The 144,179-nt window shown below is 29.4% G+C and overlaps 9 protein-coding genes and 4 non-coding genes across 19 annotated transcripts; 5 read left to right on the top strand and 8 right to left on the bottom strand.

Annotated features, from left to right (window-relative positions):
* Positions 1–11,739: 11,739 nt before the first annotated feature.
* LOC131173519 (U1 spliceosomal RNA) lies at positions 11,740–11,899 on the bottom strand. Its single transcript, XR_009143835.1, has one exon. It is a non-coding gene; the product is annotated as a U1 spliceosomal RNA (small nuclear RNA).
* Positions 11,900–16,504: 4,605 nt separating this feature from the next.
* On the bottom strand, positions 16,505–16,664 carry LOC131173530 (U1 spliceosomal RNA). Its single transcript, XR_009143846.1, has one exon. It is a non-coding gene; the product is annotated as a U1 spliceosomal RNA (small nuclear RNA).
* Positions 16,665–27,727: 11,063 nt separating this feature from the next.
* LOC131173508 (U1 spliceosomal RNA) lies at positions 27,728–27,888 on the bottom strand. The gene has a single exon (XR_009143824.1). It is a non-coding gene; the product is annotated as a U1 spliceosomal RNA (small nuclear RNA).
* A 14,643-nt stretch (positions 27,889–42,531) lies between these two features.
* On the bottom strand, positions 42,532–42,693 carry LOC131173541 (U1 spliceosomal RNA). Its single transcript, XR_009143857.1, has one exon. It is a non-coding gene; the product is annotated as a U1 spliceosomal RNA (small nuclear RNA).
* A 1,103-nt stretch (positions 42,694–43,796) lies between these two features.
* LOC110651816 (uncharacterized) lies at positions 43,797–49,090 on the bottom strand. Its single transcript, XM_058133551.1, has 5 exons — positions 48,779–49,090; positions 48,151–48,545; positions 47,371–47,617; positions 47,016–47,102; positions 43,797–46,425 (listed from the first exon to the last, which is right to left on the bottom strand). Exons 3-5 carry the CDS (start codon positions 47,482–47,484, stop codon positions 44,050–44,052), a joined length of 2,577 nt encoding a protein of 858 aa, XP_057989534.1. The 5' UTR covers positions 47,485–47,617; positions 48,151–48,545; positions 48,779–49,090; the 3' UTR covers positions 43,797–44,049.
* Positions 49,091–51,623: 2,533 nt separating this feature from the next.
* On the bottom strand, positions 51,624–54,328 carry LOC110653097 (uncharacterized). The gene is made up of 6 exons (XM_058135105.1): positions 53,480–54,328; positions 53,293–53,319; positions 53,011–53,133; positions 52,697–52,940; positions 52,525–52,605; positions 51,624–52,450 (listed from the first exon to the last, which is right to left on the bottom strand). The coding sequence occupies exons 1-6, from the start codon at positions 53,680–53,682 to the stop codon at positions 51,644–51,646; spliced, it is 1,485 nt and encodes a 494-aa protein (XP_057991088.1). The 5' UTR covers positions 53,683–54,328; the 3' UTR covers positions 51,624–51,643.
* A 13,946-nt stretch (positions 54,329–68,274) lies between these two features.
* Positions 68,275–71,824, top strand: LOC110647629 (gamma-glutamyl peptidase 5). Its single transcript, XM_021801557.2, has 4 exons — positions 68,275–68,825; positions 70,831–70,983; positions 71,086–71,253; positions 71,368–71,824. Exons 1-4 carry the CDS (start codon positions 68,517–68,519, stop codon positions 71,470–71,472), a joined length of 735 nt encoding a protein of 244 aa, XP_021657249.2. The 5' UTR covers positions 68,275–68,516; the 3' UTR covers positions 71,473–71,824.
* Positions 71,825–74,094: 2,270 nt separating this feature from the next.
* On the bottom strand, positions 74,095–76,542 carry LOC110647626 (uncharacterized). Of its 2 annotated transcripts, none has more exons than XM_058135383.1 (5): positions 76,349–76,542; positions 75,121–75,183; positions 74,892–74,966; positions 74,653–74,766; positions 74,095–74,564 (listed from the first exon to the last, which is right to left on the bottom strand). In XM_058135383.1, exons 1-5 carry the CDS (start codon positions 76,368–76,370, stop codon positions 74,335–74,337), a joined length of 504 nt encoding a protein of 167 aa, XP_057991366.1. In that variant the 5' UTR covers positions 76,371–76,542; the 3' UTR covers positions 74,095–74,334. The 2 variants fall into 2 exon arrangements, with proteins under 2 accessions (XP_057991366.1, XP_057991365.1); XM_058135382.1 differs by having other exon boundaries at positions 74,095–74,570; positions 76,349–76,537.
* Positions 76,543–79,927: 3,385 nt separating this feature from the next.
* LOC110647628 (uncharacterized protein C6C3.02c) lies at positions 79,928–82,442 on the bottom strand. The gene is made up of 5 exons (XM_021801556.2): positions 82,295–82,442; positions 81,167–81,229; positions 80,902–80,979; positions 80,604–80,779; positions 79,928–80,220 (listed from the first exon to the last, which is right to left on the bottom strand). Exons 1-5 carry the CDS (start codon positions 82,314–82,316, stop codon positions 80,122–80,124), a joined length of 438 nt encoding a protein of 145 aa, XP_021657248.1. The 5' UTR covers positions 82,317–82,442; the 3' UTR covers positions 79,928–80,121.
* A 7,146-nt stretch (positions 82,443–89,588) lies between these two features.
* Positions 89,589–119,287, top strand: LOC131172809 (serine/threonine-protein kinase RIPK-like). The gene is made up of 5 exons (XM_058134340.1): positions 89,589–89,658; positions 89,778–90,080; positions 117,347–117,543; positions 117,889–118,021; positions 119,154–119,287. Exons 1-5 carry the CDS (start codon positions 89,589–89,591, stop codon positions 119,285–119,287), a joined length of 837 nt encoding a protein of 278 aa, XP_057990323.1.
* Positions 119,288–120,416: 1,129 nt separating this feature from the next.
* Positions 120,417–126,095, top strand: LOC110649706 (uncharacterized). Of its 6 annotated transcripts, none has more exons than XM_021804390.2 (4): positions 120,417–120,619; positions 121,476–121,527; positions 123,350–123,532; positions 125,731–126,095. In XM_021804390.2, the coding sequence occupies exons 3-4, from the start codon at positions 123,371–123,373 to the stop codon at positions 125,881–125,883; spliced, it is 315 nt and encodes a 104-aa protein (XP_021660082.2). In that variant the 5' UTR covers positions 120,417–120,619; positions 121,476–121,527; positions 123,350–123,370; the 3' UTR covers positions 125,884–126,095. The 6 variants fall into 6 exon arrangements, with proteins under 6 accessions (XP_021660082.2, XP_021660079.2, XP_021660080.2 ...); XM_021804387.2 differs by having other exon boundaries at positions 123,347–123,532; XM_021804388.2 differs by having other exon boundaries at positions 121,467–121,527.
* Positions 126,096–133,811: 7,716 nt separating this feature from the next.
* Positions 133,812–135,783, top strand: LOC110641479 (serine/threonine-protein kinase RIPK-like). The gene is made up of 6 exons (XM_021793204.2): positions 133,812–133,883; positions 134,077–134,282; positions 134,394–134,526; positions 134,896–135,020; positions 135,116–135,182; positions 135,265–135,783. The coding sequence occupies exons 1-6, from the start codon at positions 133,826–133,828 to the stop codon at positions 135,552–135,554; spliced, it is 879 nt and encodes a 292-aa protein (XP_021648896.2). The 5' UTR covers positions 133,812–133,825; the 3' UTR covers positions 135,555–135,783.
* A 6,561-nt stretch (positions 135,784–142,344) lies between these two features.
* Positions 142,345–144,099, top strand: LOC131172808 (probable serine/threonine-protein kinase PBL28). The gene is made up of 6 exons (XM_058134338.1): positions 142,345–142,402; positions 142,599–142,798; positions 142,910–143,042; positions 143,412–143,536; positions 143,661–143,727; positions 143,810–144,099. Exons 1-6 carry the CDS (start codon positions 142,345–142,347, stop codon positions 144,097–144,099), a joined length of 873 nt encoding a protein of 290 aa, XP_057990321.1.
* The last annotated feature ends 80 nt before the right edge of the window (positions 144,100–144,179 follow it).

The raw sequence follows: 144,179 nt of genomic DNA, 5'->3' as shown, positions 1-144,179 counted from the left end.
GATTATCTATGAATGTATATAAGAGTTACACTTTAAGATTTATGAATGAAAAGAAAAGGTTCAAATTTTGAACCATTTTAAAGGAAATGATTTATGCTCCAATGCAAATACTAAAGTGTGACTGATTATGAGTTGCTTAGGTTTTGGTTCATATGGAATGAGCTTATGTTTAATAGGTTTTAAGCTTGTTATGAATTCCAGTAGCCTTAAACTGACCCGTTCCTAGCATTGGTAACAATCTCTAGTTGAGTTGTTACATAAGAATTCTATAAGGACCATCAATGCAACAACCATGAAGCTTGATAAGATAATAATACTGGAAAGACAAGCTATCTCTAACAAGTACTCCCTGTCCCCTACCTCGATACTACTAAAAGAACTTTGACAGCTACAATTTTTCAACTTCTAGACTTTCCAAATAAACTGAACCAAAATTGTAGGAAGTAACAAAGTCTTGGCTAAAATAGAGCCTCGCAAAATTCCCTATGATGCCTTGACAATTCTACCTAAACATTGTGTGAATTCCAGGAAATTGAGTTCCCATATTCACCTAGAAAAAACTAAACTGGCATGACTCAGTTCAAGGAGTGAAACATGCTTCGATCTTCTAGTATCTATTGAGCAAGATGATTACGAATGCGTGTTTCATCGCCTTCAAAGGTGAGGCCTAAATTTTTACCTACCTCTAGGGTGATGTTTGCTTCTTCTAGAGGAGGGAGGATTAATGGATGTGACTGTTGGGAAAAACTTCTTTGTTTTTAATATTAGTTAAAGCTCAATTTCACCCATTATTCATCAGAGAAGTTGAATTTAACATATTTTTAACATTTTGTCAAAATTAATATTGTAATTTTTAATTTAAGCTCAATTTAATCTGAAAATAAAAAAAATTAAAAATTGAGTTTCTTGATTTTTTGAGCTTAGATCAATAAGTTATAAAATTTAGCCTAAAAATTAAGAAATTGAATGTTTTTTTATTCAAATAAAGAAATTAAGAAATTTAACACATAAATTTTAATTTTTGGACTAAATTAAACTAAACTTGAACTTCTGAGTTAATTTAGATAAAATATTAAAAATGAGTTAAATTAAACTTTGCAAGTAAATACAGGGGCAAAACCGAACATTTTATCTTTTAATATTATATATGGTGTAATATCAAAATATTATAGATTTTTACTCACTTTTAAAATTTATTTAATTTTAGTTAAAACTCTAATTTAAATCTCACAACTTTAAAAATCACTAAAACACATTAGATTAGATTGACTCATTGTTTTTATTATATAAAAATTATTTCATCCCATAAAGTTTTTTTTTTTTTTAATTTATTGTTGGTAGAAAATTTTCTTAAAAAGTTTCGAATGTTGGTTATTAATTTCAATATTTTTTTAATCTTTTTATATAACTTTAATTTGATGAATTATTAAATTTTTTTATAAATTAAAATAAATAATTCAAAAAATGCATTTTTAAGGTTTGGGTTGGCTGGCTGAAGATGCTTTGTCAAAGCCACAACGTGTTTGTAATTTGAAAATGTTCTATTTTGTACTGATTCATTAAATATAATTTGATTTTTTTTTTTATCTTTTGAAAGTATGTAGAAATAAATCTCAAATTTAAATCCTCATATTGTAAAAATTTTCAATTATAATTAGAAATATAAATTTATGATAAAACAATATTTAATGTATAGTTTTACTTCTATGTTATTTTAGTCGTCTTTAAATCTCTGAAGTCTTAAATTTAAATTCTAATTAGAATCAATTATTATTACTATATAATGGATCTAAGACGGCAGTAGAAAATCATTGTCATATATACTTAAATCGTAGCTATAAGTGAATGGCAACAGTTTGAGAACCATTACATCTGTCTTTGCTGCCATCACATAAAGTAGTAATTTTATTACGTTTTTGTTGCAGATAAAAATTATTGTCTTGAATAGGTGTAAATCATTGTTATTGTAACAATTTTAATAGCAATTATATTAATTTTATTTTACATAATTATCAATTTATTTGTATTAGTTTTAAATTATTGCAAAACTGTTTTCATATATATATAAAGGCAACATTTTTATATAACTGTTGCTAAAAAATCGTTGCCTTAAAATGGTATATTTTCCTATCCATGTCAAATTGTCCATCCATTTGAGGTGGACTCCGAAGGTCAATGCTTGTGTGGTCTTGCCACTAGAATAAAGGTTTCAATCTGATTCATTTCTATTTTGAGAATCTCTTCGATTCATTGGTTTCAAATTTATTGATTTTGATTGAGACTCAAATTTAAAACTTCACAATTCTAAAATAATTTAATATTACTGAGTTAAAGTTCATAACATAATTAATGTCGGGGGAATTTCTTTATTGGTTTATATAATGATTTCTCTTGTCCATTATTATCTTCTTTAGGAATTAAGATACAATTAATACTTAATTAAGCACATTTTTACCCTTCATAGCATATAGCCATTGTGTGAGGCCACCATTTGGTGCTTTAAATTATGAATGTTTAGTAATAAGAAAAATTAAAAAATTAATTGCTGTATTTTTTTTTAATTTCTAGTTTTTGATGTTTATAACTGAACACTAGATATAATTTTAAATGTTATATACAAATCCTAACTTTCATATCCATTCAGTAGTTTGCATAAAGATATATATTAGCTGTTGGTAATGGCTGATAATTATTGTGAATAGCTGGCAATTGATAATTATCATCGTTCGATAAAATAATATTTATTGTTAAAATAAGTCTCTTGATTACTATATCAACTTCTCCTTATTCAATTTAAAAGTTGAATAAAATGTTCAAAATTTTGAAAAATTAATCTATTTTATCAAAATTGGAACATTTGGATTAAAAGTAGATACGTGGAAAGGTTTGTATTTTTTTTATAATTAAGCCAATTAAAAAAACACTCCTAGCTTAATAAAATATAAATTTAGGTCCATATTTCAAGATGATCAAATAATCCTTATATAGTTCTTCCATTTCATACATATCAGTTAATCCGTCATCTTTCGAGGAAAATAAGTTTTTTTATTTCTTCATCTTTTAATTTAGAGTTGCTTGATGTGGAAATATATGGTTCCAACTAACATTTTGAACATATATGTCCTGGCAAATGGAAACATACCCTGCAGTCTGCATTTATACATGTGAAACTGAGTGAGGCAAGACAAGAGAATCGTCATATAGAAGAAGAGAGAGCCTAGCATGAGAGAGAAGAATTTGTCAGCATAGCCAAGGAGACTGCCCGGAACAAAGGGAATCATGCATATTTAAATATACTATTGAAGCCTCTTGGAACATGGAACGGGCAAGTCATCCTTGGCTACCAAATAAGATTCTTATCTTCATGTAAGGCTTCTTTTCCTCTCTAATTTCCACCTCCAATATATGCATACATAGAAGCAATACCTTGTTGATTGGGGAAGAAGAGAAGGTCTAGCATGAAGAAGAAAAGCCTGTCAAATTAGCCAAGGTGGCTGCCTGAAAACCTACTCAAGGGTTGTGTTTACATAAAAATAAATGCAAACCACAACCCAATTATGGCTAGAAGCAGGCAAGTCATCCTTGGCTATCAAACAAGACTCTTATCTTCATGTTAGACCTCTCTTCCTCTTGATGGTTTCATGCTTAATATTTTTAACTGGGGATGCCATTTACTATGTTTTGAATTCTCTATTTATAGCCTTTGAAAGAATATATTTCTGATTGGGACGATTTTGACAAACTTTTGCTTTGAATTCTCTATTTATAGCCTTTGAAAGAATAAATTTTTGATTGGGACGATTTTGACAAACTTTTGCCTCCTCCATAACCAATTTGCCTCATCCATATCCATCACTTTATATTTCTCATATATGAAATCCATACTGGAATATATTCTCTTTTATAGTGAAGAAAAATCACGAAAGTTTAAAAGACCATGCATAGTAATTTAGTGCATCGTAGGCTTGAAAGGAATAGCATTATAAACCTTAGGCGGGGTGTTCTGGATTGGTATATTGGCCATGATTTAGTATGGCTTATTTTACTAAATTTTTCTTGATTTTATTAATTTTAATAAAATTATGAAAAAAAAAAAGAAAGTCTGATTTCTGAAAGTAGGCTTCGCAAGATACGAATAATACCAATGAGAAATTCATACTTTTATTAAAATCTGACAGGGAAATTTCCATCCCTCTAAAGATAGTGAGTTAAGTAGGAGTTTAGGCCATGCCCATCATCCCACCCTACCCCCAATCATTTTTGCCTAATTTTAAAATGTACTTTTGCATTATAATTTATAATTTCAACAATGCATGTAAAAACTTCTGTTTTTAATATTACTTAAAGCTTAGTTTCACCTATTACTTATAGGAGAAGTTTAATTTAACATATTTTCAATTTTTTATTTAAATTAATTTTAGAATTTTATTTAAATTTAATTTAATTTAACATAAAAATAAGGAAAATTAAAAAAATTGAGTTTCTTAATTTTTTAATTTAGATATAAAAATTATGAAATTTAACCTAAAAATTAAGAAATTAAATATTTTGATTTTTATTCAAATCAAAAATTAAAAAAAAAGCTTATAAATTTTAATTTTTGGACTAAATTAAACTTATATTACTTAAAACTTTTAGATTAATTTGGACAAAAAATTAAAAATATGTTAAATTAAACTTTTCAAATAAGTACAGAGATAAAATTGAATATTTTACCTTTAATATTGTATAGGGTGTAATATTAAAAAATTATAAATTTTTATTTTTTTAATTTATTTAATTTTAATTAAAACTCTAATGTGATATCTTACAATTTTAAAACGAATAAAACTCATTAGATTAGATCGACTCATAGCTTTGTTATATAAAAACTATTGCTTTGTTGACTCATTGCTTCATCACTAATAATAACCCTCAGAGTATGGCAGAAGACAGAATAATTCTCTAAACAAGCTCCGACCAAAAAGCGTTAAAAGTTTTTTTTTTTTAATTTATTGTTGGAAGAAAATTTTCTTAAAATGTTTTGAATGTTGGTTATGAATTTCAATATTTTTTTTATCTTTTTATACAACTTTAATTTGATGAATTATTAAATTTTTTCTTAATTAAAAAAAATTCAAAAAATGCATTTATAAGGTTGTGATTTGCTGGTTGAAGGTGCTTTGTCAAAGCCACAACTTGTTTGTAATTTGAAAATGTTCTATTTCGTGCTGATTAAATATAATTGATTGAATTTTTTATCTTTCAAATTTTTTGTATCTTTTAAAAGTATGAGAAATAAATCTCAAATTTAAATTCTCACATTAATACAGTAAAAATTTTCTCTTATAATTAGAATTATAAATTTACGATAAAAAAAAATGTTTAATGTATCAACGAGTCTATAATATTTGAATTGTGAAAGTGAACAAAGTCAATTAGAATAAAACATTTCCTTCAATGGAATATCTTGGCATTGACTTTTACCTATTTTCTTGATAGTATATGTCATCAAATGGATTGATGATTTGATGCTGCCATTGAGATTTGAGAATCATATTCATAAGAATGAGAAGGGTAACTTTATAGAAGAATTAGTGAGAGGTCTTGTCTCTTTTTTAGTGAGAAAATTCTCTCACTAGTAAAGGAAGCCTCGAGTAGAGTGGTGTTAGTCTCTACCCCTCTTGATAGGGGTAGGTATGGTTTTTTCCCAGCTAGAGTATGGGTTCTTCCCTCTCCACATCTAATATGGGTTGTGAATAGTTTGATTTTGTGTTTTGTTAATAAATATGTGCTTATTTTTTTTTTCTATAAGCAAGAAATTTTATTAAATAAAATAATGATAAAAAAAAAAATTAATCTGCATCGCTTAATTAAGTTTCGGTTAGATGATCTCCCCAATACACCACGCACGCCAAGTGAAACAACTTGGGAAACACGGTACACCTGGAGCAAGACAACTAACATTCCAAGAAACGAGAAGGATAACATGTAGAATATGTAGTTTTTTATTGTCTCTGTATCTTGTTTGGGAGTTTTCCCAGCTGGTTGGTATTCTTAAGGGAAGCAAACGTGTCGTTCATCTATGGGTCACCGGTCCCCAGGATAGATGAGAGTGAGATACCTTATGAGCTCTGCCACGCCATTCCCAGTCTTTGACCACGGTTCCTTGCTCCCCTTCAACAGTAATTGCCACTCCCAGCTAACCCTCATCCAACGGTTGTTGGGAGTTCTTGGCCAGGGAGTTTCAATATGGCATGGGTTTGTATGTTTAGTCTTCTTTGGTCCTCTAAGTTCCCTGGGCTTTGTGCTTCCTGTGTGCCTATGATACTCCCGCATGGCGGGCTTATCCTTGTTTCTACTCTATTTTTGTCACCGGTCATGAGCATGGCTATGTCCCTATGTTGTTGCCGGGTTTGGTTGCGGGTCATCCACACCCGATAAATTCTAAGGTCTTTTGTTATTTGTGTAGCTTTGGGTCCTCTTTGTTGGTTTTGGGCATACAAATTTAGTTGGCTTGATCCATCTACAATCTTCATTTTCAACATAAAAGAAAGATAATTGTATCTTTCAACATTTTAGTCAAAATATATTCAAATATAAATTCCATCCTTTCCATCTTTTAAGATTTCCATCATGATTAATCATTGAATCAGTACTGTAGATATGGATATTAACGGATCATTATTAAATGACCATATTAACCTACGTAATTATCTATAGTTTTTTCATGGATAGATTTTTACGTATATTTTGTTTACCACTCATCAACTAAACCAATCAAATTACTTCATATACTTTATAAGTTAATGATAACTATAAATTAAATCACATATTTATTTATAATATTATAAATATGAAATGATAATTAAAATTAAATCACGTGTTTTTTCATAATTATATTATGATAAATTGACTTTCAGCATATATTGGGGAATTTCTATATCGGTTTAGATCATGATTTCTATTATCATTATCTCCTCTGCGCATTAAATTATAATTAATACTTTAAGAACATTTTTATCCTTCATATATTACTAAACAGATTGACTTAGTTATTCTCTAAATAGATGTCATTACATTTCAAATTATAAAATTAATTTTAACTAATGAAAATTGAATAATTCATTTAGTTATTGGGCTAATAGCTCAAAAGTTGTCTTCTAACAAGGAGATTAAGGATTTAAATTTTAGTAGTCTCAATCTTTTATATATTTTCAAATATATTTTAAAGAAAAAATTCATTTTCATCTTACATATTAAAATATAAGATCTGAAGCTTGGAACCATAATCGGAAGGCCAATAATTTTTGTTTTGGGGTAAATAATTGATATTTCACACTAGTCTATCATGATTAATCCTTTCTCTAGCCCACATATATAAATATAAGGATATATTTTTATATATATGTATACATGCAAGGAAGTTATACGTCACACCCTATAATCATGACTAATTATACAATTGAGCCTTTAAATATGCATGGCTAATCAAATGTTAATCAACTTTACAAGTTTGGAAACTCTTGAAATCAGAGATATGGTCATTGCAAAGATTATGCCATGATAATTACGTTTTAATAGTTCATCTTATTATAATTTTTAAAAATTCTTAGAAATCTAAGTACCATATAGAGAGTGAAATGATAAATATAACTGATTGGATTGTAACATTAAATTGACTAGTCGTTTTAATATGTAAAATAATTCAATCATTTATATAAACTCATTAAAATAAATTAGATATATAATTTGATCGGCACTCTCTCCAAAATTTAACAATTATCAAAAAATTATTATAAAACCTAAGGTTTAATACATTGTTTAAAATGACTAAAGTACATAATATATTGTTCCCATCAAATCTCATGATTGAAGGGTCCAATTAACATTTTTAACATATATGTCCTGGGAGAAGCAAACATTCTCTGCAGTCTGCATTTATACTAGTGACACCGTTAGGCAAGACAAGAGAATCGAAGAAAAGAGAGCCTAGCATGAGAGAAGAATTTGTCAGCATAGCCAAGGAAGACTGCCCGAAGCATCAAAGGAAATCATGCTTTTATAAAGATATCCTTGAAACCTCTTAGAACATGGATCGGGCAAGTCATCCTTGGCTACCAAACAAGATTCCTTTCTTCATGTAAAGCTTCTCTTCCTCTCTAATTTCCACCTCCAATATATATGCATTTATAGAAGCAGTACCTTGTTGGTTGGGTAAGAAGAGAAGAGAAGAGAAGAGAAGAGAAGGTCTAGCATGAAGAAGAAGAGCCTGTCAAATTAGCCAATGTGACTGCCTGAAAACCTACTCACGGGTTGTGACCACAACCCAATTATGGCTAGGATCAGGCAAGTCATCCTTGGCTATCAAACAGACTCTTATCTTCATGTTATGCCTCTCTTCCTCTTAATGATTTCATTCGCAATTTGCTCAACTGGGAATGCCATTTACTATGTTTTGGATTCTTTATTTATAGCCTTTGAAAGAATAAATTCCTGATTAGGACGATTTTGATAAACTTGCCTCCTCCATAACCAATTTGCCCCATCCATATCCATCACTTTATATTTGTCATAGTTGATCCACAGTGGAATATATTCTCTTTTGCTTTGAAGAAAGATCACGATGGCCTAAAAGACCATGCATTGTAATTTAGTGCATCATGGGCTTCAAAGAAAGTCTATAAGAAATTCATGCCTCTGTAGAAATCTGATAGGCATTTTTCATCATGAACCAAGTAGGATTAAGTCTAGGCCATGGCCACAGAAACCATACAAAGATGGGCATATATATCTAAAACCTTTATACCATTTTCATGGATCTTAATTTCATGATTCCAATGGAACCTAATAAAAAATAAAAAGCACCAAAGTCAAAAGCCATTTGCCACTATAAGGGAAAAGTTTTCTTCTGAATTCTGATGGACGTTTTGCTTTTGGAAAAAAATTACAAGTGCTTTTTAGGCCGCTTATAAATTTCTGCGGCGGAGCAACTTGGGAGCCCTCTAATCCCCAAGAACTGTTCATAAAAATATATGATTTTTTTAATTTATAAGTATTTTAAATTATTTCATTTGAAAATTTAATTATATGTATATGTGTGTGTGTTTCATCAAATTATTTTTCATTATTCATAAAAAAATTTCTATTATTAATTATGTATTTTTATGCAATTATTCTGAAAATTTTTATTCTTTTTCCTAAATTTTTCTTTTAAAAGAACATTCAACTTTTTATATTTTTCAGATTTAAGTGAATTAAATTATTAAATTTAAAAAGTTTATTCAGTTTGAAAGTGGTTTGTTGACCCCTAGAATATGGCAGAAGACAGAATAATTCTCTTCTTTGATTAATTTTGTTGTTGGAAGGAAAAAGTTTTCGTAAAAAAGTTTTGATTGTTGGTCATTAATTTCATTTTTTTTTTAATCTTGTTATGTACTTTGAAATTTATTAATTTTTTTTATAATTAAAAAATTCATTAAAAAATTTTATTTACAAGGTCAGATTTTGGATTAAAAAATAATTCAAAAAATTTATTTTAATAGTATTGTTGTCATCTCAAAAATTATGAACTCTCAAGTTCAAATCCTAATATATCAAAAAAAAAAAAATTACTCAAATGGAGCTCTTAGACCCACATATCTATATCATTGCAACTCTATTAGACTCACAAGGTCCTTTTTTACTCTTTCTCTGAAAAAAAAAATGTAGACTAAAACATCCTAGGATTTTTTCACTTAACATATTGAGTCTAGGACTGAGTATAATGAAAAAAGCTTGTTGGCTTGTATTAGATTGGTGCACCATGTTAAATTTTTCCTGGGCTTCTCTTTTAATCTAATAAAATTTGCTTAAAAGAAAAATTCACCTTGATAAGAAACATTCTACCCAATATATATATATATATATATGAAGAAATAGATCTTAAATTGAAACTTCCCTTTGTTTTAAGGAAAATAAGTTATATATGGAAAATATTTTTTATATTTTTTTAAAAAAATCTATGAAAATATTTTGTATTGTTTGGTTGTAATATTAAATTAATTATATTTATTTATTTCATATATGTATAAGTGTGTTTATATTTTAATAAGATTTTCAAAATTTAGAAATAGAAAATTACTTTCTCTTTTAAAAAATAGAAGTTATTTTCCTTAAAAATAACTTAATTTTTCTTTGACTAGAAAAATATTTTTCATTGATTAATTTTTCGGAGTGTTCCCAAATACCAGAAAATACAGAAAATATTTTTCAGCAAAATATTTTTTATAAGACAAATGGAGCTAAGATGGTAAAAATTTTCACAATAATAGATAATTAGAATTAAGAATTTATGCAAAAGGTATGTAATAATGCAGTTTCTTTTTGCTAGAGAGAGATGTAAAGTTAAATGCAAGATGATCCAAGAGCACAAAGTCAACTAGAATAAACATTTCCTTCCATAACATATCTTGGCATTGACTTAACATATTTTCTTGAGAGTATATGTCATTAAATGGATTGATGATTTGAAGGCCAGGAAGCTTACTCTTCATAACCAATCAAAGAGAATTTATTCCATATTATGGACAACTAGAACAATTTTCCATTTGTGGAACAATTTCAAAGGCAAATTGGGCTTGGGGTCAAAATCTAGATTGAATATTATTTCTTAGGCTATAAACAGAGAGATTTGAAAGCATAGTAAATGGGTCCTACTTGAGAATGAAATCAAGAAGAGATGTCTAATATAACATGAAGATAAGAGTCTTGTTAGATAGCCAAGGATGACTTGCCAGCTCCACAATGAAAAGGCTTTAATTTTTAGAACCTTGTTTTTGGCTATGGGCAGTCATCCTTGGTTATGCTTACATATTCTTCTCTTTCATGCTAGGCTGATCTCTTCAGCAACGGATTCTCTATTACACCAATTTTTCTGAGAAAATAATATGAATTTTTTTTTTTAAGAATGGGGCAATCATATTTAAATATTTATATCATTGGTAAATATAAATGATTGAAATATATGGATATTTCATAACTAATTAGGTCAAATAGATTTAAGGATGTAGAGAAAAGACAAAAAAAAAAAAATTGTCATCCAACTAAAACCTTTTTTTTATAAACGATAATTATGTGTTTATCTATTTTGTAATAAACAGATTATTTTAATAAAAATTATTAAAATGCTTAAAAAAAACATAACATAACGCAACAAACTAATCCAAGCCAGTAGGTTTTCTCTAATACACCGAACAGATGATATTAAATCGACTCTTAATTAAACTTTTAATTTTATAAGTACTTTAGATTGATGTCAGTTTAGATTTTCTATGAATTAAGACATATGTGTCTCTTATATTAACTAAATCCAAATTAAATCAAAATTCACTGCCTCTATTATCATTAAATTAATGGGTTGTTATTCTTATGATTTTTTTTTTCTATAACTTTAGCAAACCATGCATTTTCCTCCTCAAATGCATTGTTTTGCTCTCTCTTGCTGCACCATCAAGAAAATTTTTAATCAAGTAGTTCAATTTTTCATGCATTTTAAACTGCCATTAATAATAGTTGCTATTTTCTATTTAATATTTTTGAAATTCATAAATATTCGTTAATTAAATAGTACATAATTAAGAATAGGAGAAATCTCAAAAAATTAAATGCCAAAATATAAATAAATTTTAGTCCCATACTCCAACGCCAGCCCACATTCCTTTCTTCGCCAGTAACGAAACATGCAAATGACAAGCAAATCAATTTTAGAACTGATATAGATAGGGGCCGCGCGAACGCAGGCCCCCTCTACCACAAATTATGACGTAGGCTCTCCCACTTGGGGAGACCTTAGACCAGCACCCCTCCCATGTGCAATGGAGGTCACTCATCTAGACCATGAGCCCTCTTGATCGCCCATAGATCCCGTCCAGGTAAGTATGTTACCTCAGTGTTTGGTCATCTTATTTATATTCACATATCATTACCTCACAATGTCTGCACTATCGATGTGGGGCATTGTAGAAAGTAGACAGAAGAGAAAGCCTAGCATAAGAAGGGAAGAAATTGTCCAGTTAGTAAGTTGACTGCCTGAAGCATACCAAGAATTATTTGCATATATATATTTGGTTGATCAAGTTACTGCCTTACAATGGATAAAAGTTTTTTTTTTTTTTCCTGTTTGATAAATAAGCCAATTTTATTATAATGGATAGAAGTTATACACACAAAAACTCTTAGACAGATCCGATCCGGCAAGTCATTCTTGGCTTCCTATCCAAAAAAAGAAGAAAAATAAGGTCATTCTTGGCTACCAAACGACACTCTTCCATTCATTTGAGGCACTCTTCCTAGCTTATCTCAAATTTTCTAGAAAACGTGTTGTGGGGTTTGCCAGGGAAGGAAGAAGAGAAGGCCTAAAATGAGAGATAAGAGCCTGTCAAATTAGCCAAAGACAAGGAGACTGCCTGAAAACCTGTATAAGGGTTATGATCGCATATATATGTGTTCAATGGAAAATTATTTCTAAGTGTCCCTCAAAATGTATAATTAATTCAATTTCATGGTAAAAATTAGCTACAAGTGAATTAGCTATAGATTGTGAGTTCATCAGTTATCCATTGATAAGAACAATTAACTATAAATTTTAGGGCATTACTTGTGAATTTTTCATCGATAATTTTTTTTAGTGATAATTTTCTAAACAAGCTTCCCAATAAAAAAAAAAAATAAAGTGTTTGATTAATTTGTTGTTGGAAAAATATTTTTATAAAAAATTTTTAATTGCGGATTATTAATTTCAATATTTTTTCTTATCTTGCTATATATTATGAAATTTTTTATAATTAAAAAATTAATTCATAAAATATTTTTTATAAGAATCGCTGAAGATTTTTTTTTTTTTTTTAATCAAAAGATAGAGTTTAGATTCAATGAAAAGAGGCTTGAACATCCCAATATAGAGAGAGGCCTATGACCTAAAAAACAAAGAACCTTGCCAACCACCAGCCCACAAAAAGGGCCCAAGCCCACAACGGAGGAAACCCTAACAGAAGCTGGTACAATGCCTAGATCCAGGAACCCAGAAACAATGAAGAAGCAACGTCGCATCTTGTCGGACAATCATTCACCAGGAGAAGGCTAAACTTCTGAAGAGCACCACCTGGGGCCATACACGACTGAATCGCCTTCTGAAGTAAGCCCTAAGCATAACCACACCCTAAGAATTGAGCAAACTAGCTAGAAACCAAACATAACCACGGAGAAGCTCAAAGGCCCTGAAAGCCGAGAAAACAAAGGAGGGAGGCATAGCTCTTAGCATGTCACTCTCATAGAGCTATTAGGGACAAAACACCGTAATAGGGCTTTGAGAGTGCCTGAGATACCCGCTTCACAGCAAGATCAAAGGAAATAACCCCAACAACACCACGCAGGGGCACAAATAACCCCCACAAAGAAGCTTTAGACCTGCGCTGAAAAAAACAATACAAAATTGTGTACAAATCCAACTTAAAGATGGGAAGGGAGAAGCCTTGCTTCGAGCTGAGGCAAGGGACAACCATGAACTGGCAGGAAATGGGATAGTTGCTCTCAGAAAACAAAAGAAACCTAAGAGATATTTTCCCTCTTTACCGATTAGAGAGAGAAATTATTTGGCCGAAAGATGCTTTGTCAAAAGCACAACTTGTTTGCATTAAATTTTCAAATGGAGATTTTTATTTTTATTAGATAATTAAATTTAGGAAAAATTTAGCATACCTCATCCAACTAAACTAGGTCATCAGACCTTCTTAATACAACTCAACCTTAGACAATGCATGCTAAGTAACAAAATCTAAAAAATCTGGAAACAAATCCAACAACAAAAGCAAACAAAATTGTAGCAACCAACAAAAAGCAATAATGTCCAAAGAGACAGCAACCAATAAGAACCCATACTAAGCAAAGGCACCCATACTAAGCAAAGGCAGAGTAAATGGAGCTTTATTCTTTAAACAAAATTACTCAAATGGAACTTCCAGTGCCCAAAATTTGAGAGAGAATCCCACATATCAATATCATTGCAACTATTAGACCTATAAGATCCTTTTTCTTTTACTATTTCTCTAAAAAAAAAAAGCATATATTCTCTTTGATAAGAAATATTACAATTATGACTATTAGACTCATTTACATTTAAAAGTATAAAAAAAAAAAATTAAATAGATCTCAACCTTAAAAACTTCATATTAAAATGGTAAACATTTTCACCTTTATATATAATTAGAATTATGAATTTACGCAAAAAGGTATCTAATGCAGTTTGTTTTTGTGAGAAGGGAGAAGAAAAATACAACATGATCCAAGAGCACAAAGTCAATTAGAATAAGATAATTCCTTTAATGGCATATCTTGGCATTGACTTTACCTATTTTCTTGAGAGGATATGTCATCAAATGGATTGATGGTTTGATGTTACCATTGAGAATGAGGAATCATATTCATAAGGGTGGAAAAGGGTAGTTGTATCTATCAACTTTTTAGTCAAAATATATCCAAATATAGATTTGGAACTTTCTATCTTTTTATATGTAAGAATTTCTATACACATCATTGAATCAGTACTATAGTTTTGCAAAGTTTAATCACGATTAGTGTGAGGATAATTATTATTTAATCCCATAAGACGGCCAAGAAGCAGATTGCATTGGCCTTGGGTATTTGCAAGCTGACCCTTCATAGATGTGCTTTATAACCCACCAAAGAGAATTTATTCCATATTATGGGCAGCTATTACATTTTTCCATTTGTGAAACAATTTCAAAGGCCATGTGGATGAGGCAAATAGCCATTAGGAATGTCAAAATCCAGATAGAATATTATTTCTTGGGCTATAAATAGAGGGCTGGGCTATAAATAGAGAGCTTTGAAAGCATTAAATCAAGAAGAAGAGAGTTCTAACATGAAGATAAGAGTCTTGTTTGAAAGCCAAGGATGACTTGCCTGATCTGGGCTGTGGTTTGAAATATTCTTCATGCGTATATATATAACCATATATGCAGGTTTTCAGGCAGTCACCTATGCTAATCTGACAAGCTCTTCTTTGTCATGCTAGACCTTCTCTTCTATGTCTTTCCAAAACCCTTAATTGCTTCTATCTTGGTAGATATATAGTGTGTGAATGTTTTCCATTTCTTGTTGGAAATGGAATTAATGATATTATATATACAAGAAGAGAAGCCTTACATGAAAGTAAGAATCTTGTTTGGTAGCCAAGGATGACTTGCCCGCTCCACTAAAAATGGCTTCAATTATTTTTCTTTTTAGAACCTCTTTTTGGCCATAGGCAATCATCCTTGGTTATGCTGACATGTTCTTATCTTTCATGCTAGGCTGATCTCTTCCTCACCAACGAACTCTCTATATACACCATTTTTTTTTTTTTTGAGGAAATAATATCAATTTTTCACTTAAAGAATGGGGACAATCATATTTAAATATGTATATAATTGGTAAATATAAAGGACCGATATGGATATTTCATAATTAGTTTGTTCAAATAGATTTAAGAATGTAGAGAAAAGACAAAAAAAAAAACCTACAACGGGTTTTTTTTTTTTTTTTATAAACAGAGAATATTTTATTAAGAATTATAAAAATCTCTATGAAAAAATTTAGCATGGCACACCAAACTAACCCAAGCCAGCAATCTTCAATACACCCAACAGACGTGTTTATATTTAGAGGTGATAAACAAGTCAAATATGATAGGTATTTGAGTTGCAAGTTATCTCTAATTTTTTTTTTTTTTTTGGTTAGATTTAAGTGAAGTGAGTCAAATTACTGGTTAATTTGGATTACCATACAGTTTTCGAATCAATTTGCATATATATTGCGAATTATTTTTTTATCAAAATGTTAATATTTTTAATTTAATTTTTAGATTAAAATTTGAATTGATTTATTAATGTAAATGGATCAATTTTGAATATAATTGATATTAAATCGACTCTCAATTGAATTTTTAATATTACAAGTAATTTAAATTTATATTATTATTAGAACATGCATGTCTTTTATATGAATTAAATCCAAATCAAATCAAATCAAAATTCACTACCTCTTTTATCATTAAATTAATGAATTGTTATTCTAATGATTTTATCTTTTTTTTTTCTATACCTTTAGCAAACCATGCACTTCCTCGTCAAATACATTGTTTTGCTATCTTTTGCTGCACCAAGAAGAAAAATTTAAACAAGTAGTGCAAGTTTTCATGCATTTTTCTCTTTAACATTTTTAAAATTAATAAATTCATTAATTAAATAGTACATAATTAAGAATAGGAGCTCAATAAGAAATCTCAAAAACTTAAATGCCAAAAAATAAATAAATTTAGTCCCATACTCCAATGACAACCCACATTCCTTCCTTCGCCAGTAACAACACAGGCAAATGACAAGCAAATCAATTATAAAACTGATATAGATAGGAGCCGCGCGAACGCAGGCCCCCTCTACCACAAATTATGACGTAGGCTCTCCCAAAATTATAAAACTGATATAGATAGGGGCCGCGCGAACGCAGGCCCCCTCTACCACAAATTATGACGTAGGCTCTCCCACTTGGGGAGACCTTAGACCAGCACCCCTCCCATGTGCAATGGAGGTCACTCATCTAGACCATGAGCCTACTTGATCGCCCATAGATCCCGTCCAGGTAAGTATGTTGCTTCTGAGTTTGGTCATCGTATTTATACTCACATACCATTACTTCACAATGTATGCATTCTCGATGTGGGACAATGTAGAAAGTACACAGAAGAGAAAGCCTAGCATGAAAAGGGAAGAAATTGTTGAGTTAGCCTAGGTGAGGTGACTGCCTGAAACCTACCAAGAGTTCTTCGGATAGAAGTTATACACACAAGAACTCTTAGATAGATCTGGCAAGTCATTCTTGGCTACCCAAAAACACTCAATTCCTTTCATGTAAGATGCTCTTCCTAGCTTATCTCAAAATTTCAAGAAAATGTGTTGAGGGTTTTGCTAGGGAAGGAAGAAGAGAAAGCCTAAAATGAGAGATAAGAGCCTGTCAAATTAGCCAAGGAGACTGCCTGAAAACCTGCATAAGGGTTATGTGCATATATATATGTATCCAATGGAAAATTATTTCTAGGTGTCCCCCAAAATGTATAACTGTCTTTATGTAAAGGATTGTTGTGGTTGATATAACTTAGTATAATGTTTCTCCTATACAATCATTTATGCATAACCTGGTTATATACGTAAAAAATTTTAAAGAGGTTGATGAATTACCTTATGTCAGGTGGCATTTCTCAGGTTGAAGCGTATCATCTAGAGAGAATGATTAACCTGCTTAATAATATAGCTACTCAATCTCTGTATTGATTGCCTTGAGAATAAATGTGCATTGGCTCAATGGTAAAGCTGCCTTTTCTCCTCCTAGGTGGTTAAGAGTATTATTTTATTAAATTTCTTCTGAATATTTGGGAGTATTTAATACAAATTAGATGATAGAAATTGTCAAATGAAGCTGCACTTAATGAATTGTCAAACTAGGGAGAGAATGGTGCCAAGGTATGAGTCTTTGAATGCATACCATTTTTCTCTTTCGCCATCTCCTGTTGTTTTTCTGGAATTGCATTGTTCAGAAGATGATGTATTCCTACACGATTTGGTCCTGCAATTATTTTGTTGTGAATTTAAGAATTTGTTATTATTTTGTTGTAAATTTTGTGCTAAAAAAATTGTGTATAATTTATAAAAAAAATAATTATATATAGTAATAATTTTCCATTTGTGAAACAATTTCAAAGGCCATGTGAATGGATGTGGCAAAATTGGATATGGGGTCAAAATCTAGATTGAATATTATTTCTTGGGCTATAAATAGAGAGATTTGAAAACATAGTAATGGGCATCCATCTTCTGCATGAAATCAAGAAGAATAGAGGTCTAACATGAAGATAAGAGTCTTGTTTGATAGCCAAGGATGAATTGCCTGCTCTCTTGGCATTTTGGGTTGTGGCTTGTAATATACTATGTAGATATATAACCCTTCATGCAGGTTTTCAGGCAGTCACCTTGGCTAATTTGACAAGCTCTTCTTTGTCATGCTAGCCCTTCTCTTCTCTATCTTTCCATAACCCTTAACTGCTTATATCTTGGTAGATATATAGTGTGTGAATGTTTTCCATTTTTTTTCCCCTTATTGATGATGGAATGATACAAGAAGAGAAGTCTTACATGAAAGCAAGAGTCTTGTTTGGTAGACAAGGATGACTTGCTGTTATGAACCAGAGTTTTAGAAGTTGTAGAAGAAGAGAAATCAAGAAAGGGAGAGAAGCACAAAGAAGAAATCAGAGAGAAGAAGCTATCATTATCTCATTCAATGAACTACAATTATAGAAATACAATTATTTATATGCAATTGAATATAACAGAGTAACAGAAATACAACAAACTCAATAACGGTTCCAACTCAGCATAACGACTCCCTCTGTAACGCCCTCACCATAGGTAGTCCGTACATTTTACTGTTCCGACGACTAATATCTGTTCGGACAGTCAGAATATCTGGAACTACACTTAAACTATAGTGAGGAGACATAAATTGAAGAATAAATGTAAATAAAATATAGGAAAAATTAGAGAATTTATTCATTGGTACAAAAAAATAATAAAAATGACCCGATATGCATTATGAAGGGCATTTTGGTCATTTCACCCCCAAAGGTGAATTTTAACCTAAATGTCAAAATAAAAATTTAGAGAATAAAATAATTAACACAAATTAAAAATTATGAATTTGAATTAGGGAAATGAGAAGAAAAGAAAAGAAAAGAAAAGAAAAAGGTTTATGAAAATTTAAAACAAATTAAGTACACATAAATATATAAATATATAAAGCACAAGAGACAAAACCTACCTACTTTTCTCTCCATCTTCTTCTCCACTCTCCCTCTCTCTTGCCGTCCACCCTTGTGCCCCCTCTCCACCATTTTTGTCAAGCTTGATTTCCCAAGCTTCCACACACCAAAACTCATAACTCTCTTCACAAAAAATACTCCCCACACCTTAAGGAAGCTATAGATACCAAAAAGAAACAAAAAAATTAAAGTTTAGCAAGACACCCAAAAAGGTTACTGCTTTAAACTTTTATTCTCCTCTTTAAGCATGAATATCATGCTAAATCAAGTGAAAATTTGCATGAAATTGAAAAGAAAATTTGAAAGAAAGAACTCTTGATTTTTGGCAGCCATGGAACTTGAAGTTTGTTGCTTTTAAGTAATGAAAAAAATGATTCCATGAGAATGTGTGATGAGTTGAAATGTTGGGAGTTGATTGTGTAGGTTTTGTATAAATTTGAAACTTTGGAAACTAGGGTTTGTGTAAATGATTGAGAACCTTGTGTAAATGTATGAATTTGACCTAACTGAGTTGAGATTGATGCTTATAGAAATGCCATACATGCTTATTTGGAGTTTGGAAGAAGGAGGAGATTGAAATTGGGAGTGTGAATTTTCTGCAGATTGTGTTGTTGTTGAATCCAGTAGATTTTTATTGCCATATCTCCCTTTGGGTTGCCCCAATTGGTATGAAGCCAATTGGAGGTGTTTTGGGACATCCAAACCTTCATTTTTCAAGAAGGAACCCTACCCAAATTTTGTCAAAATCATGACCAATTCTCTGCCCAAACCTGGATGACCAAACACTGAAACCCAGAAAATAACAAAATGAACAGTACGTATTCATTTGGTCATAACTCTCTCTATACTAGTCCAAATGACCTAAAATTTACATCAATGGAAAGCTTAGACATAGGGCTATACTTTTCATGAAGACCACTTGACCCAGTTTGGCCTTTAACTGAGTCAAATTGTTAGCAAAAGTTTGGTCACTAAAACTGCCAACCCAAAAATTGACCAAAACACTATTCCTTTAGTATGCTTGACCAGTTTTGGCAAAAATGCCATAACTTAGTCTCCAAAGTTGCAAATTGAGTGAAATCAGTGCCAAAAGTTTTATAAGATATAGCTCAACAATTTTTATGTTTTGACCAAGCTCCAGAAACCATTGCATCCTAGGGAAAATATTAGCCAAATTTAGGAATTAAAATCTGGAAATGTTAAATTGAACCCAGAATGCCATTTGATATCCGTGTGTTCATTTGGCCATAACTTCCACTAGGAAATTTCATTTGAGATGTGCCAATATGATCTGGAAACATGATACTTAGGGCTACAACATTGATTTAGACACCTTTGCCAAATTCTAAGTGTACAGACCCTAAAAAGAGGGTCAAACATACTGCCCTGAAGTTTGACTATTGCCTTTATAGGATTAAGAGTCCAGGTAAATACATTGACCATAACTCACTATACCAAGCTTGAAAAATTATAAAATTGTACCTAGGAGTCCCTAAGACATATAGGAACATATCTTGTGAAGGAACCTAAGTCTAAAAATGACCATAAAATAATCAAATGACTGGTCAAAGTTTATTGACTAGGATTTGTCAATTTTGGACAGCTTAGAGGAAAAGGGACCAGTTATGGTATTTTGATCATAACTTGAATTCTATAACCCCAAATTGAGTGATTCAAAAACTGAAATTCAAGTTTAAACATAGAGGAGCAATTGTTATGAAGGAAGTGTGACCAAATAGACATCCTAACCTAGCCAAATTCCTAGATAAAGATAATACATCAAAATGAACCCAAAGAAAGGTTCATGGGAAAAATACTATACATGGTAATTAAAATCTCATAAGGCTAATTAAATATTAAAAATGATATGAATATGTAAATCGGGACTAATATCCTATTAATATGAAATTTATGGTACCACTGAACAGTACTAGAAAATAGTGATAGAGAATAGTACTAAAATAATTGAAAATGTTTAATTGCCCATAGTATACCTAAACTTATTTATTTAATTTGGATAAATTGGCATATCAATTAGGGACTACAGTTAGCAATACTGCCTACTAAGAAAATCATGAACTAATAATATATGCCTAGTATGATTGTTCTACAGGCTATATGCCTCCTTACTAGTCATTGTGCCTACTTTATTTCTGGCTTTACAAGCCTAACAGTGGGTCTCGTGCCTGACAGCTGGCCTCGTGCCTGACAGACGTATACTGGATAGACATATGGCTGTCTAACCAGTATACTCCCGTGCATCCAGCTTTTATAATTTGTTATAGGTTTCTTGGGCATTGATAATGATTAATTAATACTGAATATACAATAAGTAAACAGAAAAGATCCCAATAATTTTAATTGTTTCCAAAGTATAATAAAAAATATAAAAGACCTAGAAATTACGAATTGCAATTATTATTTCAATTGTTAAATTATTGTTATTATAAATTATGCACCACTAAGCTTTATGCTTAGCGCGTTGGTTTTCCATCGCGAAGGTACTGGAGATCAATCCCGGCCGCAATGACATCGATAGTGCAGCGAGCTCGACGGATACGCCAGCCCGTCGAGTCACCTCACTGGTCTTTTGTATTTTGTTAGGGCCCATGTATAGACTAGTATTTTGGTTTATTATATTTAGTCATGATGTAACTACTAGTTTATGATGTATTTCATTTTTGACTTGTAATTAAACTTGAGATTGAAATGAAAACTTATAGTTTATTATTTATGAATTTCCATATGAATGCAATAGATGATACTTCATTTTGAGATCTCATAAATAGTTGTGAATGATATAATAAAAGAGAATATGATATGGAAATGTGTGAAATGAATATGGACATATTAACAGGTGATTAGTGAAAACCTGCCAGATGCTAATAAAACAGGGGAGGCTCTGTCCGGGTCTTCACAGAAATAAGATATAAAAAAAAAAAAAAATTCTACACATGGATTACTACTTTTAAATGATATTAAATGGTTACAATAGATATGATAAAATATGATAGGGTGCTCTGGCACCGAATGTGGCACTTCTTACTTGGCTATACAGTAGACGGGTAAGGGGCATCACACCCTCTCTTTCCTCCAGCGTCTTAACCGCTTTAGACAATCAAAATTCTTCAAACATTGAGAATGTTACTTCTCTCCTTGCCACAATACGTCACACCACTTCAGTCTGCAACAATAATCCCCTCCCCAAGATTCCTTGTCCCCAAGGAAAGTTAGGAAAACGCAGTTGAAAATCATCTGCAAATTCCCATGTAGCGTCAGATGGAGAAGAACCTTGCCAATGAACTAGAATTTGTGTAGCTGTAGCATTTTGCCTTTTAACCATTCGACGGTCCAGTGTTGCCTGAGGAATTATGGGTGATTCTCGAGCCATAAGAGGAAGTTCAGAAGAAGCATTAATAGAAATGTGAGCTGGCTTTAACAAAGACACATAAAAAAACATCATGGATTAATGCATTAAACGGCAGCTGCAATCGATAAGCAGCCTTGCATATTTTGTCAATCACCCGATAGGGACCATAGTACTTGGCTTGTAATTTCAGAGCACCACGGGCCAAGGAATGTTGGACATAGGGATGAAGCTTCAAATAAACCATATCACCAATTTCAAACTCACGATTTGTTCGATTTCTGTTAACTTGCTGACGCATACGTGACATAGCATGCTGGAGATGATGTTTTAACAAAGCAATTGCAGATTCATGACTCCGAAGTTGTACGTCCACAGCCTCAATAGCAGAATCACCAGGAACATAGGGAACATGCAAATGTGGCTAGACACCGTAAAGAGCTTCAAATGGTGTCATATTAATAGTGGAATGATGACTTGTATTATACCAAAATTTAGCAAGAGAAAGCCATTCAACCCAATGATGAGGAAAATCACCAACAGCACATCGAAGGTAAGTTTCAAGACAGCGATTAACAACCTCACTTTGTCCATCCGTCTGGGGTTGATAAGCTGTGGAATATTGAAGTCCCACTCCTTGAATAGCAAACAGTTCCTTCCAAAATCGACTAAGAAAAACAGAATCACGATCAGATGTAATAGTATGCGGCATGCCATGTAGCTTGAACACACCCTCCATAAAAACAATGGCTACTGTATGAGCAGTATAAGGATGGGCTAAAGGGAAGAAATGGGCAAATTTAGTAAGACGGTCAACTACTACAAAAATAATAGTCTTCCCTTTAGAGCTAGGAAATCCATCAATAAAATCCATTGTAAGATCTGTAAAGATACCCGTAGGCAATGGTAATGGTTGCAACAATCCTGGGGAAGCAACTGCTTCATAGTTATAATGTTGGCAAACAGAAGATTCACACACAAAGTTGCGTACGAACCTCCATAGTCCTAGCCAATAAACAACGAAAGGGAGATGCCTCGCGGTAACATTAGCACCCGAATGTCCGCTTGTAGCTGAAGCATGGAACAACTACAACAACTTATCTTTAAGAACATTATCATTCCCAACAACCAATTTCCCATTGCGTCTCAATTGATTTAAATGATACGTATAGTGAGGATGAGATAAGGGATCATTTTGAATTTCTTGTATTAACTGCTGCATTGTAGGATCTATGGCCTAAGAATTCTGAATATCATGTAATAATTCAGTAGGAACAACCATTACTTGTAAAGATTATAAACACTCCATTAAAACTCTAGATAAGGCATCAGCCACAATATTTTCTTTACCTTTTTTATATCGTAACTCATAATCAAACTGAAGTAGCTTAGCAAGCCAAGCTTGTTGAGTTGGTGTTGTTAAACGTTGTTCAAGAAGATACTTCAAGGGCCGATGATCTGTCTAAATGATGAAGTGATTGGGAAGAAGATAAGCTTCCCATTTTTTAACAGCAAATAGGATAGCTAACATTTCTCTGTCATAAACTGAAAGTTGTTGATTTCGCAGTGACAAGCCCTTGCTAATGTATGCAATAGGATGACCACCTTGAATAAGAACAGCACCAATACCTCCCCTCGATGCATCTGTTTCCACCACAAACACCTTGTCATAACTTGGCAAAGCCAAAACAGGGGCTGTTATCATAGCTCATTTTAATTCATCAAAGGCACTGTGAGCTTAAGGTGTCCAAGAGAAAGAATCCTTCTTAAGGAGATCAGTCAAAGGACGAGCATTCTACCCATAATTTTTAATGAACCTACGATAGTAACCCGTAAGTCCTAAGAACCCCCGAAGTTGTTTGAGTGTTTGAGGAACAAGCCACCCTTCCACAGCTGCAACTTTTGCTGGATCAGTTTGCACTCCATGCTTAGATATGAAATGGCCTAAATACTCAACTTTTTTGCAATCAAAAGAGCATTTACTGTGTTTTGCTAGCAGCTGGTTTTCATGCAACAACTGTAACACTACCCGAAGGTGAGTAACATGCTATTCTCATGACCTACTATACAGTAGTATATCATCAAAAAAAAAATAAGGACAAACTTTCGTAAATAAGATCTGAACATATCATTCATCAATGCCTGAAAAGTAGAAGGCGCATTTGTTAACCCAAATGGCATAACAACAAATTCATAATGCCCTTCATGTGTCCAAAAGGCAGTCTTGTGAATATCATCATCATCCATTCGTATTTGCCAATATCCCGAACGTAAATGTAATTTAGAGAAGAACTCAACACCTCCCAATTCATCTAACAACTCTTCCACTACAGGAATAGGAAACTTATCTTTAATAGTGAAAGAATTAAGTTTACGATAATCTATACACATCCGCCAAGTTCTGTCCTTCTTTTTAACCAAAACAACTGGACTTGAATAAGGACTTATACTATGCCGAATGACCCTGCCTCTAACATTTCTCTTACCATCTGTTCAATAGCATCTTTTTGAAAAGCAGCATACTTATATGGTCTGTTATTAACTGGAGAAGCCCCTACTTGAAGAGGAATCTTATGATCATGATTTCGCCTTGGTGGTAACCCTTTTGGTTTTGCAAAAACATCTTCATACTATGATAAAAATTGATAAAGCTCAGGCCAAGAATCTAAAGAAACAACATCAATGGTAAATAAAGAGATAGGTTGAGCTATAACCAATTGCATTGATGCTAATTGATGTTGTTTATGCATGAGAACATGCAACTTTTTATCATTAATTAATTGCAATCTGCCAAAGCGCTCCCCCTGTAGGACACAAGTTCTATGCCCAAGTTGAAACTTCATTTCCAATGTCTTAAAATTCCATGTAATCTCACCAAGAGTTTCCAGCCACTGCGCTCCAAGAATCAAGTCATAATTGTCAAGAGGTAAGATAAAAACCTCAGCATTAAAATGATGATTTTGCATCTGCCATTTGAAAGATGTACACTTAGCATGGCATTGCATATTCTGCCCATTAGCTACTTCAACTGAGATACCACTTAGTGGTTCTACATCACATCACAATTTCTTAGCAACATGTGCCCCTAAAAAGTTATGGGTACTTCCAGTATCAACCAATACTTGTAACTGTAATTTCCCACTACACCCATGAATGCAAATAGTTTGTGCCCCTTGTGTGTCCCTTTTAAGGCACTAAGAGACAATTGCAGTTCCTCACTAACTTCTATTCCTTCTATTTCCTCACTATCTTCCCCTTCATCGACAATAATTTGCATTACAAAGGCTTGACGTTTCTTACATTTATGACCTGGCAAAAACTTCTCATCACACCAAAAGCAAAGACCCTTTTCTCTTTTCTCATTGAACTGTTTACTAGTCAAATTATTTGGTAACTTGGAAATTGCCACAGGCAACTTAGATGTATTACTTGGTAAAGGTAAAATTCCAGTTTGGTCTTTAGCATTGTTACTTCTAGTGATTAAACCCACAGATGATGTAAGGGAAAATGAACTCATGGATGCCGTAGTGTATGATGCCTTCCCAACAAACTTAGGCTTGTTTTGTAATGCAGCCACCGTGATTTCTTGAAGGCGTGCTAGAGAATAAGCCTCAGAAAGTGATTTTGGTTTAAACATACGTATTGGCATTTGTAATTCATCCAACAAACACGAAAGGAAGAAACTTAGGGCTTGATCTTCCCTAATCCCTGCCTTAGGATATAGAGCATCAAAGGCATCCAAATAATCTTGTAGAGTGCCTGTTTGCTTCAGATTTTTTAAATCAACTAACGGGTCATCAAAACCTGAAACCCAAATCTTGCCTTCATTCCCAGCACATATTCATCCCATCTACCATAAGCCTCTGTACCTTTAACCCTTACATACCCTTGATGCCACTGCACTGCCTTTCCATCTAAATGCATTTCCGCTATTTTAACCTTATTCTCCATTGGGGTATTTGTTACTTCAAAATAGTATTCAACTATGATTAGCCAAGATTCAAGATCATCACCACTAAAGTGAGGAAAGTCTAGTTTAGGAAACATGGACCAAGAATGATTATAGCTACTATTGTAAAATTCCCCCGCTTGCGAAGTACCAACATGACCCCTACTGGTAGCCAATTCATTATACTGAAGACTTATTCCAGCCATCAATGACTTCAATTCCTCAATGGCCTACTGAGTACTTGATTCATTTTCTTTCCGAAGCTCAGTTTGCTTTTTCTCAATTCGATCTTCCATTTCTCGCATCAAGGAAAGAAATTCCCGTCGCCATTCTTATCCACGCGTACCATCTACCATAGCTATGGCCAAGATCGAGCTCTGATACCAATGTTATGAACCAGAGTTTTAGAAGTTGTAGAAGAAGAGAAATCAAGAAAGGGAGAGAAGCACAAAGAAGAAATCAGAAAGAAGAAGCTATCATTATCTCATTCAATGAACTACAATTATAGAAATACAATTATTTATATGCAATTGAATATAACAGAGTAACAGAAATACAACAAACTCAATAACGGTTCCAACTCAGCATAATGACTCCCTCTCTTTCCTCCAGCGTCTTAACCGCTTTAGACAATCAAAATTCTTCAAACGTTGAGAATGTTACTTCTCTCCTTGCCGCAATACGTCACACCACTTCAGTCTGCAACACTTGCCCGCTCTACTTAAAAGGCTTTATAATAATTGTTTTTTTCCTCTTTTGGTAGAACCTTCTTTTTTGCTATGGGCAGACATCCTTGGTTATGCTGACATGTTCTTTCATGCTAGGCTGATCTCTTCCTCAGCAACAAATTCTTTATATACACGGTTAAAGTAAGCATACAAATCTAAAGCGTGCATACAAAATTGCACAATCACATAATGTAAAAAAATAAATAAATAAATAAATAAATATATATATATATATACACACACACAAAACTTATTGGTTTGATTGTAAGGTCGATATTCACAGGCAAAATAAGAAAAAAAATTATTAAAAAATAGCAAAATCTCTTAAACTTTCAAACGCAAATCCTAACATATTTCTCGAATTTCTCACAAAACTATCACAAGACACCCATGACCTTCACTAACATCACAAACCTCACAAAACAACAAATTAAGTCCATGAAATATAATCAAAATTTAATCATATAAAATAACATACCCCAATTTTTATAAGAAAATAATGATTTTTTTTTTATTTAAAGAATGGGGACAATCATATTTAAATATGTATATAATTGATAAATATAAAGGATTGATATTTCATATCTAACTGTTAAAGGATTGATATGGATATTTTGATATCTAACTATTCAAATAGATTTTAAGGATATATAGAGAACATCGAATTCTATTTGATTTTTTTTTTTTTTTTTTCAATATCTTTAGCAAACGTTACATTATTCCCCGCTGTGCGACAATCTCTTTGGCAAAAAACATTCTTACCTTTACCAGCAACAAATCAATTTTAGAATTGTTTTATAGGGGCCGCGCGAACGCAGGCCCCCACTAACACAAATTATGACGTAGGCTCTCCCACTTGGGGAGACCTTAGACCAGCACCCCTCCTATGTGCAGTGGAGGTCGCTCATCTAGACCATGAGCCTTCTTGATCGCCCATTGATCCCATCCAGGTAAGTATATTGCTTCAGAGTTTGGTCATCTTATTTATATTCACATGCCAGTAACTCATTATGAGTGCCTTCTCGATGTGGGACAATGTGGAAAGGAGATAGAAGAGAAAGCCAAGCATGAGAAGGGAAGAAATTGTCGAATTAGCCAAGGTGAGGTGACTGCCTGAAACCTACCAAGAGTTCTTTGCACATATATATATATACACACACACACAAGAACTCTTAGATAAATCTAGCAAGTCATTCTTGGTTACCAAACAGCATTCTTCCTTTCATGTAAGGCTCTCGTCCTAGCTCATCTCAAATTTTCGAGAAAATGTGTTGAGGTATTTCGTCCTAGCTCATCTCAAAATTTCAAGAAAATGTGTTGAGGGTTTACTGGGGAAGAAACGAAGGCCTAAAATGAGAGATAAGAGCCTGTCAAAATAGCCAAGGAGACTGCCTTAAAAACCTGAATATAGGTTATGTGCATGTAGTACCCAAATTGCTAAGAGCAGGCAAGTCGTCCTTGGCTATCAAACAAGGCTATATTATCTTCATGTTAAGGCCCTCTTCCTCTTAAAATTCATGCTCAAATTTGATGTTGACGAACAGATTTTGAAATCTCCATTTATAGCTTATAGAAGAATAAAATATCAAATTTAAATTTTTTACCTTTATTTTTCCATATGCATGGCTGCCCCATAATGGAATAGATTCTCTCACTACTACAATATTGTCCTTTTAGAGACAAATAACTTGACACAAATAAAATATTTATTACTAATAACTATTATTTAAGAAAAAATTTTATTAGTTTCTAAATATTATATTATTTGTCTCTAATGACTCATTTTTTGAGACAAAAATTTATTAGTTCCTAAATATTATATTATTTTTTTGAGGCAAAAACTTATTAGTCTCTAAATATTATATTATTTGTTTCGAATAATTAATTTTTTGAGGTAAAATTTATTAGTCTCTAAATGTTATATTATTTGTCTCTAATGACTCATTTTTTAAGACAAAATTTTATTAGTTCCTAAATATTATATTATTTTTTTGAGACAAAAACTTATTAGTCTCTAAATATTATATTATTTATTTCGAATAATTAATTTTTTGAGGTAAAATTTATTAGTCTCTAAATATTATATTATTTGTCCCTAATGACTCATTTTTTGAGACAAAAATTTATTAGTTCCTAAATATTATATTATTTTTTTGAGACAAAAACTTATTAGTCTCTAAATATTATATTATTTATTTCGAATAATTAATTTTTTGAGGTAAAATTTATTAGTCTCTAAATGTTATATTATTTATTTCTAATTCATTAAGATTAACTTTATTTACATAAAAAATTTTACCCTCCATTTGAGAGGAGGTAAAGTATAATAAGGTTTTATAAAGTAAAATTTTTCAAAGTAAAGTTTTTCATGATTTTCAGATATTCATAATTTTTTAGTGTTTGAAAGGAAAGAAAAATTTTTTAAAGTATTTAAATATTTTAAAGAGAATACCTCCTTAACCCACCAGTTTGATGAGTTGGAAAATAAAAGTTTTTTTAGGTTTTTAAGAACCTCCAAAAATCATACTTAAAAAAATATTCTATTTTCCTAAACAAAAGTTGAAGGTTTTTAAATCTTGAAAAACCATCAATTACTTTAAAAAACTCCTTCCCACACAAAGTAAGGTTTTTTTTTTTTAATTTGTCATTAAAAAAATTCCCTTTTTCATATTAAAAAATATTTTAATAGCTAATATATATATATATTGCATTATGTTTGTATCTATATATTAAAATAAAGAAATTATGTTTTTCTTTTAATTTATACAATTAACACTACAAGAAATATTAAAAATAACTACGAAAATTACCGACTACAGAATTTCGTGGATAATTTACCGACGAATTACTAACGCTTTATCGACGAAAAGAGAAATAAAATTTAAACTAATTTTTACCGATGAAATTACCGACTAATTACCGACTAAAACTTACCGACGATGTAATTTCGTAGGTAAAAGTGGTGCCTAACATTAGCGGCAAAATTAGCGACAAAAAAATATAAATAACGACTAAATATTTCGTCGGTAATTACCAACGAAATGCTTTTCGTAGGTAATAGTAAGAAAAAAATAGAAAATAAATTTAAAAAAAAAATACCTACGAAAAGTTTTTCGTAGGTAATATTAGAAAAAAATAGAGAAGAAAATTTCTAAAAAGCTAAAAAATTTTACCTACGAATTTTTTCGTCGGTAATTACCAATGAAATGTTTTTCATAGGTAATATTAAGGAGAAAATAGAGAAGAAAAAATCTAAAAAGCTTGAAAAATTTTATCTACGAATTTTTTTCGTCGGTAATTACCAATGAAACACTTTTTATAGGTAATATTAATGAGAAAATAGAAAATAAATTTTTTAAAAAAAATACCTACAAAGAATTTGTCGTCGGTAATTACCAACGAAAAGTTTTTCGTAGGTAATATTAAGACAAAATAGAGAAGAAAATTCCTTAAAAACTAAAAAAAATACCTACGAAAAATTTTTCGTCGGTAATTACCAACTAAAAGCTTTTCGTAGGTAATATTAAGGAGAAAATATGGAAAAAAAAATCTAAAAAACTAAAAAAATTTTACCTACGATAAAATTTTAGTCGGTAATTACCAACGAAAAGCTTTTCGTAGGTAATATTTAGGAGAAAATAAAGAAAAAAATTCTAAAAAACTAAAAAAATTTTACCTACGAAAAGTATTTCGTCGGTAATATTAAGGAGAAAATAGGAAAAAAAATTCTAAAAAACTAAAAAAAATTTACCTACGAAAAAATTTTAGTCGGTAATTACCAACGAAAAGCTTTTCGTAGGTAATATTTAGGAGCAAATAGAGAAAAAAATTCTAAAAAACTAAAAAACTTTTACCTACAAAAGTATTTCGTCGGTAATTACCAACGAAATACTTTTCGTAGGTAATATTAAGAAGAAAATAGGAAAAAAAATTTTAAAAAACTTTAAAAATTTTAGTTACGAATTGTTTTCGTCGGTAATTACCAACGAAACAATTTTCGTAGGTAATATTAAGGGGAAATTGAAAATAAAATTTTAAAAAAATACCTACGAAATATATTTAGTCGGTAATTCGTCGGTAAATCACAAAAAATGTGAAATTCCCACATCGTTTGAGAATAGATTTGAAAGTAGTGAGTTTGTCTATAAAAGGAGAACTACTTTCCAACATAGAGCAATTGTGGCATAGTCACATACATGGGGCCTATGTTGGGCTCTACTAGTAATTTTTTTAAAGTCAATTAAATCTTAAAAAATTATAAATTAAAATAATTAATATTTAATATTTAATTTAAAAATTAAAAATTAAAAATTAATATTTAATTTAAAAATTAAAAAATTAAAAATTAAAAAAATTAAAAAATTAATTTGAAAATTTTAAATTAAATTAAATTAAATTAAATTAAAATTTAAATTAAAAAAATTAAAAATTAAATTAAAAAGTAATGACTAAATTAAAAAATATTAAATAAAAATTAGTTACGAAAATTTGTTTTCGTCGATAAATTACCTATAAAAAAATTTAAATTTACCTACTAAATAATTCGTTGGTAAATTTAGCGACAACATTTTTTTCATCGGTAAAAATTACCTAAGCTAGTATTTGTGGACGAAAAAATTTCGTCGGTAATTCGTCGGTAATCACCGATTACCTACGAAATTTCAGTATATTTAGTCAGTAATTTTTATAGCTATTTTTTTAATTTCTTGTAGTGTAAAACTTTTAATCAACATATTGTTATTAATTATTGAGCTAACAAATGTTATTAATTTCTTAAGGAGAAAACTCAAAATTTTGATAAAAAAACTTTTACCATTAAACTACAAATATTTTGATGATTTGAATTTATTAATTATACATATATTACGATATTTATTTTTTAATTATTATTTTTAATTAAATTTGTACTTAAAAATATATTTAAATATAATAAAATTTGATTATATAATATAATATGTTATTAATTATTTATTATAGTAAAATATTTATATGATGAATTGAAAATTTAAGTTTTGAATTATAAATTAAGAAAATAATAATTTGTAAAAAAAAAAGAAAGAAAATGATGTCCCCCATTATTTTTTCAAAGATTTGAGAGGTGATGGTTTTCCCATAAAAGGCAATTCTCTTCCCTTTACATCTATCTATATTATAAAGAACATCAAGTTTTCCCTAGAGTTGCCATGTGAAACTTTCTATAGAGATCTTAGCTTGCTAATTATTATTATATTAATTTTTTAATTTTTTTAATCAACTATGTTAAATATATAATTTTAAAGAATAAAATAATGAATTTCGTTAAATGACCATTGATTTGTAATTTATGCCTATTATTTTATAAAAGTGATAAAAATGTAATTTTATTAAAAAAATTAAATTGGATATGTAAATATTAAAACTAAGGTATTAAATGAGAGTACTATAGTTATATAGTCATATGTTTTTAAATTTTAATGATCAAATTAAAAAATAGAAATAATTTTAATAAAAAGAAAAATATTGAAATTTAAATTAATATTATTATATTAATGTTTTAATTTTTCAATCAATTATGTTAAATTTATAATTTTAAAAAATAAAATAATAAATTGTACTAAATGACCATTGATTTGTAATTTATAGCTATTATTTTATAGAAGTGATAAAATGTAATTTTATTAAAAAAAATTAAATTGAATATGTAAATATTAAAATTAAAGTATTAAATGGGAGTATTATAATTATATGTTATAAATTTTAATGATCAAATTAAAAAATATATTGAAAATAAATTTAATAAAAAGTAAAATATTAAAATTTAAATTAAATATAAAAAGTTAATTTTTATTAAATTTGTACATAACACAAGTATTGGCTAGTTTAAAGTAAATAGTGGGGTCTAAATAGAGGGCCCGCTAGTTATAGTTTATATTTTTAAATTATATTTATATTTTTTAAATAATATTTATTATTTTTAGTAATATAAATCAATTTCATTTAAAGATAAATAAATGTATTTATATTAATAATCAATAAAATAAAGAAATTAATATATAATGATAATATAATTTATCTTTAAAAATAAATTTAGGGGCAAATAATATAGCTTAGTTTTTTTTTAATAAAAAAAATTTCATTAATTCATTTTTTAAATGTCAAATACTAAATATTGTGAAAATTATTTTTTTAAAAAAATATTTTTCACGGAATAGAAAATATTTACCTTATTTCCAATTAAGTTTTTTGTTTCAATCCTTTAAATATGGGAGATTTCAGTTTATGTTTTAGTTAATCTGTTTTTCAAATTTTAATAAGATATTTTGAGAATTTTCTAGAGTCTTCTCAACAACCAAACACTAAATTTGACTCTATTTCTTAAAAGATTGGAATATGATAATTGTTGAGCTCTGCAGCATGATTTTAATTTGTTTGGTCTGTCTTAGAAGTTAGGTTTCTTATTTTCTCAATTTACATTATTACCCTTTAGTTAAATAGTTAATTACGGTTTAAAGATTTTTTTTTATTACCTTTGTGTCAAGTAAAACCCATTGATTTATAATTAAAAAAAAAAATTCCAGCTTGAGTGCTGTCACGACCCAACCTATTGGCCGGACCGGCACTAGGACCTGGGCCAGCCTAAAGCCCCCCGAGGCCCGTAGTAAGCCTGAACTATTCATTTACCCAACACTAAGGCCCATTTGGGCCCAATTTCAAGAAACCAACCGGACAGAGTCCGGCCATAAAATGGACCTACCAACGGGGAGTTTTTGACTCACCCGACCTGTAAACACAATAAACAATCCCTTGGGGAGCTCAGCTCACCCTCCACATACTCATATCATCATAATGATAAATGGAAGCTCAGCTCCCTCATCCAGTCTATCAAACATGCATATAATAATTTTACAGGTCCACAATAATAATTTAGTTTACAAACCCAAATCAAATAAACATTTCTAACACATGCGGAAATTCTAGGAGTAAATAAAATTACACAAATATTGATAAACAACCTGCGAGGAAAGGAAGCAGGTTAACCTCAAAAATATCCTCCTGTGGCCTGGAAAAATATTGAACAGGAGTGAGCGCTCGACTCAGAGAGTAAAATATCAATTTTAACCATAATCTCTATAACTATCTAAAACTAATGCAACCTGTGGAATGAAATGCAACATCAGCAATAATTTCACATCATAGCATCAAAAAGGTAATTTAGAGCACTCATGCACCCTGTAGCATCAATCATAATATATGGGAGCTGATCCTATCTGACTCTCTTAAATCCAACTCGGTGCCGTGAAGAACTCATTTCGGACTTCCACTTAATAACCAAATCGAGGTCCAGTGAAGAACTCAAGCCGTGACTAACCCTCGAAGGATCGGGTCCCAATGAAGAACTCAAGCGTGACTACCCGTCCTATCCATAGTCCACACCACATCACACGCATGCCAACGCACGCTGCCGCTCCAAATTACCGCAACAACATTCATGGCACTTTAACAGTTATCAATGCAACATAAATCGTGCCTAGAGTTTAACTACATAATTATATGCATATAAGTGATGCATGGGCATGCTGAACATATAATAATATCGAAATTACAATTAAAATTAATATTTTACTCACAGACTTGACGACAATCACTGTGGCGGCTGGGCAGAGGAAGAAGGCTGTCCCGGCTCACCTGACAATTTTATTACAATCATTTAATAAATTTGACTCAATACAAACAAAGAAAAAGATCAATACGTCCTAAGTCGTGCCGAAAATCCGGCAGAGTCTCCCCTATACCTAGGACCTACCTAACCTGCAAAAAGAGCTCAAAACACACTTCTATATTCAAAATCCATATGTCCACAACTCAATCACATCACACAGCCTCTCCTGGGTTCACCAATTCAATCATCCATCACAACATGTAAAATTTCAATTTAGTCCCTATAATTGATCATTTTTGCAAAAACTGTCCAAATAAGCTCTAAAAATTCTAAAACTTTGCCCCGCGGTCCTTAGCAATATTATTAAGCTATTGCAAAAAGAATCATAATTTTCTATGCTACCACGAATATTTTATGGATTTTTAATCCTATTTAAGCACTAGAAAATTACGAAAAAGCAAGGTTCGGGTTTACCTTTGCCAATTCTGACTTCGGGAACGCGCTCAGGACGTCTGACAATGAAGGGCTAGCCAAAACCTCGGTCCAATTCGGAGACTTTTCCGGTAACGGGTCTGTCTGGCCGGAATTTCGCAGATCCGGTCAACTGTCGAATTTCCGCGAATCGAGGATATCTACACGAAGCTCATAACACGGGGGTTAGTACATAAATTTTTCAGAATTTTCTAAGCTCATTTAATGCTCGAAAAAATACTGCGAAGTTCCATGGGACCCACCGAAAAACGGTGTTGGAAAAATTTGAAATTTATGTCGCCGCGAAGCTCTCGACGAGTGCAGCGTACTGGTACCCTCGGTTTTCTCGTGGAATTCACGATTTTCGAGAAATCTATTCCAAAAGTCGAAATGGGCTAAAATCTTCCCGAGCAAAAATCGGACAAACCGCTCAATGGATTTCGGCGTTCTTGGTGTCTATGGAAAGCTCTCGCCGAGTAGATGATTTTAGACACAAGACCCGGTCCAATTGGTGGCCGGATCGACCGGATTTTGGCCGGAGAATCAGAAACGCCGCGCGCACGAGGGAGGGGATTCGCGGTTCCGGCCGTTCAGGCGGTGGCTGGGTGGCAGGGTGGCGACGTGGCCTACCGGGTGGCGAGGAAGGTGGTGGCCGGCGGCGGGGAGGAGAGAGAAAAGAGAGAGAGAAGGAAGAGGGAACGTCGCGCGCGGGAGGAAGAAAAAGAGAAGAAGACCGGTCCGATTCGACCGGTCCGATCCGGTCCGGTTCGATTCGGCCGGTTCGATTCAGAATACAAAATTTTGAATTTTTTACTCTGCCTCGGGACCGAAAACGAGGTCCAAAAATTCTGAAAAAATTCTAGAAAACTCAAAAAAATACGTAGACTCCAAATATATTTTTAGTTTTGCCACGTGGTCTTTAAATTAATTTTTAAAAATCATCAAAGTTTATATTTTCGAAAAATTGAACCCGATTTTTAAAATCCGAAAAATCTCAAAAAAATTCCTAAAATTTAAATAAAATTAAAATACCAAAAATGCTCATAAAATTTAAAATTTTGGGGTCTTACAAGTGCCATAAGAAGGGCACACTCCTCCAATCCAATTTCAATTTTAGATAAAATTTTTTTATATATTAAAATTTTAATTGATTCTGTTAAAATTAAAAGCATTGACTTAAATTGTAAATACATAAAAAAAATTAGTCAATAAAAAAATATATAAATATTTTTTTCATATTGTTATATATAATTTTGAAAATTATTAAAATTTTTTATAAATTAAAAAAAAAATAAAAAATCTGCTTATATATATGAAATAGGCTAAATCTTTTTAAGAGTTTGTCACAATTTACCATGTAGTATTAGAAATATAAATTTACTAGCAGAGTATCCGTGCTATGCACGGTAAAATATATATATATATATATATATTAATTGAAAAGATTTTAATATTATTATTCAAAATATTAAAATTTTAAAATATTAGTAATAAATTTTAATCAAATAAGTTAATAATTGCTCTCAAATTAATAAATTTAATAGTCATAAGTTTTTTTTTAATGGCCACAAATTATTTTTCATATGCAATAATAATAAAATCATTTTAAAATGATAAAAATAAAATTAAAGTAAATTAAAATTTATTAAATACATAAAAGGATGAGAAATAACTTTTAAATGTTAATTTTTCTTTAAAGTAAATATGAGTTTTGATTTTACTTGACTTTTTAAATTAAAAATTAGGAATATAATAACATGTAATAATTATATTTAGTAATTATATTACATCCATTTAAAAAATACAGAAAATACTTAATATCAACTTTTCTCTTTTAAAAAATTAAAAATTAATGAATAAGCATTACCTTTAATAATTCTACATGCATGTTTAAAAAAATTTAATCATTAATTTCTTATAAAAATTTAAATAACATTAATTCTATTTTAGAGCAGATATTTTAAAGGAAATTAAACTTTTAGTTGTAGTAATAATTGGATAATCATTAATTGAATTTTAAAATTAAATGTATTGAGTTATCAAATTATTAGCAATTAAATACTAAATTTAATTACAGTAAATATGTTCAAAAGTATTTAACTTTCCTTTAAAGTAACTACCATTGACTTTTTAAATTAAAATGTAAGAAACTTGTAATGAATGACAATTATATTTAGTAATCAATACTTTTTCTATTATTTAAATTTAAAAGATTAAAATAATTAAGAATCGTATTTAAAAATAAAATTATATAATAATTATATATTACAACTGATTAAAAAATATAGAAAAATTGTTATCAATAAATTTAATTAAAAATTTCTACTTGCTATAAATGTGACAAATTTAAAATTCTATCTTTTCTTGAATTTGTTTTATAAAATCTGAACAACTTCTTCATCAGAAAGCGATCATAGAATATACATAAATTAGCATATGTGTGTTCATTGAGCATAATTAATAAATTAATATGATTTGTTTTTAATTTTTCCTATCTCTAATTAAATTAAACTTTTATAGACATTTGTAATAATAATAATAACAATAATAACAATAATAATAATAATAGCTACTTATTATAATATTAAAATATAATAATTATATAATTTATAACTTACATATACATAATTAGAGAATTAATAACTTAATCATAATTTATAGAAATTATATCATTAATTAATTTTTCTAAATAATAATAAAATAATATAACATAACATGATTAATATTAACTAAATTAATAATACTAATTATTTATTAATCTACTATAAAAAATATCAAAAAAATGAAAATTGAATATTAATATAAATTTATTGTTTATCATAACTATGAAAATAAGTTTTTATTTCATTTTATTTTTCCACAATTCATTTTATATAGTATTTAATATATAATTAAAAATATGTCTTTATTAAATGAACACTAAAATAAGACAAATAAAAATAAAATATTATTAAAATAAATTAAAAATTATTAAATATATAAAAGAGAGAGAAAAAAAAAGGCAACGTATTTAACTCCATGTGACTACTTTCATAGCATAATTTTAAATTATTTTATTAATTTTAAGATATATATAATTATTAAAATTTTATAATTAAATGAAATAATTAAAAATTTAATAATCATTAAATAAGAAATTTATAAAATTATTAAAATATGTCTAATATTTTTAATTAGTTAACTATAAAAATTATGATAATAATGGTAATAGTAAAAATAATTAATTATATTAATTAATATAATTATTAAATATAACCTCTCTCTCTCTCTCTCTCTCTCTCTACATATATATATATATATATATAGAGGATAAAGAGTTTTTCCTATATCTAATTAAATTGAGTTTTCTACATAATAATAATAATAATAATAATAATAATAATAATAATAATAATAATAGCTACTTATTACAATATTAAAATAATAACTAAGTAAATAGTTTATAAATTATATACACATAATTAGAAAATTAATAACTTAATCATAATTTTAAAAAATTGTATCATTAATTAATTTTGCTAAATGATAATAAAACAATATAACATAATTAATATTAACCAAAGTAATAATATTAATTATTTATTAATATACTATAAAAAAAATAAAAAAATGAAAATTGAATATTTTGTTTAATTATTACAATTAATAGTCAATGATGCTCTAGTTAAAGTGTCATCAAATAATTAAATTTAGATTTTAAAAGTATAGAGATATTTTAAAATTAATTATTTTTTAAAAATTAATTTATAATTATTATAATAAATATAAATTAAAGCTTCTGATCCTATACTGAAAATGTAAATAGAAATAAATTTTTATGCTAAAAAAATAAAATTTTCAGCTTCAATATTTAGTCAATTTTCATAATAAAATTGTACATTTACAAGGTTGGGATGAACGTGTCTGTATTAAATGCTCAAATGGAGCTTTTATTATTGTAATTAGGTAATGAAAAATATTTTTTATATATAAATTATTTTTTATAAATCAAATGAAAATTTAATTTTAAAATTTATTAATAAATAAATAAATGATGGCTCATGTAATGAAAATAAAGAATCTAATAAAAAATTGAAACAAATAACATTTCCTAGTCTTAAATCTTTCCTTTAACAGTCACGACTCCGATTGCATAGCAATCGCTACTTCCACAACTACAACTGCTAAGGTCATAATTAGTTTAATTAATAAAATTTTTATAGATTAATTTATCTTTCCCATTATCACTGTTTGTGTCTTAATTAATTTGCATTCCATGTTTATCACCTATAATTTTTCTTATAAATTATTTAATAAAAATAAAAAAAAAACTTAATAATTAAAATTTAAAAAAGAATTATAGGAAAAACTTAAAAAAAAGAAAAAAAAATTGGTGTAATAATCTTTGAAGACAATCTTCACTGTGGTTTGTTTTCTATTACAATTAGTAATTTGTTTTCTTTTGCCTTTATTTATTCACTATGATTTTGTATTTAATTATTTATTTATTTTAATTTTTTATTATTTTAATTTCAGGCTGTAGAGAGTCTCAAAACTTCTGTAAACATTAGATGAAATGTTGCTATCTAATACTGGAGGATTGATATTTTTCCGCTCTATTATTTTCTTACTTTTTGTTTATTATTTCTTAATAAAATTTGTTTCTATATTTTAATCCCTTATAATGATGTAAACTTATATTTCTAAAATATTATTGTTTATTTGCTTTAGGAGTACCTGAAATAAGGGTGATTATTATACATGCTCATATAATTTTATGAGTATTTTTATAAAAGTCACTGATTTTTATTTTTTTTTCGTAGAATTCAATTTCAATTTAATTTCATAAAAGTCATTATAAATAGAAATTAAAAATTTTTTGATTAATCTGTTAACTTGTCAACTATTTACAAATAAAATTATCTAACTAATAGTTGTTGATGAGAAAGAAAAGGAAAAAAACAAAAAAGAGTTTGACTACGAGGGGATAGATGGATACGTTTTTATGCATCCTATTTTCTTTTTGTTTTAAGAAATTAATAAAATAAAATAATATTATTTATAAAATAGTTGATACTTTTATAAAATTAAATTAAAATTCAGTAAATTTTATAATAAAAATTAAAATTTAATATTTTTATAAAAATACTTATAAAATTAAATAAACCGCTTGTATATTTACCTTAAATAGTGAGAATCGTCTTTTCCTTGATTAGAGTAAGACATTTCCTTTAATGGCATATCCTGGCATTGACTTATATCTATCAACTTTTTAGTCAAAATATATCCAAATATAGATTTGGAACTTTCTATTTTTTATATTTAAGATTTCTATATACATCATTGAATCAGTACTATAGTTTTGCAAAGTGTAATCACGATTAGTGTGAGGATAAATATTAATTAATCCCATAAGAGGGCCAAGAAGCAGATTGCTTTGGCCTTGGGTATTTGCAAGCTGACCCTTCATATATGTGCTTTATAACCCACCAAAGAGAGCAGCCAGGACATTTTTACATTTGTGAAACAGTTTCAATGGCTATGTGGATGAGGCAAATAGCGGGGTTAATTATCAAAAAGGGGTAATCAAAAATAAAATTTACCAAAACAGGTGATTTTGAAATTAATTACTAAAAAGGGGTGAATTGTGCTGAGGTGGACGGGCTGAGTGCAAAACGCTGACTATAGTAGCGTTTTTAAGGTCCGGACGCTATTTATAATAGCATCCGAATGAAAATTTTGAAAGGAAAGCTGGACGCTATTTAAAATAGCGTTCAGCTTTCCTTTAAATAATAAAAAATTAATTAAAAAAAATTTAAAGGTTAGACGCTACTTATAGTAGCGTCCAACCTTTTTTTTAATTTTTAATTATTTTATTTTATATTTTAAATAAAATATAAATATTATTTTAATAAATAAAATTATAATATTTAATAATATATATTATAATATTTTTAATTTAAAATTAAATTAAAATTTAATAAAATTAAAATTAAAAAAATAAATAATTAAAAAATTTAAGAAAAATTAGACGCTACTATAAGTAGCGTCTAATTTTTCTTTAAATTTTTAATTATTTTATTTTATATTTTAAATAAATTAAAAATATTATTTTAATAAATAAAATTATAATATTTAATATTATATATTTTAAATTTTTATTATAAATATTATTTTTAATTTAAAATTAAATTAAAATTTAATAAAATTAAAATTAAAAAAATAAATAATTAAAAAATTTAATTAATTATTTTATTTTATATTTTAAATAAATTAAAAATATTATTTTAATAAATAATATTATAATATTTAATATTATATATTTTAAATTTTTATTATAAATATTATTTTTAATTTAAAATTAAATTAAAACTTAATAAAATTAAAATTAAAATTAAAAAAATAAATAATTAAAAAATTGGACGCTACTCCAATTTTTCTTTAAATTTTTAATTATTTTATTTTATATTTTAAATAAATTAAAAATATTATTTTAATAAATAATATTTTATATTTTAATTTTTTATTTAATTAAAATTTAATTTTAAATAAAAAATAATTTTTTATAATAAAAATATTATAATATATAATATTAATTATTATAATATTATTTATTAAAATAATATTTATATTTTATTTAAAATATTAAAAAAATTTAAACAAAAGCTGGACGCTACTATAAGTAGCGTCCAGCTTTTTTTTTTTTAAAAAAAATTGAATAGCTTCCGTGTTTGACGTTTTTTTTTAACGTTATTGTTAATAGCGTTTTGGACATTAAAACGCTATTACTATTACCGTTTTTACGCTTCTGACTTTTCTCACCCTGATCAGGTAAATTTTTCACATCACACTCAATTTTAGTAATTTTTGTTTCTTCCTCACCCTTGTACGGTCAATTTCCCCAAATAGCGATTAGGAGTGTCAAACTCTAGATTGAATATTATTTCTTGGGCTATAAATAGAAAGCTTTGAAAGCATAGTAATGGCATCCATCTCCAGCATGAAATCAAGAAGAAGAGAGGTCCAACATGAAGATAAGAGTCTTGTTTGAAAGCCAAGGATGACTTGCCTGATCTGGGCTGTGGTTTGAAATATTCTTCATGCATATATATCTATAACCATATATGCACGTTTTTCAGGCTGTCACCTTGCTAATCTGACAAGCTCTTCTTTGTCATGCTAGCCCTTCTCTTCTCTGTCTTTCCAAAACCCTTAATTGCTTCTGTCTTGGTAGATATATAGTGTGAATGTTTTCTGTTTCTTATTGGAGATGGAAAGCTATTACATATACAGGAAGAGAATCCTTGCATGAAGATCAGAGTCTTGTTTGGTAGCCAAGGATGACTTGCCCGCTCCACTTAAAAGGCTTTAATTTTTTTTTTTTTTCAGACCTTCATTTTGGATATCGGCAATCATCCTTGGTTATGACACGTTCTTATCTTTCATGCTAGGCTGTTCTCCTCCTCACTAACAAACTCTCCACGTACTCCAAATTTTAGAAATGATATAGAGATAGAGGCCGCGCGAACGCAGGCCCCCCACTACCACAAATTATGACGTAGGCTCTCCCACTTGGGGAGACCTTAGACCAGCACCCCTCCCATGTGCAATGGAGGTCACTCATCTAGACCATGAGCCCTCTTGATCGCCCATAAATCCCGTCCAGGTAAGTATGCGTCCTAGGCGTTTGGTCTTCTTATTTGTATTCACATACCAGTACCTCACAATGTGTGCTTTCTCGGTGTGGGACAATGTGAAAAGTTGATGATTCTATACACTCTTTCTAATTTTGAATACTCTCTCATGTTCTTCACTATTTTTAAATCCAAATACTCTCTTAATTTTTCTACTTTATTATTTTTTATACTCGCAATAATTTTTAATACTATCTCAATTACATATCAATAAAATCTCTAATACCCTCCATTTTAATTTTTTTCACTTTTAGACTCTTTTTTTATTATGAAATTTCATCGCTTCCTAAGTAGAAAATTAAGTTCACGTACTCTTTTTTTTTTTTTAATTCCTTTAAGAAAAATTAATTTCATCTCTATATAATTCTCTAATTTTTTAATTAGGTTTAAGCCTTTTCTTATAAATTTTTTCTTAAAGGTAAATTAATTTCATTTTATTTTTTATTTTATTTTATTTTAATTGAAATATTTCTAAGAAAAATTAAAATATTTTTATAAATATAATTTATTTCCAAATCAATATAATTTTCCTCCAATTTTTTGTCCCAATCACTCCAATCGTCATTTAACAACCTTCCAAATTGTTTTAAACCGCCTTTTGAACTATTTTAAACTAAGTCTCAAAAGGAAACTAGTGATTTATGAACAGTCTCTCAAACTATCCTATGACAATTTGATTCAAGTTTATGATTTCAGTAAACCTGAACCAGCGATTTAGGAACCATAACTAATGGTTCCTAAACTCTGTGAAATAAGAATGTCTCTTAAGGTTCTTTTTTAGAGCTGGTCTGGTGAAAGATTCAAAGGACAGACTTATCTTCTAGTTTATTCAACCTTCATGGAGCACCATTCATTGGCTATAACAATCCACTTCACTTACCTGAGATGCCCCTCCCAAACTACTAAACTCAAAAGCTGTATGCTAAAAGGGAAGAGTTTTTCTTCTTTTTTTTTTTCCTTTTTTATTTGAGAGAGAGAGAGACTCCTGCTTTGGATATATTAGTTTGGGCAGGAGAGAAAAATTCCTTCACTGGAAAACAGGGTTTGGTTTGGTGCAATGACTAAAGTTCAAAACAACCAACATCAAAAAAGTACTAGGATAATCCTTAACACTACCCTATCACCAAAATGAAACACGGGATAACATTATACTTTTTAGATGTTCGAGTCCTATCTTATTTAGTCTCAAACTGAAAACAGATCTACATATATACTATGAACCCAAGACTACAATTCAGAATTAAATCTTGGTAATTTATCAACGTAATCCCATAAATTCATAACCAGCTTTTACGATACAAATAGACAGTTTTCTGAATTGGTGGTGAGAATCAACTCAGGCCTGCCCACTACCTCCAGCACTATTAAGTTCTTGAATTCTAGACAAGTGCTTGTTCCCACTAAGGTGAGTGTCCATGTTTCCCTCACTGTTGCAACTTGTATTACAGATGGTACACCACCAAAGAGAATTTCTTACCTCAACAACTCTGTTCTTCAGGTTCTCTTGCTTACCTTGCTTTTTTGCTTTGGAGCTCGTACTTTTTGGTGAAGCAGGTGAAACATTGCTTGTGGACTTCTGCTTCTGGTCTATGAGCTTCTCACAAGCAACTCTATGTCTCTTTCCTTGACAATGTGAAATAAGATCTGTCTCACTGGTAGCTGTTACGTGACATAAAGCACAAATCCATACCTTTTGAGAGTTCTTTGGTTGTGGTTTTTCAGGAATACCTCCATCTGCTCCTTTTGTAGCTCCCATTTCTTTTTTCTCTAGAGGTGCACATGTTTCCATTGAAGCAGGGAATACCAAGCTATTCGACAACTGTTTCATGGTTTTCAGCTTCTCATCACATTCATTGTGTCTATGTCCTTGAATATGTGAAGTAAGCTCTGCCTCACTTGTGGCTATTACCTGACATATAGAACAAGTCCATGGCTTTTGAACAAGCTTTGAATGTGGCTTGTTAGAAATATCTCCATCTTCTATTTTAGCAGTTGTCATTTCTTTTTTCTCCAGAGGTGAACATGTTTCCAGTGAAGCAGGAGAAATCTTGCTTTTTGATGTCTCATCCTTAGCTGTCAGCTTCTCATAAGCATCTGCATGTCGCTGTCCTTGAAGATGTGAAATAAGGTCTGCCTCACTTGTAGTTGTTACCAGACATATAGCACAAGTCCACTCATTTTGGGCTTTCTTCAAACATGATTTGTCAGAAATATCTCGACCAGCTACTGTTGCATTTGCCATTTCTCTTCTTTCTGTAGGTACATGTGTTTCCACTGAAGAAGGGCAAACCTTGCTTGTTGATGTCTGGTTTTTTGCTTTCAGCCTCTCACAAGCATCCTCATGTTGCCTTCCTTGGAGATGTAAACTATGGTCTGTCTCGTTTGTGGTTGTGACCTGACATATAGCACAAGTCCACTCCTTTAGGATATTCTGGGAAGGCAGTTTGTCAGGAAAGGTGCTACCAGCTATTGTCGTAGTTGCCATTTCTTTAGGTGCACCCGTTTCCATTGAAGTAGGGGAATTCTTGCTTTCCAACATCTGGTTCTTGGCTTTCAGCTTCTCAGAAGCAGCCTGATGTCGCCCTCCCTGAAGATGGGAAACAAATATTTTCTCACTTGTGGTTGTTACTTGACATATAGGACAAGTCCACTGCTTCTGGGCCTTCTCAGAAGGCATATTGTTGGGAAGATCTCCACCTGCTACTTTTGTAGCTGCCATTTTTTTAGGTGCAACATTTTCCACTGAAGCAGGGGAATTCTCACTTTGCAACATCATGTCCTGGACCTTCAGCTTCTTCAAAGCACCCTTATGTCGCCTTCCTTGAAGATGGGAAATAAAGAGTGCTTCGCTGATGCTTATTACCTGACATATAGGACAAGTCCACTCCTTGGAGTTCACAGAAGTTGGTTTGTCAATAAGATCTCCATCTGATACTGTTGTGGTTGCCATTTCTTTAGGTGCATTCATTTCTATAGAAGAAATGCAATTGTCACTTTCCAATTGTTGGTTTTTGGACTTCAACTTCTCAGAAGCATCTTCATGTTGACTTCCTTGAAGATGGGAAATAAAGATTGTCTCACTAGGGGTTGTTATCTGGCAGATAGGACAGTTCCACTTCTGGATGCTCTTAGAAGGTGATTTGTTAGGAAAATCTCCCACTGCAACTCCTGCAGTTGGCATTTCTTTAGATGCAGTTGTCTCCACAGAAGCAGGGGAAGTGTTGCTTTCCAAAATCTGGTTCTTGGATTTCAACTTCTTGGAAGCAGCCTCATGTCGCATTCCTTGAAGATGGGATATAAAGACTGTCTGACTGGAGGTTTTTACCTGACATATAGGACAGTTCCACTCCTCAATGTTTTCAGAAGGTAGTTTGATGGGAAGGTCTCTACCTGCTACCACTGTGGCTGCCATTTCTTTAGGTGCACTTCTTTCCACTGAAGCAGGGGAATTCTTGTTTTGCAGCATCTGGTTGGCTTTGAGCTTCTCAGAAGCAGCTTCATGTCTCCTTCCTTGAAGATGGGAAATAAAGACTATCTCACTTGTGGTTGTTATCTGACATATGGGACAGGTCCACTCCTTTTGTATGTTCTTAGAAGATGGTACATCAGGAAGATCTCTACCTGATACTGATTCAGCTGTCATTTCTTTGATTTCCAGAGAAGCACATGTTTTGTTTTCTGTTGGAGCAAAATCAGGTTTTGTTGGTATAACCTAAAAAAGTGATAAAAATAGGTAAGGATATGACGAGGCACAAAGAAAAGGTAAAACTATACAATTATGCCAGAAAAATAAAGGGGTTGGGGGAGGAGTTGAGTCTGATGTTAGAAGGGAAGATTATATTACATGCAACTAAATGAATGATAGTTAAATGCCTAATGACAAACACATAGCCATCTCTTTCCATACTGCTCCATCTGCAAATTAACATTAATGAAAAATTTGCAAAATTATGAATTCATCATATGAAAGCTTAAGTAACCAATTTATTCCATTACATTCATTTTAATAACGTAAGAAAAATTATGAATTGAAGTATCATCCACGATACACCACCTCTGTGCCATGTATCACAATGGCTTCATAGCTCATTTGCTACCCAACCCTGAGATTCATATCAAATCATTTTCCACACAAGTTCCTCCTGTTCCTTCTCACATATATTGAATATTTTATTTTCAGAAACTGAATCCAGTAGCATTTTCCTGTTTTTAATGCAATTTCCTAAAAGATACAATCTTTCTTAGAAGTGTTGAAACAGTTCAATAAACTTCCAAACAGATATCCAATATACTTAAAATTACCTTCTTGGTTGAGGTTGTGTCTTTTTTCTCCATCATTTCCGCAGCATTAATGTCTTTCTTCACTACTTTAGGTTCTTCAAGCTTTGGCTGCATTCAGTAGAAGGTTGGAGGAGGGGGTGAAGAGGATCATCCCATTAGATTGCTAATAAATTAAGCTCTACTTTCCACACAATACACAGCACAATTACTCCTCTGACACAATATCAGATATCAGCTCATGAATTTTCATAAATATATTGATCAAGAAAAAGGTAAAAAGAATAAGGAACCCAATTATGTAATTGATGCAGTGATGAAATTTCAAATATGGCAAACTTTCCACACACAAGTCTGTTTAACACCACAAGAAACATACCTTCAAAGCAATAGGATTCTCGAAAGCATCCGGTCCATTTCCTTTTATATCTCTCTCCATTGCAACAAGAACATTATATTTCTCAAAATAGAACTCCTTCAGCTTGTTGAACATATTGACAATGGTTTGCTGGTCAATAGAGAGACATGGATGAATGATGTGTCCATAGACATAATAAGAACCATCAAAGTGAGGTATAACCAAGCAGCCAACAGCTATTAGCTTAATGTAAGGCCAAAAGGGACACCTGCCACATGTAGATAGAGAATTAGAGATTACACTACTTATCATCTCTTGCTGAGATAGCACACCTTAATTCTAAAGCTTTTCCATGTCTAAGGTAGACAGAAAAAGATTTTTTTTAAGGCCTATAAATTAAAATCTCAAATAGAAAAATATACCTTCCATGCTTGTTCGGTATATATAAAATTCAAGCATTACTTCCTACACAACAGATATGCATTAGGCTTACGTAATCTAGTTTTAACATACTGTCATCAGTACTTGAGTTTCCATTCTAATTATGGAACAAAAGAAAGTTTTTAACCTGAACCCAGTTTGGAATTTTCCCATATCATTGTCAATGTTTTCATCGAGTAGCCAACTGATTGCATTTCTCAATACTGAAGAAAAGGAAATTTTGCATCCCATATGAAAAACAAGCGGTCTAAAAGAGAGCGAGGAAGCTATCCAAATACCAATGTTCAACAAAGCTCATTATTGACTTGAGTACTAAATTAAGAACTACGTAAACTGTAAAATGAAGAATAGCAACATTACCATTCTAGTAGCTTCAAAAAAGCATTTTCAAACAGCAAAATCGAAGAGAAGCAGACCCAATATGTGATCAGCCTCTGGGTTTCCGAGATGGAATTAGTCTCAATCGCTTGAATCGAAGCACATCTGTTAACATGTAAGCATCACAATTAAAGATCATAAACGCATATAAGGTTACTTGCTAAATAGCAATCAATTTCTGCACAGTTGAAATTTCTAAAGAGATCAAAGGCAGTTTATATTACACGATTGAAGAATCACTGAACTGAATGTAGCATAATGCAAAACAGAATAAAGAAATGACCTCAAATTTTCCAAAATTCCAATGTCAAATAATTAACTAGAACTAGCATACACACAATAAGACTTACAACGGATAACCCAAAGCAAAGAGAGGCCTGCAAGCAAGAGAATCAAAACCAATTAGCGCAAAGAGTAAGCAAAACCCACAAAAACTGGAGGAAAAAATTAGTAAAGTGAACTGATCGTTTGTTAACAATCATAAAGTAGGTAAATTGAGACTTCCATTACTGAGAAGAAAGAAAAGAGATCTAAAAAGAAAAAGAATGCAAGTTATGGAATCATCTGAAGAGAAGATATCACATTGTAGAGAGATGGATTATCTACATACCACGCAAGAACATCAAAGCAGTCCCCTGCAAACTTGAAGAAAATACCCATTAAGCCCATTTTGGAAGGAATTGAATCTCTTAAACAATGGATTTATTGGCTTAAATAGCCATGGAAATCTGTCCAAAACCAACACGACCGACCAAACCGAGTAACCAACAAAACCGAGTAACCAACCAAGTTAAGAAAGAATTTGTGAAGGAAAGTGAAAAGGCAAATGCAGTTTCCTTCGAAGTGTGAACAACATGAATCTCGAAATAGCGAAGTTACCCCTCATCCAAATGGGTTAGGTGTCTTCGCATTAAAGTAAGCTGGTCCAGCGAATATGAACAGAACCCAGTTGATGTATAACCTGAAAATTTGAGTGTGTTAAAAGAAAAATAGAAAATTTATAATTCTCAAAAAATTAAATAAACTTCTTTAAAATAAACTATTTATAAAAAAAATTTAATTAAATTATCATATAATCATATTTTATTTTATTTTTTTAAAATAATGTTATATTAAAATTAAAAATAATTAATTTTTATTTTAAATATGAAAATTAATAAAAATAATTAACTCACTTGGATTCTTATAAAATTTTATTTTTTCTAAAATAAATTTATTTTTAAATTAAAAGTAATTAATTTTTTAAATCCTTAATAATTATCTATATTGTCAAATAAATTCTTATTAATTTAATTAATTTATTTATAGAGTCAAGGGCTGAGCTACAGCTCCATCCACAGGGTCAATTGACCCATTGAAACTTTTTTTTTTTAATATTAATTGTTTCCATTAAAGATTTTTATATATATACATATATATGTCCTACTGAATTTTATTCAATATTATATATATTTTCTTAATGTCCTATTGAATTTTATTCAATGTTTCTACTGAAAATTTTCCAATAAGAGTCAAAATTTTGATGAGAATATATTAAAGTTTAGTAATTATTTAATTATTTATTGAAGAAATAACTTGAAAATCTTTAGTGAGATTTTTACATTTAATAATTACTTAATTATAGTGTATGAGTTAAAGTATAAAAAAATATATATTTAATATGAATAAATTACATATATATTTTAATTGATTAATAATTAATTATTAATATTTGTATTTAATATAATTAAAAAATATATAAAATAAATATATAATTATTTTTATCAATTTTTTTATGAAAAATAATGAGTGATATAAAATTAATAAATTAAAATTTTAACTTATTTTTATTAACATTATATTTATTTATTTGATAATGACACTATATTTTGTAAACAAAAAAATATTTTTAATCAAATATTTTATAAATACATGAAGATAAAATTTTTGCCTCCAACAACCAAAAATTCTGGCTCTGCCACTATACAAAATCTAATAAGCCATTGTTGGTCTATTTAAACCCCTTAACAATTACTATTATAGTTAAATATATCATTGTTAATTTAATTGATTCATTTAAGCTTCCTGAAAATTACTCTAGCAAAATGTTGAAAATTAAGGTAAAAAAAAATCTAATATCTATTACGTGACTTATATGTGATGGACATACTTTTAGTTAATATTTATTTTTGTTACATAACTTAAAAGCTAAATTCTATATTGCGCCCTTAATTTTTTTCTCTTCACGGCTTAATTCTAGCAATGAAAGACAAATGATTAAAAATTGTGTATTGTTTTTGCCATTCAACATGTCTAATGCTGAATTCAGTACATTTCTGCCTGCCCTATGTTGAATGCAGAAGAGGAGCTTCCGTTATTACATGACCTAATAGCACTAGGCATATGCTGGATTCACATTTAACAAAGCACATTAAGCATAAGTGGAAATTTGTAAAAGCAAAATTTTAATTCATAGGGATTTAAATGGATTAATCAAATTGACTCTAAATGTTAGGGACTTAAAAAATTAATTAAATTAATAAGTATTTATTTGGCTCTAAAAGTAATTATCAAGGAATTTAAAAGGCTTTTTGCCTTTTTTTTATATATATATAGAACACACAACACAAATTCTTTAATAAAAATATTATTATAGCAATCATGTAATTCTAATGCGCATATATAATCACACAATAAAAAATAATAATAATAATAACACAGAATTTATATAGTTTTACTGTTAGGTCTACATTCATGGATAAGATGAGAAGAAAAAAAGTTTATATTACAAATGACAAAATATTATAATATTTATATTTATTCATACCGTAAATAGGCATTTCCCCATACCTCAACAAAATCAATAGTGATAATGGAAGATTCGAACAAAACTTTTCAGATTGAATCACAATTTAAATTCATAAAGACATTCCAAATTTAAGTCATATAAAAAATAATAATTATGATAATTTTGCTGTATATCTTATAAATACACAAGCGATATAAAATTTTAAAGGCCCTCGAATTAATTTATTATTTAAAAAATTATATTAAATTAACGTGATAATTTCATTTTTCTTATAGAATTTGACTCCAAATATTTTAACTTCCTTTTTTCTTATGATCCACAGTATTCTTAATTTAATCTATAAGACCTTATTTCGAATAATTTTAAAAGAACATTTCTCGTATTGGTCTAATATATTTAATATTTTTAAATTATTTTAAATATTCTTCAGCAAAATCGAATATAATTACTAAAAAATTGAGAATTTCAATCTTACTAACAAAATCAATTTTTTGGGTTACTTTAGAATTTTAGTTAAGGAATGCATTACCCTTTTATAACCCATTAACATTTTATATACCATCAATTATATAATATTGTCTTGTTCAGCAATTTTCAACTATTTTATTAACGGTTAATTATTTATATAATTATTTAAAATAAAAATATTTGATAAAAATACGGAGTCTTCTTTATTAATGTCGTGAATCAAATCTCCAACCTCCATCCAACGTTATTAAGCTGCGTCCTAGCCAAGTGCATTTTCCCACTAAGGTGAGCTTTCATGTTTCCTTCACTGCTGCAGCTCATATTGCAGATTCTACACCACAAAGAATACGTAGTCTGCTTGTTGGCTTTATAGTTCTCGCAAGCGTCTTCATGTCGTCTTCCTTGAAGATGTGAAATAAGGTTCATCTCATTTGTGATTTTTGCCCGACATACCCCACAAGTCCACGGCATGTTATGAAGATTTCTACCTGCTAAAGCTGTGATTGTCATTTCTCTGTTTTCTGAAGGAGCACCTGTTTCTGCTAAAGAAGGGAAAATCTTGACTTTTGATATCTGGATTATGGCTTTCGGTTTCTCCAAAGCATCCTTGTGTCGCCTTCCTTGAAAATGTGAAACAAGGTCCGCCTTAGTTGTTGTTGTTACGTTACATAAAGCACAAGTCCACGGCTCATGGGTTGTCTTAGGCTCTGGTTTATCAGGAAGATTGTCTCTACATTCTGCTACCATTGCTTTTGCCATTTCTTTGATCTCTGGAAGTCTTCCAGTCTCCACTGAAGCAGGAGAAAGCTTGATTTTCAATGTTTGGTTAAGGCCATTCAGTTTCTCACAAGCATCCTCATGACGCCTTCCATGAAGATGGGAAATAAGGTTTGCCTCACATGTGGTTGTTACCTGACATAAAGCACAAGTCCACTCCTTTTGGATGTTATTAGATGGTAGTACATTGAGAAGATAGGCACTTGGTCTATTGCCTGCCAGAGTAAGGCCAGGTTTCATTTCTCTAACCTGCAACTTCAATATTAGAATGAAAATCAGCCAGGAAAATTTTATATTACTAGAATTTAAAGGAATAGCTTTACCGTTGAGGCCAGCTCTTTATTCTTTGTTATGTCCGCAAAACTAATGTCTCTCTGCACAACTTTAGACTCTTCAAACTCTGGCTGCATGCATGTATCAAATAATTCTCTTTCACTAGCATTTTGATTCACAGGCAAATGCTGCAATTACAGGAACAGGATACAGGGTACATACCTTGAAAGCGATAATATTCTCCAAAGCTTCAGCTTCAGTTTCCTTTGCATCTCTCTCCACCTCTATTAGAAGATTGTCTTGCTTGAAGAACTCCTTCAGCATGATTAATCGGTTGATGACAATGTGCAGGTCCATAGAAAGGCAAGGATGAACAATGTGTTTATAGACGTAGAAAGAACCATCGAAGTGAGGTGTAACCAAGCAGCCAACAATAACGAGCTTAATGTAACTCCACCATGGTAACCTGGAATAGGCAGAAGATATTATAACATCTCTTGCTGAATTGCCCAACAAGAAGAGAGAAGCAAAATTACCACAGGAGTAGCTTTAGAAATGCATGTTCAAAGAGCAAAATCACAGAAAAGCAGACCCAGTAAGTGATCAACTTCTGGGTGTCTGAGTTTGAATTAGTCTCGATGGCTTGAATGGAAGTGCATCTGTTAACATTTAAGCATGGTAAGAATCACCAGCGCAAATATATTTAAATGCATAACTACTTTGTAAAGAGATCAGATGCTGTTTATATTAGGCAACTTAAACACCATTTAAACTGAATGTACTCAGAGAGAGAGAGAGAGAGAAAGAGAGAGAATTACAAAGGATAACCCAAAGCGATGAGAGGCCTGCAAGTTAACAGAAACGAAGAAAGTCAAAAGAGCAGGTCACTAATAAAGCGGGGAAAAACTGAGACTTGCATTCTCAGAAGAAGAAACAGAGCAGATATTTCTGAAAGAAAAAGGAAAGCAAATTCTATAACCAGTTAATAAAAAGATGGGCACATGCCATGCAAGAGTAGCAAAGCAATCCACCGCAAACTTGACGAAAAGACCCGCAACTCCCATCGTGAAAGGAATTATTTCAATTTGTTTGAGATGATTTTCTTGGCAACACAAGATGCAAACAAGACCCCTTTTGCAGTAATAAAGGAAAAAAATACAAATTCCAAGAAGAGGAAGAAGGTAGTGGGAAACTGGAAAGAATATCATAGGGAAGTGAAGCAGTCGCTGCTTGACCCTTGAAATGGCTAATTTGCTTCTTAATTGTGCTATATATAACTTTTGCGATTAGTGAAAAGCTTGGCAAGCAAAGAGAGAATTGAATACTCACAAGTGGATCAAAGAGGAAAATAAAAATAACTTGTATTTTCCATTAAAATGACAGACCCTGTTAATGAATCTCCTCTTCACATGTGGATCAAAGAGGAAAATACAAGCCCACGACCAAGAATTAGGACCCGAAAGACAAAGCTTTGGTGACATTCATTTATGTATATGGCAATGGCCCATATTTTTAGAGCCTTTAATAAAAATAACTGGTTTTGAATAAAATAAAATTCATAAATAAGCCCCGCAGACGAACTGTTTGATCAGGTCCTTCACTTATTTGCCAATTGCCACAATCTAATTGAGGAATCTTCATAATAAAGCACCATTAATGAATGTATGTAGCCATGCGTTTGCTAGAAAACAACCGATTACTTAACAGCTTGAATTTGTGGGTGGACTTGGGCATTGGGAATATCAATCGATTGTGTGCTAAAATTAACTTCTAAATATCAAATTACAGGAAATTAATTAAACTAGACGCAGTTTAGCCTTACAGTTTAGTAAAATTTAAAATGAGTTGTAATAAAATGAAATTGTTTATATGTATTAGAATGAAAATAAAACTTTGTTTGATGGAAATAGGAATACAAAATAGATTAGGAATTTAAATTGCTATATTAGAAATGAAAAGGAAAATGGCTAAATTAAAACAAACAATGACTGATAATTGAAAGGGAAATTATATTTGAGTTGAATTAATATGTTACTTGTACTAATTAATTTATTTATTAAATTATTTTAGGCCTTTTAATTTAATTAATAAAATAAAATTAATCTAAAATATTATTAAAATTAAATTTAATATTGAAAATTTAATATTTAGTGTAAACACCATGAAATTTATAAAAATTGAAATAAGATTAAGTAACAAAGGCTTTTTAGATTATATGCTAAAATTACACCAAATATATAAGTATTAGTTTTTTTAGGATATCATCAAAGGTAGCGGTGTGCATGATTTTTAGAGTTTTAAAACGAATTGAAAAATGGTACTATATTAAAATTAAAAAAATAAAAAACAATTACTATAAGAATCTAATTGCAACAAATCCAACTTACATTTATATCACAGGAGAAGAGCTTCTGCAGCAAATTGAACAGTCTAGCACCAAGTTTCTGGTGGGGAAGAAAAGATTTGCTGGATAAGATGGGAAAAAGCTGCTTGCCCCAAATTTATGGGAGGTATGGGATTCAAGGACTTTGAGAAGTTTAATCTAGCTTGTCTGGCGAAGCAAGGGTGGCGCCTCATGTCTTCTCCACAGTATTTATGGGCAAGAGCTATTAAAGGGATTTATTTTCCCTATTCGAATTTTTGGCAAGCTAGGAAATTAAGAAAGGGGTCTTGGATATGGCATAGTCTTCTGGAAGGGGGAGAAATTCTCAAGGAAGGTATTCGGCATAATATAGGAGATGGGTGCAGCACATTCATTTGGGACGACCCCTGGACCCCGTCCAGCAATAGCTTCAGAGTTGAGAGACCGAATCATTGCCCTCCGAATATAGATAGAGTGGCAGATTTAATTGATCACTCAAATCTTTCGTGGAAAGAAGACTTGATTTCAACTTTGTTTAATCAGGATAAAGCTCAAATGATGGGGGCTATTCCAGTGGCACCTGTGAGAAATGATGATTCTTTAGTGTGGCACTTTGAGATGGAAGTTAATTATACTGTTAAATCAGGGTACAAATTACAAATGGCGAGAGCAATGCAAGATCCTCCTATCAGACCATCCATATCTCAATATATTCATCCTTCGATTTGGAGATTCCTATGGGGAATTCAGGTTCCACCCAAGGTGAAAGTTTTTATGCGGAGAGTTTTACTTGATGCCCTTCCTGTGAAAAGCAAGTTGTGCAGTAGGGGCATTGATGTTAATTCTTAGTGTCCTACATGTGAGAGAGATTCTGAAACTATTGAACACATATTGTTTTGGTGTGATCATGCAAGAGCAGCTTGGTTCTTAAGTCCTTGTGCTTTCAAACCCAATCCTCTTAGTTTTCCATCAATTTCTCAATGGTGGTCCAACCTATATGGTCAGGTGGGAAATGGCCTTTTCCAAGAGGAAGTGTATGGCAGCAATCACATGCTGGCAAATTTGGAAAGAAAGGAACAGTGCAGTTTTTGAACAGAGCAAGCCGGATCCAATGGCCACCTGAAGGAGAATTAATAGTTAATTAGAAGAGCTGAAGTGGACCCAACGAAACTCAAATCCTTTTTACAGTAAAGTTGAGCCTCATCTTGGTGATCATATGCAAAAAATGGTCCCCTCCTTCCATAGGAAGCCTCAAGCTTAACTGTGATGTAGCTTGGAAAGAGGGAGCTACCTTTTCCTCCATAGCTGTGATGGTAAGAGATCACTTGGAGAGAACTGTGGGTGGTATTGTGAGGAAGCACAAATGTTTGACCAATTTAGCAGGTGAAGCAAAGGCTCTTCTAGAAGCAATCTTGCTAGCAAAAGCAAGAGGTTTTAGATCAATCATATTAGAATCAGATTCTCAAAAAAATAATTATTAAAAAAATAATTAAATCATCTATTATTATTCGACTCATTTAAATTTTTTTTAATTAAAGAAAAAAAAAGGTGATTTCCACATATTATGTGGTGTGAAAAGCATCAAAGCTCCAAGTATGGGGTAAATTTGAAAGAGATTTGTGAGTAGAAAATGTTGGCCATGACAAAAACATTCTTAACCAGTCAACCTTTTGCCCATCAAAAGAATTAATTAATGGAAATGAATCTGAAACATTTTTCATGTATAATTCATAAATTATATAATATTTGATCAGTTCACACCCACTTCAAGACTTTTGGCTAAGTCCAATCCAAGCAATACCACTACTAATTCAAATAAATACACCATTGAATTCAAAGTAAATAGAGAAATTGATTCATTGAGGACTTCATGAACTTCTTTAGAGTCTGGACATTTATTTCAAAAGGTCAAGTTAAGCTAGCCATGAGGAGGAAGACACCATGCGCATGGCTGGGTCATTCCTTGAGAAAAACCTTAATTTCTAAGCTTTGTCTATTTTTATTTGTCACATTTAATTTTTTTATTTAAAAAAATTATTAAGTGTTAATTATTTTTTTTCTAATTTTATTCCTTGTTTTCATTAAATACAATAAATATTTATATAATTTTTAAATAAGATAAAAAATAATTTAATTAATTAATAGATAGAGATAATAATAATAATTTTCAATCCAAAGAAATTAATTAATTCTAGCTAGTTCCAACACCTTCTTTCACATAAGCTGTTAATTTCTTTTAACTCAAATCTTCCTAGATCCCCTTTTGACTCAATCTACCTGCTTCCCCACCTAATTAATGTTGCTCTTAAAAATTGGTTGAATATTTTTTTTCCCACTTTCTAGCAGGTGAACAGTCAAATAAAAAAAATAATCAAATTGATTTAATTTAAAATTTCAATTTGATTTTTTTATAAAATGGTTTGATTTGATTTTTAAATTTAATAAATTTAGTCTATTTGATTTGAATTTATTTTTTAAGAAATTCAATCGAACCAAATTCAGTCGAATAATTTATTTTTTTAACTAATTGTTATTAGATCTCAATTTAAAGTTAAAAATAAAAAAAAATATAATTGAAATTAGATAAAAAAATAAATTTAAAATAAAGCCAAAAAGTAATTTGAAGATAAAGTTTAAATTGAATTGAACAGAACGAAATTAATTCAGTTCAATTCAGTTTAATCTATTACAAATTTCTATTTATTTAGCCTTTTAGATGAAGGTGAATCAACCTATGCTAACCCTTAATTTGTATGACTTTGTCAACATCATAAATAGCTAAACTTCTGACCTTTTTACTATGAATATTAAATCATTGATTATTAATCTAATGACATATACATTAATAAATGACTAATTTGAAATTTAATTTATGTATATAATTAAATAAAAACATTTAAGTTTTCTTTGAAAAAAAAGTCATTTGTAAGTAAAAAAATTTAAATAATTTCTCACATAGCATATTGCTTTAGGTATAGTTTTTATTTTTTGAATAAATTATTCTATTTAATTTAAAAGAATTAAATTCTTCTAACTATTAAATTTAAAAATATAATAATTAAAAAATTAAATTAAATTTGTATAAAAATCTAGTTTTCAAATAGACTGACAGAACATATAGAGCTTCATTGGGGAAAAAAAATATTTGCAATAAAAGAATTCAATTTAATTCCTATGCAATATGCTTCTTTTAGAATAAATCACTGGAAAAAAAAATACAATTAAATTCTCACACAATCATACTTAATTTTATTTATTTTAAAATGAAATTATTTTTAAATTAAAAAAATTTAAATGTTTTATTTCAATCATGAAAATTGATAAAAAAAGAAATCAATTAAGTTAAATTCTTGTAAATTTTTAATTTTTAAACAGGAGATTATTTTTTACATAATTTATATTTATTTTAAAATAAAAAAATAATTAAATTATTAAGTTTCTATAAGACTGAAATCAATTGAATTAAATTTTTGTTCCAAACAGAGATTTTTTTTTTACATAATTTCTATTCATTGAAAACTAAAACTTCTTTAAATTAAAAATAATTAAATTCTTATATATGATAAAAAAATTAATTAAACTAAATTTTTATAAAATTTTAATTTTCAAAAAGGAAATAAAAGAGAAAGAAGAAGAAAGCATATAGTGTCCATTGAGACGCAATTAAAGATGAAGTGTACATCACAGGTAGAGTTGTGGACTTCCACAAGCATTAAAAACACCAATATATACACATGGGAACGTTCTAATTTGCTAATATTTCCATTATCATAACAAAGTGAAAACGACAGTGCATGGTAAAGCATTCAAAGATAATAAAAACTTGGAAGAAGGACTCGGAATTGTTGGCCATTAGAATATCATTTCTCACCTTCTCAGATACCCACTAATTTCAACTCACCATCCTCTTTAAGGTAATGAATGTGTACCATTTTATACACATAATTCATAGTTGACTGAATTATTGTTGGTTTACACTTCATTTTTTCTAGGTTGAGTAAAAGCTAACAATGTTCCCTTTTAAGGGTCAAATCCATGGGTTAGGCGTTGCACCCACTGCATGGCTTGTGTAAAATAAGCAAGTCTTTTCTCTCACTGCTCTACTCTCTTTAAAAATAATAACAAAAAAGAGAAAGTTATTCTAATACGAATGGAAATTAAAATATTATTTTCTTATATATATATATATAGAGAGAGAGAGGCTATAAGAGGTTTTTCTCTTTTAATTGATTTTTAATATTTAATTCCATTTGTGTTTTAATTTTGATTTTTAATAATATATTCTAAATAAACTCTATGATATTTTTGAATGATAATTATATTTTATATTAGTATGACTATTATGATAAATTTCCATGTATAATGTATATATTTATATATTTATAAAATATATTTAAATTAGGGGTATTAATTATGACAATTTATTACAATGTATATTAATTTTTCATAATTTAATTAAATAGATATAAAACATATACACTTTAAAGAAAAAAAATTATAGCTATATATATAATTAAAAACAATATATCCCACATAAATCATAATATTCATTAAATAAATTATAATATTTTATATATAATTTACTCTAATTAATATATTTATTTTATTTAATGAATGCTACAATCTATGATAAATAGAGTTTAAACATAATTTTTTACTAAATTTTTGAAGAACCCATTAATGAATTCGAATTCTAATAAAAGAGAAATAAAAAAAAAATCAATGTAAAAATATGTATGATCAAAATGATAATATTATATGTGTAATATTTTTTAAAAGCTATTTTTAAAAAATTAATTGGTTATGGAACCCTCCAATTCATCTATTATTGACACACTAATTTCGTGTGATTGCTTGGTGCCATATGACACTGCTCCAAAAAGAAGACGTCCCTCGCTGGTGTTGCCTGATTATTTTTCTCATCGAGATTTTTTTTTTTTTCTCATTTTCTTTTTCTTCTCATTTTCTTTTTCTTGCATGACTTCTTCAAAGAAAATGATAGTAAAAGCTTTGATTGGATAGGCTTTTTATGGTCCAATTGTTTGAAGTTGCTGGCTTTGTGAAAAGATCTGTGTCTATCCACTAATTAAAAGGGTATGAAATTGCTTTATTATTATATTTTTTTTACGTAAGGGGTAAAATCTGTGTCTGTTATATTGTCATGAGAAAACTAATTCAATATACCAAGTGAAGGCTTAAAAAAAAAAATAATAATAATAGGAACTCACTTTCCTTGCTGCTCAGAATCTCAAGTTTCAATAGATCATTGGAAAAAGTAATGGTAATTAAAAAGCTAGCTAGAATTCTTATTCGATCATATATTATGATGTATATAAATATATAATAGAATAAGTTGGGCTCATGTTGTTTCTTAGAAGTTGAATATGTAGGCTCTTTATTGCATGCAAAACAATGTCATCACAGAAAATTTTTATTTAGATTTTGTATATTATAAATCTAAAATATAAATATATGATATTCATATATTTAATAAGTGAGTCTAATTATATATTTTATATTTTAAATTTATAATGATTAAAAAAAATGTGATCAATAAATGTTATCTCACATTGGTTTGGTATAAATTATTTGAACTAAATATAAGATTTAGACATACCTTCTCATCTTGAGCTAACTTTTAGGTAGAATTAGGTATAGGCCATTTTCTTTACATAGTATCAAATTCTATCCTACTTCAATATTTGTTGAATTGTTTGTAGATATGCTTGCCTGCAAATTTCTTACTCTAAACGTTCATACATGGTTGTGAGGGGTTATGTTGTTCCACGTAGATTTAGAATAAAGTATTTGATCTAAATATAAAATTTTGATAAATTTCCTCCATTTGAGTTAGTTTTTAGAGTGAAATTAGTTTGGGTACATTTTCTTTACAATAAACTCAAGCTTCAAATTTACGTACAAAAATCATTTAAAAATTTAATTTAATTCTTGATTATTTTTCAATTAATCAACCAAGTCTTTTTGTAAACATAGACGACAGTTGGAAATGCGTTCAACATTCAATTACTAATTTGTTTAACAATTAAATGCAAGTTAAAATTTCACTATTTTTACTTCATTAATAGAGGTTGGTTTATACTTATTAATTCTTGAAGATTTCATGTGTTGATAAGCTATAGGAAGAGATACGAAATTTTTAACTCAAACCCACAAATATACTTACATTTAATTTGAATAAAATAAAAAAAAAGTTGATTTGAAGTTAATTAAAAAAATTCTTTTTATATAACAATTAATTGAATAATTAAAATAAATTTACAATTTAAAAAAATAAAGTCATTAAAAAAAAAAAAGAGATTCAAAAGCAAAAAAGGATCCAACCACACAACTAGACGAAACCCATTTGCCATGCGCAGAAAGAGTTTTGCCAAAAAGCCAGTAGAAACAATTATTTAGTGGACTGAAACACCTTCTTATGTTTATAATAGTGGATACAATTCTTCAAATTGCAGGACATTGATAATGGAAAATGCTTTTACAGCACTTATTATTAGTGTTTTAAAAATGGGATTAGACTTCCCATTTAAACTCTTAAAACCATGACAATTTTAATAAAATTCTTACTCCTATATAAATCACATGCATGCACACTTCACATCTATTGTGAGATATTGAATGATCAATCCCTGGACACGCCCAACTTACTCAATTATTTAAAAAAATTCCATTCCAAATAAAAGTTGAAAAGCAATTGACTCTCAAATCAAATCATAATGAAAAATATAAGGTTAGAGATAGGTGATGATTCAAGTAAGCTATATGCATAGTGGCGTATGACACCAAGCAATAGGTTTGCTTTTGGGTTATTTGACGTTATCCTGCCTCACCTCACATGTTAATGCAATTATACGTGTGGTGCACTCATCATGTTCATGAGACAAGGTTGCTAATACTTGCAGTGCTCATATTGCGGGAGAATTTGCACTAACCTTCCGCCATTTCACTTGAAGATTATCAACTTAGATGAGCATTAAGTAGTTCTAAATATGTTCAATATAAATAAAATATAACCATTAAAAATATATTTTCATTATTAATAAGATTCAAATTCATAAACTAAGCTAAAAAAGAAATATTTACCTTTTTGTAAATTCTCTAATTTCTGCGTGAAACATTAAATATCACAATCGCTCATACAATTTTTTTTTCTAAGAGATTAAAAGCGTATTGAAAAAATAGATTGAATTTAACTCTACTTTAAAAGCTAACTCAAAATAAGGAGTAAATTTACTCGTAAATGCATTTGTGAGTGGCTTAATATGAAAACAGAATGAATTCTAATATCATATTCAGAAAATAAATCAAGTTTAACTCTACTCCAAAATTTAACCTAAGATAAAAAATTTTTTCAAAAATTTTTTATATAATATAAATATTTTATCTCAAATTAACATAAAATAATAAAAAATAAAAGCTCAAATTAAATCTGTTAATTAAATTATATACTTTTAAATTAAATTAAGTGATTATAATTAGTTAAATCTCATTGTTGATATTTGATTGGACACAATGATACGATTAAAAAAAAATATTTCTTTTTTCGAAGAAAATATTTCCATAGAGGATGAGACGTCTAAGGAAAAGACATGCTTTCTCTTAATAATTTACATTTAAAAAAAAAACAAATCAATTGAAGTACACAATGAAAATGAGTAAAGCAATGATAATAAATAAATAAAAATAAATAAATTACACAAATAAAAGCCATTCGATCCCCGTCAGTCAATGTTTTTTTAGGAAAAAAAAATATATGTAAATTTAATGAATATTAGTACATGTGTGAGTGTGTTGGAGAATGGCTTCTCCCACATCGATATGCGACCATAATTAAAGAATAATTAAAAATATAAAAAAGTAGGCATAAATTCGAGGTTAGACACGTTAGCATAAGCTGGACTAATTAATTTATTTAATTTAGCAGTTTCAGCAAAAGGTTATTTATAATTTAAATTTTGAGATATAATAAAAAAATATATAATATAATTTTTATTTTTTATAAAAATAAATTTATATTTATAGAATAATTAATCCATTAGAATTCATTATTATTTAATTAAAATTTATGGTTAATTTTACATTTTATTATAATTTAATCTCTATGATTTTATAATAACTTAATTATTTTAATTATAATTAATTAATAATAAATTTTTTAACAAAATAATAATTAATATTACATAATAGATCTATATTAATAATTTTTTTTAAATTAAAATATAAAATACTCAATGCATACCATTCACTGAGCCAGATGTACACCGTGCACGTGATATGCAAACGTGTACATCCTACATTGATAGAGTATCACGTGGGAAAGCCCAGGCACTGCTAAACCGGAGGCGGTGAGGCGCCGTTTATATTCATGAACCAAATTATTAATTAATTATAAAAATAAAAAACGAAGTAAGAAAAAAAGTTTGCTGAAAATTAACAGGCTTAAATTCCGCTAAATTTGTCCATGTTCAATTACTACAATAACCTTACTATCATGCTTATATTACATTTGGGCCTTGCCATCTTCTTCGTTCTCATTTGTCCAAGAAGTCCAACTTTAATGAGCAAACGACCCCTATTCTTTATTAATATAAAATAATATTTTTATTTATCTTTCTTAAAAATATAAATATTAAATTTTACTTAATTACTTCTGAACCCACACTATTTCTTAACCTTTAATCATGTTTACTTCTATGAATGTTAAGGCTAATGCGTTAAATTCACTTTGAAAATAGAAAAAGAAAAATATTTTAAAAATAAAATTTCATTTTCTTTATATGAAGGAATTAAATTTTTAATGCTAATTTTACTAAATAATTTAAATTAAAAAAAATCTAACATTTATACTAAAATTTTAGTGAAATCGATCAATTTGAGCCTTTAATTTAATTGAATTATAGCATAAAAATATATAAATATTGATTGAATTCAAGTTTAGTTTTTAATATAAATTTTGATTTTGAGTTTATTTCAAGTAATTATTTCATTCGACTCAACTTATAATTTTTCATATTTTTTTAATTTTCAAATATTTATGACTTCAAATAAAGTAGAAATTTATAATTTTCTTTTATTTCTATCGATTTTCGAATCTGACTTAAACCTAAAAGTTAACTTAAAAGGAGCTTATTGTCCCAATTTATATTTAACACTATTGTCTTATACTCGATTGATACGGGACAAAACACCCTGCTCATACTTAGACATGAAGATCTAACTGTCCTCATGTTCAAATATTCAGGCATGAACATTTAGAGTCTTAGGCTCTATTTGTTTAAAGGAAAATATTTTTTTTAGAAAATATTTTATGCATTTTATGGCATTTGAGACACTAAGAAAAATTAGTCAAAGGAAAATATTTTCTCAAAAAAAATAAAAACTAAGTCATTTTTAATAAAAATAATTAAGTTTCATTATTTAAAAAAACAAGTTATTCTCCGTTTTCAAACATTGATAATCTTATTCAAATACAAACACACTTATATATATATATATATAAAATAAACACATATCATTAATTTAATATTACAATCAAATAATAAAAATATATTTTAATGAAAATATTGAAAATAGTTTCTATATACAAGTTATTTTTTATGAAATAAACGTACCATTAATCTTTATATGAAGGATTTAAATTTTTTAATGCTAATTTTACTAAATAATTTAAATTAAAAAAAATCTAACATTTATACTAAAATTTTAGTGAAATCGATCAATTTGAGCTTTTAATTTAATTGAATTATAGCATTAAAAATATATAAATATTGATTGAATTCAAGTTTAGTTTTTAATATAAATTTTGATTTTGAGTTTATTTCAAGTAAATTATTTCATTCGACTCAACTTATAATTTTTCATATTTTTTTAATTTTCAAATATTTACGCCTTCAAATAAAGTGGAAATTTATAATTTTCTTTTATTTCTATTGATAAAATAAATCGAATATAACTCAAACCTAAAAATTAACTTAAAAAGAGCGTATTGTCCCAATTTATATTTAGCACTATTACCTTATACTCGGTTGATAAGGGACAAAACACCCAGCTCATACTTAGACATGAAGATTTAACTATCCTCATATTCAAGCATGAACATTTAGAGTCTTAGGCTCTATTTGTTTAAAGGAAAATATTTTCTTAAAAAATATTTTATGCATTTTATGGAATTTGAGACATTAAAAAAAATTAGTCAAAGAAAAATATTTTCCCGAAAAAAATAAAAATTAAGTCATTTTTAAGAAAAATAATTAAATTTCATTCTTTAAAAGAATAAGTTATTCTCGGTTTTCAAACATTGATAATTTTAGTAAAATACAAATACACTTATACATATATAAAATAAACATATATCATCAATTTAATATTACAATCAAATAATAAAAAATATTTTAATGAAAAATATTGAAAATAATTTCTATATACAAGTTATTTTTTATGAAATAAACGGACCATTAATCTTTATATTTAACATTCTTACTTTATATTTGGTCAATAATAAATTACATATCTTTCTCACGCTTATGCATGAATATTTAAAGTATAAAATTTATAGGATTAAACATCTATGAGTAGCTCAATATCGATATAAGAGTTGACTTTGATATCATATATAGAGAAAATAGATTCATTATAACTCAATTCCAAAAGTTAACTCTTTAAATTATTACCCAATATATCTACTTAACATCTACAAATAGCCTAACATCAAGATAAAGGTTGGCTCTAATAATATATATGGAGAAAATGAACTCGGTTTATCTCAATCCAAAAGTGAACTCATTAAGATATTACCCAAACTTATATATATATACATTGTCTATCAATTTTGTGGCTAGGAAATGATGGTTATGAAAACTAACAAAACGGTTATGCAAAAGCTTGCATATCATATATGGAAGTTCACATGTATTTTGTGTCATCATGTGATAATAAGAAACTAGACAAAATGATCAATTAGCTATTTTGTAATTTTTATTGTTTTAGTTTCCCTTTTTAAATATATCGACAAGTATCAAAATGATCAATCGGCTATTTTGTACGTATACTTATTTTGTATTCACTTGCCCATCTCTACTCTCTAATAAGCTTATGTTAATCATATCATTCATCTTTAAGGAATCTAATTAAGAAACTAATTAAATTAGACTCTCATCTCACCATATATTGCAAAACAATCAAAGTTTTTATAGAAAAAATTCCAACAAATTAAAATGTGTAATTAATATTTATATTTTCATATAAGGTCAAACTTATAATAACTAATATATTACAAATGATCATACCCATGAAAGTTGGCTAAGTAGTAATGCATACTTGTATCTCACGATTGAATGCAACTATTTATAGAAAGGGCTTTAAGATAATCACATCACGACCCGAATATCGTATCATTATTTAACATGTTGTGTTGGGATAGAAAACGAATAAGTTATTAGCAATTGTGCAACTTATAACGCATATCGCCATGCATTTGGTTGAACACAATAACACGTATTGATCACAGCAAAAAACAGATAAATAATGACGTTACCTTGAAATGGGTGTACGTAGACTACCAAGTTGATAAATAAAAGGGCCGGTTTGTGCAAGTAATCAGCATAAAGCTCACCATCCAATCCATTACTTCTCCTTTACTAAAGTTATATGCAAAATCTGTTTTCTTTTCTGTTACAAAATGATTGTGTGTGACACTTAAAGGTAAAATATTAAATTAAAAAAAATTATTATTTAATCTCTATTAAAAAAATATATTAATTAATTTTTATATTTTTTTTATTTTATATATTCTTTAATTATTTATCAAGTTTTCAGTTAGTTAATATATTAAAAAAAATAGTAATTACTGTTACGAAGACTAAATATATAATTTAAGATTTAGAAAATAAAGTACTGTGTATTTATATTTTTTTAAATTATAAAAACTGAATAAAATTTAAATTAATGCCTCATTAATGTAATTTTTTAAAATAAGGAATTAGATTATTAATTTTATTAAAATAGAGGGACTAATTAATAAATTTTTCCTAAATTATTATATTTATAGGGAGAATTTAAAATATGTGATTTAAATTTGATAAAATTATAAATAATAAACACATGAGTTTAAAAATATATAAAATGTTGTTATCTGAAATACAATTTAAAATTTTTTTTAGTGAAATAGAGTTATTTAAAATCTACATTTTATTAACAATTTATATTTAAATCCAATTGTAAATTTGATATCCAAACATAATATATGCAAACAAATTAAGCTCTTATATAATCAATCGTAAATTTAATTACTACAAATTAAAATAAAGTTTTATTGAATTAATAATCTATTAATAAATTAATTAGCTATTTCACAATGCAAAAAGTTAAAAAAATTGATAATTAAAAATTGAAAGGTGCAAGTATTTTTCAATAGCTTTTATGTCATCATAATTCTCCTACAAATTGGGTGAGCTGAAATAAATATATATATATATATATATATATATATATATACACTATGTTTCAGCTGTAAAGATTGAAATTTTCATTCAGAAACTTATATATATAATATATATATTTATTATTTTTTGCGCCAAAATTAACATTTTTTTCTTATACAGTTTTATAAATTATTTATATAGAAAGAATCTGAAGGGATAAATATGAAAACAAATAAAAAATCAGTTTAAACAGGAAAACAGTTTGAAAATATTTGATTTATTTTTTGATTATGAGATTCTTTCTTTAATTTGATTATGAAATTTACTCCTAAATTTTATTAAAAAAAATTATAGTATTATGAACTTTTAAAACATATTTGATACATTTTAACTCATGTAAATTTTCTATAATAAATCTAAATTTTTATAAATTAAAATTAAAATGCTGATATTATAATGTACTAACTAAAAATTGAAAGATATTTTAATTTCATTTTACAAGAACTAAAACGTATTATGAAACGTTTTATAATAATTTAGGTATATTATAAGATGTATTAAAATCAAATTAAAATATAATAAGCTTTTAATTTAACAATATTAAAGTTATTTTTTAAAATAAAATCTTAATCAGAATTGATCAATCAATCGTACTTTGATATTTATTAATTAGTGGAATCCTTTATTTAATTAGACAAAATCTAAAGGGACATAATCCAATCAAAATATAGAAAGTAAGGAAGGAAAGATTTAGTTAAACCTAGATTTGATAGTTAATTATGCTAATTTGATCCCTAATTAGAATCAAGGTACATCACTATTCTTTAATGCTGCCTCAATTCCATCCAGATTCATTATCCAAATTCCATCCAACTAGACAACAATCAATAACAGTACCTCCAAAAGGGTATTTTTGGCATATAAAGAAAATTAGGACATAGTTGTAAATTTTTGTGCCAACCATGGCTAACTTGGAAACCCAACCTCATTATATACGCCTGGTGTCTTGTCCTGAAACCCATCTCTGTAAAACCAAACCAAGCCGCCTCTCTCTGTTTGTGTCTCTTTCCTTCCTCTGTATCTGAAATCCCTTCTTTCTTAAGAGAGGAAGGAAACCCATTTCCTCCATCTCTTTTCTCTCTCTAAAGGCGGAGGCTTTTTAGAGAGAGGAAGAGTCACATTTTCACATTAAACAGAATAAAGGAAGAAGAGTATTTTTGGTTCAAGGGAGGAAATCATAGACATGGGTGGAAAGAAATTTGCTGTTCTTCTGTGTGCAGAGGACCCTGAGTATGTGAAAATGAAGTATGGAGGGTACTTTGGGGTGTTTTTGAGAATGCTGGGGGAGGAAGGAGAGACATGGGATGTTTATAAGGTAGCTTGTGGAGAGTTTCCTGATGATGAAGAGATTAAAACCTTTGATGGGTTTGTCATCACTGGAAGCTGCAATGATGCTCATGGAAATGATGTTTGGATCCTAAAGCTCTTGATTCTCTTGCAAAAGTTGAATTCCATGAAGAAGAAAATTCTTGGAATTTGTTTTGGACACCAGGTAATTTTTAATTGTTTATTTTAGTGTCGGTTTGTGATTATTTTATGCAGTTTAATGTATTCTTTAATATGAATGTGCCTCTTGAACTGTCTCTTTAGGTGCCTTGTTTTCTGGGAAATGGTCAAATCTTGATTGCTATTAAGTTGTTTGGTTTGATGGAAAATGTTCCCTTCACAAGATATTCGACCTCAAACAATGAGTTACTGTTAAAACCTGCAAGGCTTCCCTGAATTTAAAGGCTAAAGATTCTTATTCTTTAGTTCAATGAAAAGAAATGCTATTCTGAGTTAGAAATATCACACACCATTCAATTTCCCTTTGCCAGAAAGGGCAGAATGGTCTTTCAAAAGTTCAAATTCTTCCTCTCCAGAGTTGAATAAAATACATTTTTTAAATAATATAATGCAATATGTTAATATCAACGTGTAGTGTAATGCAGAAACTAAAATGGGTCATTTACTTCTTTGTTTGAGGTCCCCTTTGCAACCTAATTCATGGGTGGTCCTTGTACTGTTCAGTCCTTCTTGATTGGGACCTTGAAAGCAGTCTTCACATTTGTATAGCTCTGATTTATACTTACAAATGAAGTCTTTTAAAGTGGTCCCACATTTTTGTTTTTACTCTCTTTCCCTACCTTTGATAGTTGTGGGGTTACAATTTCAATTGAAATTGGAATATATTTTGGGTATTGATTCTTTTCCTTTCAATCCAATTTTAACCCTAAATGAATTGAATTGTAATTAGGTTTACATCAATTCTAATTGGCAAAGTTTCTTCTCATTGATGATTAGTTTTGGTTAGTCTTGTGTCTTTGAAGGGCCATTTTGTGGCTAGGCGTTAGTGCCCATCTTATCATAAGGGAAAAGTAATATTGTTTGGTTATGCTAGTTTCTCTTCTTTTGCCAAACTTAGTTTACCGAAATATAAAAGTGGGTCTCACATTATTTTGAAATTTATTATATATATACCGAACGCATTTAACAATCTCACCTTTGGTGGTGCATAGTTGGAAGACATTTGTTCTTACGTTTTGTGTACAACAATCAATAGAATACTTCATAATATGAAGCAAGACATGCATAAGCTTATAGAATAACATATCTCCAAGAACAAGAAAGATTCCTAAACCCAAATGGGGACAAAAGCCTTGAGTTTTTTAGCCAAATAGACACGTTATGTTGTATATGAATGGCAAGATAAGATTTGTCGGTAGACTAATTGGATCCTCCTCATTGAGACACATGGGTAATTGGGTATCTCGATGTTTCTAATATATTTTATTATTTTTCATATTCAAGAAAAAAATTATGAATGTTATGGGCATTTTGCCTTTTGGGTATCTTGTTTTCTATAGCAATTCCAACTCATGTTGATTGATTGATTGATGGTAATGGTTAACAAAATAATGCCATTCATTAGGATTCCTTCTCTTCTTGCATCCATACATGCTTTTAAGCTTAAGTCTAATTTCATCATTGTGATTTTTTTAAAATTTTTCTTGCTTAAATTTAATTCATTATAGACTCAAAGATATATGATGGGTCCACTTATTAAATATATGGATCCCACAGAGTCTATGATAAATCAGGTCTATCAATAGTTTTTTTTTTTTTTTAAATTTACATATATGATTCTTAGCATATTACAAATCATGATATTTATTGGAGTCTTTATTCAAACTTTTGATATTATTTTTAAATATTTTTAATATTTTAAAAAATATTTATAAAAGATGAGTTATATATATATATATATATATATATATATATATATATATATATATATTTGTGCGAAGCACTTTATATTTGAGTGTCATTGTCTTCCTTTCTATCACATACCAAGCTAAATCCAACCATAAACGTGTAATGGAAGATAAGATATGGTGATTTAATGGGCGGGATTCACATCTTTATTTATTTATTTTTTTTTTAATTAATTTTGAAATTAATTATAATATCATTAAAATAAAATTTATTAATAAATACAAATTTCTGGTTTTGATCAGATACTGGCGCGTTCACTGGGAGGAAAAACAGGCCCTGCCGTCTCTGGCTGGGATATGGGAATCACAACCATCCATTTCTCATCATCAACGAAACTATTCTCGTCAGTGATAGTGCCTGCGTCACTAGCTGTGATCGAGTGCCATAGGGACGAGGTTTGTATGATATAAAAATGAACTTGGTAAGACCTGATCACATATATTTGTTGGTGAGGCTAATAAGGTTCCAATGTTTTGCAACCTATTGTAATATGTTAGGTCCGTGAACTCCCACCAGAAGCTGAGGTGATTGCATGGTCTGATAAGACTGGGATTGAGATGTTTAGGTATGAAGATCACATCATGGGCATCCAAGGTCATCCTGAGTACAACAGAGACATTCTCTCCCACTTGGTTGATCGTCTTCTCCAACGTAATCTTATTGTGGTAAACACAAAAACCTATCATTTTCACTCAAATAGATCTTGACCCTTGATTCAAATTACCAGTAAAGCAAGGAACTTTTGACTCAGAGGAGTAAATTGTAATTTACCCATGTAGGAATCATTTGCTGATGAGATCAAGGCAAATTTGGATGGACAAGAGCCAGATAAGGAGGCATGGAAGAAGCTGTGCACCAACTTCCTCAAGGGCAGATTATACTGATAAAAAAAAAATTCCCAAAAAAAAAGGAAGAAAAAGAAAGTTGGGGGACTTAAATGTAAATAAAGAGTACAATGGGAAGAAAGAAGTTGAAGAGAAGAAACACATGAATTAGCAGTGTGTTTGGGTTTAGTGAGGTGGGTGGGCATTGATTAACAGCAAGTTTTGGAATTAATGGCATGTTGGCAAGTGGGTTCTTTTTGAGAAAATGGTGATTTAGCAGGGCTTAGCATGAAAAATTAAAAAATTTTACCCAAGTTTTGTTAATTGCTCTTTGCTTATTTATTGACTGTTTAGTGGTGACCCCTATTATCATTTGAAGGTCAAGTGCAATTTTAATGGCTTTTTTATTTTATCTGTCTAATATGTTTCACTCAATTTGAGAAAAAAAAAAATCAAATTTTAGAAGAAAATTTTACTGCAATGCCCAACTGGCCTAATATTAAAATATTCAAATGTATTAATTAAAGATAATCTGATTTTTTTTTTTTAATTTTTGAAGGTATAAAGAGTAAAGGATTTGGAATTTGTCTCTCTAATCTCAGTGGGGAAAAAAAAAGAAAAAAGAGAAAAAAGGTGATGGTTCGGTTGGAGCCAGCCTACTGAGTTTGTTGGACATGAGCAGCACTGGCCAGTTATCCTTCCACTGCCAGTAGCGGGAAGTTTTCGCTGCTCTGTGAAGCCAGCCTAACGCGGAGCCCTCCACTTTAGGAGCCAGGAAGCCCAAACCTTCGTTCGAGTCTCGTGACACGACTATTCGCTTGGAACGGGCTGGCCAAATTCTAGCTACCCCTTGTCCAACCCAGTAAAGCTAGCCCAACGTTCCATCACCTTTAGGCCCCCACTCGGGTTACAGACTCTCGTAACTGAGCCCGGCGTTAAGGTGTCTTGCTTGCTGTTTTATAAATAGAGAATTTTTTATTCTTGTTGTCGATGAGGGATTTGTATACTGACAAGATAAAGTTTAAGACTAGAGTCATATGAGAAGATTAGCATATTATACATTATATTTATGTCAATTCAAAATCATTTGATTAGTGATTGATTATCTGTTTCATTCTGCTGAATGTAGCTCATTTCATTTTCAAAATTTTAAAACAATCTTATTAAAAACTTTGTAATTTGAAATTAATTTCAATTATATCCTCTAGAATGTTTCTCGACTTTAATTTATTTTTATTATAAAAATATATAATTTTTAATTTAAATATCATTAAAATTTTTATGACATGATTTATATTATCAGTTTACAAATTAACTTATAATTAAATTTTACTTATCATTCCTCGATAAATGTAATATACACACACTTTAACTTGAATTTATCTTAAAAAACCCTTAGCTAAAAATGAGTTTTCTTCTTACATTTTAACTTTATTAAATAAATCCTGCATTTTAAATGAACTATGTCCATTAATACTCGTTATTAAAATTATGATACTCTTTGGCAAATTTTACACATTAATGATATATATTATTTATTCGCTTAGTATATTTAAAATAAAATAATTTTTTAATGCTATCCAATAAAAATTAAATCTGAATTGATAAATTATATAAACACTCATTTTAATTAGTTAAATTAAGTCTATTGAGTTGATTTTAAATAAGCTTTGTTTGGACATGAGCAGCACCGCCCAGTCATCCTTGCATGAGCAGCACACTCATTATATAAATGCTTGTCGCTACCAAAAAAGCCAAGCATAGATCGAAGCTAGTCCACTGCCAGCTCTACAAGGAGTAACCTTCATCGCTCATCTAAGTACAGCCTCTCCTCACAAAGTTGGCCACCAGATTTGTCCAGAAAAAAAATAGTCAGCTCTACCTCCGACAAGAGAATGTTGTCACAGAAATCTCTGACCCTTACTGGCCATTGAGACGACCTTTTCAACCGTGTTGTAGAAGCAAATCTTAGAGATTTGAACCAGCTAAAGCAAGAAGAGCATTTTTACCATATAGAGTAAATCTTTAGACCCATAGCCAAAAAATGACGAGAGAGCAAACCAAAGTTAACTTCGATCTACCACTCCCGCCAATGTGGATTTTCTCCAACACCTCCCTTTCCATGCTCGAACCAAGATTTGCTGCCCAAATAATGAAAGCCAAAACTATACAAATCAAATCTGCAAAGAGAAGGTGACTTAAACCCAAAACTGGAAGCAAACACCTTCCCCTACCTTGGGGCAAGGGAGGGCCACCAGATGAAAGGGGAGCTCGGCAAGACCCGAGAGTTGCTGTGTGAATAATAGATGGCATGCCTTCATTTTAATTTTTAAATGATTAAAAGAAATGACATAATTTTCTTGATAAATCTCGTAGAATAGAGTTATTGAAAGAAAATTATATTGTTTTCATTGTAATTTCTTCTCCTTAAGTAACATAAATCAAAATGAAATAGTTGCTCAATGTGAAAGTAAATAATTAAAAGAACTACTTTCGATAGTATAGTTTTGCATTTAAAATAAAAATCTATTTATAACTTTAATTTTCTTTTTTATTAATTAAATTATCTGATTTATATTAAAAATGTCTTTTTGAAAAAAAAAAAACAGTTTCATGCCTAATGGGTATTGGTTAAGGATTCTTAATTTATTGAAAAAAGAAAAAAATTTGAAACACCATAAATTAGAAATAACAGGTGCAATGCCTTAAACTCAAGGGCCAGATTCCAGTAACAGAAAATAACAGTCTATCATAACGTTTAGCCCACCACCACTCACAAAGGAAACATTTGTCATCATCATCACAATTTGCCACTCAGATGCTTGTCTTACGTAAATACAGTAAACATCCAAATATAGCCTTCAAGGGAAGAACCCTTCTTCACTCTTTTTTTTCAGTCCCTGCCTCAGAAGGCTATCATAGTTAAGACGTGCCCTTGTGGCTTGGTTTGCCCGAGTGCGGCTTGCTGCGCCTCCCATTTGTTGCCCACTTTTGGCCATTTGAGGTACCATCGCTTCTGCCTTTTCCTCGCCCCTGAGGCGCGCTTCTTTCATTATTGTGACTAGAATTGGACTGTTTTTTTGAGTTTGGGGTTTCTGTTTCACTCATTACATATTTCAATGCCTCAATGCCATAACCCAGGATTTTTAAAACTGTATCTGCAATCAAGTAACCAGATGAGAAAAGTTTGTGTAGATCTTGAAATGCCTTTGAGTGAACACTGCATGCATCAACACTCACCCATATTGCTTGCTGCGGGTGCTGGGTCCACAGTTTCATGTTGAATTGTACGAGGACCCAACACAGCATCTATAGTTCTCTGTGCCATAGCATTTCCAGCGCCATAAGCCATGCCTGTAGAAAGCCAGAAAACAAATAAAAGGTTCAGAGTTCTTCCTTGATCCAAATCAAATATAGCGATACCAGGCAACAATATATAGTAATTTCCAACCCAAACACACATTCTCTTTTTCACAAACCCTGAACTATGTTTCCAAGCAATGATCCACCACTACCACTACTCTGGACAGGGGCTGGAGGAGGAGCACGGTTAACTGCATCAAAACATGAAAACAGCATCAAACTACAGCTGAACAAGATACTTAGCCAGAATCAAAGAAAATATATCAAAATAAAACCAAAAGGCTACATGTTTTACAATCTTAAAATTCTTGCTGAAGCCTGCAAGATAATTTAAACAAATAGTACCTGGTTGGGGTGGTGGTTTGCGTGCTGGTGCAGGGCGTGCAGCAGCCTGAGGAGCAGGTTTTCCTTTAATAGAAGTTGATCAGTAACTCATTAAAAGATGATTCATCAAAACAACACATAATATAAAAGAAGTACATGGAGTATAAGTAATTTGACACACATTAAAACCACCAACACTCCATTATGAACAACAATTTGAAGCAAGTTCCCAAGACACCAGGCATCATCAAGATTCCAGCACAAGTTACAACAAATGGTTAATAAGAAGTTTTACAGAACTTGCAAACATAAAAAGTAGCAGCTCATGATGATCTGGAAGAGTTGAACTGTTAATCTAGATATAATATAATTACAGTGGGAGAACACTCATCGATGTATAAGATCCATGACCATACATGATGTGAATATCAATTTAGGTATAAAATCCATACCCAAAACCTCTGAAAAATTTGCATACCTAAGTTCCAAGTTCTGATTCACTACAGGAGCAAGACACATTAAAGTTTGGTATCAACTCAAACAATTTAGTATGTTCACCATAACATAATTAAGAATGTCTACATGTGATCAAGTAACAAAGCAAAGCCAAAACTAAATACAAAAGCAATACATCTAAATATCAACTTCGTTGGATTAAAAAAAGATTTAAACTCTATACTGACCACTTACAGATTTACTATATGCATTCAACCTATAAAACTAAAGCCAAAAATTTAAATACTGAACAGAAGTCACAGAACCCACAAGTCGAACAGATGCAAAAACTAGGAGGATGTGTTACCAAGAAACCCAATTCCCAAATGACCATTCATATTAAGCAAACACGAATATCAAAATCAATAGCATGCAAAAAATTTCATATCCATTTTGTTAAAGACAAAAAAGAAAAGAAGTAAAAAAAAAGGGGGGCCAAAGCCCATAAAGGAACAAACTTTGAGGTCTAATGATAACTCACATGAATTCAAAACAGGACAAATCAGAAGTGATAATTCGTAAATAAACACCGTCTCATTAGCGAAATAGCACAGCACATCTACTTCTTCTAATGCCCAGAGAAAAAGAAAAGAAAAGAAAAGCAAAACAGACCAAAGATCTCATCTTGGGTTCGTTGGCTCAGCTTTCTCAATCTAAACGCAAAGAGAAATGGAAAACAAAACCCACAAATCTACAGACCCATGAAAAGAATATACCCAAATATGTAAAGTACATGTCTTTGTGCAAATCCTACCTCCAGAATTTTTGTGAGGCATGATCGGTGAGTTATGCAGGCCGCGAACAAAGAGAGAGTGAGAAAGACTTCTAGTGAGAGAATTTCTGTGTACGCTAGTTTAAGCCTTCGTTAGGAAGGAGATGAATGGAAAAGTAACCAAAGGAAACTCGAATAGTCGGTGCAAATTGGCAGTCGGTGCAAGGAAATGTCCCTTTTATTTTGAAGTCGATAACTACTTTACTCTCCTTTCTGCTTGGAAGTTTCGTCATTCTCTTATTGCCCAAACTATCAATTAACGAGATTTTATCGTCAATTTGATAAGAAGTCTGCTTACTTTCGTTATAGTACAGTACAGAAACTCAACTCAATTCAACACAACTAAATTTTTATCTTAAAAATTTGAAATAGGTATTATATATATTCGCTTTCTTCACTCTAAATAATTTTGGGTTAAATCATAAAAAATATGTAATGCTTCTAAATCATATTGAACTACTAAGTCAATTTAGGTTTACTCCTTTTTTTCTTTCTATCATCTAACCTATCCTAATGTGCTTTACTTATCTAACTAAAGCATTCGTATATCTACGTTTCACATGACCAAACCACCTCAATCTCTCCTCTCTCAACTTATTTTCAATTGGTAACACTCCTAACTTTTCTCTAATATTCTCATTACGGACTTTATCTAATTTAGTATGGCCACTCATCCACCTTAATATTTTCATATCTACAATTCTTATCTTATACGCATACGACTCTTTCAGTGCCCAACACTCACTACCATATAACATAGCCGTTTGTATGGCTGTACGGTAAAATTTTCCTTTCAACTTATTGGGAATTTTAGGATCATATAAAACTCCCGTGGCACGTCTCCACTTCAACCATCCGGCTTTAATCCTATGACTAACATCCTACTCACATCTCCTATTTACTTAAAGGACTGAGCCTAGATATTTAAAGTGATTACTTTGGAACAGTACTACTCCATTCAAACTAACGCCTTCCCTATCACCAATTTGGCCTTTACTAAACTTGCAATATATTTATTCTGTCTTCGTTCTACTTAATTTAAAACCCTTTGACTTTAAAGTACTTCTCCAAAGCTATAGCTTTCTACTGTCTCCTTCTCATGTCTCATCTATCAGAACAATATCATCCGCAAACATCATGCACCAAGGAATACTCTTTTGTATATGTTTCGTCAATTCATCTAAAACTAATATAAAAAGGTAAGGACTTATGGCTGATCTTTGGTGTAATCCAATTGAGATCGGAAAATCTCTTGTGTCCCCTCCCACTGTGCACACAATAGTAGTTGCTCCTTCATACATATATTTCAACACTTGTATGTACCTAATAGATAACTTCTTTTGTTCTAACACATTTCATAAGACATCTCTTGAAACATTATCATAAACTTTCTCCAAATCAATAAAAACCATGTGTAGATCTTTTTTCACATCTCTATATTCTCCATCAAGTTTCTAATGAGAAAAATCGCTTCTATAGTTGAACGACCAGGCATGAAACCAAATTAATTGAGAAAGATAGAAGTATCATGACGTAGTCGATGCTCCACAACTCTCTCCGACAACTTCATAGTATGGCTCATGAGTTTAATTCCCCTATAGTTTGAGCAACTCTATATGTCTCCTTTATTTTCAAAAATAGGTACTAAAATACTCCTCCTTCATTCATCAGGCATTTTCTTTGAGTTTAGAATCTTATTAAATAATTTACTTAACCATGTCACTCTCATATCTCCCAAATATTTCCACACTTCAATTGATATTATTACAAGACAAAAATTAGATATAAATTTACGTAATGCAGTTGACAGAAGATCAGACTTTTTTTATGTTCCATTTAAATCCAAAGGTACTGCCATGCATATTGCCTCTGTTAAGGCGGTGGAAAACAAAGCTGCTTCCAATAAATATCTAGCTTAAGCAATATTTCTAATATTAAGGTTTTAAAGGAATAATATATATATATATATATATATATATATATATATATATATATAATTTATTTTTTCTCTTTTGTCTTGTATTGCTCGCGGGAGAGATTATCCTGCGACTGTATAGTGCATGATTGAGGTTTTCTTTTAGATAATTTGAACAATTTATAATTCAAGAATCAAGACTGAGTATATGGTGAAATATGGGCGTTAAATTCAAAGGCATTTTACATATCACCCGCAAACACGATACTAATATAACAAAATAAAAAATAAGAATTTTACTTAAAATTTATTCATGTTAATGTCGTATCGATTCCTTTATAAATTTATATAAAAAAAACTAAAAAATATTAATTTATAATTATTTATCTTTTGATTTTTTATCAAAATATTACTTAACTCATTTTCATCTTAAATTTTATATTTTTATACATTATTAAGGTATACATAATTATAATTATGTCAAACTGTGTAAAATGAATTAAGTTAAATCAGTTAAATGAATTATTTTATATCAAATTAACTCAATACGATTTAATATTAATCATGCTATGTAATTTATATAATTTAACAATCGTGCTCATGTTTTATTTTTTACACAATTCATTAATTGTGTCGTACACATATTAATCATAATCATATTAGTATTCATGTTTGTCGACACATAAACGACCTACTAACCCAAATTACCACAGCCAATCTCAAGTGTATCATCAAAACAAGAAAATAGAATGAAAACCTTGAAGAAAAATAATATGAATTTAATTTTTAAAATATTAAAAATATAAAATTCTTTTTTCTTTTTAATATTCTTGGACATCCCTCTACATTCGTTTTATAATACACAAAAAAACTATTAGAATTATGATTTAAAATCTTAATAAAATTTGAAGACTTTTTTCTAATTTGAGTACGAAAAATATTTCTCAATAGGATAGAGGAATATTTTATATATAAAGTAAAATTGTTATTTAAGTGTTATTTCTAAATTGAATGAGACTCTTAATCAAATCAGGATTGAAAAAATTAACACTATTTATAAATAGAAGAATGATGAAAAAGATTATTTGACTTTCAGCACACTGTCACCCGTTGCAGAAAAAGACTTTACTAATTGCTAAAGATTTAGCTCTACCCATTGATTGCTGAGATTGCCCATTGCAGTAGAGAGAGATTTCGATCTAAGATGAAATAAGGACATAGAATTTAAGATGAAAGAATTATTATCTATTGATGAAAAGTCCCTTGTCCATATAGTTGAATTCACTCTTTATAGTGTAATATTTTAATAGTAAATATAATAGGTTATATCTAGAGGAGATCGATGGAAACTAATTAATACATTTACTATCTCTTGAGTGTAAATAAATTTATAGATAATATAGCTATGAACTTGTAATAATAATTTATTTATTAATGATAGTAAAAGATGACATACCCATGAATATAGCCCTATATTTAGAGGGTAAAAAACATAAATATTAATATTTTGTGTGTTTACTTCATTTTTTTACAGTTTACACACTTCCGCAGCGCACAACAAAAACTAATCCCTCCAAAGTTCAGGGCTTTTGCAACCATTATTCAAGATGAACAATTCAAATCTTAAAACATGGAAGAGTTGAAGATGAAGAGAATAAAGTTCTGATAATTAGTGCATAACACTTATAAGTTCTATCTTCAGTAGTTTCCTACAAAAAAATTGACACTAAATCCTTAACCATATAAGGAGGACAGCTTCATCATGATATGCTTCAAAATAAGAAAACAAGCAAAGTTCAAAGCTGTTATTCCAATGCATGGCAAAGCATGTACAAAGAATTTAGGCGCTCAATGGAGAGCCTGAGTTTTTCCTGCACTCGGACAACATGTCCATGTAGAACTGGCACTTGCTGATGTCATTCCCAAAGTTATTCAGGCACTGCAAGAAAATAAGTTGAATAATGTCACTGACGATTCAATAATTGAGATCAACACAAAATAATAAACCAAGTAATTTATATAGAAAAATTTCTCCAACTGTCAGGAATCAGTTTTATATTTCTTTAGAATCCAATTCAAATAATCTTTGTGAACCCGGGAACATAAATACTAATGAAAAAAATAACAGCATCTGCACGTATGAATATTCAAAATAAATTCATGTAGAAAACAAGTGGTGGAGAAGCCAAGAAGGTGAGGGGTGAAAGATGGACCGTCAAGAATTGAACCTTTTTTTTTGAGTTTGGGGTTATTTTTCAACTATTTAAAAACACACATCAATGTATCTGCAATCAAGTAACCAGATGAGAAAAGTTTGCTTACATCTTGGAATGCCTTTGAGTGAACACTGCATGCATCAGCACCACCCATACTGCTTGCTGTGGGTGCTGGGGCAGCAGCCGCCTCAGAGACAACAGTTTCATGTTGAATTGTACGAGGACCCAACACAGCATCTACAGCTCTGTGTGCCACAGCACTTCCAGTGCCAAAAGCCATGCCTGCAGAAGCCAGAAAACATATAAAGGTTCAAAGTTCTTCCTTGATCGAAATCATATCAATAACAGGCAACAAACATATAGTAAATTCCATTCCAAACATGCAGAGTCTCTTTTTCACATACCCTGAGCTATGGTTCCAAGCAATGATCCACCACCACCACCACCACTCTGAACAGGAGCTGGAGGAGGAGCATGGTTAACTGCATCAAAAACAGAATACAGTATCAAACAAACTGCTGATCAAAGAAAAACAATATCAAAATAAATAACAAGGCTCAATGTTTTTCAATCTTAAAATTCTTGCTGAAACCTGCAAGATATTTTAAAGAAATACTACCTGGTTAAAATTCTTGCTGAAACCTGCAAGATAATTTAAAGAAATAGTACCTGGTTGGGGTGGTGAGCTGCGTGCTGGTGCAGGGCGGGCAGCAGCCCGAGGAGCAGGTCTACCTGCAAATGCAATAGAAGTTGTGCCATGACTATCCATAACTCGCTAAGAGAGAACTCATCAAAAGAACATATAATATAAAAAAGTACATAGAGCATAAATTGTTTAACACACATTAAACCACCAACACTCCATTAACAACAATTCGAAGCAAGTTCCCAAGACACCAGACATCATCAAGATTCCAGAACAAGTTGCAACAAATGGTTAATGAGAAGTTTTACAGAACATGCAAACATAAAAAGAAGCAGCTCATGATGATCTGGAAGAGTTGAACTGTTAATCCAGTTAGAATCTAATACACACTGTGAATACTCTTCGATGTCTAAGATCCATGCCCGTACATGATGTGAATATCAATTTAGGTAAAAAAATCCATACCCAAAACCTCTGAAAAATTCTGCATACCCAAGTTCCAAATTCTGATTCACTAACAAGAGCAACACACATTAAAGTTTGGTATCAATTTAAACAATTTAATATGTCCACCATAACTTAATTAAGAATGCCTAAATGTGATCAAGTAACAAAGCAAAGCGAAAATTAAATACTACAGCAATACATACAATATGGACTTGGTTGGATTAAACAAAGATTTGAACTCTACACTGCCCATTTACTTTATTCACTCAACCAATAAAACTAAAGCCAAAAATTTAAGCACAGAACAGAACTCACAAATCCAACAGATGTAAAAACCAGGAGAATGTAAATGCCCATTCATACTAAGCAAACACGAAAAATTTTATATACATCTGGCTAAAGACAAATAAAGAAAAAAAAAGTAGGAAATCCAATAAAGGAACGAACTTTGAGGTCCAACGTTAACTCACATAAACTCAAAACAAAATAAATCAGAAGCGATATTTAATGAAATAGCTTAGCAGTCACCACATCTACTTCCTTCTTCTAATGAAATAACTGACCAAATATCACATCTTGGGTTCATTGCCTCAGGTTTCCCAATCTAAATCGAAAGATAAATGAAAAACAAAACCCAGAAATTTACAAACCCTGGAAATGAATATACCCAAATATGTAAAGTACGTATCTGGCGTAAATCCTACCTCCAGAGCTTCGGCGAGGCATGGTCGGTGAGTTATGCAGCCGGCGAACAAAGAAAGAGAGAGACTTCCAGAAAAAATTTCTGCGTTTCGTTTGCGGCCGTCTCAAAAACCCTGGAAACGCTGTTTTAAAGGCATTGTGCTTGTTATTTGGTACGGTCGAGAGTAGAATAGTGAAATACGTGGCAATATTCTATTAGTCTACATTTGGCTTCTAGGCTTTTGACGTCATGATTCGCTTGTGAAACATTAAAAATATACTATCTATTGGAGATGCAATCAGGTGTTTCTAGGCTATCCTTTAGACGATGATTTCTTCTACGGATATTGGCCCTGCCAATTGCAACCAGGCTTCCTTGGAGGTTCAAAGTTGGTTGGTACAGAACATTTGCGTTGTTTATTTTTCTAAATAAAATAATAAAATTAAATATTTAATTTAATTAAAATTCTCGAGTTTGAATCCAATTTGAGTGAATTATATAAAAAAATATATTTTAATTCAATTAATAACGAAATATGAAAGTAGATAGGCCATGCTTTAGGTGAATTATTATTTATAATTTATTATAAAAAAATTATTTAAATATTTTCATTTCTCACAACATAAAATATATCTATATATATTCTCGCCAAAATAATTATAATTCTAAGATTTTATAAATTAATAGATTAAAGCAAATAATTAGGGGTAATTTTTTAATAAAAAAAATTCTTCTAAATTCTCCTATTAATTATAATTATAGTATAATTATTTTTTTAGTGTATTTTTTTCCTTTGGAAATAATCTATAATGATTAAGATAAATTTAATCATTTAAAAGTTAAAAATAATTAAAATACTAATTAAAATCACATTAAATATAGAGTGTGCTTGATATGCTTTATATATATATATATATAAATCTCGAGATATATATATAAATAGGAACGATTGCATGATATATATATATATTGAAATTAATTCTTCAATACTATAGGTTGCATTAATTTTTTAAATGACAATAACGTATATTATTTTTAATTTATTATCACTATTGTATTTTATAAATTCATATTTTTAAATTATTTATTTATGAAAAAATAAAAATATTAACACTTTCACTATTTAATTAATTTTATGTAAATTATATAAAAATATTTAAATTATATTATTTTTGATAAGTATCAAATAAATTTAACATAGAAATTAAAAAAAAAAAAAAGAGACAGAAAGAGATAATTTTAATGTCCTTAGCATTGTTATTAAATCTAGCCCCACCGGGCGATTCAATTCGGTGAATTAATGATCTATATTATGCATAAATATATGAAGAGGGAGAATATTAATTTTATTTTATTTATTTTTTATTATTAAAATTAATAATAATTATATTTTTATTATTTTAATTAATTTTAAAATTTATATAAATTTAAAATTTATAATTTTGGAATTCATATAAGTTTAAAATTTATAATCTTACTTGTAATTAACTTTAATAAATATAAAATTTTATAAAAACTAATTAACTAAAATAAAAATTTAATAAATAAAAAATAAAAATAAATTTTATAAAAACTAATTAACTAAAATAAAAATTTAATAAATAAAAAATAAAAATATTATTAATCTATATATAATTTTTTATTATAATCTACATCTACGCCTATAATATTTATAAATGTGTACAGAGAGGAGAAACATTAGGGTTGGCAAAAATGCACATGCTAATTTTGTGTTATCTACATTATATATAATTGTGAAAAGAGTAGGAAGGAACATTAACTTTACCAAAAATGCCCTTTTTAAAATTAATTATAATTATATTTTTATTATTTAAATTAATTTTAATATTTATATAATTTTAAAATTTTTAGTTCTATTTATACTTAAATTTAATTAAATATAAAATTTTATAAGAAATAATTAATTAAAATAAAAATTTAATAAGTAAAAAAATAAAAAATAAAATTAATTTATAATCTATATTTATAATCCATCTATATACTATATAAACATATGAGTGGAGAATATTAGTTTTGTCTAAAATACCTCTCATTATTTAATTTAATTTTAAAATTTATATAAATTTAAAATTCTTAGGATTTATAAATTTAATTTTAATTACATATATATACATGAAATGAAGAAAAAAAATATAATTTTTAGATATACGAAAACGGGAAATTAAAATAATAAATTCACCTTTTTAAAGTTGATATTAAAATAATGAGTTCAAATTTAATTAATAGGTATTAAAGAATTATTGAAGTAATAAATTTGTATTTTTTTTAAGTGGATATTAAATTTTTATTTTTTTTCAAAAATTTTATATATTAAAAAGTTAAAAAAAATAAATTATTTTCAATTTTGTAAAATATAAATGAACTACAAAATTTAAGAAAAAACGTTAAAAAAATAACAATTAAATAATTGTCCTTTTTCTAATAGAATTCTATCTTAATTTTATAAATAAAAAATATTCATATATTATAGAAGAGAAAAAATTATATGACTTCGTAATAAACACATCAAAATAAAAAAATAATTTATAGATAACATTTTCTGTTGATTTTTCATAATTTTTTTTAATATATTTTAAAAGAATTCTATATATATATAATTTACACTATTATAAAAATATAGATAAAATGAAAAAATTAAGAAAAAAAAGTTAAAAGAACAAGGAAAAAAATTAAATATAATTCATTTTCTAAAAGAATTATATCTTGACTTAGTAAATAATATAAATATATTTTAAAATAGAAAAATATTAATATAAAATAACAAATATTATATGACTTTTTAATAAAAACATCAAATTAAAAAAATAGACTTATTTGAAGATATATTTTTTTTCTCTTTGGATCTTTCACAATTTTTTAATATATCTTAAACTAAATAGAATTTTTTTTAATATACATGAAAATATAATAATATTATATTAATATATTAAAAATAAATATAATCATATAAATTTAAATGAATGACATCGGTGCATTTTTTTTTCATTTTAAAATTATAAACATAAATTAATAAAATTTTCAAATTTCAATTTTTTAAATTTATATTATGTTTAGGCAATTTTGATAAAAGAGTAGCAAAATTGTATTTGGATTTTCAATTTCTTATATTTTGATATAATGATAAATTCAATTAATCAATCGGTTTAACACGTACTTGAAAGATTGAAATTGTCACGACCCAACCTATGGGCCGGACCCACACTAAGACCTGGATCAGTATAAAGCCCCCGAGACCTGTAGTAAGTCTAACTATTTCTTAACCCAATCCTAAGGCCCATTTTAAGTCCAATTTCAAGAATTCAATCGGATAGAGTCCGGTCATAACATAGACCATACAACAGGGAGTTTTTGACACACTAGACCTATAAGCACAATATATAACAAATTAGGGAGCTTAGCTTACCCTCCACATACTCATCATGTCAAAAAATCAAATAGGAGCTCAGCTCCATCTTCCAATCCAATCACATGCACACATACATGCATTTAATGTTCTTTTAAATTCAACATAATATTATATTACAGTCTCAAATTGATTAAAATACTCCTAATAAATGCAGAGTCTAGAATTTAATAAAATTATACAAGCATAACAGATATTAATAGATTACCTGTGAAGGAGAGAGGCAAATTAAAACTCAACAAGAAATCTCTCATATCCTGAAAAAATAAGGTGAACAAGAGTGAGCGTTCGACTCAGAGAGTAAAATACCGATTTTAATCATAATTTCTATGGCTATCTAAAGCTAATGCATCATGAAGAGTAGAATGCAACACCTTCATAATTTTCATATAAATCACATCATAATAGCAAAAAGGTAATTTGGAGCACTCACACACCTAATAGTGTTCAAACAGTACATATATGGGAGCTGATCCCCTATACAACTCTCTTAATCCAACATCTGCTAGCGAGTATCTCTCAAGCCAGACTTTCACTTAATAAGTCAAATGCGGGGGCCAACGAGATCATCTCGAGCCGTGCCTACTCCGACTTATCCATAAAAGATCAGGTTCCAGCGAGTCAAGCTCCAGCCGCGTCTACCCATCCTGTCCATAACCAATACCACACCACACGCACACCAACATACGCACATTACTCCAAATTACCATAAAATAACATCGATAAATATTTCCTCAACTAAAGATGCAATATAAAATGTGCCTAGTATTTAACTACATAAATATATTTATAGATGATGCATGGCCATGCCTTGAATATATAATAATATTAAAATTATAATTAAAATCAATATTCTACTCACAGACTTGAACCGAGGTCACTGTGGCTGCTAGGTGGAGGAGGAAGGCTGTCCTGGCTCTCCTGACAATTTCATTATAATTATTTAATATATTTGACTCAACACAAGTTTAAAAAGGATCAAAAACACTCTAAGTCGTGTCAAAAATCCGACAGAGTCTTTCTTATACCTAGGACTTACCCAACCTGTAAAAGAGTTCAAAATACACTTCTATTGTAACGATCGGGCTCCAACCACTAGAGAAATTGTCCTCTTTGACCATATGCCTCACGGTTTTGTCACATAGGTGGATTGGAGAACTTCCCAGGAGGTCACCCATCCTAGGATTTCTCTCAAGCGAGCACGCTTAACCTTGTAGTTCTTCAAACTCTTCAGGCCATTCCACCAAAAGGAGCCTCTAGTGATTAGTTCTCCCATTTTCTATATCATTACTTTTTGAACCCAAGACCATCTCCGTGCTTTGCCGATGTGGGATTTGCTTAAGGGACCTTTCTCCCCCCCTTTCGGGACTCAGCGTCTTCGCTGAGGTTTGCCCCACCATCGCCCAAGAGGACACGCGAGCAGCTCTGATACCAATTGTAACGATCGGGCTCCAACCACTAGAGGAATTGTCCGCTTTGGCCATAAGGCTCACGGTTTTGTCCCATAGGTGGAATGGAGAACTTCCCAGGAGGTCACCCATCCTAGGATTTCTTTCAAGCGAGCACGCTTAACCCTGGAGTTCTTCAAACTCTTCAGGTCATTCCACCAAAAGGCGCCTCTAGTGATTAGTTCCTCCATTTTCTATATCATTACTTTTTAAACCCAATACCATCTCCGTGCTTTGCCGATGTGGATTTGCCTAAGGGACCTTTTAAAATTTCATTAATGGAAAGCTTAGACATAGGGCTACACTTTTCATGAAGACCACTTGACCCAGTTTTGCCTTTAACCAAATCAAATTGTTAGCACAAATTGAGTCACTAAAACTGCCAACCCAGAAATTATCCAAAATACTGTTCCTTTGGTATTTTGACCATAACTTGAGTTCTATAAGCCCAAATTTAGTGATTCAAAAACTGAAATTTAAGTTTAAACATAGAGGAGCAATTGTTATGAAGGAAGTGTGACTAAATAGACATCCTAACCTAATCAAATTCCTAGATAAAGATAACACATCAACATGAACCTAAAGAAATGTTCATGGGAAAAATGCTATATATGATAGTTAAAATACTCATAAGGATAATTAAATATTAAAAATGATATGAATATATAAATTGGGACTAATGTCCTATTAATATGAGATTAATGGTACCAATGAACAGTGCTAGAAAATAGAAACAGTGAATAGTGCTAAATTAATTAAAAATGTTTAATTGCCCATAGTATACCTAGACTTATTTATTTAGTTTGGATAAGTTGGTATATCAATTAGGGACTACAGATAGCAGTACTGCCTACCGAGAAAATCATAAACTGATAATATATGTTTGGTATGATTGTTCTACAGGCTATATGCCTACTTACTGGCCATTGTGCCTACTTTATTTCTGACTTTACAAGCCTGACAGCAGGTCTTGTGCCCGACAGCTGGCCTCATGCCTAACAGACGTATACTGGATAGACATATGGCTGTCTAACCAGTATATACCTGTGCATCCAGCTTTTATAATTTGTTATAGGTTTCTTGGGCACTGATAAAAATTAATTAAGACTTAAAATACAATAAGTAATCATAAAAGATCCCGATAATGTTAATTGTTTCCAAAGAGCAATAATAATGTAAAAGACCCAGATATTATTTCAAATTGTTTAATTATTGTTATTATAAATTATGCACCACTAAGCGTTATGTTTAGCGCGTTAGTTTTCCATCGCGTAGGTACTGGAGATCAGTCCCAGCAGCCGCGGCAGCAGCAACAATAGTGCACTGACAGAGCTCTGACCAGATCTGCCACTGTCCAGAGTCACCTCACCGGTCTTTTGTATTTTGGTAGGGCCCATGTATAGACTAGTATTTTGGTTCATTATGTTTACTCATGATGTAATTACTAGTTTATGATGTATTTCATTTTTGACTTGAAATTAAACTTGAGATTGAAATGAAAACTTGTAATTTATTATCTATGAATTTCCATATGAATGCAATAGATGATACTTCATTTTGAGATCTCATAAATAGTGGTGAATGATATAATAAAAGAGAATATGATATGGAAATATGTGAGATGACTATGAATATGTTAACAGGTGATAGTGGAACCCGCCAGATGCTAATAAAACAGAGGAGGATCTGTCCGGGTCTCCACAAAAATAAGATATATATAAAAAAAAAAATTATACACATAAATTACTTGTTTTAAATGACATTAAAATTTACAATAGACATGACAAGACAAGATAGGATGCTCCGGCACTGAATGTGGCACTCATCGCTCTGCTACACTGTAGACGGGTGAGGAGCGTCACATCTATATCTACAAGTCACACAACCACAGCTCAATGACATCACATGGCCCCTCCTGGCCCATCCAAACAGTCAACAACCATAATTCAAAAAATTACCATTTAGTCCCTAAAACTAACCCTTTTTCAAAAGCTACCCAAATTAGCTCTAAAAATTCTAGAATTTTGCCCCACAGTTTTAGCAATATTATTAAGCTGATGCAAAAGAAATTATAATTTTCTAACCTACCATGAATATTTTATAGATTTTTAGAAATCAAACACTAAATAGTTAAGAAAAATAAGGGTTCGGGTTTACCTGTGCCAATTCTAACCCTTGGGACACGTCCGGGATGTCGGAAAATGATGGAGTAGTCTATAACCTCAACCCGATTCTAAAGCTTTTCCAATAGTTTGCCTGCCCGGCTCGAAATTACAGACCTGAGTAACTATTGAATTTCAACGAAACAAACATACCTACGCGAAGCCCACAACACGGGGGTTAGTAAATAATTTTTACGAAATTTATTAAGCTCATTTAATACCCGAAAAAATACTGTGAAGTTTTGTGGGACTCACAAAAAAAAGGTATCGGGAAAATTTGAAATGGGTATTGCTGCGAAGTTCTCGCCAAGGAGAGCACTCCGATACTTTCGGATTTTTCATGGGGTTTACGGTTTGCGAGAAATTTATCCCAAAAGTCAAAATGGGCTAAAACTTCCTGGACAAAAATTGAACAAACCGCTCGATGGATTTTTGTATTCTTGGTATTTATGGAAATATCTCGATGTGTAGATGAGTTTTGGGACAAGACCCGTTCTAATCGGTGGCCGGATTGGCCCAGGAAGACGAAGAGTCGCGGGCGAGTTGAAGGGACTTCGCGCCCGCTTTTCCTGCTACTGGAGCGGCGGCTGGCAACAGGGAGGGTCCTTGGAGGCTCGCAGGCGAGCTGGGGAGGGAGGGGTGGCGATGGGGCAGCAAGGGGAGGAGAGAGGAGAGAGGAGAGAGAAAATGGAGAGGGAAGAGAGGCAGTTGGGATGCGCGAGGAAGAAGAGGAGAAAAGGAAGAGGGTTGATCTAATTCAACCGGTCCGATTCAGTCCGGTTCGATTTTGCAGGTCTGATTCAAGATACCTGAAATTGAATTTTTACTCTACCTTAAGACAAAAAATGAGGCCTAAAAATTTCAAAAAAATTTTAGAAAATTCAAAAAAATTTATAGATTCTAAATATATTTTTATTTTTGGCACGTGGTCTTTAAATTAATTTAAAAATCATCAAAGTTTTAGATTTTCAAAAAATCAAACCCAATTCTAAAAATCATAAAATTTCAAAAAATTTCTCAAATATTTAATACAATAAAATACTAATATTTACATATAAATTAATTTATTTAAAATTTAGGAGTGTTAAAAAAATTTATCTAATTATTTCAAATTAATTAAAATATTATATAGAATAAAATATATCTTAAAGTTTTGATCAAATATATTTAATATAAACATATTACATAAATTAATTGAAAATGCATTTTTTTTAAGATAAAAAAGAGGTTATATTCTTTTAACTTTAACAATTTTATCATAATTTTAAAAAATTATATTAAACATGTCACTTTGATTCATTTAAACCTAATTTAATAAAACAATAGTTTAAAAAAATTTTTTATTAACACTTTTATTATTTTTTTAATAAAATAATATATAAAAGTGAAAAGAAATAATTTTAAGATGGAGTTGAAGAGATATGAAAGAGGAAGAATAATTCACAAAATGGAAAATAAAGAAAAAGAAGTGATAAGAGTGAAAAAAATATTTTTTTTTATTGTTTAAATTAGTAAATAATAACACATTATTATAATTTGATCATTTAGTTAAATTAATAAAATTTATATAAATTAAAAAAAATACATTAAAAAATATTGAAATTAAAAAAAAATAATTACATGAAGTGGATAAATTTTGATTTTATTTAAATCACAAGTATGTATAATGAGTATTATAACGTACAATACACATTCAAAGAACTAGTTTAGATATAAAATTATGCTGATTCTCTTTTTGAACCAGATAAGGAGTTCACCTAAAAAAATTAAATGATCTAGTGGTTAGACCGGTGACTCGTTAACCTAATAATTAATTCATTCACCTAATTGATTTAAAATTTTCTAATTTAATTTTTTTAAATTACTTAGCTATAATTCATAGTGATAGAAGAAATTTGTTAAAATGATATGTTTTTTTTAGTTTTAATATACAATTAAAATTTAAATATTTTCATATAAATTTTAATAGTATTATTAATATATACATAAATATATGTAAATATAATATAATAAATGTTGAAATATTGATTATAAAATTAAAATTTAGTCTATTAAAATTATTTAGTTATATTAATAAACATAATATTTAATTAGTATAATATTTTATTAATTTTTTAATAACTCACTGGATAGACTATTGATCTATTGTTAAATCAGTGACTTGTTCACCACATCTTTCAATTGGATTTTTAATAACTATGGTTCTTAGTGATAGTAAAATGTACCTCTCTTTCAATATATAGTAATAATTATACATAATTAAGAAGGTATGTGACTTAACTACTTATTTTTAACTTTTGACATAAAATATATTTTTTAATTTAAAAATAATTAATTATTTATTTAATAAAATTATTTAAAATTAATTTTTAAATAATTAAAGTGTTTAGTTAAAAATCGCTTAAAGATAATTTAATTTAAGTCGAACTAATTATAATATTTTATATATTCAAATTTGTTTGCCTTGCATAGGCTTTTTAATAAAGTGAAAGTATTTATTAAAAAAAAAAAAAAAAACTTAACTAGATGCGTTGGGCAAGGCCTTATTGGGATGTCATTGTGACCTTTCATAAAGACTAATAAGAACCCAATAACACAAGAAATCCATAGAAAAAAGGTTTTTTTTTTTTTTTTTTTTACTATTTTAAAATTTTATAACTAAAATATGTAAAATTTAAATAAGATTAAAATTTAAATGTCTTTAATAAATATTTTTAAAATAATATATTCCCATTTTAAAAAGATAGAATATTTATTTTCCTATTTTCTTTACCTCAAATTTCATCTATCACGAAAGTAAAAGAATGAAAATTCATCTCCCATCAAAATTCTATATTTTTTCCTTTTTTTAAGGAAATGTGTATGTTTAGCTAGAAAATTATTGTCTAAACTCGATTCATTATAAATTCAAGAAATAAATATATAAAATTCATATATTTAATAAATGAGTCATATCATATATTATGTATTTTAAATCTATGATGGATTAAATTTAAAAAAAAAAATGTATGTCTAGCTTTCCTTTCATTTCTCATTCACAAAAATCACTACGAAAAATTATCATTAATAAAAGAAGAAAATTTAACATATACATGCAATATGTTAATTAGCTTTTGATATAAATCACTATAAAAAATTATTAAAAAAAATAAAAAGGGAAAAATATACATAGTAAATCACTAAGAAAAATCAAAATATAACACAAGGGAGAATACATTCATATTTGACACAAGTTAATCACTACGAAAAAACACTAACAAAAGGGAGGAAAACAATATTTTTAGCATTTAATTGAAATATTCACCATGAAAAATCATTAATAAAAGAGAAAATGTATTGACATTTGGTAAAAAATTTTCACTGCAGAAAAATTACTAGCAAAAGGAGAGAAACATATATAGTAGCATTCGATATATAGAAATCACTGTGAAAAATCATGAAAATGTGTTTGCATTTGATAAAAGTTAGTCAATATGGAAAAAAACACTAACAAAAGGAGAGAAAACATGATATCATTTTGATAGAAATCACTGTGAAAAATCATGAACATGTTTTTTCATTTGATAAAAGTTAGTCAATATAATAGGAATGGCAACGAGGTAATTCGGGTAGAGATTGCTCCTCTTGTCTTCGCTTCGAAATTGGGGTGAGGACTTCCCCATTGTAGAGTGGAGCAAGTTTCTCTTTGGGACTTTTTGTTTTCATTTTAATTTATTATTATGTAATATAATTTTCTTATTAAAGATAAATTATAAAAATTAGAAATATAAGTTTAATAATATAAATGTATTGTTTTGTTAAAATGATAATATTTTTAATACATAAATATATAGAAATAAATTATATTTTAATAAAAAATAATATGTTATTGTGCAAAGCTATGTATGTGGATTCGGGGTAGAAAGATTTTCTTCTCGTCGTTGTCCTGCACAATATTAAAATCGAGATGGAATCAAAGAAAATTAATTGGGTTTAATAACAATTATCATCGTATAATATTTAAAGAAAAAATCACTAACAAAAGAAGAAGAGAAAACATGTTAGTATTTCATAGAAATCACTATGAAAATAGGCTTGATTTTCACTTAAGAAAAGAACAAATAAAACTAAATAAAGCTTTTTAAAAATTGTCAATCAAAAGGAGATTGTAAAAGAGATTAGAGAAAGGGATTAATTATAGAAGAAAGAGATCCAATGAAACCTTAACCTTTATTTACATTTGTAGTACTGTTAAATGTTTTGTTTGTTCTCCTGTTCCCACTCCGTTTCCTGTGAAAATTCTCGTAAATTCATGCTAGCCAGCTTTTATTGCATTTTCTTCTTACTATTTCGCGTTGCACACAGCCTCTCTTTCATTCATGTCTTCTTATAAATAAGCCTTCAAAAATATAATAATCATTTTTTAATTAAAAATGTTCTAATACCACTAATTAATAATAAAATTATTTTTGCTTAATTGAGTATTTTACTAAAATTGAGTAAAATTTTTTTAAATAAAAAATTGTAAATATAAGCTAATAAATGTTGAAATATTAACTTTAAAAATAAATTTATTTGATTGAAATTATTTTGTTATATTAATAAATGTAATATTTAATTAATTTTTTAATAACTCATTGATTGGACCGTTGACCTATTATTAAATTAGTGACTCGTTGATCTAATTTTTCAATTAGATTATTCTCCAAACTGAATTTAATAACTATGATTCTTAGTGACAGTTAAAAGTAACTCTCTTTTAGTAGACAATTCTTATAAAAAGTAATGTTGAGAGAGACAACTACAAATTTCGAAAAAATTATTTTTATATGGATTGTAAAATGAATTTAGAGAAATATCATGATTAAAAAAAGAAAAAAATTATAAACCCAAAAGTATAGGAACTTTTACTCTATATTTTAGCAAACACAAGTATATGGATATATCTATTTAAGTCGAATTAATTATAATATTTTATATATGCAAGTTTGTTTGCCTTGCATAGGATTTTTAATAAAATGAAAGTATTCATTAAAAAATAAATAAATAAACTCGGCTTACAATAATTTTACACTTATTCATTGTTATGCGTTGGGCAAGGGCTTACTGAGGTGTCATTGTGACCCTTCATGGAGACTAATAAGAACCCAATAACACGAGAAATCCATAGAAAAAAGATGTTTTTTTTACTATTTTAAAATTTTTATAACTAAAATATGTAAAATTTAAATTGAGATTAAAAATTAAATGTCTTTAATAAATATTTTAAAATAATACTTTCCCATTTTTAAAAAGATAGTAGATTTATTTTCCCATTTTCTTTGCCCCAAACTTCATCTATGTCGAAAGTAAAAGAATGAAAATTCATCTCCCATCAAAATTCTATATTTTTTTCTTTCTTTAGAGAAATATATATGTCTAGTTGGAAAATTTTTATCTATACCCGATTTATCATAAATTTAAAAAATAAATATGTGAGATTTATATATTTAATAAATAATTTTTACCATATATTCTCGTGATAGATTAGATTTAAGAGAAAAAAAAAATCCATGTGTAACTTTCCTTTCATCTCTCATCCACAAAAATACTATGAAAAATATCATTAATAAAAGAAGAAAATTTAACTTATGTAATATGTTAGCATTTGATATAAATTATCATAAAAAAATAATTTAAAAATTCAAAGGAAAAATATATATGGTATGTCACTATGAAAAATCAAAATAGTTCACAAGGGAGAATATGTTCATTTTTTATACAAGTTAATCACCACGAAAAATCACTAACAAAAGGGAGGAAAACAATGTTGTTAGCATTTAATAGAAATATTGACTATGAAAAATCATTAACAAAGGGAGAGTAAACATGGTAGTATTTGATAGGAATCACCATGAAAGATCATGAAAATGTGTTTGCATTTGATAGAAGTTAGTCAACATATATATATATAAAAAAAAGAAAATACTAACAAAAGGAGAGAAAACATGGTAGCATTTTGATAGAAATCACTGTGAAAAAATCATATTTGATAAAAGTTAGTCAATATAATAGGAATGGGAATGAGGTGGCTCGGGACAGAGATTGTGGGGCAGTTTTTTTTATTATTTATTATTATATAATATAAATTTATTTATTAAAAATAAATTATAAATTAGAAATATAAGTTTTAAATATAATTTTAATAATATCTATTTTTTTTATTAAAGTGATAATATTTTAATACATAAATATATTAAAATAAATTATATTTTAATACAAAAACAATAATATATTATTATGCAAGGTGATTTATGTGGATTTGAAGTAGAAAAACCTTCTTCTTGTTGCTATTCTGCATAATATCAGAATTGAGGTTGAGTAAAAGAAAATTGATTGAGTTCAATAATAATTATCATCCTATAATATTTGAAAAAAAAAATCACTAACAAAAGAAGAGAAAACATGTTAGTACTGTTAAATGTTTTGTTTGTTCTCCTGTTCCCACTCCGTTTCCTGTGAAAATTCTCGTAAATTCATGCTAGCCAGCTTTTATTGCATTTTCTTCTTACTATTTCGCGTTGCACACGGCCTCTCTTTCATTCATGTCTTCTTATAAATAAGCCTTCAAAAATATAATAATCATTTTTTAATTAAAAATGTTCTAATACCACTAATTAATAATAAAATTATTTTTGCTTAATTGAGTATTTTACTAAAATTGAGTATTTTTTTAAAAAAATTGTAAATATAATCTAATAAATGTAATATTTAATTAATTTTTTAATGACTCATTGATTGGACCGTTGACCTATTATTAAATTAGTGACTCGTTGATCTAATTTTTCAATCAGATTAATCTCCAAATTGAATTTAATAACTATGATTCTTAGTAATAGTAAAAGGGACCTCTCTTTTAGTAGACAATTCTTATAAAAAGTAACGTTGAGAGGGACAATTACAAATTTCGAAAAATTATTTTTATATGGATTGTAAAATGAATTTAGAGAAATATCATGATTAAAAAAAGAAAAAAAAATCTAAACCCAAAAGTATAGGAACTAAATTGACAATTTACTCTATATTTTAGCAAACACAAGTATATGGATATATCTATTTACAATATTTTATATATGCAACTTTGTTTGCCTTGCATAGGCTTTTTAATAAAATGAAAGTATTCATTAAAAAATAAATAAATAAACTCGGCTTACAATAATTTTACACTTATTCATTGTTATGCGTTGGGCAAGGGCTTATTGAGGTGTCATTGTGACCCTTCATAGAGACTAATAAGAACCCAATAACACGAGAAATCCATAGAAAAAATATCTTTTTTTACTATTTTAAAATTTTTATAACTAAAATATGTAAAATTTAAATTGAGATTAAAAATTAAATGTCTTTAATAAATATTTTTAAAATAATACTTTCCCATTTTTAAAAAGATAGTAGATTTATTTTCCCATTTTCTTTGCCCCAAACTTCATCTATGTCGAAAGTAAAAGAATGAAAATTCATCTCCCATCAAAATTCTATATTTTTTTCTTTCTTTAGAGAAATATATATGTCTATTGGAAAATTTTTATTTGTACCCGATTCATCATCAATTTAAAAAAAATATGTGGAATTTATATATTTAATAAATAATATTTACCATATATTCTATATATTCTCGTGATAGATCAGATTTAAGAGAAAAAAAAAAATCCATTTGTAACTTTCCTTTCATCTCTCATCCACAAAAATACTATAAAAAATATCATTAATAAAGGAAGAAAATTTAACTTATGTAATATGTTAGCATTTGATATAAATTATTATAAAAAAATAATTAAAAAATTTAAAGGAAAAATATATATGGCATATCACTATGAAAAATCAAAATAGTTCACAAGGGAGAATATGTTCATATTTGATACAAGTTAATCACCACGAAAAATCACTAACAAAAGGGAGGAAAACAATATTGGTAGCATTTAATAGAAATATTGACAATGAAAAATCATTAACAAAAGGGAAAATGTATTCGCAATTGATAAAATTAATATTCGCAATTGATAAAAATTAAGCACTGCAGAAAAATTACCAGTAAAAGGAGAGTAAACATGGTAGTATTTGATAGGAATCACTATGAAAGATCATGAAAATGTGTTTGCATTTGATAGAGGTTAGTCAACATATATATAAAAAAAAAATACTAACAAAAGGAGAGAAAACATGGTAGCATTTTGATAGAAATCACTGTGAAAAAATCATATTTGATAAAAGTTAGTCAATATAATAGGAATGGGAATGAGGTGGCTCGGGACAGAGATTGTGGGGCAGTTTTTTTTTTATTATTTATTATTATATAATATAAATTTATTTATTAAAAATAAATTATAAATTAGAAATATAAGTTTTAAATATAATTTTAATAATATCTATTTTTTTTATTAAAGTGATAATATTTTAATACATAAATATATTAAAATAAATTATATTTTAATACAAAAACAATAATATATTATTATGCAAGGTGATTTATGTGGATTTGAAGTAGAAAAATCTTCTTCTTGTTGCTATTCTGCATAATATCAGAATTGAGGTTGAGTCAAAGAAAATTGATTGAGTTCAATAATAATTATCATCCTATAATATTTGAAAAAAAAAAATCACTAACAAAAGAAGAGAAAACATGTTAGCATTTCATAGAAATCACTATGAAAAGAGGATCCTTTTTCACTTAAGAAAATAACAAATAAAACTAAATAAAGCTTTTTTTAAAAATTGTAAATCAAAATAATTCGTAAAATAAAATCAAATGGAGATTGTAAAAGAGATCAGAGAAAGGGATTAATCGTAGAAGAAAGAGACCTAAAGAAAACTTAACTTTTATTAATATTTCTAGTACTGTTAAATGTTTTGTTTGTTCTCCTATTTCCACTCCATTTCCTGCGAAAATTCTCCTAAATGCATGCTAGCCAGCTTTTATTGCATTTTCTTTTTACTATTTCGTGTTGCACACGGCCTCTTTCATTAACGTCTTCTTAAGCCTTCAAAATAATATATAATAATTATTTTTTAATTAAAAATATTCTAATATCACTAATTAATAATAATATTATTATTTTATCAAAATAGAGTCAAATTTAAAAATAAAAATTTAGTTTCATATTTGTTTGGAAAAAGAATTTCCTAAACTTGGGTATTCTGCACAGATTTGCATGCCATTTTCACGTAAGCGTCGGTCTTCTGCACAAATCACCTTTCTATATATATATATATATATATATAGAAATTAATTTTTTAATTCTATAATTTGTATTATTTTTTAAATGATAATAATATAGATTATTTTCAATTTATTAGCACTATTATATTTTATAAATTTATATTTTTAAATTATTTATTTATGAAAATAAAAACATTTTTATATTCGATTTATAATTTGTCGTAATTTTTAATTATTTGACAATGTTTCAATAATATTATTTTTTGTGTGAGTGTTGAGTAAGTTTAGTTATATGAAAAACAAAAAAGCAAAATGAAAGAAATAAAAAATAAAAAAACAAAAGAAAAAATAAAAAAAAAATAAAACAAACAGGATAAAGACTAAAATAGCAGTTTCACTATTTAATTTAGGATTTAATTAAATTTTATTTAAATTATATAAAAATATTTAAATTATGTTATTTTTTATAAATATCAAATAAGTTTAATTACGTGAAAAAATTTATAAAAAAAATGCAATACTGTCTTCAATAAAAAAAAAAAACAGCCGTACCAAATTCTTGCTCTTCAGGTTTCGTCGTGTAGCAGATAAAATCTTGAAAAGCAAAAAATTAATTTAAAATAAAAATTAAAAAAAAAAAGTTCTCAGCATTAGTATTATTAAATTTGGCTCGATTCGATGGATGAATCAATAATTCAGATATAAAATTAAGTTGATTATCTTGGGTTGATTTTCTTATTGAATTAGATAAAGAGTTGGTCTAGAAAAAAATTGAATGACTTAGTAGTTAAATTGATGACTGTTAACTTAATGATCAGCCGATTTAAAATTTTCTTATTTAAAAACTTTTAAAAATATAAATTATATCGATATTTTAATATTTAAACTTATATTTAGTAAATAAATAAAATATAACTTGACTATAATTTTTTTTATTTATAGTAATAGAAGAAATTTGTTAAAATGATATTTTAGTTTTTAGTTTTAATATATAATTAAAATTTAAATATATTTAATATTTTCATATAAATTTTAATAGTATTATTAAGATATACGTAAATGTTCAAATTGAAAGAACGGAAGCATGAAAAACACAAGTTTACATCATTAAATTCAAAAATTTTTACCTAGGGTCACATGCATCATGCAAGATTTATTTTTATCTATTTGATTTCAATGATAAACAACATATTAAAACTCTTTTAATATGTTTTTGGATCTGTATTTGCCATTTAAGATTTTAAAATTAATCAGATTAATTTTAGAACCTTAGATTAAATCAAGAACGATTACACTAACCTCTTGATGCACTGCAGCGTGTCTGTGCCTTTGAGATTCGTCTTCAGGACACCAGATGTTGTCCCTCTAGCTTGTCCACACCAAGAACACCTATGGCAGCCCTTGAACAGCTTCTAAAGTTTTTTTTTATTAATTAGAAATTCAAGTTCTGCCTTTTAAGAGATTAGAGATGTAAATAGGACACTAGAAATAATTTCTAGTGTTCTTAATTCAAGAGATTGATGGCTAATCTCTTTGAATTGATGAGAAATGAAGAAGAATAGATGGAGAGCCTTAAAATGGCGTGACAAAGGAGGAGTGGCTACTGATTGCTTTTCTTTTTTCATAACAACACTTATATAGCTAGTTAACACATTAAACCCTTGCCACATGTTACTCTTTGATTAACTCTAGGTTTAAGTGACCCAATCACAATGTGTCAAGTGTCAAACCTATATTTAATCTTAATATTAATCATCTTACATGATTAAAAACATTTGACAAGGATTAGCTCTAGGTTTAAGTGACCCAATCACAATGTGTCAAGTGTCAAACCTATATTTAATCTTAATATTAATCATCTTACATGATTAAAAACATTTGACAAGCTTATGTGTAATCCCATGTGTCACCATCTCATGGTGCCACATGTCACACTGTGAAATGACCAAAATGCCCCTGTATCTTAATTTTGAGTTCTCAACCCAAAATAATTATTTCTCTTCTTCTAATCAATTTATATCAAATATAAATTAATTAATTAATCTCTATTAATTAATTTCTCATTAATTAAATTCATATTTAAACACTTTAAATATAAATTTAACTTATACTACACATCCAATAATCTAGATTTAGTTTCAAGTCATGCTAGGGACTTTGCAATCTAATTGCAAACCAAACCTATTTAATTAATCAATTAAACTCTTTAATTAATTAATTAAATCATATTTTCAGCTCTTAGCCCTTGTCCAACAAAGGGTGATCTAGTCATTTTGCCCTGAAGGCAAGATTCACAAGTTGGAGTAGGCTCAAAGCCCAATGAGGATAGAATCCCCATTTTCTCCAGTTTTGCAATCCTATCTTCTGCAACATGACATAACCTTAAGTGCCAAATATATTTTGAACTTGACTTGATTTTCACCATGGCATTGCATTCTTTTAGATCACTTGCATTCAATTTGTGTTTGTCATTATTATCCAAATAATAAAGACCATCATTCATATAACCCGAACCAACATATTTATTTCCAAAATAAATATTGCAAACATCATCTATGAACTGAAATTCATAGCCATTTCCAGTCAAACTAGATATATAAATGATGTTCTTAAAAGCATCAGGTACATATAAAATATTATCTAAACACAAAACATGTCCAAACATGTAAAAAGATTTAGATCCTATGGCTAAAGCTTCAACAGTTGAGCCATTGCCAATCCGAACTCTAACATCTTGAGAACGCAAGCTGTTACTATTTGCTAGTTCCTACATATCATTAGAAATGTGATAACTGGCACCAGTATCTAAAACCCAAGCTGTAGATGAACTATGAGTATCATCATAATCTAAATAACAAGATATGGACATACCTTCCGAAGGTGTATCCTTCTTGTCCTTCAGAGAAGCAAGATACTGCAGGCGCCTTTTCTAGTGCCCATCCTTTTGGCAGTGGAAACACTTTCCTTTGCCTACATCAGCTTTAGTCTTCCTTTTCTGTTTAGCTATTTTCTTGGAAGGACCAGGAATCTGAGATTTCTTTTTCTTATTGCCCTTCTTATTGTTGGACTTTCCAGTAGAAGAAGATGCAATCAAAGCAACCTCTTTTCCTTTATTGCTCGGCATATTCTTTTGGGCAATAACTAGCACGTTGAGTAAACCAGCTAAGGTGCATTCCTGTTTAGTCATATGGAAATTTGTCACAAAATTCCTAAAAGACTCAGGAAGGGACTGAAGGATCAAATCCGTCTGTAGTTGGAAATCCATGTTGAAGTCAAGATGTTCCAACTGCTCAATCAGCCGAATCATCTTGTGGACATGATCCTCAACATTCTGTCCCTCAGACATCTTCATGCGGAACAGCTGCCTAGATATCTCATACCTAGCATTCCTACTGTGCTCACCATACAACTCTTGTAGGTGAAGGAGGATCTCACTTGCACTCTGCATGTTTTCATACTGCTTCTGTAACTCATTACTCATGGAAGCAAGCATGTAACACTTAGCTCTCATATCATGCTCCTTCCACTTGTCCAAAGTTTCATGTTCTTCTTGAGTGGCCTCTGGAAGTAAGGGACCAGGAACATTTGAATCTAAAACATATCCTATATGTTCAAGGTTCAGGACAAGTTTCAAATTTCTTAGCCAATCAGAGAGATTAGGTCCTGTCAACCTATTGCGATCAAGTATGCTTGCAAGGATATTGGATGGTGGTGGTTGTTCTGTGCTCATTTTTATCAGAAAATTAATTGCAGAAAATAACCAGATTAATTAGTAAATGTATCATGTAATTAACCAAAATGATTATGGTCTTTTAATCAAATTGGTCCTCCCACTAACTTAGCGAATCCTACACTTCCAAAGTAGAAAACGGAAATCCTAGTTGGATGGATTTCTAGTGGGTGATTGAATTCTTATAATTTTATTGATCATCTTCAGGTACATCCGTTTTTGGAATTACAATAAACTATAAGTGAGCAACTCCTTGCCCATCACATCTCATGTGAGCTTTAATCCTTTACCTAGCCCCTAATGCTCAAAATCTCAAGTACATCCATTATTGACTTATCTTGCATTAGTTAAGTTGATCCCATTGAGCCAGTAATTATGCAAATAATTTTAATGTCCTCAGGTACATCCAATATTGGCCACCAAACCATTTACATATTTACAACATCTCATGCTTAACAATTATTCTTAAGAAAATCTCTTAAATTAATTGCATCTTATGCAACTATTTAAAATTTCTTAAAATAATTGCCCCAATGGAGGGCTTATGTTATAATTACTTTAATTATAGCATTTCCAACTTAATCATTTGTTTGGAAGATTTTATAGTCATCCTAATTACTATTAAGGTCTCACTTTGCACATTATCCATTTAGCATGCATATATCATATAATTGCATACATTCTCATACATCTCATGTATTCATGGATAAGCAGTAAATATGGTATGATTATGAACTTTCTAAGGGATTCAATTCTGAGCCACCAAGAATTGAATCAGGGCATTCCTAGGTGCATTTCATTCATTCATTTTACAAGAGTTGCTGAAGGAGTACATAATCAACACTTGATCTTGAATTCCTCCCACTGGTCCCACCAATGCTCTTGACCTCCTTGAACTTCTTGCAATCCAATTATATAGTAATCCTTGGCATACCAAGACAAATTTACAAGAACTTAAATAAATGAAATTACAATTCAAAAATTATTACAAACTTAATAATACATGCCCAAAATAAATTACAATCCCAAAGAAACATAAAAAAATAAATCCAATCACATTGGTCTTTTATAGTCCATGATCATCCATCATGCATATCACTATTTAACAATTAAATAAAACATACATACTTAAATTAAATTGAATATCTCATATTTAACTTAAAAATCCAGATTTGAATATGATTCAAATAAATTTAAAAATTCAGATTTGAATCTCATTCAAACAAATTTAAAAATTCATATTTGAATCACATTCAAACAACCTTAAAAATTCAGATTTGAATCACATTCAAACAACCTTAAAAATTCAGATTTGAATCACATTCAAACAACCTTAAAAATTCAGATTTGAATCACATTCAAATATTTTTTAAAAAATCAGATCTGAATATTATTCAATCAACTTTAAAAAATCAGATTTAAATATGATTCAAACAAATTTAAAAATTCAGCTTTGAATCACATTCAAACAACTTTTAAAATTCAGATTTGAATCACATTCAAACAATTTTTAAAATTCATATTTGAATCATAATTTAATTGTGTGATTAAAACTACTGATTAAACACTTTAATTAGTCAAAGAATAGGCCTTAGATCATACAACAATTGTAGAATTAAAAGTCAAACCTTGAACTACCCATGGAAGCCAAACCATGCGCACCATTGATGGTGTTTTTCAAGCATGCCGCCACACCTCCATTGCAACCAGCAATGGATAAATCATCTCATGATCAAAACACACAATTAATTATATAATCAACAATCTAAATGGCAAATATAGTGGCTCTGATACCAATTGAAGGAACGGAAGCGTGAAAAACACAAGTTTACACCATTGAATTCAAAAATTTTCACCTAGGGTCACATGCATCATGCAAGATTTATTTTTATCTATTTGATTTCAATGATAAACAACATATTAAAACTCTTTTAATATGTTTTTGGATCTGTATTTGCCATTTAAGATTTTAAAATTAATCAGATTAATTTTAGAATCCTAGATTCAATCAAGAACGATTACACTAACCTCTTGATGCACTGCAGCGTGTCTGTGCCTTTGAGATTCGTCTTCAGGACACCAGATATTGTCCCTCTAGCTTGTCCACACCAAGAACACCTATGGCAGCCCTTGAACAGCTTCTAAAGTTTTTTCTATTAATTAGAAATTCAAGTTCTACCTTTTAAGAGATTAGAGATGTAAATAGGACACTAGAAACAATTTCTAGTGTTCTTAATTCAAGAGATTGATGGCTAATCTCTTTGAATTGATGAGAAATGAAGAAGAATAGATGGAGAGCCTTAAAATGGCGTGACAAAGGAGGAGTGGCTGCTGGTTGCTTTTCTTTTTTCATAACAACACTTATATAGCTAGGTTAACACATTAAACCCTTGCCACATGTCACCATTTGATTAGCTCTAGGTTTAAGTGACCCAATCACAATGTGCCAAGTGTCAAACCTACATTTAATCTTAATATTAATCATCTTACATGATTAAAAATATTTGGCAAGCTTATGTGTAATCCCATGTGTCACCATCTCATGGTGCCACGTGTCACACTGTGAAATGACCAAAATGCCCCTGTGTCTTAATTTTGAGTTCTCAACCCAAAATAATTATTTCTCTTCTTCTAATCAATTTATATCAAATATAAATTAATTAATTAATCTCTATTAATTAATTTCTCATTAATTAAATTCATATTTAAACACTTTTAAATATAAATTTAACTTATACTACACATCCAATAATCTAGATTTGGTTTCAAGTCATGCTAGGGACTTTGCAATCTAATTGCAAAATAAACCTATTTAATTAATCAATTAAACTCTTTAATTAATTAATAAAATCATATTTAATTAGGTGATTACTTGTGTATGTGTGTGACTTACTAGGCTCATCACTAATTGGCTATGAGACATGATATCAACTCTTAATATCATCAGAACTCTTTCTTACCATAAATGATTTCTCTAAATCATTTTATGCACCTCATAGACCATGGTTAACACCTAGCACAGCATGCCATGGCCACCCAATTAGTAATAAGGTTTACCTTAAATGAACCTATAATCATATGTTACCATGCACTAAAATCTCTCTGTTACAAAATCTCAACTCAAGCTGGAGTCATGGTTTATGTCAAACTCCATTTGCTATGAATATTATGTTCTCTTTTAATTCCAGTTCTTGATTAAAAAGATTTTCTCATCAGAAACTCTTTTCTGAATAAATCTATCTGTCTGGCAGAACTTGAAACATCAAGAACAATTAAATGAACATAGGATTTTATCTCTATTTACTTAGAGGAACATATTCCATCTTGATCAACACCTACCTCCATATATAACTAGTAGGAGCCAACACATGCCCATATACCCATACATAGTACAAGTATGAAAACAGTATCAAACTCAAACTACCTATATACAAGATAACTGTGCTATCTCAGGTCTAAAGATTATATGCACTGATATGATTTATGACAATACATTGATAAGAGTAAACTCCATGTGCTTGTCATAAGTGTCACTAGTTCGGCCTACTTATCATTTATAAGTGCCTATCATGTTTGTCATATGGCATGGGACTCACCATTCCATCTTATTTATATCTCATATAAATAACTTGGTAACAAACATGAATACAATCTTTCTGGATAAGTCATGTCCTTATTATGAAGTATCCTTGATTGTGAACCTATTTATGATACTTTGTACTAGAAATACTGTCACTCATATTCTTAACAACTTAAGAATAGAATTTCTAACAAAATATCAATGGACCTTTTCTATTACACATAAATATATTATGTAAACGGAAAAGTGGAAATACCTTTTATTAATAAAATATGTACAAGATACATACTAAATGATATGCTCTAGGGCATACTACTAACAATCTCCCACTAGCACTAGAGCCATTCATTACAATATCTTAAACCCATCTTCTCAAGATGTCGGTCTAACTGAGCTTGTGACAAGGCTTAGTGAATGGATCAGCTGGTTTTTCAGCTGATGTTATTTTTTCTGCATGGCTATATCGCCTTGCCCAACTATATCTCTGATAATGTGGTAGTGCTTTTCTATGTGTTTGGATTTTGGGTGAGACCTTAGTTCCTTAGCCTGTATGACTGCTCCATTGTTGTCATAGTGTAGTGGAACTGCTGACTCAATGGAAGGAACTACTGTAAGTTCTGTCATGAACTTCTTTATCCAAACAGCTTCCTTTGCAGCATCTGATGCAGCAATATACTCAGCCTCTGTAGTGGAATCTGCAGTCGTGCTCTGTTTGGAACTCTTCTAACTGACTGCACCTCCATTACAAATGAACACATATCCAGAGGTAGACTTTCTATCATCGATATCTGATTGAAAGTCAGAATCAGTATAACCATCCAATTGCAAGTCTCCACCTCCATAAATCAAGAATAAATCCTTAGTTCTTCTCAAGTACTTAATGATATTCTTGACAGCTATCCAGTGTTCCAAACCTGGATTGGATTGATACCTGCTAGTCAAACTAACAGCATATGCGATATCCGGCCTAGTACACAACATTGCATACATTAAACTTCCAATAGTCGAAGCATATGGAATCCTGACCATCTTATCTCTTTCTTCAGGTGTCTTTGAAGACATCTCTTTAGAAGGGTGGATACCATGTCTCACTGGTAACAATCCTCTCTTGGAATCAAGCATGTTAAACCTCTTTAACACCTTTTCCAAGTATAGACTTTGGGATAAACCAATTATTCTTTTCGCTCTATCTCTATAGATGCGAATCCCAAGAATATAGGTTGCCTCCCCTACGTCTTTCATGGAGAATGTATTTGACAACCATACCTTTATAGTTGTCAACATACCTGTGTCATCACCCATCAACAGTATGTCATCCACATATAAGACAAGGAAAGTGATAGCACTGTCACTAACCTTCTTATATACACATGGCTCATCCTCATTTTTGATAAAACCAAACGATTTAATGGCTTCATCAAAACGGATGTTCCAACTCCTCGAAGCTTGTTTCAACCCATAAATGGATCGCTTTAGCTTGCATACCTTGGAACCATTTTGGGATTCAAAACCCCTAGGTTGTTCCATGAAAATGTCTTCTTCAATGTATCCATTGAGAAAAGCTGTTTTGACATCCATCTGTCAAATCTCATAATCATAGTATGCAGCTATTGCTAATAAAATCCTAACTGATTTAAGCATGGCAACAGGCGAGAAAGTCTCCTCATAGTCGACTCCTTGCCTTTGGCGAAACCCTTTCGCTACTAGCCTTGCCTTATAGGTCTCTACCTTTCCATCAGAACCAATTTTCTTCTTGAAAACCCATTTGTTCCCTATAGGTACAATACCTTCAGGTGGGTCAACAAGATCCCAAACTTGATTCTTATACACGGAATCAATCTCAGATTTCATAGCATCAATCCATTTTGAAGAGTCTATATCTGATATAGCTTCTTTATAGGTAAGTGGATCATCTCCATGATCTACTTCTTCATGAGTAGACAACTCTTGTTCTTCTTCATAAAGGAAATCATATCTCACTGGTGGGTGAGATACCCTGGTTGTTCTACGAGGAACAGTTGTAGATGTTTCATCAACGGGTATAGGTTGACTAGATAGATCTACATCCATCTGATCTGTTGGTTGGTCAGAATTCTCCTATTCTAACTCTATTTGCCTTCCTTTGCCTCCTTCTTGAACAAACTGTTGTTCAAGAAATGTGGCATCTCTACTTATCACAACCTTTTGTGAAGTAGGCAAATAAAAATAATATCCAAAACTATCTTTTGGATATCCAACAAATCGACCTTTTTTTGATCTGGTCTCCAATTTATCAGTGTTCAACTTTTTGATATAAGCTGGACAACCCCAAATCTTAACATGCTTAAGACTTGGTTTTCTTCCATGCCATATCTCATAAGATGTGGAAGAAACTGATTTTGATGGAATCCTATTCAGAATATACAAAGCTGATTCTAATGCAAATCCCCAAAAGGAGATTGGCATATCAGTATAGCTCATCATACTACGTACCATATCCAATAGGGTACGATTTCTCCTTTCAAATACACCATTCAACTGTGGTGTTCCTGGAGGAGTTAGATGGGAAATAATGCCATGCTCTCTCAAGTATTCATCAAATTCAGTACTCAAATATTCACCTCAACGATCTAATCGAAGAGCTTTAATACTCTTTCCTGTTTGATTTTCTACTTCAAATTTAAATTCTTTGAACTTTTCAAAGGATTCATGTTTGTATTTCATCAAATACAAATACCAAAATCTTGATTTATCATCAGTAAAGGTAATAAAATAATGAAAACCCCCTCTAGCCATTTCTTTAAATGGACCACATACATCACTATGTATTAGCTCCAAAATATTTTCAGCTCTTAGCCCTTGTCCAACAAAGGGTGATCTAGTCATTTTGCCCTGAAGGCAAGATTCACAAGTTGGAGTAGACTCAAAGCCCAATGAGGATAGAATCTCCATTTTCTCCAGTTTTGCAATCCTATCTTCTGCAACATGACATAACCTTAAGTGCCAAATATATTTTGAACTTGAGTTGGTTTTCACCATGGTATTGCATTCTTTTATATCACTTGCATTCAATTTGTGTTTGTCATTATTATCCAAATAATAAAGACCATCATTCATATAACCCGAACCAACATATTTATTTCCAAAATAAATATTGCAAACATCATCTATAAACTGAAATTCATAGCTATTTCTAGTCAAACTAGATATATAAATGATGTTCTTAAAAGCATCATGTACATATAAAATATTATCTAAGCACAAAACATGTCCAAACATGTAAAAAGATTTAGATCCTATGGCTAAAGCTTCAATAGTTGAGCCATTGCCAATCCGAACTCTAACATCTTGAGAACGCAAGCTGCTACTATTTGCTAGTTCCTGCATATCATTAGAAATGTGAGAACTGGCACCAGTATCTAAAACACAAGCTGTAGAAGAACTATGAGTATCATCATAATCTAAATAACAAGATATGGACATACCTTCCGAAGGTGTATCCTTCTTGTCATTCAGAGAAGCAAGATACTCTGGGCAGTTCCTTTTCCGATGCCCATCCTTTTGGCAGTGGAAACACTTTCCTTTGCCTACATCAGCTTTAGTCTTCCTTTTCTGTTTAGCTATTTTCTTGGAAGGACCAGGAATCTGAGATTTCTTTTTCTTATTGCCCTTCTTATTGTTGGACTTTCCAGTAGAAGAAGATGAAATCAAAGCAACCTCTTTTCCTTTATTGCTCGGCATATTCTTTTGGGCAATAATTAGCATGTTGAGTAAACCAGATAAGGTGCATTCCTGTTTAGTCATATGGAAATTTGTCACAAAATTCCTAAAAGACTCAGGAAGGGACTGAAGGATCAAATCCGTCTGTAGTTGGAAATCCATGTTGAAGTCAAGATGTTCCAACTGCTCAATCAGCCGAATCATCTTGTGGACATGATCCTCAACATTCTGTCCCTCAGACATCTTCATGCGGAACAGCTGCCTAGATATCTCATACCTAGCATTTCTACTGTGCTCACCATACAACTCTTGTAGGTGAAGGAGGATCTCACTTGCACTCTGCATGTTTTCATGCTGCTTCTGTAACTCATTACTCATGGAAGCAAGTATGTAACACTTAGCTCTCATATCATGCTCCTTCCACTTGTCCAAAGTTTCATGTTCCTCTTGAGTGGCCTCTGGAGGTAAGGGACCAGGAACATTTGAATCTAGAACATATCCTATATGTTCAAGGTTCAGGACAAGTTTCAAATTTCTTAGCCAATCAGAGAGATTAGGTCCTGTCAACCTATTGCGATCAAGTATGCTTGCAAGGATATTGGATGGTGGTGGTTGTTCTGTGCTCATTTTTATCAGAAAATTAACTGCAGAAAATAACCAGATTAATTAGTAAATGTATCATGTAATTAACCAAAATGATTATGGTCTTTTAATCAAATTGATCCTCCCACTAACTTAGCGAATCCTACACTTCCAAAGTAGAAAATGGAAATCCTAGTTGGATGGATTTCTAGTGGGTGATTGAATTCTTATAATTTTATTGATCATCTTCAGGTACATCTGTTTTTGGAATTACAATAAACTATAAGTGAGCAACTCCTTGCCCATCACATCTCATGTGAGCTTCAATCCTTTACTTAGCCCCTAATGCTCAAAATCTCAGGTACATCCATTATTGACTTATCTTGCATTAGTTAAGTTGATCCCATTGAGCCAGTAATTATGCAAATAATTTTAATGTCCTCAGGTACATCCAATATTGGCCACCAAACCATTTACATATTTATAACATCTCATGCTTAACAATTATTCTTAAGAAAATCTCTTAAATTAATTGCATCTTATGCAACTATTTAAAATTTCTTAAAATAATTGCCCAAATGGAGGGCCTATGTTATAATTACTTTAATTATAGCATTTCCAACTTAATCATTTGTTTGGAAGATTTTATAGTCATCCTAATTACTATTAAGGTCTCACTTTGCACATTATCCATTTAGCATGCATATATCATATAATTGCATACATTCCCATACATCTCATATATTCATGGATAAGCAGTAAATATGGTATGATCATGAACTTTCTAAGGGATTCAATTCTGAGCCACCAAGAATTGAATCAGGGCATTCCTAGGTGCATTTCATTCATTCATTTTACAAGAGTTGCTGAAGGAGTACATAATCAACACTTGATCTTGAATTCCTCCCACTGGTCCCACCAATGCTCTTGACCTCCTTGAACTTCTTGCAATCCAATTACATAGTAATCCTTGGCATACCAAGACGAATTTACAAGAACTTAAATAAATGAAATTACAACCCAAAAATTATTACAAACTTAATAATACATGCCCAAAATAAATTAAAATAAATTAATTAATTTACAATCCCAAAGAAACATAAAAGAAATAAATCCAATCACATTGGTCTTTTATAGTCCATGGTCATCCATCATGCATATCACTATTTAACAATTAAATAAAACATACATACTTAAATTAAATTGAATATCTCATATTCAACTTAAAAATCCAGATTTGAATATGATTCAAATAAATTTAAAAATTCAGATTTGAATCTCATTCAAACAAATTTAAAAATTCAGATTTGAATCACATTCAAACAACCTTAAAAATTCAGATTTGAATCACATTCAAACATTTTTTAAAAAATCAGATTTGAATCACATTCAAATATTTTTTAAAAAATCAGATCTGAATATTATTTAATCAACTTTAAAAAATCAGATTTAAATATGATTCAAACAACTTTTAAAATTCAGATTTGAATCACATTCAAACAATTTTTAAAATTCATATTTGAATCATAATTTAATTGTGTGATTAAAACTACTAATTAAACACTTTAATTAGTCAAAGAATAGGCCTTAGATCATACAACAATTGCAGAATTAAAAGCCAAACCTTGAACCACCCATGGAAGCCAAACCATGCGCACCATTGATGGTCTTTTTCAAGCATGCCGCCACACCTCCATTGCAACCAGCAATGGATAAATCATCTCATGATCAAAACACACAATTAATTATATAATCAACACTCTAAATGGCAAATATAGTGGCTCTGATACCAATTGAAGGAACGGAAGCGTGAAAAACACAAGTTTACACCATTGAATTCAAAAATTTTCACCTAGAGTCACATGCATCATGCAAGATTTATTTTTATCTATTTGATTTCAATGATAACAACATATTAAAACTCTTTTAATATGTTTTTGGATCTGTATTTGCCATTTAAGATTTTAAAATTAATCAGATTAATTTTAGAACCCTAGATTAAATCAAGAACGATTACACTAACCTCTTGATGCACTGCAGCGTGTCTGTGCCTTTGAGATTCATCTTCAGGACACCAGATGTTGTCCCTTTAGCTTGTCCACACTAAGAACACCTATGGCAGCCCTTGAACAGCTTCTAAAGCTTTTTCTATTAATTAGAAATTCAAGTTCTGCCTTTTAAGAGATTAGAGATGTAAATAGGACACTAAAAATAATTTCTAGTGTTCTTAATTCAAGAGATTGATGGCTAATCTCTTTGAATTGATGAGAAATGAAGAAGAATGGATGGAGAGCCTCAAAATGGCGTGACAAAGGAGGAGTGGCTGCTGGTTGCTTTTCTTTTTTCATAACAACACTTATATAGCTAGGTTAACACATTAAACCCTTGTCACATGTCACCCTTTGATTAGCTATAGGTTTAAGTGACCCAATCACAATGTGCCAAGTGTCAAACCTATATTTAATCTTAATATTAACCATCTTACATGATTAGAAATATTTGGCAAGCTTATGTGTAATCCCATGTGTCACCATCTCATGGTGCCACGTGTCACACTGTGAAATGACCAAAATGCCCCTGTATCTTAATTTTGAGTTCTCAACCCAAAATAATTATTTCTCTTCTTCTAATCAATTTATATCAAATATAAATTAATTAATTAATCTCTATTAATTAATTTCTTATTAATTAAATTCATATTTAAACACTTTAAATATAAATTTAACTTATACTACACATCCAATAATCTAGATTTGGTTTCAAGTCATGCTAGAGACTTTGCAATATAATTGCAAACCAAACCTATTTAATTAATCAATTAAACTCTTTAATTAATTAATTAAATCATATTTAATTAGGTGATTACTTGTGTATGTGTGTGACTTACTAGGCTCATCACTAATTGACAATGAGACATGATATCAACTCTTAATATCATTAGAACTCTTTCTTACCATAAATGATTTCTCTAAATCATTTTATGCACCTCATAGACCATAGTTAACACCTAGCATAGCATGCCATGGCCACCCAATTAGTAATAAGGTTTACCTTAAATGAACCTATAATCATATGTTACCATGCACTAGAATCTCTTTGTTACAAAATCCCAACTCAGGCTGGAGTCATGGTTTATGTCAAACTCCATTTGCTATGAATATTATGTTCTCTTTTAATTCCAGTTCTTGATTAAAAAGATTTTCTCATCAGAAACTCTTTTCTGAATAAATCTATCTGTCCTGGCCAGGAACTTAAAACATCAAGAACAATTAAATGAACATAGGATTTTATCTCTATTTACTTAGAGGAATAGATTCCATCTTGATCAACACTTACCTCCATATATAACTAGTAGGAGCCAACACATGCCCATATACCCATACATAGTACAAGTATGAAAGCAGTATCAAAATCAAACTACCTATATACAAGATAACTGTGCTATCTCAGGTCTAAAGATTATATGCACTGATATGATTTATGACAATACATTGACAAGAGTAAACTCCATGTGCTTGTCATAAGTATCACTGGTTCGGCCTACTTATCATTTATAAGTGCCTATCATGTTTGTCATATGGCATGAGACTCACCATTCCATCTTATTTATATCTCATATAAATAACTTGGTAACAAATATGAATACAATCTTTCTGGATAAGTCATGTCCTTATTATGAAGTATCCTCGATTGTGAACCTATTTATGATACTTTGTACTAGAAATACTGTCACTCATATTCTTAACAACTTAAGAATAGAATTTCTAACAAAATATCAATGGACCTTTTCTATTACACATAAATATATTATGTAAACGGAAAAGTGGAAATGTCTTTTATTAATAAAATATGTACAAAATACATACTAAATGATATGCTCTAGGGCATACTACTAACATAAATATATGTAAATATAATCTAATAAATATTGAAATATTGATTTTAAAAATAAAATTTAGTTAATTAAAATTATTTAGTTATATTAATAAACGTAATATTTAATTTTTTTAATAACCCATTAATTATACTGTTGATCCACAATGATACCAGTGATTCATTGATCTGATCCTTCAACCAAATTAATCTACAAACTATGGTAATTAGTAATGGTAAAAAGTACATCTCTTTTAGTATACGGTAATAATTATACATAATTAAATAAAGAATAGAAGCAATAGCTTCTAACTAGTTGATATAGAACTAAAAACGATAAAATAAAAATTAAAAAGTTACATTTTTTTTTCTTAAATACATGCTTAAGTAGAAGAAAGAAATAATTAGAAAACGTAACTTTTGGACTTACATAAAACAAAATATTTTTGAAACTGATTAAATTAAACACTAAATTATTGATAAGTGTTGAGTACAGTGATAAAATATATCGTGCTCTTTAAAAGAAAAGTCATTATTGAGAGGGATAACTACAAATTTCAAAAGAATTATTTTTATGTGGATTAATTGTAAAACGAATATAGAAAAATATCCTGATTGAAAAGAAAATTAAACCAAAAAATATAGATACTGAATTGATATTTTACTCTATATTTTAGGGAACACAAGTGTGTTGATATATCATTAATCAAAGAAGAAAATTTAACATATGTAATATGTTAGAATTAAATTAAATCACTATAAAAAAATATTCACAAATTAAAGGGAAAATATATATATATATATATATAGTAGATAACTACGAAAAATCACTAACAAAAGGGAGGAAAACCATATTGTTAGCATTTAATAAAATAGTCACTATGAAAAATCATTAATGAAAGAGAAAATTTATTTGCATTTGATAAAAATTAATCAATGCAGAAAAATACTAGCAAAAGGAGAGAAAACATAGTCGCATTTGATAGAAATCACCATGAAAAATCATGAAAATGTGTTTACATTTGATAAAAGTTAATTAGATATTAAAAAAAAAAATACTAACAAAAGGAGAGAAAACATGGTAGCATTTTAATAGAAATCACTATGAAAAATCATGAACATGTTTTTACATTTGATAAAAGTTAGTCAATATAATAGGAATGACAACAAGTGGTTCGAGGTGGAGATTGCTTGATTGCTTCTCCTGTCTCTACCTCGAAGTTGGGATGAAAACTTCCTCACCGGAGAGAGAGGCAGGTTTCTCTACAGGGATTTATATATATATATATATAGTTTATTATGTAATATAAATTCATTATTAAAAATAAATTATAAATTAAAAATATAAATTTTAATAATATTTATATTTTTTATTAAAATATAATATTTTAATATATAAATATATTAAAAAAAATTATATTTTAATAAAAATAATAATATATTATTATACAGGGGCTTTACATGGATTTGGAGGAAAAAGAACTTCTTCTCATCGCTGTCCTGCATAATATTGGAATTGAGATAGAGTGGACGAAAGTTGACTGAGTTCAAAAATAATTATCATCCTATAATATTTACAAAAAAATACTAATAAAAGAAGAGAAAATATGTTAGCATTTCATAGAAGTCACTACGAAAAGAGGCTTGATTTTCACTTAAGAAAATAACAAATAAAAGTAAATAAAGTTTTTTCAAAATTGTAAATCAAAATAATTCGTAAAATAAAATCAAATGGAGATTGTAAAAGAGATCAGAGAAAGGGATTGACTATAAAAGAAAGAGATCTAATGAAACCTTAACTTTTATTAATATTTCTACTACTGTTAAATGTTTTGTTTGTTTTATTTTTTCCACTCCATTTCCTGCGAAAATTCTCCTAAATGCAAGCTAGCCAACTTTTATTGCATTTTCTTTTTACTGTTTCGTGTTGCAAACGGCCTCTCTTTCATTCATGTCTTCTTATAAGCCTTCAAAAAAATATATAATAATTATTTTTTTAATTAAAAATATTCTAATAATAATAATAATAATAATAATATTTTACTTAGCCTATTCAGTTGATATTAAGAGTATTTTATTAAAATAGAATAAAATTTAAAAAAGAAATAGTTTTACATGTGTTTGGAAAAAGAATTTCCTAAACTAGGGTATTCTGCACAGATTTGCATGCCATTTTCACGTAAGTATCGGTATGCTGCACAGATCACCTTTTTCATGGCATGGCAGAGATTTTCAAGCTTTTTTTATTTGTTTACCGACACTTATACTGTTGATTTTGAGTTTGACTTTGGTAATTTTTTTCACTTGTTTAAGAATTATTTCTCCCATTAACACACATAAGATTTAATTTTTTTTTTTAATTTTCACTCAGTTTTAGTAACATGCCCAATTAAAAATGATAATCATTCTTAACCTCTTAAGCAAAAGTAAGTTTGGACTATCGTAAACATGCAAGCATATATATTTTGAACATAGAAAAGCTGCAAAAACTAATTATTCTGGCTGATATCAATTTCTTGCTAACAAAAAAATTCCTTTTTTCTCGTTCATCTCCTCCATTGATCATCTTTGCAATGCTTCTGCATTTTCTTGGTAAACCTCCAGAGAAGTTCCTCTGTTCTTTCTTCTCCCATTGATCAATGCAGAAATTTCTGGCCTGAATTCCATTAACCAAACAACATGTCTAAGCCACACAGCCTTTGCCTTCTCATTATATATATACATACATGCATATCTCATTTCTTCATTATCATATATTCTCATCAGAGAGGTTAAGCAGTGATTAATTATGAATCTTTTACCTCCTTACCTTCGACACAGAGATGGTAATATTACATCTGCTACTCTCTCTTTTTCTCATATGATTTATTTATTTATTTATTTGCATGAAGCTCCATCTGGGGTTCAATGATATCATTATTATTCAAGGATGTCAAAAAAATTCACTTAGTTTGGCAACTAGCTAGGTTTATTAACATAATTATTATATGATTCTCAAATTCCGATTTGATCATTAAATTGATAAAAACAGAGAATTAAGTCAACCTCGAGTCTTCTCTTTGCAAACTGATTTTTAAAATTTTTTTTAGTGAAATGATCAACTCATTTAAATTCGATTGAGTTGATCAATTCACTGATTATCTAGCTAATTTACAAGAGTTAATTTCAAATTTTACAAAAAGAAAATTTTATAGTTAAATTAGATCAGCTATTAGTACAATTCTCAATTAAACCGATTAGACCGACCTGATCAATCTGATTCTTATGTGTACATGTAAAGATTGGAACTCAAAATCTCAGTTTCCATATAGTTTAAAGATATTATAATTTGATGGGTTAATTTGATTAGAAAGCTTTTAATTATTATAATATGATAGTACGTAATTGAAATTGGCATGCAGATTCAGGAGACGTAATAGAGTTTACTGCTGAGGAATTAAAAGGTTACATCAGAGAAGGAAAAATTGTTGGGAGAGGAGCATTTGGTCCAGTTTACAAAGGGATCATCAAGGGAAGGCAAGAGAGAAATATTAACGGCGAACATGTAGCCATCAAATTCTCCCGCAACAAATGTGAAAGCGCAAGCACCCAGTGGCGAGTAAGCCTTAATTAATTAAATTAATTACAACAATCATTAATTTGGTTTGTTTGCTTGATTACATATTTATATATGTCAACTTCATTAGCCGTTGTAATTTTTTCTATATTCTCAAATCATCCATGTTGTTTTTTCTTTTACTGCACTCTAATATGAAATTTAAATGGCTCAATTTTTGTAATTTTGGAAATGATTTTAATATCGTTAATTCAATTTTTTTCATACAACTGATTTCAACTGAAACTCAAATTTGTAACTTTATAATTTTGAAGATGGCTTAAATACCATAATTTTAATTTCTATTTCTATTTATATACAAATGGAAGATGTTTTATAATTCTCCAGGCTGAAAAGGATTATCTACCAGAAGTAAAGCATCAAAACATCATCAAGCTGATAGGCTACTGTGAAAGTGAAGAAAGGTTCTACCTTGTGTATCCATTCATGCAAAATGGGACTGCCTTGAGTCAGTTATCAGGTTATTTCCCCAATATTATTATTGTATGGTAATTTGTAGTTGTTATTTGCTACATATCTCACATATTTTTTCTTGGATGAATTATAATGAAGTCTATCAGTTTTAACAAAATTCACAGATTAATTCATTCCTAGTGTAAATTTAGTAAAAATTTGATACTTAAATTTTATTTTCGTTAACAATTTAGTCCTTACATATTACTTCTATTAATAAATTAATCCCTAAATCAATTTTTTACCAAACTTACATAGGAATTAATATGTGAGTTTTGTTAAATTTCAGGAATTTCATTGCAATTTACTCTTTTTTCTTTGACAAATTATCATGGACTCCATAAATAATTTTATCAATGATGTTTAAAGATTATTTGGTTTGACTTATAAATTGGTTAAATATATTTATAAGTACAAAGTCATAAGCAGATTTGAGTTTAGTTTGATTTATAAATTAAAAAAAACTACTTAAAATAAATTAGAAGTTATAAATAATAAGTACTGTTTATTACCTATTTATTTATTTTAAAATTACTATTTGACCAGGTGAAAGACTATATTGACCTAATGATTTTTAGAAATATTAACAATATCCTTATCTTAATAACTATTATATCCTTTTTTGTCATTTTGACCAATTAATAAGTTTATTTTAAATACTTTTTAATTAAATACTTAAACTATTTAAAAGTTAATTTTAAGTAATTTTATCAAATAACTAACTACCTATTTTTAAATTAACTTATAAATTAAAAAAAAATACATTTTAAGTAAGGAGTAAAAAATAAGTAGTTAAGCCAAACACCTTCTTAATACTTAATAAATATTGAAATTATCTCTAAAATTATAAAATTTTAAATTAAATTTTAATTAAAAATAAATAAATAAATAGAATAATTTTACGTTTTGGACTAATTGCCTAGCCTGATTTGATTCAATAACTGAACATATAATACTTATTTAACAGAATCAGGTTTAAATCTCTACTCTTCTAATCTTTTACTAAAAAGAGAAAAAAAAAGTTTGACATTCAAATTAAATTAAAACCTTAAAATCTCTAACAGTTTTTAAATTACTTTAAAGGCCTATTTCATTTGATCAAACATTAGACTTATTTTAGGGTAAAGTTTTGGTTGCAGGCCTGGATTGGCACAAAACCCTTAAAATTATCAAAGGAGTTGCGAGTGCCATACAGAAGTTACAAGGGTTTACACCTGCACTTGTCCGCAGGGATATAAAGCTGGACAATATTCTGCTTGATCAGGTCAATTAATTATTCATTTTTCTATAAAAGTTTTACATAAAAAATAAAAAATAAAAAAAAGCCTTTTTCTTTTGAGTTTACTGAATTCTAATTGGCTCCCATGATTACAGAAATTTACCCCCAAACTAGCTGATTTCGGGAATGTTACGCCAGAGGGAGAAGATGGTAACTTTTTTTTTTTCTTCAGATTAAAAGTATAAAAAATATATTAAATTCTTTTTTTATTTTTTTGTACTTTTTAGCAGGAAGCAAAGCAGAAGATATTTACAGCTTTGGAGAAATACTATTACAATTAATAGCGAAGAATGAGAAAAACTACTACATTGGAACAACTAGGCGAATTGGGGATTGGGCGAGGGAAAATTACCCTCAAATAAAATTACTGCATGCAAAATTAGAAAAAACGGGATGCTCCAGGAAAGTTGCCAAGGCAATTACAGAGCTTGGATTGGAATGTGTCGAGCCACACCCATCAGATCGCCCCACCATTGCTCAAGTTCTTGCCAAGCTTGATTATTTATCCTAAGCTAAGTGTAAAAAGAGAAAATCTTTCCATCCTTAAGCTTATTTAGTGCTCTTATTAAGCACAATAACATTATTATGATCACAAAAACTTGCTTATGTTGTCCGGACAGCATAATAAATATTTATTTTAGTTAATGGGTGTGCCAATAAAATTATAAAGTTATGTACTTGGATTGCCTCTACTGCTGTTAATTAAGTGTTGGTCTTTTATTGGTTGGGGCTTAATGTTGACTAGGCCTTATGATGGTAATGGATTGATGGTTATTGGGCTCATAGTCATTAGATAAACTTAATTTAGAGTTAATTTATTTTATTAATGTCTTTTTGCTTGCAGTTTTTTTTTTAATTTTATTTTTCATAAATTAAATATTAAATATAAATTATTTTTATACTAAATAAATAATTATTAATAATAAATTTATAGAATTCAATTTAAATCATTATAAATTATGTTTAGGAAGGTATTATTAAATAAAATATATAATGAAAATTAAAATTATAATTCAATTAAAATTAAAATTAGCATTTTAATGCTATATTTAATTGATGATGCAATAAGTAAAAATAAATAATAAAATGAATTTTTATTTTATTTTTACGTTGGGCGCGCCCTTGCGCTTGGCTCTAGAACCTCTTGGCGCGGGCTCAGCAGCTTGGGGCCTGGGCCAAGCTCACTCGTATCTCTCTTCCCATTCCCTCACCGTCACCGTCTTCAAAGCCGCACCACAGAAGCAACTCCTCGCCGCAGCACAAGACAACGTCGCCTGCCTTCAACCTCGCTGCATTACTGAAGCAACTCGTCGGTGCTCCTCGCAGGTGAGTACTTGAATTCTCATGCGATCATTTCACAACTGACAGATCTTTGTTTTTTGTTTTTCTGTTTTTAAATTTTGTTTCTATGTGAAGCTCTGTACCATTGGTCTTTGAATTTTTGGTACTGTTCGGTTGATTAGGGTTTTGGTTTTAATTCTTTAGAAACTTTTAAGATTTTTGCCACAACTCATAAGCATGTTATTTAGCTGTCACTTTGGCAATGCAATTTTTCTTTAAAATCAAGTTTAAGCGTCGCGATATGGTGTGGGAACTTAGTTTTGTTTGTTGAATTGGCGTTTTCAAGCTGAATGAAGGCTTTTTTTTTTTTTTTTTAATGATCATATAGACCGATGTATTTGCGTGATTACTTCTCTGTGATGGTGAGGACCTAAGCATGCTGTTAATACCACCATTCCAGTCCCTTTAATCTCTAGAATGCCTAAATACCAGTAGTTACAGTTCTAACAGGACATTTTGGTTTGTGGGTATTCATGGTCATGCCTAAATGCCTGTAATTACAGTTCTAATTGCTTCCCATGCAGTATTCCTTTTGCCAATTTGGGCTTAAAAGAGCTGCAAAGTTCAATTTAAACAACATTAGACATGATGTATAAATTCAAGGGCCAAATTTGCTAAACCTGTCCAAACAGGCTTCTCATTGTCTTAGGCATACCTTGAAAGCAACTTCAATTTGGCTCAGATGAGGCAAGTTGTGGCCCATGTCCAAAATTGGCTTTCTAAGTTTTGCTTAATTCTGTACTCTCGCTGTCTCGTTCACATCTTCTCCATTAATGTCAGTGTTTAGAGACTTTTGATCAAAACTAAACCCTAATTTGTTTGTCCTCACTAGCTACTGCAGGAGTGGACGTTCTCTTTATAGCCTCCTTTATTGCAGGGTTCAGCTTTTCCAGGTGATTTCTAAACATCTTTCTCTCTTCTTTTTTCTTTTTTTTTTCCCTTCAGTTTTTATCACAATCTCAAATCCTATTTTTGTTGATTTTAGGATTTCTTCCGGTTCCTAATAAAATTTCAACTAGATTTTGGGGCGGGGATTAGAGGGTGATAGTAAAAAGAGATGATGTATTACAATGTAAATATAAATCATATAAGAAACAATATTTAGTGCGCATAATGTTATACAATTTCAGAGTATAGCAAGACCATGGAATTTCAACATATCATCATAACTTCCAAATGAAGAAAAAAGAAGAGGAGGGGAGAAGATCTTGTGAATGTCTTAGCAACTATACGTTGCATCCTTATGGACAAATGCTAATACTAAAAGAAACCATCCTTTTTATTAAGGGTGCATCGAAAATCTTGCATAAATTATCAATAGTTGTCCAGAAACCCATGAAACTAAGAATTAATTAAGATGACCCAGGTAGTTGCTCCAAAATAGTCAATGTCATATTGATTCCTAAACATAAGGAAGCATTCTTTCTTACTTCAAACAATAGAAACTACATTCCTTCTTCAAACAATAGAAACTACATTCCTTCTTACTTCAAACAATAGAAACTATCATCTGGAAATCATGGAAGAGCTTATTTTCATAGATCTCTAGGCTCATAACTAGAGTCCAGGGACACTTTCTGCAGTTCATATAGATATCATCTAAAAAGCCCCATATGTTGTTTCTCAACTAAAAGCAATCAAGTAATTGGCAGAACCATATCTTTATTTTTTAAACTAAAAAAAATCCTAAATAATAAACTAATCGAGGAATGTGCAATTTCTCTGAAACCATAATTGCCATAATCATCAAAACCTCGGTTGTGGAGAGGGGAAATTCAGCTTAATCATACAGATTCGAATTGTATATAAGGAAGAGGTATACCAAAAGCACCCCAAAATCATTCGCTAGAATTAAGGGGGAAAAAAAAACTTAAAGAGACGGAAAAACTACTCATCTTTTGTTTTTAAATTTCTGATTGATGATTTAGAGAAACAAAATGGGTAATTAGTTGATGTTAAAAGTGATTTTTTTTTTCTGTTCTTTTTTGCTTTGGACATCGTACTCATGTTCTTTTGATTATGGAATATGATTGCAGATGATTCAATTAATTTTGGGTATTTTGATGACTGTTTTGATAACTTGATATTTCATGAGTAATTTGTTTTGTTGCATCAGTAATTCAAGAAATGTATCACAGTGAACACTTGAAATTGAATGATCTGATTGAAAAGAAACCATTTTATGAGCTTAATGTTCTTTATATTATCAAATTTTGAAACTCAAGAAAGTTTGCTCTTTTCGAGGATAATTTGCTTATTTGATGTTCTTTTGAGTTTAATAGTGAATAATTGTGCTTCAGAGTAGTCTCAATTGTAGAGAGGACCTTATTATATTAGGCTTAAAATTAAGGGGCAACAAACTGTTTGAAGTCATATAATTGGACCATTGGATTGAACTAGTTGGCCCCTCTCTTTGTCCACCAATTCCCTGTTTCTTGCGCTGCCACATATACCATTCTTGCCATTTTGTTTCCCTATTTCCTTCTATCAGATTAAATTCAAAGAGTTTCTGACCAATCTCATTTCCCTCTATGCTCTTTCTCATGATGTGGCCATCACAAACTATGGCCTTCATTGCTGTACTTGTTGCAAACAATTTACTAACACCACCATGATCAGTGATAAATGATAATATTTGGAATGATAATGTTGCTGTTATGTGTCTTTTTCTAAGTTTGGTTTGATTGAATCTTGATTTTCTCATTTGTTCAGTAGATAGCATCAAAAGATAGGCAGATGAAGTCAGTAGTGGGGATGGTGGTGTCTAATAAGATGCAGAAGTCAGTGGTGGTGGCCGTCAATAGGCTCTTCCACCACAAGATCTACAACCGCTATGTCAAACGCACCTCCAAGTTCATGGCACATGACGAGCACAACCTTTGCAACAATGGCGATCGAGTCAGTATCTCTTTCTCTCTCTCTCTTTTCACAAATATGCGTATATAGGTTCCAGTCACTGTGCAGTGGGCTTTGGTTCTATGAGTATATAGGTTCCAGTCTCTGTGCAGTGGGCTTTGGTTCTATGCGTATATAGGTTCCAGTCTCTGTGCAGTGGGCTTTGTTTCTATGCGTATATAGGTTCCAGTCTCTGTGCAGTGGGCTTTGGTTCTTTGTCTTTGTGTGGAAATGTTAGATGCATTTTCCATATTCTGTTCAATACTACTGCAAAATATCAGACTTATCACAAAATCAGTCCTCTTTCCGGGACCTAGAATTGAAATAGTTTTCTGAGTGTTGTTGGAGTAGGTCTCCTAGGTGGTTGCTGAGAGGCCATAGTAAACAAAGTGAAGCAGCAATTAAAGGGGGGTTTGTTTGATATGTAGAATGTTTTGATCTGCTAGTATTTCTTATGTGTATATATATATATATTGGGATGTTTTGGTTAATTGCTATCGCTACCCCATTTATAGGATTGAAATTCCTGCAGAAAATATGTTTTCTTTACTGGCATTTTGTTGGATGTCTAAACCAACTCATTACTGTGGTAATAATGCTATTTGGTTTTTAAGCTCCCCTTTTCTCATGTAGTGAAGGAAAGAAAAGAGGGCACTTATAGCCTCCAAAGTTCAAACACTTGAAATCTCCTTTTAACACATTGCATTTGCACTACGGTTTTTCTTTCTCAAAGTCCAGTTAAAATGGTGTTATCTATGGAAGTAACGTCATGGGAATCTTTAAAAACAGAAGTAACCAACTGAACAGCCAACTCTTTTGTGCCTGCTAGTTCTGTTAGCTGTTTCAAGTCATCATTCACCTGAAATTCTTACCTACTGCATTGCTTGCATGTAAAGTTCTATTCCCATTTACTTTATGCTGGCCATCATCAAAATTGTAGACAAAAGAAAAGAAAGTGGAAGCATATCCAAGCAAATGGAAGTATCCTACTCCAGTTCTTAAAGATTGTTTGTTTATTTGTATGTTGAGTGGGCCAATTCGACAATGTAACTTTTCTTAGGTCATTTCATGCTGTTATAACCCAGAATTTTATCCATCATCGACATTTGTTCAAAACATAATGCAGTTCACTGTTGTAAGCTTTAATCTACTCACTTGCCAATATCTTTCCAAAACTTATTTTTTTGATGCCCTTAATAGGCAATAATGATGATCTCTTTCCTTGTGCCTATTTAGCCACGGGGGGTTGGTTCATAGGTACAACATTTGTAACCTCATGGTATACCCATGGATTGGACAGTTCCTATTTGGAAGGCTGCAACTCCTTAACCACGCAGTTTCTACTCCTGCTAATAGTTTAGCACGTACTTTGTTATTATTATAGGGTTCTATAATTTTTTTTTAATTGGAGATAAATGGCTAGTTCTTAATAATGATCTCTCCTTTTTGTCTTATTTTATCAATAGTTAGAAGTATTTCATTTGATCATTTTCAGTTTTGTTCTTATATACATCTGTAATTCTGATCATTGTTGACTGGGTTTCTATGTTATTGTGATTTCATATACACCCCTAATAGCCAGGGTAGTGAAACCTTATCTCAATCACAAAAAACAAAATGGTTTTGAAATGCTCTGTTGTTTCCTGTGTTTTGCCTATTAGAGCCATCAGCCATATCATGTCTATTCTCTCAATGGAATATACTAGTGAAAGGCACCCGTAAATTGCGAGGAGCTCAAAAGGCAGAGTTTTGAGATAAACTGCTGATCACTGTGAAAACATCCTGTCACTTTTTCATACTTATAATTCATGTAGAAGTAATTGTGCTTCATATCATGGGGCTTTCTTGTTCGGCCTTGCCTTGTGGTGGTTAAATGCCTTCACTTCTATGCGATTGTTGCGCTTATAATATGGTCAACCTTATAGCAATATGAACTATGGGACTATAATGAAAATTTAGTAATGCTTCACCTTCATGTGGTTGTAGAGTGAATGGTGGAAAACAGAAACGTTTTTTTTATTTTCAACCCATCCTTGTCCTCCCCCTTTATTTTCCCCTTGTCTATTGTCTGTAGTAAAATGAGTAATTACACATTCAAATGTACTGTGTTTTATTTTATTTTTTTATCAAGTGCAGTGTTAGTTTCTTATATATTTGGATAATGACAACGAGTATAATGTTTCCTGCAAATGCGATATCAGGTTAGACTGGATCCTTCTAGGCCATTAAGCAAGCGAAAGCATTGGGTTGTTGCTGAAATTCTGAAGAAAGCGCGAATTTACGTGCCACCATCAGCTGATAACTCTATGGGTTTAGATAGCAAAACTGAAGCGCAAACTTCTTCAACCTCTTGAACTTAGATCAAATTCAAAGTTGCAAAAAATGAGAAGTATACTGAATGGTGTAAACGTATATGCTTATGGTCATAGGTTTCACAATGTTGAAAGTTTTATCATCAAATTTATAACCTATATAAGTTTGTGGGCTTTTTTAGATGCTGTCACGTATGTCTAGACATAAGCTTCTTTCAATTCTTATTTAAATAATAAGGAAAAATTGTGAAAAATATGGTAACTACATATGGCATACTTAATATCTTCATGTTGGCTAGTTTGTTTGTGCTCCTGTTTCATAAATGAAATGATTTAGCAGTTCAGATTGGTATATAATAGTGAGAAAATGAGTTGTATCTTTGGCTCCAATGATGTATTAGTATATGGAGTTTAAGGTGTCACAACATATTGCATTTGATTTTTGTTTTACTATACTTGTTTTTTCCTTTTCTTTTTCTTCTTTTATCCTCAAATACATTTTAGGTAAAAGCACCCTTTGACATTTGCAATCATGGGTGCATGTAAACATGTTTCAGCACTTTTTAACTAATGTGATATGGTTTGGGCCCTTACACTGCTAGATAGAATTGTAGTAGCATGTAGTGGAAAATGGTACAAACCCAAGTTGAGGCCTTGTGCTTGTGTATTTAAAATAGTAGCTGATATTATATATATATATATATATATATATATATATATATATATATATATATATATATTTTATGACGGATGATATATATTTCATTCAAGATATCTGGAAATCAGGATAGCCAAATCCTAAAGATTTGCTAAGAATGAGGCATTCAAGATGATCTAGAGAAACAAAATGGGTAATTAGTTGATGGTAGAAGTGGTTTTGTTTCTATTCTTTTTTGCTTTGGACATCTTACTATCATGGAATTTGATTGCAAATGATAAAATTAATGTGGATATTTTGATGACTTCGTGAATACTTCATGAATAATTTGTTTTGTTGCTTCTGTAATTCAAGAACTGTATCATAGTGAATGCTTGAATGGTCTGACTGAAATAACCCATTTATGAGCTTAATATTCTTTATTATATCAAATTTCCAAACTCAAAAAAGTTTGGCATTTTGTTATAATCAAGGACATAGCTACAACTTTTTTAGCACTGAAGTGAAAAGATGGTCTTTGTCAGTTTATCCTTACAAGTTAAAAAGAATATTATAAATAAACAAGAAAATTTGTCTTTAGAGTTTATTAGCTAGTTTGATTCATTTATAAGTTAGGATAAATATTTTATTATTATTATTGATGGATATCATATATAATATTCTTTTTGTTCATTTTTAACTATTATATTTAGATTTTGTACAATGATTAAAAAAAAAATTAAATAATTTAATTTTTATAAAATTATATTAATAATTGATTAAATTATTTTTTATTTTATTTAATTATTTATTATATTTAATAAAAAAAATTAACTTGAAAAAAAATAATTAATATTTTTTAAATATGATAAATAATTTTAAATAAAAGAAAAACCAACATGCAATGGATAAAAAAAAAATGGGCGGAGGAATAGTATATAGTGGCTTTTGCCTTGTGGAATCCCTATGGGAGGAGAAAACTAGAAAGACCAAGAACAGAGTACGAGGTCTTCAATGAAGACTTTGCAAGCTTGACAGCTTGTTGATTCTCAAGACTATGTTTACATCTCAGCCAACTAATACCATGGATCCACTTGTCAGTAAACAAGAAAGCCCTCGTGCAAATTATTACACATTCCATGAATGGCATCTTCTAGATTTTTAAAGGTAAATTGGCACGTTTCCAATCGATGCAATTCTAGTTTTCAACAAAAGTTTCTCGTGAAAAACAAAAGCTTTCCAGGTTGTAGAGACTCTAGAAACCACAATATTTTTATGCCGAAATTCTATTATGCAAAAATATCATAAAATTGAACAAAGTCAATTTTTAATAAAAAATTAAAAAATTAAAAATTAAATATTACTTTGATAAATTTTAATTTTTTAAAAAGAGTAACTATTAATTTAGTTTATTAATCTCGTATTAAACATCTCCTTAATAATTATTTTTGAATGATATACATAAGATCTTATATAAGTGTAGCCTAATGAAATAGAGGAAAATAATCAATATGACCATAAACTAAAGCATTGTTTTTATAAGCATTAAAATGAAAGGTTGGCCTTTTCAACTTATTTTTTTTGTGATTTATAACTTAGTCTATAAACTTAAAAAATATTATAAAGTAATTTGACTAATTTATAAGTTATGATAAACACCTTTTAAATTAAATAAAAAATTATTATATGAATAAATTTAATTAGAAAAAAAGTAAGATGGTGATATATCATATGAAAATAATGATCAAAAGTACATAAAATTCTCTTAATATAATAAATTAGAATAATTTATAAAGAGAAAATAAATAAAAGAAAAGAGAAAAGTCAGAATAATTCTTCTTTACGCGTAATCACTCTGTTGATAGAATATAACTTCTTAAAAATTAAATGAAAAAAAAAATTGTAAGAGAAAGTCAGAATCATAAGACCTTTTCCTAAATTAAATGGACAAGAGATTATAAGAGAAAGTAATTAGGAATCACTAAAAATATATGGGGATAACTATCATTTCTTAATATGGATGATTCTTGCTCCCATATTAGGGGATGATAATTATCCTGAAAAAATGAAGCCGACTCTCATTTATGAAAAATAGAATGAAAAATAGAAATGACTCTTTAAAATTATATCTTAAAAATTTAGGAATGCTCTCGTTAAAGGGATAAATATTATGAATGATTTTTGTCCTTACCTAAAATTTAAGGAATAATTTTTAAAGTTATAAGGTGATTTTGATGGTTTCCTAACTTTTTTTTTTTTAGTTGAGAGAATGGAAATAATCTTAAATTATTACATTCTCAGCATCTTAAACATACTTTATTGTGGAAAATATACAAATAAGATGCTAGCTTTTGAATTTGTTTATTGTTTTTACGGCATGATGAGTTATTGCAAGACTTCAAGAAGACTTAAGAGAAGCCAATAGTAATCATTCTGATGTTGAATAAATATTATATATATATTTTTTAAAAAACATGGCAGAAAGTTTACTCAGAAAGCTATAACTTATTGTATCCTGTGGGTGATGTATTACTAACCAACTTCTTTTCACATTAGTTTTCCTTGGTCCTTCATGCGTGTTGGTTTGGTTTGGTTATATTTAAGCATTAAATTAAAATTTAATTTGATTTGATTAGTTTAATTATTTTATTAAATTAACTAAATTAAATTGAAAAATTAAATTTTTTAAAAATTTTAATTAAGACACGAGATGTATAAGTAAGATTCACTACTTATAAAATTTTAATTTAATGCTTAAAAGAATTAAATATACATATTTAAAACATAAGAAGCACCAAAAGGAAAATTTAATTTAAAACTAAAAAAATGGAGATAAAATTAATTATGTATATGCATGTGAAAGTAGACTTGTTCATTTTTTTTATTGTTGGGTTTCAAATAGTTTAATCAGGCTTGGCAATTTTACTTATTCATAAGCTTAAGTTGTTTATGCTTGGCTAGAACCTTTGCTTTGTTGTTTTCCTTAGATTATTTTTTTCTGTTTTGTATTTTTATAAGGTTTTTTTCACTTAATATATTTTGTCTTAAGAAGAATATAACAGGACGGTCTGATGATTGGATATAATCGGATATTACATGTTAGGTTTTCTTAAATTTCATTATTAATAAAAATTACACATAAAAAAGCTTAACTTAATTAGCTTAGTAAAATTAAAATATATAAATTTAAGTATTATATGAATAAATTCTATTAGAAAAAATTGAAATCTTGATGTACCATATATATGAAATTCTTATTTAGATTTGGTCTATTATGAATTTATGATACAAATATATGGGATTTATATATTTAATAAATGAGTCATATTATATTTCTTATGTCTAGGGTTTATCACGAACCAGGTTTAAATAAAAAAAAATTAATCATACAAAATTCTTTTAAAATAAATCAGAATAATTTATATTTTATTATTTACACGTAATTACTGTTTAGGTAAAATAAAATCATCTTCTTAAATTAAATTGATAGAAAATTGCAAGATAAAGTGAGAAAATTACCAAAGGATGAAAGATAAAAAATGGAGAATGGGCATATCCTCAAATTATCCTATACCCATTATCTTAAATATACTTTATTTTGGAAAATATACGAATGAGATGCTAGCTTTTAGAATTTCTTTTTTGTAATATATATACAAAGGAGGGGAAAGCTCAGGAAAAAAAAAATCACTGACTATTAACTGGCACAATTGTTTGGTATCCTCCATGCATGTTGATGTTGGTGATGCCCCTTGCATTTTCTCGGGAAATTCTTTCTACCGGGAAAGCTTTCTTGGCAATTGGAAAATCTCTTCGGCCTCCACTTTATGAAACCTGATCCCGCATCGCCATTAATTGTTATTCGACAGACTTTTAATAAATATATATAATTTTCATTTAAATTTAAATTTAAGACTTTATAATTTTAAAAATGACTCTAATATCATCGTACAAATAATTGTAATTGGAAAAAAGTGAGATCATAATATATTATATTTGAAAATAATCATCAAAAGCATATAAAATTTTCGGAAAAATATAAAAAATACTATGTGGTTTCATATTTTGACATTTAAGATATCTTGATTTAATTTTTATCAGTTTTCGTCATGTATTTTCTTATGTTAACAAATGTAATACAAACCATTAATTACCATTAAATGTCGTTGACATAGTGAACATGGCATTGACACAACGATATGTAGCAAATATGCTGCTTACGTGGTGACATGTAGGTGCCATGTTATCAATTTTAACGTTATTATTTATTTTATCACCTAAATGTGAAAAATTTAAAGTATATATCCCTAGCTAATTGTAAAAAAATTGATTATGTGACGCTTGTGCCGTCACATAAACCTATCACATATTGTCATATTAGTGTCAAATCAACGTTATTTAATAGTGACTAAAGGTTTTATAATATATTTGCTAATAAAGATGAAAATACAGATATCAAATTAATAAAAATTAAACTACAGTCTCTCATGTATCAATGTACGAAATTATACAAATATTATTTTTACTTTTTACTATTTTTTCAAATAAAAAATAGAACAATTTATACATGATTAATTATGCCTAATCACTCTTTAGGTAAAAAAAATTAGGGAATAGACAACCTTAAATTTATACAATTTACTATTTTGTACGAGAAAGCAAGAGAATTAGAAAATAATGAAAGATGATATGGAATAGAAAACCTTAAATTATCCCATTCCCATTATCTTAAATATACTTAATTATGGAAAATATACAAATAAAATCTTAGCTTTTGCAGTTGTTTATTCTTTCGTGTGGCCGGATGACTCTTATCTCAAGACTTCAAAAAGATCAAAAAGAAATCACTAATCGCTTAATTTAGCTTATTCCATGGTTAAAGGCATATAATTTATTTTATAAATGTTAAATTTGAGTCTTTGCCTTTTAATTCTTTAAAAAAAAAATAATCATTTTAATGTTAAATAAATATTTTTAAAGAAATTTTTCATTAAATTCGATTCATTATGAACTCTAGATATAAATATTTAGAAAGTGAAACTTATTATATATTTTGTATTTTAAATTAATAATAGATCGAATTTAAATAAGAAAAATCTATTAAAAAAATAATGGAATGTTTACACAGAAAGCTACATTAAAATTGTAGCTTGTGGATGATGTTTCTTAATTACTCACCAAGTTTTTTTCTTCTTAATTTTCTTGGTTGGTCATTCATGCAGTTGGAGATGCCACTTGCATTTTCTTGGGAAAGCGTTCTTGGAATCTTGGAATCTTGGCTCTTAATTAGAAAATCTCTTTGGCCTCTACTTTTTGAAAGTTACTCCCCATTGCCATTGCGATTAAAATTGGTATTGAAAAAAATCAATCAGCTTTAACTTACAGTGATTTGTGAGATTATGAAATTACCTATTTGAATTTCAATTAAGTTTTAGTCTGAAATTATTTAAGGTAAACTATATGGATTATTTTTTATCATTCAGTTCTGTTAAATACTAGATTTACATCAACATTCAAAATTTATAAATTCTTTGAAACTATTCCATTTCACATTGTCTCATATTAGACATCTCCCTTCTCATTCTCACTCCTCCTTCTACTAACATATCACACTTCCACATACTGAAGTATTTGATTCTCTTTATCATATATGACCAAACAATTTTAAACATTAATCTACAAGCATTCTCTAGCGAATGGGATCATTTCTAATATTATCTATTATCATGTTACTAGATATTTATCTTCACATTCGCAATTACGTCACATTTATCTTGAGTATGTTGTACTTTAAATGCTTAACATTTACTTCCATAGCATATAGTTGCTCTAATCACAATCCTATAATATTTCAATCAACATCAAATAAAAAAAATTATTATCGAGAAAGATAATTTTTTAATATAGAGCCTAATGGAAAAAGTTAAATCTTTCTAAAATTTTATAATTATGTCTTATCATTTTTATTTTAATAATCTAGCTCAATTTTAAAGGTTAGTTGTAATTAACTAAAACTTAATTCGAGTTATAGATTATTTAATTGGATCATGTAATTTTTGAAATATTATAATTTAATTTATTATTTATTAAATTATTATGAGAAAAATTTAAATTCAATTTACATATTGCTGATCATTTCGAATTAAGATGTTAAAATTTTTAAAGAAATTTAATTTTATGTCTTTAATGTAATTTTTTAAAGAAATTGAATTGAATAAGAAACAAATGACGTGAGGCCATGAGGCCATGGAATATTAGATCCGAGATTGTAAGAGAGAGAGAGAGAGATGATTACGTACCAAAGAAATAAAGGTGCAAAGAGAATGGAACTTAATTAGCCTTAATTTCTCCAATACATGTGTCTTAATTGAATGTAATTTACTAATTTTCTTTTCCTTTATGCAAAATGCGATGCTTCTGCATTTTTTTTTATTATTTCGTGCTGCACGATGAATTATTTATTCCTTATTCCAAGCTTTCAAAAGCAGCAATGAGAACAATTATTGTGATATTATATTATTATCAAAGATACATAACATGGTAGAGTTTACACAGAAAGCTGCAACTTATTTAGAAAGATGATGTTTCTTAACAACTAATTAAGTTCTTTTCTAAATATATTAATTAAATATCAATGAGCTTTATTTCATTAGTACTAAAGTTATTTATAAAACTGTGAGGACTTGAACCGAGTGATATTAGAGTTATCTCTAGAGCTATAAAGTTTAATTTGAGTCTCAATCGTAGTTGATATACCAAAAAATCACTACAAGAAATAAATATTAAATTTAGCAGTAAAAATTTTTACTGTTCAAATTATGGTTCAATAAGTTTATGATAGTAATATAGGCCTTGTTACGTGTATTGATATTATAAAATTGTGGCAGTAGATATTTTACAATAAAATTGTGATCGCTAAAAAAAAAGTTATTAATAGCAATATTTATTGTTGCCAAAGATTTATCAATCGATACTTATTAACATATCACTACAAAAAATAATAAGTTTTGTAATCAATTGCTAATTCGTTTTTTTAGTGTATATTTTTTTATGTATTATTAATAATAATTATTTATATTGCTACTTAATATTAATTTTATAACAATAAAATTAATATCGCAGCAAAGAGCATGTGCATAAATTATTGAATATTAAAAGCGTATATTGTCTCAAATATTTTGGAAAAAAAAATATAAACTAAAATGTGGAACACATCAAAGAGCATATATTCGATCAAAACCACCGCTTTGCCTTTTTTTTTTTTTTAATAATTTTTTTTATGAACTATATGTATATATATCTCATTTCCTTTTCTACTTGTCATGATCAGGTGAAGTGATCATAAGTATGGGAAATTTTCTGTCTTCTTGCTTCCAACACAGAGATCAAAACATTACAGAGGACGGTGAGCTTATCTCTCTCTCTCTCTCTCTCTCTCAAATTGGAATCCTTAATGGAGTCTTTATATTTAGGCGAGATTTTTTGTAAGTTATAAATTAGGCCTAATTGCATAAAGAATTTTAAATTAAGTGTGTTTTTTTCTTCTTTTATTTATTAGACTCTAATAAGGTTTGAAATTTTAAATTAATTCTGTTAAGATTCAGGAGACATAATAAAGTTTACTCTTGAGGAATTAAATGCTTACACGGATACGTTTAGTGAAAGAAAATTCATCGGCTTGGGAGGATTCGGTCGCGTTTATCGTGGAATCATCAAAGGGAGGCAAGAGAGACATATTAATGGCCAACATATAGCTGTTAAGTTCTCCCGCAACGAAGTTGAAGAAGAACGAACCGAGTGGATGGTAAGCAAACTTAGAATAATAATTTTTAATATCTTTTGTGCAAGGGACCATTAGATCAAGCAAAGTTAGGCATACTAGCTGGTGAAATTGAAGTTGTTTATCTATGTTCAGGCTGAAATGGAGTACTTACCAAAAGTGAGGCATCAAAATATCATCAAGCTAATTGGATACTGTGAAACTCAGGAAAGGTTCTACCTTGTTTATCCATTCATGCAAAATGGGACTGTCTTGGATAAATTATCAGGTTATCTATCTCCTAATAAATTTCTAATTATTATTGATGTTGCTTCAAGGTTGCTCAAGGAAAGGAGTGTCCAAAAGGCCAAGGGGAATATTGTCCTATCCCAAACCATTGTGGGATATTAACAAATATCAACCAGCTTAAACATGTGAAAGATTAGGATGCGTGCATACATCCATGTTAATTAACTATATCGATAGTTAGTTATAACATGTGAAAGTTCCTTTTTTCTTGATCAAGAAATTTTCAGAATAGTTCTGACATAATTTGTTCTTGAACCCTCGCTTTTTAAAATGTAATTCAGCTCCATTTGTGAGCTGAGAAACTCAATAGATTCATGTTAAGTAAATTTTGTAATGTTTTTGGTTATAGGCCTGGATTGGAGCAAAACCCTTAGAATAATCAAAGGAGTTGCAAATGCCATACAGAAGCTACATGGGTTTACGCCTGCACTTGTCCATAGGGATTTAAAGCTGCGCAATATTCTGCTCGATAAGGTTAATTAATTATTCATTTCTATATATATATATATATATATATAAAGCATTTTTTTCTAGTTAACTACTAATTCTACTTGGTCCCATGAGTACAGAATTTTATTCCCAAAGTAGCTGATTTGGGGAAGGTTACACCAGAGGAAGAAAATATAAACTCATCAGGTAAAATTTTTCCTTCAGATTAAAAATATAGAAGGTCAATTACATGTTGGATGATAGATCTTTTTTCTTTTCTTTGCATCAGGAAGCAAAACAGATGATATTTACAGTTTTGGAGAAATAATATTGCAACTAATAACGAAAGAAAATATTACCTACATTGAAGCTAATTCTAGCGTGCCTCGGCGAATTGGGGATTCAGCAATCAGAGATTACCCTACACAAAAATTATTGCATGTAAAATTAGAAAGAACTGGATGTTCCGAAGAGGCTGCCAAGGCAATTACAGAACTTGGACTGGAATGTGTCAAACCCCAGCCACAAGACCGCCCAACCATTGCTCAAGTTCTTGACAAGCTTGCCTATTTATCATAGGCCTAGCATAGTGAAAATCTTTGCATCCTCTGGTTTATTTGGATTTGTTTTGTGCTCTTCGTGTTGGAATATAGATAAATGTTTGATGCCTAGAAATGTGTGTGGCTTATAAATAAGTGTCGGGCATTTAATGAGGAGTGTTGATGCTGTATGGTGACTGCCATATATACTCATCTAAAATAGTGTGTCATATAACGTGGAGCTATCTATAATATTATTGTTTTGAGGATTTTTTTTCAATTATCTTATATGTTATTCATCTCTTTCCCAATTATGTGGTATTGAATCCTAAACGCTTCTAACAAAGTGGCATCAGAGTTTGCTACAAAGCATGGCATCAGAGCTTGACGACTTAGTTTTGGAAATCAGAGGTGAAAGTGAAGAGAAAGAAAAGAAAGAAAAATGCGCTCATGAAGAAAATATTTCTATTGAAAGTGTTACTCCAAGTTTAGATAAGAAATCTGCTGAGAGGATTATTTGCATTTGAAATTTCCGAGTTCGTGACAAGAAGGCGACTCATTGAGAAACTAGGAAAAATGCCGTGATTGTGAGAGATGATATATATGTACCGGATACATCTAATAATTTATCGTGAAGAAAATCTGAAATGAAAGATACAAAAGTGTCAAGCAACAATCAAATGTGCGAAAATGGAGACTCAGGTTTCAATTATTATGAATATCCAATTTAAAATGATATTAAAAAAATTGATCAAAAAGCCATCAGCTATTTATTTATGTAAAAAATTAGGTCCAGATAATTTTTCTAGTTTCGTGGCTAAAGTTAAGTTTGAAGACATGTTTGAAATGCACAAATAATATAGTTACAGGTCTTACATGAAAAGGAATGCATAAAATGAAGTTGCATTATGTGTGATTTGACATTTACATGGAAAGATGAGTATAGAAACCTACAGATTTTAATTACAGTAAAACCTGGATTAGTACACAGAAAGATGAGGCTTGTATTTCAACAAAAGCCCACTCTGAATTCTTTTCTTCTTAGTAAGATTTGAACAGGAATGACCACACCCACACCACACTATCAATCTAGGTAGCTACCAGCTAACTTAATGCAGAGAGTGAAATGTTAACGAGCAGATGTATGATACTCCAAATGAGCTGCCAAGGCACTAACAAAGCTTGGGTTCAAGCCCACAGCACCAGAACGCCCAGCCAGTGCAAGCACAGGTCCTTCAGAGACTTTCAATTGCAAATTTATGGTAGAAGCCAAACAGAAAACTTATCAATATGGTTTAGGTTTAGGATGCAGCAGATATCCACTAAGATATTACAAATTGGATATGCAAGATAACTTATGAAGAACCTATGCACTAAAAAATTTTCGTGCATCGTCTTAGTTGGATTTGAATTGAGGAAAAGTTATAGGGCAACCTCTTTTGATTTTTTTTTTCTTTTTTTTAATTTGAAAGACTTATTTGATTTCTTTAAAAATTTAAAGGGCTTACTTAGAACTCGACAAATGTTAAAAATTTATATGACTATTGAGTAAAACTTTAAGCACATAAATAGGACTTTTGCTTAATATTTATATCTATGATTTTTCTATTTCCGGATGAAATGGTAGTAGGCAGCCTTTGCTTCTCCAACTTGAACTCTCATGAAATTTTGTTGGAAAGTTTTATGTTGGGAAAGTTTATTGAATGAAGAAGCTAGCAGTATTTCACTAGAAGGCCACTCCAAGGTTTTTTAGTGGATGATTTCTTCCATGGATATATATTGGGCTTAGGTAGACTGTTAATACTTTAGCAATTACCAAGGCTGGGCATGACATGGACTGGATTTTAGACACAATAATGAAGGATTTTTTTGTTCTGGGTGCAGGTGTTGTGGGTGTTAGTGTTTATTGTATATTCATGACATAACTTGCCACTCTATATTACTCCAAATGAGAAATTATTCTTAGCATAATCAAAGAATCCGCAAAATCTCCTATTATTTGTTCCTGTTTTAACTCATGGAGTTTGAGACATAATTTTGGCACTATTTTAATCTCATTAGCTTGCCAAGTCTATTCATTTTTCTTTTACTATAAGAATCAGTTCTATATTAATAGTAATATTATAATTATTTTTAAAATTATAAAATTTAAATTAGATTTTAATTAAAATAAAATGAAAAAAAAGTTCGCATGTAAAAAAAAAATTAGTTGAGAGGTGAAATCACCTTAAACATAGCGTTTGAATTAAAATTTGGTAAAAACAAATTAAAATTTAGATTTTGGATAAAATTGCTTCAATTTTAAAAGTTATAATTAAAATTTTAATTTAAGATATAATAAGTCATTAGCGTAAAGTTGGAAATTATTTTTTCAATAGGCTTTTGATAGATTATAACTTTTTTCTACATTAAATGGACGTTAAGTTATCAGTTTCTCATCAATAAGATGCTAGCTTTTGCATATGTTTATTGTTTCGTGTGGCATGATGACTTATATTTAAGCATTAAATTAAAATTTGATTTGATTTGATTAATTTAATTATTTTATTAAATTATCTAAATTAAATTGAAAAATTAAATTTTTTAAAATTTTTAATTAAGACACGAGATGTATAAATAAGATTCACTACTTATACAATTTTTAATTTAATGCTTAAAAGGATTAAATATACATATTTAAAACATAAGAAGCAACAAAAGGAAATTTTAATTTAAAACTAAAAAAATGGAGATAAAATTAATTATGTATATGCTTGTGAGAGTAGACTTGTTCATTTTTTTTATTGTTGGGTCATTTTCAAATGGTTTAATCAGGCTTGGCAATTTTACTTGTTCATAAGCTTAAGTTGATTATGCTTGGCTAGAACCTTTGCTTTGTTGTTTTTCTTGGATTTTTTTTTTCTGTTTTGAATTTTTTTTTAGGTTTTTTTTACTTAATATATTTTATCTTAAAAAAAAATGTAATAAGGAGGTCTGATGCTCGGGTATAATCAGACATTCATGTTAAGTTTTTCTTAAATTTTATTGATAATAAAAATTACACATAAAAAAACTTAACTTAATTAGCTTAGTAAAATTAAAATAAATTAAAGTATTATATGAATAAATTCTATTAGAAAAAAGTGAAATCTTGATGTACCATACATTTGAAATTCTTATTTAGACTTAGTCTATTATGAATTTATGATACATATATGTGCAACTTATATATTTAATAAATGGTCATACCATATTTATTACTTCTAGGGTTTATCATAAATTAGGTTTAAATAAGAAAAATCAATCATACAAAATTCTTTTAAAATAATAAATCAAAAAAATCAATCATATAAAATTCTTTTAAAATAATAAATCAGAATAATTTATATTTTATTCTTTACACGTAATTACTCTTTAGGTAAAATAAAATCATTTTCTTTAATTAAATTGATATAAAATTGCATGATAAAGTCAGAAAATTACCAAAGGATGAAAGATAATATATGGAGAATGGGCATATCCTCAAATTATCCTATACCCGTTATCTTAAATATACTTTGTTTTGGAAAATTTACGAATAAGATGCTAGCTTTTAGAATTTTTTTTTTTGTAATATATATACAAAGAAGGGGAAAACTCAGGAAAAAAAAAATCACTGACTATTAACTGGCACAATTGTTTCGACTTTCGTATCCTCCATGCATGTTGATGTTGGTGATGCCCCTTGCATTTTCTCAAGAAATTCTTTCCATCGGGGAAGCTTTCTTGGCAATTGGAAAATCTCTTCGGCCTCTACTTTATGAAACCTGATCCCGCATTGACATTAATTGTTATTTGACAGACTTTTAATAAATATTATATATATATATATATATATATATATAACTTTTATTTGAATTTAAATTTAAGACTTTATAGTCTTAAAAAGGATTTTAATATCATTTGCAATTGAGAAAAAGTAGGATAGTGATATATTATATTTGAAAATAATTATCAAAAGCACATAAAAGTTTAGAAAAAATATAAAAAAATATTATGTGATTTCATATTTTGGCATATAAAAGATTGTGATTTAACTTTTGTCAGTTTGATACCCTGCATTTTCTTATGTTAACAAATATAATCCAAACCGTTAATTATCATTAAATATCATTGACGTAGTAAACATGGCACTGACGTAACGATATGTGGTAAATATGGTGCTTGTGTGGCGACATGTAGGTGCCACGTTATCAATTTTAATACTATTATTTATTTTGTCATCTAAATACAAAAAATTAAAAGTATATGTCACTAGTTAATCGTAAAAAAAATGATTATGTGGCACCCATGTGTCACCACATAAGTTGTCACATATTGTCATGTCAATGTCAAATCAACATTATTTAATAGTGATTAATAATTTTATACTATATTTACTAATAAAGAGAAAAACACAGATATCAAATTAATACAAATTAAATTATAGTCTCGCATACATCAAGTTACGAAATCACATATATATTATTTTTCCTTTTTCTTATTTTTTTCAAAAATAAAAAATTGAACAATTTATACATTATTAATTATGCGTCATCTCTCTTTAGGTAAAAAAAATTAGGGAATAGACAACCTTAAATTTATACAATTTACTATTTTGTAAGAGAAAGCAAGAGAATTACGAAATAATGAAAGATGATAGGGAAGTAAAAAAAAATAGTGGAATGTTTACATAGAAAGCTACATTAAAATTGTAGCTTGTGGGTGATGTTTCTTAATTACTCACCAAGTTTTTTTTTCTTATTAATTTCCTTGGTTGGTCCTTCATGCAATTGGAGATGCCACTTGCATTTTCTTGGGAAAGCGTTCTTGGAATCTTGGCTCCTAATTAGAAAATCTCTTTGGCCTCTACTTTATGAAAGTTAATTAACTTACAGTGATTTGTGAGATTATGAAATTACCTATTTGAACTTCAATTAAGTTTTAGTTTCAAATCATTTGAGCTCAATTATACGGATTGTTTTTTATCATTCAGTTCTGTTAAATACTAGATTTACACTAATATCTAAAATTTATAAATTCTTTGATGTTATTTCATTCCACATCATCTTATTTTAGACATCTCATTTCTCATTCTCGCTGCTCTTTCTACTAACATACCACACTTCCACATGCTGAAGTATTTGATTCTCTTTATCATATATGACCAAACAATCATAAACAATCATCTATATGCATTCTTTAGCGAATGGAGTCATCTCTAATTTTATCCATTATGGTGTTATCAGGCTTTTATCTTCACATTCGTAATTATGCCACATTTATCTGGTGGGTGTATTGTACCTTAAATGCTAAACATTCACTTCTATAGCATAGTTGCTCTGATCACAATCCTATAAAATTTCAATCAACATCCAATAAAAAAAAATTGTTATCGAGAAAGATAATTTTTTAATAATGGTAAAATATTAAATCTTTCTAAATTTTTATAATTATGTCTTATCATTTTAATTTTAATAATTCTAGCTCAATTTTAAAGGTCGGTTGTAATTAACTAAAACTTAATTTGAGTTGTTGATTATTTATTTGGATCATGTAATTTTTGAAACATTATAATTTAATTTGTTATTTATTAAATTATTATGAGAAAAATTTAGATTCAATTTACATATTGCGGATCATTTCGAATTAAGATGTTAAAATTTTTAAAGAAATTTAATTTTTTGTCTTTAATGTAATTTTTTAAAGAAATTGAATTGAATAAGAAACAAATGACGTGAGGCCATGAGGCCATGGAATATTAGATCCGAGATCGTAAGAGAGAGAGAGAGATGATTACGTACCAAAGAAATAAAGGTGCAAAGAGAATGGAACTTAATTAGCCTTAATTGAATGCAATTTACTAATTTTCTTTTCCTTTATGCAAAATGCGATGCTTCTGCATTTTTTTATTGTTTCGTGCTGCGCGATAAATTATTTATTTCTTATTCTAAGCTTTCAAAAGCAGCAATGAGAACAATTATTCTGATATTATATTATTATCAAAGATACATAACATGGTAGATTTTACACAGAAAGCAGCAACTTATTTTAGAAAGTTGATGTTTCTTAATAGCTAATTAAGTTTTTTTCAAAACATATTAATTAAATATTAATGAGCTTTATTTTAGTAGTACTAAAGTCATTTATAAGACTGTGAGGACTTAAACTGAGTGATATTAAAGTTATCTCTAGAGTTATGAAATTTAATTTGAATCTCAATCATAGTCAATATACCAAAAAATTACTATAAGAAAGAAATGTTAAATTTAGCAGTAAAAATTTTTACTATCCAAATTTATTGTCCAATAAGTTTATGATAGTAATATATGACTTGCTACGTATATTGATGCTATAAAATTATGGCAGTATACATTTTACAATAAAATTATAATTGCTAGGAAAAAAATGTTATTAATAACAATATTTATTGTTGCCAAAGATTTATCAATTGATACTTGTTAACATATCACTACAAAAAATAATAAGTATTACAATCAATTCAATCAGTTGGTAATTATTTTTTTAGTGTATATTTTTTTATGTATTATTAATAATAATTATTTATATTGCTTCTTAATGTTAATTTTATAACAATAAAATTAATATCGCTGCAAAGAGCATTTGCATAAATTATTGAATATAGAAAGTGTATATTGTCTCAAAAATTTTGGAAAAAAAAAATGAACTAAAATGTGGAATATATCAAAGAGCATATATTCGATAAAAACCATCGCTTTGCCTTTTTTTTTTAATTATTTTTTTATGAACTATATGTATATATATCTCATTTCCTTTTCTACTTGTCATGATCAGGTGAAATGATCATAAGTATGGGAAATTTTCTATCTTCTTGCTTCCAACACAGAGATCAAAGCATTACAGAGGACGGTGAGCTTATTTCTCTCTCTCTCTCTCTCAAATTGGAATCCTTAATGGAGTCTTTATATTTAAGCGAGATTTTTTGTAAGTTATAAATTAGGCCTAATTGCATAAAGAATTTTAAATTAAGTGTGTTTTTTTTTTTTTATTATTTATTAGACTCTAATAAGGTTTGAAATTTTAAATTAATTCTGGTAAGATTCAGGAGACATAATAAAGTTTACTCTTGAGGAATTAAATGCTTACACGGATACGTTTAGTGAAAGAAAATTCTTCGGCTTGGGAGGATTCGGTCGCGTTTATCGTGGAATCATCAAAGGGAGGCAAGAGAGACATATTAATGGCCAACATATAGCTGTTAAGTTCTCCCGCAACATAGTTGAAGGAGAACGAACCGAGTGGATGGTAAGCAAAATTAGAATAATATTTTTTATTATCTTTTGTACAAGGAACCATTAGATCAAGAAAAGTTAGGCATACTAGCTGGTGAAATTGAAGTTGTTTATCTATGTTCAGGCTGAAATGGAGTACTTACCAAAAGTGAGGCATCAAAATATCATCAAGCTAATTGGATACTGTGAAACTCAGGAAAGGTTCTACCTTGTTTATCCATTCATGCAAAATGGGACTGTCTTGGATAAATTATCAGGTTATCTATCTCCTAGTAAATTTCTAATTATTATTGATGTTGCTTCGAGGTAGCTCAAGGAAAGGAGTGTCCAAAAGGCCAGGGGGCATATTGTCCTATCCCAAACCATTGTGGGATATTAACAAATATCAACCAGCTTAAACATGTGAAAGATTAGGATGCGTGCATACATCCATGTTAATTAACTATATCGATAGTTAGTTATAACATGTGAAAGTTCCTTTTTTCTTGATCAAGAAATTTTCAGAATAGTTCTGACATAATTTGTTCTTGAACCCTTGCTTTTTAAAATGTAATTCAGCTCCATTTGTGAGCTGAGAAACTCAATAGATTCATGTTAAGTAAATTGTGTAATGTTTTTGGTTATAGGCCTGGATTGGAGCAAAACCCTTAGAATAATCAAAGGAGTTGCAAATACCATACAGAAGCTACATGGGTTTACGCCTGCACTTGTCCATAGGGATTTAAAGCTGCACAATATTTTGCTCGATAAGGTTAATTAATTATTCATTTCTATATATATATATATATATATATATATATATATATATATATATATATAAAAAAACCATTTTTTTCTAGTTAACTACTAAATTCTACTTGGTCCCATGAGCACAGAATTTTATTCCCAAAGTAGCTGATTTGGGGAAGGTTACACCAGAGGAAGAAAATATAAACTCATCAGGTCAAATTTTTCCTTCAGATTAAAAATATAGAAGGTCAATTACATGTTGGATGATAGATCTTTTTTCTTTTCTTTGCATCAGGAAGCAAAACAGATGATATTTACAGTTTTGGAGAAATAATATTGCAACTAATAACGAAGGAAAAGATTACCTACATTGAAGCTAATTGTAGCGTGCCTTGGCGAATTGGGGATTCAGCAATCAGAAATTACCCTACACAAAAATTATTGCATGTAAAATTAGAAAGAACTGGATGTTCCGAAGAAGCTGCCAAGGCAATTACAGAACTTGGACTGGAATGTGTCAAACCCCAGCCACAAGACCGCCCAACCATTGCTCAAGTTATTGACAAGCTTGCCTATTTATCATAGGCCTAGCATAGTGAAAATCTTTGCATCCTCTGGTTTATTTGGATTTGTTTGGTGCTCTTCGTGTTGGAATATAGATAAAT

This window comes from Hevea brasiliensis, chromosome 14 (genome assembly GCF_030052815.1).
Source record: "Hevea brasiliensis isolate MT/VB/25A 57/8 chromosome 14, ASM3005281v1, whole genome shotgun sequence".
In the NCBI taxonomy this organism is placed as follows: Eukaryota; Viridiplantae; Streptophyta; class Magnoliopsida; order Malpighiales; family Euphorbiaceae; genus Hevea; species Hevea brasiliensis.
Note: the sequence above shows the minus strand (reverse complement) of the source record. Positions and strands in the feature narration are given on the sequence as shown.

Excerpts from the sequence above, each read along its gene's own strand:
- LOC110651816 (XM_058133551.1), bottom strand. The coding sequence starts at position 47,484 with ATGTTCAACAAGCTGAAGGAGTTCTATTTTGAGAAATATAATGTTCTT. Across the intron at positions 47,103-47,370 it reads AGAATCCTATTGCTTTGAAG|CCAAAGCTTGAAGAACCTAA; the intron begins GTATGTTTCTTG and ends TACTGAATGCAG. Across the intron at positions 46,426-47,015 it reads ACACAACCTCAACCAAGAAG|GTTATACCAACAAAACCTGA; the intron begins GTAATTTTAAGT and ends TCACTTTTTTAG.
- LOC110653097 (XM_058135105.1), bottom strand. The coding sequence starts at position 53,682 with ATGATATTCTTTCCAGTTTCCCACTACCTTCTTCCTCTTCTTGGAATT. Across the intron at positions 53,320-53,479 it reads TGCTTTGCTACTCTTGCATG|GCCTCTCATCGCTTTGGGTT; the intron begins GCATGTGCCCAT and ends GTTAACTTGCAG. Across the intron at positions 52,451-52,524 it reads ATAAAGAGCTGGCCTCAACG|GTTAGAGAAATGAAACCTGG; the intron begins GTAAAGCTATTC and ends TTGAAGTTGCAG.
- LOC110647629 (XM_021801557.2), top strand. The coding sequence starts at position 68,517 with ATGGGTGGAAAGAAATTTGCTGTTCTTCTGTGTGCAGAGGACCCTGAG. Across the intron at positions 68,826-70,830 it reads GAATTTGTTTTGGACACCAG|ATACTGGCGCGTTCACTGGG; the intron begins GTAATTTTTAAT and ends GGTTTTGATCAG. Across the intron at positions 70,984-71,085 it reads TCGAGTGCCATAGGGACGAG|GTCCGTGAACTCCCACCAGA; the intron begins GTTTGTATGATA and ends GTAATATGTTAG.
- LOC110647626 (XM_058135382.1), bottom strand. The coding sequence starts at position 76,370 with ATGCCTCACAAAAATTCTGGAG. Across the intron at positions 74,967-75,120 it reads CAAACCACCACCCCAACCAG|TTAACCGTGCTCCTCCTCCA; the intron begins GTACTATTTGTT and ends GTTTTGATGCAG. Across the intron at positions 74,767-74,891 it reads GCTTGGAAACATAGTTCAGG|GCATGGCTTATGGCGCTGGA; the intron begins GTTTGTGAAAAA and ends GGCTTTCTACAG.
- LOC110647628 (XM_021801556.2), bottom strand. The coding sequence starts at position 82,316 with ATGCCTCGCCGAAGCTCTGGAG. Across the intron at positions 81,230-82,294 it reads GCCTCGCCGAAGCTCTGGAG|GTAGACCTGCTCCTCGGGCT; the intron begins GTAGGATTTACG and ends TTGCATTTGCAG. Across the intron at positions 80,780-80,901 it reads GCTTGGAACCATAGCTCAGG|GCATGGCTTTTGGCACTGGA; the intron begins GTATGTGAAAAA and ends TGGCTTCTGCAG.
- LOC131172809 (XM_058134340.1), top strand. The coding sequence starts at position 89,589 with ATGGGTATTGCTGCGAAGTTCTCGCCAAGGAGAGCACTCCGATACTTT. Across the intron at positions 89,659-89,777 it reads GATTTTTCATGGGGTTTACG|ATGAGTTTTGGGACAAGACC; the intron begins GTTTGCGAGAAA and ends CTCGATGTGTAG. Across the intron at positions 117,544-117,888 it reads GCGCAAGCACCCAGTGGCGA|GCTGAAAAGGATTATCTACC; the intron begins GTAAGCCTTAAT and ends ATAATTCTCCAG.
- LOC110649706 (XM_058135220.1), top strand. The coding sequence starts at position 123,371 with ATGAAGTCAGTAGTGGGGATGGTGGTGTCTAATAAGATGCAGAAGTCA. Across the intron at positions 123,533-125,730 it reads TTTGCAACAATGGCGATCGA|GTTAGACTGGATCCTTCTAG; the intron begins GTCAGTATCTCT and ends ATGCGATATCAG.
- LOC110641479 (XM_021793204.2), top strand. The coding sequence starts at position 133,826 with ATGGGAAATTTTCTGTCTTCTTGCTTCCAACACAGAGATCAAAACATT. Across the intron at positions 134,527-134,895 it reads TGTCTTGGATAAATTATCAG|GCCTGGATTGGAGCAAAACC; the intron begins GTTATCTATCTC and ends TTTTGGTTATAG. Across the intron at positions 135,183-135,264 it reads AGAAAATATAAACTCATCAG|GAAGCAAAACAGATGATATT; the intron begins GTAAAATTTTTC and ends TCTTTGCATCAG.
- LOC131172808 (XM_058134338.1), top strand. The coding sequence starts at position 142,345 with ATGGGAAATTTTCTATCTTCTTGCTTCCAACACAGAGATCAAAGCATT. Across the intron at positions 142,403-142,598 it reads TCAAAGCATTACAGAGGACG|GAGACATAATAAAGTTTACT; the intron begins GTGAGCTTATTT and ends GGTAAGATTCAG. Across the intron at positions 143,043-143,411 it reads TGTCTTGGATAAATTATCAG|GCCTGGATTGGAGCAAAACC; the intron begins GTTATCTATCTC and ends TTTTGGTTATAG.